Source organism: Notamacropus eugenii, chromosome 2, assembly GCF_028372415.1.
Source record: "Notamacropus eugenii isolate mMacEug1 chromosome 2, mMacEug1.pri_v2, whole genome shotgun sequence".
NCBI lineage: Eukaryota > Metazoa > Chordata > Mammalia > Diprotodontia > Macropodidae > Notamacropus > Notamacropus eugenii.
The window spans coordinates 114,923,639-115,067,817 of record NC_092873.1 but is presented as its reverse complement, the minus strand read 5'-3'; the positions used below and the strand labels follow the sequence as shown (position 1 = coordinate 115,067,817).

Genomic DNA, 144,179 nt, shown 5'->3' with positions numbered 1-144,179 from the left:
TTTTGGGAAAAGTTCCAAATTGCTCTCCAGAATGGTTGGATCAGCTCACAGCTCCACCAACAATGAATTAGTGTTCCAACTCTCCTACATCTTTTCCAACATTTATCATCTTCCTGTTTTGTCATGTTAGCCAATCTGGTAAGTATGATATGGTATCTCAGAGATGTTTTGATTTGCATCTCTCCAATCAGCAATGATTTAGAGAATTTTTCATATGACTATAGATATCTTTAATTTCTTCCTCTGAAAACTGCCTGTTCATATCCTTTGACCATTTATCAATTGGGGAATGTGAGTGCTTCATTATACCCTAGATGTGGAGGTCATATGCTATATAGGATGATAGTTTAATGAGATAGTATCATCTAGTAAATTATTTCCTCCCTCCATGACCATTGGCAGGAAAAAAATGGGAACATAAAAAAGTAAGAGACAAGGAAGCAGTAGATAAGGAGAGATTGAAGATTATAGGATGTAATCTGCTAGAAATATAACATACATTAAAAAGTCATCTCAAGAGGGAGTGAATGTTTACTTTTCAAGGGACAAGGAAATACCTTGTATAAAAATTGATGCATAAATTACATCTGAATCAGACAGAGGAAGAGATCTGTCCAAAGTCAAACTGCTAATAAGCATATTCGATCCAGGCATCTGGGTCCAAGTCCAGCACTATTTCTACTACAAGCAATCTTAAGGCAAATTTGTAGGATAATATGATTCTAGATTTACTACTGGAAGGGGCACAGAAGATAATATAACAGATTTCAAGATGAGCAGTACCTTTGATTCAGTCCCTCTACTCTAGAAGCATGGCTGGAACATCATTCTTCCCATTCTTTTTATTTTAAAGATGAGGGGATTGAGAACCAAAAAAAGGTAAAATTAACTCATCCAAGGTCACATAGCTAATAATATGAACAGCCAAGACACAAAATGAGATGATCTGACTTAAAATCTGGAAGTCTTTCCTCTTCAGAATTTGAAATAATTCACAGTAAAATCTCCATAATCAAAACTCAAAGATCAGAGTAGCTCCCACATGACCCATGGTATCCATGATTGAGTAGGTCATAATCAGAGCTTAAAGGTTCATATACAATCTATACAGACATAGGCACATCGGTGTGTGAAGGGAAATAGCATAGTTCTCAGACAATCCCACATAAGAAGACTTCATTTTCCAGATCTTGAAGGTCCTTTTTAATTCAATATTTCTATGACTGCTTCATGATTCAATGGTTATTAATTCCAAATTATATTGCATTTTTCAGGGATATAGAGGTAATAGTAGTAAAGCCTGCAATTATGAATTAGGTCTACTTTCTTTTAAGGAATTAATCTTTTTGAGGCAATTAACTGGTGGATTGAGTGTGAAATCAGGAAGACTTGAATTCAAATTAAGGCTCTGATACTTCTTTCCTGACTTTCTGACTGTCTGAGATTGTCCATCTGTAAAATAGGGATAGTAATGACATTGGTCTACCAAGATTATTGTGAGAACAAAAAGAGATATTTGTGAACTGTTTTGAGAAACTTGAAGTTCTAAAATAATCCTATTATTGCTATTACTACTATTTTTATTATTATTACTATTATTATTTTGAGGATACAATATCCAGAACAAGAGAGATAACAGTCCTGTTCTAGCCTCTGTTTTAATCTAATCATATCTGGTATATGATGATCAATTTTTGAATTCATATTTTAAGAAAGATCTGGAAAATATTAATTACAAAGTAAAAATTAACTTTATAAAAAAGACCTAGAGAAACAGGTGTATGTCTAGAAGAGATGATAAAGAAACTGCTATAATGCCATTTGAAGAAGAAAAGACTTATGAAAGACTGGAGAGGTGTCTTAAAGCATTGGAAGACTAATTTACAGAAAAGAGGTTACAGTTGTTTCCTAGACTGTAATTGTGAGCAACAGGTGAAAGTTACAGAGATACCAAATTGAATGCAACCAAGATTAGAAGGGAAGCAGAAAGCTGGGAAAGAATTTTTGCAACTAGTGTCTGTGATGAAGGCTTCATTTCTAAAATATATAGAAAACTGAGTCAAATATACAAGAATACAGGTCATTACCCAATTGCTAAACGGTCAAAGGATATGAACAGGATATTTCTTCAGAGGAAGAAATTAAAGACATCTATAGTCATATGAAAAAATACTCTAAATCACTATTGATTAGAGAGATGCAAATCAAAACAACTCTGAGATACCACATCACACCTGTTAGATTGGCTAACATGACAAAACAGGAAGATGATAAATGCTGGAGAAGATGTGGGAGAGTTGGAACACTAGTTCATTGTTGGTGGAGCTGTGATCCAACCATTCTGGAGAGCAATTTGGAACTTTTCCCAAAGGGCTACAAAAATGTGCATACCCTTTGACCCAACAATATCGCTTCTAGGACTGTATCCCCAAAATATCATAAAAATGGGAAAGGGTCCCACACATACAATAGTGTTTATAGCAGGTCTCTTTGTTGTGGCCAAAAGCTGGAAATCAAGGGGATGCCCATCAATTGAGGAATGGCTGAATACATTGTGGTGTATGAATGTAATGGAATACTATTCTGCTATAAGAAATGTTGAACAGGAAGACTTCAGAGAGTCCTGGAAAGACTTATATGATCTGATGCTGAGTAAAAGGAGCATAACCAGGAGGCCTTTGTACACAGCAACAATCACAGTGTGTGAGGATTTTTTCTGGTAGACTTAGAACTTCATTGAAATGCAAGGACTTAAACAATTCCCAATGGTCTTTTAAGGCAAAATGCCTTTCACATTCAGAGAAAGAATTCAGTCACAAAATGTAGCAGATCATTTTCTTTTGTATTATGTTTTGGTTTGTTTTATGCTTTCTCCCACTCATTTTAATTCTTCTATGTAACATGAGTAAGGTGAAAATATATTTAATAGGAATGTATGTGTAAAACCTACATAAAATTGTATGCTGTCTCAGGGAGGGAGTGGGAGATAGTTGAGAAGGAGGAGGAGGGAGGGGAAAAATCTAATTTATATAGAAATGATTGTAGAACACTGAGAACGAAAAAAATAATAATAATAAAAAAGAAAGTCACAGAGAGGTAAATTTCTGTTTGATATAGGGAGAAAAACATTCTAATAAGTAAATCTGTCCAAAAGTAGAAATGGGCTTCCTCAGGTTGTAATAAGTTTCCCATTATTGAAGGTTATGAATTAGAGGTCAAATCACTTTTGCTGTGTATTTAATGGAGGAGGTTCCTGCTCAGTTAGAATTTGGAAATAATGATCTCTCCAGTTTCTCCTAATTCTATTACTCTGTGAAAATGGTCCACAAAATAGGAACTATACCTGTGATTACACAAGGATATAACAAGACTATAAAGTCCAAAAAATTCTTAGTACACTTTTATAAGCATTCTGTCCTTGTCCCCATGAAGAATGGGTTCAAATGTCATGTGTCTTCTGGACGACATTCACCCTTTAGGTTTATTTTCAACAGCCACATAACTCTGTGTGACTTATTGTCTCAGGTACTGCCAAGATACATTCTTCAGGTTATTCTGGCATCAATACTGGGATGTCTAATAGTTCATTACTCAGGACCTATTGACAGGCAATGAAAATTAACATTCACTGTAATCCCAGACATCTGTTAACTGACCATTCTTACACTTCCAAATTAACAAAATCATAGATGTCTTCAATATTCGTTCAGCTAATGAGAGAAGATTGTGGATGTTGTTGTTCAATCATACTCAGCTTCTTGTGACTTCATCTGGTGTTTTCTTGGCCAAGATACTGGAATGGTTTGCCATTTCCTTCTCCAGCTTATTTGCTCAGGATCACATAGTTAGAAGCATCTAAGGTCAGATTTGCACTCATATTTTCCCGACTCCAGGAGAGTGCTCAATCTACTCCCACCTAACCGCACCCCCTCAAAAAAAAGAGATGGAGGTTCCTATTACTAGGCCATATATAAGCTTCAGTTGGAGATGCCCTAAGGTCCTTCTATTTAATAACATTTTCTCTCATTAGAAGACAGCCATGGCAGTAAAGTACCAGACGAAAAGCAAGGTCTTACCTTTTGTGGTTAATACATTTTGAATGAACCATAGTTCTGTCTGTGTAGTCAATCAACAGTACCACTTGTTTTCACCTGTTTTAACAGATTGGAACCATTTATAGGATGTTTGTAAATGTTTCAGATCAGAAGCAGGCAATTCCATTACAAATGATCCTGTCTTTCCAGAAGCAGGCTCCCCAAACCTTTCTACATACACAATTGCATCAGAAAAGAATGCTCCCTTTTGCACTTCCACATATATATATATATAAAACCCAATTAGTTCCGTCTTCCAACACATTTCACTCGTATGGCTCTCCCTTTGTCTTTATATTAAAATTATATTTAATTGTGTCTTTAGAATAAAATGATTGAGAACTTTACATTTTCCTGGGTTGCCTTCCATTGGAAATTTTATTCTGAGTGACCTACCTATGTTGTCCAAAAAGTTCCCATAATTTCTAGTTCAGTAGTCCCTCCTTGTTGGTCTGATTCAGGTAGAGGATAATATTTTTTCCCCATCTTCTAAAGAAGTAATAATCATTAAGGCAAACTAAGAAAATATTAACTCTACTTTTCGCAAGGAGAGCTAAAAAAGATATAGGGATAAATTAGGTCTCCAATCAGTATCATATAATTCCCCCATACCACATTGCATCCTGGGCCATCTCCAGCCATCCTGATGAATATCAGACCACTGGACCCAGATGACTCAAGAGAAGAAAGAGGTTGGTGACCTTGCACATCCCTCCCTCACTCAAATTAAAGTCAACTGGAAGTCATGTCATCATCTTGATGTCATGGTCCTCTTTGAGAATGAAGGCCAAAAACAACAATCAAAATTGCCATTTGTTTCCTGAACTGCTCAACAATTTCCTCTTTGTGTCTAGGTAGTCTATAGTGTATTCTGATAAAGATTACACTTCTCATACTGCCTTCATTGGTCTTCACTAAAATGGTCTTCACTGTGTTTTCTTCCAAAAGTTCTCCAATTTTTTAACATGAATATATCTTACTATATAATGCTATGTCAGATATCCCACCTTTTTGTGACCTATCATTTTCTTGGAATTAGTGTATAATGTTCTACCAGTTGGTCTCATCCATTAAGACTCGATAATACTTCTGAGGTCAAATTTTCCTCCCTGTGATGGGATCACTAGTTTTCCTTTTTTTCTTATGAAAACTTTCTACATTTTTTAATATACAAAGTAAGCCATGAGTTTTACTTCAGGCTCCTATCTTAGAGTTTTGTCTTCTGTAAGTTCTCCAATAAATCCAATGTAATTTTTCTTCCTACATTTTAGCTACTCTGTATGGCATGTAACTTACATGCATTAAATGGCCAATATCCTCTCATATTCCACCTAACATCTAGGCAGTAAGATACCAATGAATTCTACTTGCTTATTTTTAATTTTTTTAAATTTATGGAATAAAACAAGCATTTCGATAACAGCATAATAAAAACATGATTGCATATGAAACTACAAAATTTTAAAAATATTACTTGCTTTCCTTTTAAATGCATGATAGTTACCATATAAATTTCTTTTTTCTCTCCCACCCCAGAGTGGTTACCATTAGACACAAATATGTATGTGCAAATACAAACATATATATATATGTATATGTATATATACATATATACATATATATATATACATACACATGTGTGTATATATTATATACACACATATATCATTCTATACAGCTATTTATTAGCTCTTTTTCTGGATATGGATAGTATCTTTCTTCATACATTCTTTGTAGTCAATTTGGGTATTTATAATAGCCAAAACTACTTTGTTATTCAAAATTATTCTTCAAGCAATACTGCTGCTACTGTATGCAACAATCTCTTGTTTCTGTTCATTTCACTCTTCTTTATTTCATGCAAGTCTATCCATGTTTTTCTAAGCTCATTGAACTCACCATTTCTATAGCACAGTAGTATTTTATAAAATCATATACCACAACTTATTCAGCCATTCCTCGATTAATGAGAATTCTGACAATTTCCATTTCTTTGCCATGTTGATTCATCTAAATGTTTATTTGAAACTACATCCCCATACCTTGGAAGATAAACGTATGAACCTTCTTTTTCAGGAAAAGCGTCATATTTTTTTCTCAGCTATAAATAATTAATATTAATTGTCTTTGCCCTTTTTTCTTTTATATCACCTTCTTCCATCTTCCAACTTCAAATTATGATTCTTCTCTGACTCATCAGTTTATTTTTCTATTTTTTCCTCATAAAAGTATTTCTTTTTCATAAAAGAAAACTTAATTCTCTTGGGTAATGAGAAGTGAAGAGGCATTCTTCATACTGCTTTTTATTTACCCCAATAGGGAAGGTAATTTACATTTTGAGCATAGATGATAACTACTTGTCTATTGTAAAAAGGCAAAAATTCACATAATCTTCTGTGGTCATTACAAAATTCATGTTGTTCTTTGAAATTTTGGAAACAAACTTCTCTGTCATTTGTCTAACTGGCTAGTGTCTCTTGTGGATGATTTTCTTGAAAAAATATGTGGAGGTCATTCCCTTTTTCTTTTTAACACTCTTGACCTTTAATATCACCTTACTAGACATAGCCAGGTTCCTTCTCCTCATTTCCCTTTGTCTCAAGACCTTTATTCTTCCTTCAATTTAAGTTTTCTCCTTCATTTAAAGTTTTTCTTTTTGGTCCAGCTTAGTTCTTCATTTGAATTTATCTCTTTCTTCTTTTTTTTTTCCTTCTTTTCCCATCCTTCTTTTTTCCTATCTTTTTCTCCTGCTTTTTCTCCTCTTCTTCCTCCTCCTCCTTTCACTTTTCTTTTTTCTTCCTTCCATTTCTCCTTTCTCCCTCAATTTTTCTTTCTCCTTCTCAAGTCCTTTTCCTTGTATCCTTATTCTCGTTCCTCCCATCTTCCTCTGTATTTCCCATCTCACAACTTTAATCACTGGCCTTTAATTTCAAAGCCCTACAAATCTATAAAGAACAAAGCAAAACAAATTTTGTTGTTGTTTAGTTTAACAAGTTTCTACCCAACCTTCTCCTACCCAACTTGGAAGTGGAAGGAATTCATTCAGTCTTTCTATACATTCTTCTTCATGCTTCTCAATTAATTTTCTTTTCCATATAAATGTGGCTATGTGACAATTCTGCTCAAAATCTATAGTGATTCTATGCTGCACGGAGTATCGTTAAAATTCCCAAGTCTGGCGTTCAATGCATTCCATAACTCAGTACCACCCTATCTTATACATTTTCAACATACTTAATATTATATCCTATATGCTCTATCAGTGCATCTTTGCTTAAGCTGTTCTCAGTTGCTGAATTGTCCTCTCTCCACTGCCTTATCTGCTGAATTGCTCTGATGACCCAAACATGTATTATCTCTATCGTAAACCTTCCCAAATCCTAACCATTGGCAATATTATTGTTGTTAGTTTCTATTATCATTAGTAACATCAATATCCATCTGAATAATATTGCATTTTTATATCATGTTTTTAAGGTTTAAAAAGTGTTTCTACCTTGATAGTACTATAAGATAGGTAATGTCAGTTTTTTATCACTATTTTTCAATTGAAAAAGTGGGAGGTTCAGACAGTGAAGTGCTTTAATTACAGTCAAACAGGTAATAACAAAGTATGCTGCTCTGTACCTCTCTAGAATATTTTTCAGGTAATGAGGCATATTCTAGTTATCTCTAGATAGAACTTATTTTTCCCACTAAAACTAATAATCAGAAATCCAGAAACAATACTTTATCTAAAATACATGGCTTTATAAGCACTTACCAGAGTTCCCTGCACATGAATGGTGCATAATAAATGTTTTCTGAATTAAATTGAATTTGGTTGTAGAACACAAAGGAAAGATTTGGGGCCATCCTACTTTTTTTTCATATGTCATGCTATTTGTTGGCTCTTTTCACTACCACTCCTTGAGAAAAATTATAATTAAACTTTAAAAATTGCAGCTTCAGTTTTTCTCATAATTGAGGAAAAAGAGGTAGATCAAAAGATGTCAAATAAATTATGGAAAGTTATTATGGAGTAATAGGAAAGAATGTGGTGAACTAAAGCAGAGAGACTGTAAGCTTGGCTGAAACTTAACCTTTCCTCATATAAGAAAACAATTTGGCCTTTCACAATTGTCTTAAACAGGAAAATCAACCATATTAGCTTATGTCATCTACTTTGAAACTCTAAAATCAATACAGTGTACCCATTCATATCCCACCACACCCTAGTACTGAAGGTTTTGTCATGAAATCGGGTAAGCTTGTTAGCTGTTATAATTTAGAAATAATTCAGCCTGGAATGGGACCCAATAAAAGCCTGATATCTCCATCCACCCCAAAACAAAATGCAAAATTCACAAGTAGCCTCAGGACCTGGAAGGGAAGAGAAGAGGTAAAGCTACATATGTGATACCTTCTGCTTTCCCCTAATGTGTTGAAAGAATTATTGACCTGCTAATAAACCTAGGTCTTAGCTCTGATTTTTTGCCAGTTGCAGATGGAAAAATATTATGTGTAATAATATGCACTTCATAGTAGAACATCACCTTAACAATCCAATTTGGATATCTCCAAGGTTATATTATTCTTAAGACTTTATCTGTAAACATATTTGTAATTGGCTTCTTTGCCAAGTCCACAGGAAATAGTGCCTCAGACAACTTGGGAAAGAAATCTGACCTGTTGGCCAAGGATTTATCCAGAATTTCCTGTTTTTTTGGATGAAAGGAGGCTTGTTAGAAGACAGAGATTCCAGGAAAACTTTAGGGACAAACTGAACATACTGAGGTAGTATTTAAGGGGAGGCTACCAGAGTTGACAGGGTTCATTGGGATGTGGATCAGATTGATGACCAGACATGAAACAAGAGGATGACCCAACAACATGTATCTAGGTGAAGTGAGGAATCTCAGATAAACTAAAAATGTCTTCTTGTTTATTTTCTATGCATTCAGGTACAAGCATAGTCTCCCCTTGTGAATAAAGTATCCTTTTATTTCCTATTTTATCTCTTGCTCTCTTTGGAGGTTAGATAAGCCATATAAGTTATTGAAAAGAGATTTCTGTTTCTTTACTTATTTGGCTTTCTACTAATTCCTAATTGGTTAATTGTCTTTTATCGCTTTACAAACTCTAAAGAAAATATCAAATTTGCACTAATTAAAACTGAATACACAAAATAAGGCAGAAACATCACACAAGTTAAAAGACGTATGGAATAATATGGGTAAATTAAGTACTGATAGCCATTATTTATCCTTCACTACTCTACCCTACCCTTTAAGCCAGAAATAGCCATTATATATACTCATAGGCAATAATGATTCAGAACATAGCTAAAATAGTCAAGATATGGTTCACCAAAGGCACTGACTCCAACAACCACTATATCCTAATACTGCCTAAGAGGTGGAAAATACTGATTCTGCCAATCTATAACAGAAAAAGAATTGCAACTGTTAGGGAATCGGGGCAGAAAATATGACATCATAGAAAAACCTAGAGGTTAATAGTCTCCTATAGTCATATAAGGAGCACTAGAAATCAGTTCTCTCCTGAGATTTTCCTCTGAATAGACAACCAATCAGTCTCACTCCAGACCCCAACCCCAACACACACAATTTTAGGAGGCCAAGGACATTTAATCTGAGGGCTTTGTATAAAATAAAAGGTACTCAGCATAACAATGGAAGAGAGAAGAATCAGAATATGAATGAAGGAAGCCAAAGAAAAGCAACTAAAAAGACCCCAAATCCAGAATAGTCAAATTATAAATCTAACTTCCAAGCAGTTAAACAAGGATCCTCATGAAGACATGTATATGGACTTTAAAATTGGGGTCTTAAAATGTGTTGAAAGTATTACACTCTGATTGTCCATGAAGTGAAAAATTAAAACAAAAGTTGTTGAAAGGTGGTACAAAGAAGAAAAATTGAGCAGAAATCAAATATTTCCAAGTAAAACTAATTAAAACAAATATTAAACCAGACAAATTAGAACCTTATGGATATTCTCTCAAAATAGTAGGAGAGAGAAAAAGAAAAGGAGAGAAACTAACCTGTGAGAAAGGATACATAAATATAACTTAATGATAAACATTCCATTAAAAATATAAAAAAGCAGATTATCATCCTGTAGTAAATAATAAAATTCCTGAGAACTTTTGAGTACATACATTTTAAAAAATTGCCCAACCAAATCTATATTTTATTACAGAGAAAATCCACATACTTGTACCTCTGAGACAAATCGGGAAAATACATACATATTTTTAATACCCAAAACAAGCATAAACAAAAAAAAAAACACATTTATTTTGCATACAACTGGGAAAAACGTCCTTAATCTATGAAGGAAACACAATTCAAATACCCTAGAATTACTTTGAGGTAATCCAAAGTACTCTGAAGGCACAATAAAACAATGAAATAACGGAATATTTTTATTCCCAAAAGCAATGTAGTACAATCTATAACCAAAGTAAGAAATTCTGGAAAACTTGAATGTATTCAGTGAAAAAAATATATAGATCTTTAACAATAAAAAATGAAGTATTCATGCAAAATAAAAGAAAGCTAAACAATGTGTTCAATTTGCAAAAATTCTGAAAAAAATACAAGTTAAATAAAAACAATTATCAAGCACAGACTAAACAATGACGAAACTTATCTTTGTTTCTATAGTTTCATTGTTACAATAATAAATTTTACTCAGATTTCATTGAAAGAACTTAAAGACATCATCAAGGGAGAAACAGGACATAAAAATCTGTAGATATAATCTTAAAGAGTCAAGAAAAGGGAAGGAGGAAGTTACTTAATATGTAGGCTGTATTTCATATTTCACTAAACATAAATCAATATATTTTGGCATAGGAAAAACACAATGAAGTCATGTAAAGTGATTAAAAAGCCAGAAGGGACAAGAGAATTGAAGTTATATCCCATCCAGCCTCTAGATGAGTAGAGAAGGAGAAGTAATGCCTTTTGCTTCTCAAAAAGTGTTGGGTACCGTAAGCAATTAGAATAAGAAATGGGGAAAAAAATGGAGAAGAAAACCAAGACAGTAAAGAATTAAAGTTCACTCTAGAAGAGGAAAGGAAAATAACCCATTAAAGAATGTTTAACATTGAGAGAGAGGGAAGAAATCCCTATATTCAGTAGCACAATTAGTTTCATTTGAGGGAAATGGGCACAACAGAATACCATTTTGTAAGAGCTGTGATTCCTAGGAGGGAAGGAAGGAAGGAAGGAAGGAAGGAAGGAAGGAAGGAAGGAAGGAAGGAAGGAAGGAAGGAAGGAAGGAAGGAAGGAAGGAAGGAAGGAAGGAAGGAAGGAAAGTGGAAAGAGAGAGAAGAGACAGAAAAAGGACGAGAACAAATATATTTGTTCAAGCAAAATATATTCCTCCACTGAACATATTCAAAGTGTATATTTCTCATTCTGAACCCTGAGTTCATAAATTCACTGTCAGGGGGTCAGGAGCATGATTCACCCAGTTGTCAGAACTTAAGAACAATGAATACTTTGTTTGGAGTTCGCAGGGTTTTCAAAATTGTTTTGGCTTTACAGTTTTATTGTTCTCCTGACACTACTCATTTCTCTGCAAGTTATTTTAAATAGTTTTCATCAATTTTTGTAACATAATACCATTCTATTACATTCATTTTCCATATTTTGTTCATTCTTGAATAAATGTACATGTCCTTAGTTTTCAGTTTGATGCTACAAAAAGTAGCTGTTTTTGATTTTGCTTTCTTCTTTTTCCTCTTGCTCTTCCTCCTTCTCCTCATCTTTCTTCTCCTCCTCATCTTCTTTTTTGTACATATGGTATCTTTTCCTGTCTTTGACTTCTTTGGGTATAGACACAGTAGTCACAACCATGGGTCAAAAGGTACGTACAGTTTAGTAACTTTTATATTGAAATTTTTGGTTGTTGTTGTTCAGTCATTTCTGACTTTTTGAGACTCCATTTGGGGATTTCTTGGCAAAGATACTGGAGTGGTTTGTCATTTCTTCCTCCAACTCATTTTACAGATGAGGAAACTGAGGCAAACAGAATTTAATGACTTGTCCAGGTTGACAGAGCTAGTAAGTATCAGAGGCCAGATTTGAACTCAGGAAGATTTCTTCCCTTTGTAAGGCCCTGCACTCTATCTACTGAGCCACCTAACTGCCTCTTTTACTAATATTACATAATATTGTGTCATAAGATGATAAAATAGACACTTTTAAGAGAAACTGGGGATATCTCTAGTAACTAATACTGAGTGAAGTGAGAAAAATAGAGGAATAATTTATATAGAGACAACATCATAAAAAGAAAAGAACTGAATGACTTCAGACATCTAATCAATGTAATAATAAACCGCAAGTCCAGAAGAAACCACAAGTAATGTAATGGTTTATTATTACAAGTCCATGATCTTGAAATATGTCACCTACCTCCAGCTACAAGGGTGATGGCTTCATCCATATTTGTCAGTTTGGACATGTGGGAAAGCCTCATTATTTATGTAATAGCATTACCTTGAAAACCAATTGCATTTAGATATACATCATTAGTGGAAAAAAATCAATAAATTGTAGTATAACAGTGCAAAAAAGTATACTTTTCTTCTTTAATCTCTTCAGGGTTATATACCTAATTGTAGTATCACTGGGTCAAAGACTATGCACAGTTTAGTATTGAGGTGAGCATAATTCCAAATCACTTTCCATAATGGCCAGGCCAATTTACAATTCTAAAAGCCTGTTATTGTACCTGTTTTCCTTCTGTTTTTTTAGCCAAACACAGAAAATTACCAAAAATGTATACTTTTATTATACTGGAGCTGGAATAAGAAAAGGAGTTATTGATTAAAAATCAGTTGATTCCAGTGACTTGCCCAGGGTCACATAGCTACTAATTTTCTGAGATTTGAAATCAGGGAGATGAATCTTCCTGACTTCAGGTCCAGCAATCTATCCACATGCCCCCTTGCTACCCCCGGTTATTAGCATTACCACACATTTAATATTTATTTTGTGTGTATTTTGTACCTATGATAAGCAACAGGGCTGAGGTATGTAGAAAGCTGATCACACTCTTACCTTCAGGACAAAGATGACAAGAAACTAGGGAATGAAAAAAGAACTTTTACCACTTGGACTCTTCAAAGAAATGATAAACCAATGGATATTGTCAGAGTTTGGAAGGCCCAACCTGCCATTTTTCCTGGTTTCTTTGGACTTTGTGGTTTTAGAAAATCAGGAGATTGACTTTCTTTTCATATATACCAATAGAAGAAAAATTTTAAAATGCAGACCTTTAGGAGTTCCAATTTCCTTAGTTTTGCTCCCAAATATCATTTTTTTTCCCTAAAGTGCATCCTGGATGCCAGTAACAGACCACACTCTCACTTGAATAAAACCTAATTTTACCAACATGCCTAGATCCAGGGAAGCCAGTCTGGGACTTATTTAAAGAATATCTGTGAACCAAAAAGCAAGCTCATGGGAAAAGAAAGGGGGAGTAGATTTTCTTTCTTAGAGAGAGAGAGACAGAGAGACAGAGAGAGAGCAAGAGAGAGAGAGAGAGACAGAGAGAGAGAGAGAGAAAATCAATCAATCAATTAACAATATTAAGGACTTACTATATGTAGGTTTTGTTCAAGTTAGTGTGTGTGTGTGTGTGTGTGTGTGTGTGTTCTTCTTTCCTTGCTAAAGAAGACTATCCCATCAGAGAAATGATGACATGAGTTGTACTTGACTTTGTTTTGAGTGAGGGAGAGCTGTGTAGGTCACCAGCCTCACTTCTTCTTCAGAGTCATCTGAATCCAGTGACCAGATATTCATCAGGATGACTGGAGGTGACCCAAGATGAGGTAAATTGGGGTTAAGTGACTTGCCCAAGGTCACACAGCTAGTGAGTGTCAAGTGTCTGAGGTGAGATTTGAACTCAAATCCTCCTAACTCCTGCACTGGTGCTCTATTCTATCCGCTGCACCACCTAGCTGCCCCTTTTATTCAAGTTACTGGCTTTAAAAGAGCAAAGAATTGCTGTCCTCAGGGAACTTACCTTCAAGAGGGGTAATCAAGATATAAGAAAGCTAGGTGCCTCAGAGGATAGAGTGCTGGTGTCAGGGAGATCTGAGTTCAAATCTAACCTTAGATATGCTGTGTGACTCTGGTCAAGTCATTTAACCTCTGTTTGCCTTAATCCACTAGAGAAGGAAATGGTAAACCACTTCAGTATCTTTGCAAAAAAACCCCATGCACTGTATTGATGTGCTATGGTCCACAATGTCACAAAGCGTCAGACAGTATTGAACAACAATTAACATGTAGACATAGAGATTACCTTGACCAGGGGTGGGGAACTTCTCTTCAAGAAAAGTGGCCAGCACAGAGCTAAGAATTTTTTTTACATATTTTTTACATATTTAAATGGTTAAATACACACATACACACACACACACACACACACACACACAAAGAAGAATATTTTGAGATATGTGAAAATTATATGAAATTCAAATCTCGGTGTCCATAAATAAAGTTTATTTGGAATACTGTCATGCTATTCATTTACACATTGTCTATTATTGCTTTCATGCTACAAAAGCAGAATGGAGAAGCTGCAATAGAGACCACATGTGGTACTCTCATCATTTCGCACTGCTGCTCAGCAAACTACAAAGCACTGTGATGAAGTTTTTAACTCAGCAGCATTTCAAATGCATGCATATTAACTTTCTGAGACATTTTCTTTCATTTATTTATTTTTATTATCAGTGCACACCATGTCAAAACAAGAAAAGGAGAGGGAAAAAAGTTTTAATGTAAGTTTTGGAGCTACAGGCTGAGATTGAAATTTTCTCAATGAAATCCACCTTCAGCCAAAATTATGGAACATTGAGTAGCTTTGCAATTAGCTTTTGCTGTAGATTTGATAATGTTTCTTAAAGAATTAAAACTAAAATTACAAGTCAAAACAGTTCTTAATTGCCAACTTATGTTGTGGTAAAAGCAATTCCATGTTGACTAATGTTTGAATCACAAGTAATTTATGCACTTCCTGTGATGTCAAAGTTAAAATGAAAAAAAGCAAGATTTCCATTCCTGCATAAATGTGCAATGAATATATTTTCAGAGTTCATACTACAGTTACAGAAACTTTTTTCAGACCTTGATCCAAATGCAAAAGAAATTTCCATATTTCAGAATCCATTTAATGTGTAATTAAGGAATTCCCACTTAAACTTCAGTTGAAAATGATTCATCTTCAATGAAATGACACACAAAAAGCCAAATATCAAGTAGAGAAACAGTTTCTATAAATGTCTTTCAGGTAATACATAAACTAAATTAATATCAGCTCACAGATTGACACTACTATTTGGCAGTATCTGTGTGAAAAAATTTTCAAAGATGAAATACATAAATTCTCATTGCAGATCAGCATTGTTGTTTTTCAATTGTTTTTCAGTCATTTCTGACTCTTCATGTGCCTTTGGTAGATATACTAGATTGGTTTGCATTTTCCTTCTCCAACTCATGTTATAGATGGGGAAACTGAGACAGAGTTTAGTGACTCGTCCAGGGTCCTGCAGCTAGTGAGTGCCTGAGGTCAAATTTGAACTCAGGAAAATGAAACTTCCTCACTCCAAGCTCTGCACTGTATCAATTGCACCATCTAGCAGAGTTAACAGATGAATGTTTGCACTTAATTTTGATGGTAGAGAAGACAAACTTCGAATCCCCAAAATCAAAATTTTAGCCCACAAAAAGTATTAGATTTTCATCAGTAGTTTATATTACAAAAATATTCTACTCTATTATTATTATTATATCCTGACTTTCACCATTAAAATTTTGTGGAAATTTGTTTTCTCTTTTGTTATATATGTATCTAGGTGATATTCTTGAATTTTTACCTCTCAATTTATATATCCTATATATTTATTATCTGTGCATTTATAGAAAAAATAGTTTGTTCTTCCCTGGCCCAGATTACTGGGATGGTAAATGACCTGATCACCATAGACAGAATGTGTTAGAAGTGGGACTTTAAAGTAGACCTTCCTAGTTCTATGTCAGCTTTCTATCTGCCTCAGCCCAGTTGCCTCTCATAAATACAAAATGCACACAAAACAAATGTTAAATATGTGGTAATATTAGCAATTGGGGGCAGCAAAGTGGCATGGTCAATAGAATATAGAACTTGAAGTCAAGCAAGTCTCATCCCCTTGATTTCAAATCTGTCCTCAGACACTCACTAGCTATGTGACATAGGAGAAGTCACTTAATCCTGTTTGCCAGAGTTCCTCATCTGTAAAATAAACTGGAGAAGGTAATGGCAAACTACTTCAGTATCTTTACCAAGAAAACCCCAAATGAGATCCCAAAGAGTTAGACCCAACTGAAACAACTGAAACACAGCACCAATATAAACAACTGGTGTAGAAAGATCAGGAAAGGTCTCTTATTTATAGGTAATATAAAATAGCTCTACTGAATCATTAAAAAAAAAATCATAGACTGAGAGCCAGAAGGGATCAGAAAGGTCATCTTATTAAGCTTCCCTTGAATTTGGGATCTAAAGAAGAAATTTGAACTAAAATTGACAAAGCTTTCAATCTAGCAAAAAAAAGAAAAAGTGAAGTTAATGTAGAGAAATTCTGTTCAACAGTACACTCATTCTTTCCTTAAGTAACAGAAAACCGAAAGGACATATATTTTACTCAGTTTGTAACTCTAATATGAAAGAAAACAGCCAAGATACTGAGATAGAGGGTACCTTTTCCCAAAATCCAAATGCAGTTTGATCTGAACTATTTTTGCTAGGTGTGATTAATTCATTTTGTCTCTCTCTACCTCTCTCTACCCAACTTCTCTTCCTCCTTTTCTCCTCCTCCCTTTTTTCTGCTCCCTACCACATTTCCTGATTCTGTGGTACTTGTCAGTAACAGAAGCAAAGAGATCCAAAGTGCATCCCCATAAATTATCCAGACCAAGTTGCATCAGGAAGTTTGTTCTTCCAGGGACCTCAATCTGGTTTTAAAACCAGTTCAATTTGTATTAAGTCTTATAAGCTTTGAATAAACATCCAGACTTTTTAGATGATACTTACCATCTATTTTTCTGCCAAGTTTCATGACTTGTGAGTAGCCCAAGAGGCCTAGATAACAAAATCTTTGTTCTGGAGTGACCACCTGCTTACTACCCATAGAAAGTTGCTTGGCTTAAAGCCAGGTTGGGGACCATTGTAGTACCAGAGGGGGAAAAATATTAACAAGAAAGAGAAAGCCCTTTCTCTCCATATTGTACTATCCTATACTCTCACAACTCTTATCAAATCACTAAGCTCTTGTCAAATCACTAAGTATGAATGATATGATTTTTTTTCCTCACATTTTGATAGTACTTTATACATTTAAATTTTTAGGGGCAGCTAGGCAACACAGTGGATAGAGTACCAGGGATGAAGTCAGGAAGATTCATCTTCATGAATTCAAATCCAGTCTCAGATACTGGTTATATGACCCTAGGCAAGTAACTTAACCCTGTTTGCCTTAGTTTCATTGTTTGTAAAATGAGCTGTACAAGGAAATGACAAACCTCTCCAGAATCCTTGCCCAAGAAACTTCAACTGGGTTCACAAAGCATTGGAAATGACTAAACAACAACAATTTTTCAATTTAAATATTTAAGCTATAGGTAGCTGGTGGTATAGCAGAGAATTCCAGACCTGAAGTCAGAAAGGAATAAATATACAAACTGATATTGTTAAGCAAAATTAGAAAGGCAACATGGGATATTATATCATGAGTTGATCAAGAGCGAGGAAGTCATGGATTGAAGTCCTGCCTCTTACTTATGTCATGTGATCCGGGAAAAATCACTGACCTTCTGAAGGCCATAATCAATGCTTTAAAACAGTAAGTTGTAGGACAGTTGGCAATCTGAATTAATATAGGAAGGTCCCATAATAAAGGAGAAATTCAGTAAATCAATAAAATCACTGGTTGGAGAAGTAATAAGAATCAGCATTTGCCATGTGTGACAATATATGCCTATTTATGAATTACTACCTCTCTCCCTACTAAGAAGATGGAGACATATTTCACTCCCAGTCCTTTGAAGCTACCATTCTAAAAATTGTTCCCACTCTTCTGATTCCTTCTATTTCTATCAGTTCATACAAATCTCCCTAAGCTTCTCTAAATTCTTCATAGTTATACTTCTCAAAATATTCATATATCACAATTTACTCAGCCATTCCCAAATCAATAAATACCTATGTTATTCCTACAAAAAAATGTCACTATGCTTACTTTTTTAAATATGTGAGCCTTTTTCCTCTATCTTTCCCAAGGCTGTTTGCTGTGTTATTTAATGTGCTGATAGAGATAAGAAGAAATGAGGAATTATTGCTTTCAGTGAGGAGAGACATCTATCTCAGAAAGACTGGCCTTGAAGTGAAGATAAGCAACAACATAGAGAGGAGAGAGAACACTGGTATTGTAGAACAGCAATTAATAGAAAATACATTTAGACAAATCATGACATTAGAAAAAGGTGTGCTGTGAATAAAATCCTCTGTCAGTAAAGAGAGGTAGACGGTGAAAGGGACAGGGCACTAGGCCTGGTTTCAGGAAGGCATGAGTTCAAAACTCACTGTAGTCATTCACAGCCCATGAGACCTTAAGCTTATCACCTAACATGTGTCTGCCTCAATTTCCTCCACCTTAAAGGGGGAATAATAATAGCATTTAGCTGCATGGTTTCTGTGAAGATTAAATGAGATTTGTAAAGTGTTTACAAAGCATTAGGACAATGCCCCCCTCCACAAACACACAAAAGCCAAACCCCAATAAAAATGTTCAGCAGATGGTTTAAATCAGATTGAGAGTAACCAGCAAACCTCAAACCCATTGGTGAGTTAGGAGGATGTCTACCCCAAGAATGTGAAGACTTCCACCAGCAGAATGGGTAGAACAATTTGTTCTAATTGCCGTGAAGGGAGCTAAAGCAGGTGCTTCAGGTATTAAAGTCACCAAGGTCATGCACTGCATCTCAGGTTATTTCCAGTTGTCTTGACTTTTGTCTAGCCATTGGACTTAGATGACTCTAGAAGAGAGAGTGAGGCTAACAACTTTGTGTAATTCTACCTCACTTAAAACCAATTCAAGTACAAGTCAAGACCTCACTCCATGTTGTCATTGGTCCTCTTTGAAAATGAACAATCAACAAAGTACATACAAAGCAGTTAATCCATGCTTGATTTTTCTTCTTTCCTTCCTCTCTTCCTTTCTTTCTTCTTCCTCCTTCCTTCTCCTTCCTCTCCCTCATGTGTGTTTTCTTTTTTCCTCCTTTCTTTCCTGCCTTCCCTCCTTCTTGCCTGCCTCTGAAGCTTGGGAAGCAAGCTTCTCTTGCACACTTCAAAGCATAACCATAGAGGGGAAGGGGACAGAAGAACTTACAGATATATTCAATAACTACAGAAATGCTACCCAAGCAACAGAGAATATTGCTGTCAATACCCCAAAGATCACTCATGAGCTCTCCTCGGTGGTTAAACTAGTCACAAATGTTTGTGTGATGTTAGGAAACTACACTCTTGTAATTTTATTGCATACTTTTGTAATTGATTATAATACCTGTCCTGGTGAAGTTTGGGCTTTTAATAAATGACCCTTGATGTCATTAACGTATCTAAAAAAGAAAAGAAAACATATAACTTTCACTTTTCATTGACTAAAATATATGTTGATTAGACCAAGATAGGGCTGGAGTACAGTAGTTCTCCACATGAGACTTCCTTCTAGGATAGTATCTGTATTATCTCTTTAGAGAATAGCTCTTTAGATATTGTTCCACCACTTGGAAAGGAATCTAAATGTGCAAGTCTTTAGAGTTCTCCACTGCAGTTTTTACAGCCCTGGTCCCAATAAGAATAAGTTCATAAGTCTTTACTAATGAGATTTGGAATGAAAAAGTATAAGTTTCAATCTTAGTTTTGCCATTTAATAACTATACAACCTTTCTCTCTCTGGGCTTATCTTAAACAATTTCTAAGGTTCCTTTCTGCTTTACCATTTTATCATTTCAACCCCATAAACAAGTCATATGATTCTCAAACAGGTAAAAAGGGAGCATCCCAGTGCAGTAAAATAGCAATATTGCAGGTAAGAAGAGGATAATCAAGGGAAAAATCTACAAAATGGTCTTGGTTGAATAAAGTTGACATGCTTGTACCAAAAGTTGCTTGATGGACCTTATTCTCCCATCTGCTTGGCTGATTCTACAGAAGATTCAGCTTTCAAAGTTTATGGGAATAAACAGTATTCTTTCCTATTTCATTCCATCTCATTCTACTTTAACAAAGATTAAATAAGGTGTGCTTCCTAGTCTTATAGAGTTTACAATGTGGTGTTTTGAGGGGGAGGTTGGGGGAGATATATAGAAGACCATGTGATGGAAAGTAAAATAATAATTGCTAGCATTTATATTGCACTTTAAGGTTGCAAAGTACATATTATGTCATTTGCTTCTCATGACAACCTTATGAGAGAGGTACTATTAGTATACTCATTTTATAGATGAAGAAACTGAGGAAATTGAAAATTGAAGTGAATTTTCCAGTGTCACATAAACTCATAAGTGTCTGAGGCAGAACATGAGCTCCTGCTTACTTGACTTCAGATCCAGCACTCTAACCACTATGCCACCTAGCAGTGTAAAATATGCCAAAAGCATGAAGGGCAAAAGAAGTTCTTGGGGAGGTCCAGAAAGAAAGATTATGTTTTACTCCCCTGGGGAACTTAGAGAAAACCACATCTGCATCTTTTAAATGAATACAGTTAAAATAATTGGAAATGAATAGGGTGGGTAATTCCACAGGGAGGACATTTAAGCTACAAGCAGCTGTTTAAAAAAAAGAGAGGTGAGGGTGGGGGTTAAAAGAAGATGTGAAGAGTAAAACTCAGAGTGGCAAACCAGTGCTTAGATCATCAACAAGTAATTATGGAAAGGGTCATCAGTTGCCTAAGTACTCAATAAGAAGATAATGTGGGTACACAGAGGTTCATGTATGGGACAGCACCCTTCTCTGTTATACACATTCCCATACCCATCAGTTTCCAAGTGTTTTTCCTCCATGTTTTCTCTCCAGCCTCTGTCTTCCATTCTATTCAAATAGTCAAAAACTTAGTACAACAATATTTTTCATTACTAGACATTGTTGATAGCATTAATGAGTTGAAATTTTTGTTGCTTTAACGTTTTTTTTGTTCATTTCTCATCTTTCCCCTCTCCAGATCTCATTTTTCACAATACAGCCCCAAAGATGGAAGAGTAGATTCTTGTACTGGTTTAGATGGAGATGTCTAGAAGGAATCTGGAGATGTTAGACTTAATTTTCATGTAATTTTCATACATAAATCTGAGAGGTAATTGCATGGACATATTTATTTTCCACATTTTACATATAAAGAAATAGAGAACTAGAGAGTTTAAAAGATATGTCTTAGGCAGGGTCATCTTTTCTGTCAAGGACTAAAGTCCAAAGGCCTAAGTACTAAAATCAAAACTGAACTAAAAGGTAAATGACATAAAATATTATTAGATTTGTATGAGTAAAACTAGAAGACAACTCTTCATGTACATATTTGTACACCAATGTAATTTTACACAATATAATTAAAGTATTAATGCCTAAGACCTAAAGAAATCTAAAAGGAAAAAGAAATTTTTATTATATTTGTACAACTAAAACCATAATACATCTTTTCTCTCTTCATGTCTATATGTATACAACATGATTTGTTCCTCTATTGCCTACAACACATCTTTTCTCTGTAGCACCAATGAGATATTCACAGCCCCTACAGCAGCCATGAATATCCTGATGCAATTCTGAATCACGAAATACAACGTACTCTCCACATGGAAGACAGAACCATTTTTATTCAGACACCAGAAAGCCAAATCCATCATAGTAACAAAAATCTATAGACAATAACAAGGCGGAGGACAAAACCATACCCAAGTCTTCTTGCAGTGGGCTTCCCGCAAACCAGCTCCATTAAACACAATCACAAACAAGCTCTTTCACTCCCTCTAGCCAGCTGCCTGCATCCTTCCTAGCTCTCACTGTTCTCTGACTTACTTCCTCTCAGCTCTGCTCTAGCTCCGCCTCTTCCTGTTCCACCCTTCAGCATACTCCTCCCACCACAGGCTCCATGTGACTCAGACTCATGTGATTCACACTTCTATGTGACCCAGATAAATGACATGGGCCTATTAATGCATGGGAAAGATCTCCCCATTTAAATTACCATTACACCCTCTTACCATTGACCTTAAGTTGACACTAAAATCTCCCCTTCTACAGGAAGCCTTCCCCAATAATATCTTTTAATTCTAGTGCCTTCCTGCTGTTAATTTTTAACTATTTATACTCTATAGAGCTTGCTTTGAATATATTTGTTTTCATGTCTTCTCCTCCATTAGATTGCAAACTCCTTGAGGACTGGGACTGTCTTAAGCCTCTTTTTTGTATCTCTGGCTCTTAGCAAGGTGCCTGGCATATAGTAGGCACTTAGTAAATATTGACTGATTGGTTGAGAAATACTACAATGGCAAAATCATCAGGCCTCAGCAACATCTTGGATATGGGAAATGAAAGATAGTGAGGAATCCAGAGACCTAGGTTGTGAGCTTAAGGGACAGAAAGGATGGTGTTGCCCTCTGTGTGTCCATCCTTCATTGTCAAAGAAGACCATGCTATAAGAGAAATGATGACATGACCTGCACTTGACTTTATTTGAGTGAGGGAGGGCTGTGCAAGGTCACCAGTCTCACTTCTCCTCCAGAGACATCTGAATCCAGTGACCAGATATTCATTAAGATGACTGGAGATGACCCAGGATGAGGCATTTGGGGTTAAGTGACCTGCCCAAGGTCACACAGCTAGTGAGTGTCAAGTGTCTGAGGTGAGATTTGAACTCAGGTCCTCCTGACTCCTTCATTGGTGCTCTATCGACTGCACCACCTAGCTGCCCTGTTTTAAAATGTATAAAGCATACATATACATATACATATATATATGTATATGTATAAAGTGTATAAAGTATATAGGATTACAGGGGAAATTGTATTGGAATACAATATCAACTTTTTTGTAGTCCTCAACTTAAACACACCTCTTCCATATCATCTCAGTTGGTTATCTAATTAGTTCCCACGTTTTCAGTGATCATCCCTAAGCATCTCAAATTCTATATGTCTAGCCCTAGACTATTGTCAACTCGAATATTACATCACAAACTACCTTTTGAATATCTCATACTGACTGTTCCCATGGTTATCTCAAACACGTCATCAAAAACATCCAAAGTAGAATTCATTATCATTTCTCAATTTCCTTCTGTCTTTTGAACTTTGCTATTCCTGTCAAGGGAACCACAATCTTCCCAGTGACCCAGGGTCACAACCTTGGTGTCATTTTTAGGTCCTTACTTGTCCTCACTCCACACATCAAATTGGTAAATAAAGTATGCCTCTTTATCTTCACAGAATCTTTCCTATATGTCCCCTTCTCTTGATTCATGCATCCACGATCCCAGTGCAGACTCTCATCATGTTTTCCCTGAATTGCTCTAATAGTGTTCTAGTTGATCTTCCTGGTTCAGATCTGTCCTTTGTTCAGCTGACACCAAAATCTTCCTGAAGTACAAATCTGATTGTACTACTGTCTCCCACTCCCAACTCAATAAACTACAGTTGATTTCTATTCATGATCAAATATCAAGTCCTGTCCATATTTGACATTTAACCTGGATCCCTCCTAGTTTTCTGGTCTCCATACACATTACTATCTCCTAACACTGGACAAATTGAATTTCTTTGAGCCTGATTTCATGATGCCCTTATATTCCTTCATTTTCAAGGAATTTCTTCAAAATTTAGTATCACTGACTATCATGGAAGTCAAATCACATCATAGGATCATGGGTTCTAGAGTTAATAGACACCTTAGAGATAATTGAGCTAAAATACCATATTTTACGGACAAGGCATTGAGATATCAGAAAAAAAGGACTCACTCAATATCTGAAATCAAATATTTCTTACCTCTATGCTTTTCAACTGACTAGCTTATATGCCTGGCTTCCTTTTCCCCCATACTTCTGCTTCTTAATTTCCTGGATTTCCTTCAAAACTGAGCTAAAATCCCATGTTCTAAAGAAGACCTTTCTGAGTCCCCCAGCTTCTCATGCCATACATTCCAAAATTACCTCCCGTCTGTTCTGTATTTAATTTATATGTACATAGTTGTTCCTACATTGTCCACGCATTAGAATGTAAGCTCCACAAGAGACTATGTTTTGACTTTCTTTGTATCCACATGATTCAGCATGAAGCCTGACACATACTAAATTCTTAATGACTGATGAAATAGTTCAACAAATATCTCAAGGTCACATGGACAGCAAATAATAGATGTAGAACTAAAAGGGACCTTAGAGGAAATCTAATCTAATGCTTTCATTTTGAAAATGAAAATAAGAACAAACAACTAACAGCTAGAGCTGATTTGCCTAGTGGTAGAGGTTCAGTAGCAGAGCTATAATTCAAACACAATTGCTCTGACACCAAAATCAATCTTCTTACCATACAGCCTCTGGCAAATGATTTCCTCCCTTTGGGGCTCTATTACTACTTCTACAAACAAGGATATTGGTCTAGAAAATGCCTAACTTTCCTTGATACTTAAAAATTTATTGATTGCATTACGTCAATATATGAAATAAATTGTGCTTCTCACTTTTCTCGTTTCATGTGTGTGTTTCAGTTGTGTCCAAATCTTCATGACTCCATTTTGGGGTTTTCTTGGCAAAGATACTGGAGTGGTTTGTTATTTCCTTCTCTAGCTCATTCTACAGATGAGGAAATGAGGGAAACAGTTAAATAACTTGTCCAGATCACATAGCTAATAAATGTCTGAAGCAGGATTTGAATTTATGAAAATGAGTATTCCTGATTCCAACCGCAGTGCTTTAACCACTGCCCCACCTAGCTGTCCCTTGTTAATTTTTTGTGTTTTGTTTTGTTTTATTGATTTGTTTGCTTTTCAGTGAAAGATCACTATCTAAACTGGGAATCTAAAAACTGAAGCAGAAATGCATTATCAATTAAAACAATTATTAAATGCCTGATTTCCTGTGTGATGTGGTGCTAAGCAATGTATAAAGAGAACGAAATTACTACTACCACTGTTTTTTACGAATTTATTGTCTAAATCAAGAAACAGATGCAATATCTGTCCTGTTAATGTTGACAGACTTCCTGAAATCTAGCCACAGATTACCGAAAACTCTTGTAGTCATAGACTCCTAAAATGTCTATGGGGCCCAGGTTAAGAATCCCTGATCTATCCAGCCTTAATCCTAGGTCTCCACCTCACTTCCTGGATGTTTCCACATATTCTGTCATCAACTTGTCCCCCACCCTCTTGTTTTAGTTCCTCTTTATATGCTGTCTTTACACATTAGACTGTAGGTTCCTTAAAGTCAGGGACTGATGCTGTTTTTTATGTTTTGTGTTTTTGTTTCTTGGTAGAGCTTCAAGAATGAATGAAGAAGTAAAACAACCAAATAACCAATCCTGAATGTTGTAGTTTAATAATGACCAGATTTGACTCTAAAGAAGAAAAATGTTAACCTACTTCCCCCCTTTCTTTGAAGAGATAGGGGTCTGTAGGTGTGGAACACTACATAAAGTATGGGATGCCCTTGATAATTTGGTAGTATTTACTGGCCTAGTTTTAGAGCTGAAACGGACAATTGAATTCAACCCTCTCATATTACAGATGAGGAAACTGAGGTACTGAGAGCTGAATTGACTGGCCAAGGTTAATATATTCAGAAAGTGACAGAGATAAGAATTGAATCCTGTTCTTCTTGTCCTCCAGATCAGCCCTCTATTGACTACACTATGCTGCCTCTTTAGCTTACATTGTATTTCATCAGTAATATTATATAGAAAATAGATATGGGGGATGTGTTGGATTCCCAAGGATCACACATCATATTTCTATGGAAAAATATGATATGGGAAAATGAGTTCCACAAAAACTAACTTAAAGTAAACTTTAAAACATAATCTATTATTAGATTTATATGATCAAAATCAGAAAACATTTCTTTATGTGCCTATATATGCACGTTTATAATTAAGTATTTATGCCAAGGATCCAAGATTTGTTCTAGTGGATAGATTGCTAGATTTGGAGTTGGAAAGATATGGTTTTCAGTTCCCCCTCTGCCCTGACATTTGCTAGTTGTGTCAACCTATCCAAGTCACTTTGTCATTCTGAGTCTCAGTTCCCACATTTGTAAAATTAAGGAGTTGGACTCAGAGACCTCTAAATTCCCTTCAAACTCTAAGTCTACTATTGCTTATTTTATTATGTCTATTGTCAGAACTATAAAATTCCAACAATTTCTTATGACTTACCATATCTAGAAAGGTAATAGTGAATACAAAAAAGAGTCAAAGTACTTTATTGGTCCCTAGAGCACAATAAACTGTATGTGATTATAACTATCTGGAGATTCATTGTTAATGAGATAGTCTGCTGTGATTTTTATGAGGCCATCATATTCCTTCATTTTTAAGGAATTTCTTCAAAATTTAGATTCATTGATTGTCATTGAAGTTGAATCAGATCACAAGACCTTGGGTTCCAGAGCTAGTAGAAAGAGACCTCAAAGATTGCTTAATTAAAACACCTTAGACTCACTAAAGAAATCAAAGGATCATTAAATTAACTCAATTCCATTTATTCAATTCAAATCTTATACATATATATATAATATATTCATGTTATATATAAATGTGATATGTACATTTGTATGTTACTAGTGTTTACAACAGTGCCTGGAATGTAGTAAGTGCTTAAATGCTTGTTGACTGAGTGATTTTACAGTACGTATAGTTAGCATCAGCAAAATATGAGAGGTAATACTGTATAGAAGAGAGCAAGACTTGCACTCAGCAAAACTTGGATTTGATTACTACCTCAGACAAATGCCAGCTGTTCAACCCTGGGAAATTGCTTGTCTTCTCTGTGACTCAGTTTCCTCATCTGTAAAATGAGAGAGGTAGACTAAATGGTCCTTTCTAGCTTTGAATCAACGGGGCAATGAGTGACTTGGCTAAGCAACTTTAGTCACATATATGTGAACTATGTACAAAAATGATAAGGCTAGTTTGATATTCTCAACAAAGGAATATTGGAATATTTTCCCCCCAAAAGTAGAAAATATAGGGATTTTAAAAAAAATCATGTACTATTTCTACATAGGGGACAGTGTGATTTGGTCAATAGAGTGCTAGGATTAGGATCAAAATAGGTTCAAATACTGTCTCTAACACCAGTTGGCTGTATATTAGAAAAGTCACATAACACTATCTGCCTACAAATAATTCCTAAGGATTTTGATACTAAATTATCTACAGTGTTAGAGGGAGTTGTTCAGAGTTCTCCATGCTGATGAAATCACAGATCCTGTTCATATGTAAAAAGACTTGGTTTTGAAATAATGCAAAAATCAAATATTTCATTTTATAAGTGTGGAAATGGTCTTACAAATTCTGTTCTGATGCAATGGTGAGAAAAACATAGAAGAGTTAAGACATCTATGAAAAAAATTTATCAAAAATGTAAAATAGTTACAATGTACAATTTGAAGCACTCAAACAATGGTTGGAATTGTGTCAGACAACTTGCAGGGTAATTTGATACTGTTTCCAGAAATGGCATGACAAATTCTGCTCTAAGGCTATGTTGACTTAAAATTAATTACACAACCTTGTATAACCAGAATATGCCACAACAGGAAAAGTGTGTGTGTGTGTGTGTATATATATACTGATCCGTTCAGATCCTTAAATATACAGACCTTAGATCTTCCTAAAGATAGAACAGGTGCTTCATCTTGCTCTAAAAATCACTGGTAAGTGACAACCTCTTTATTTCTATATGAAAATTCTACTTTCTCGTATTTTTTTTATTATGCAAGTTACTAAAATGACAGATCTAATAAAATGTCATGATCACCAGTGAAGTGACATGTTATTGCTCATTCTAAAGAGAAGGATTTGATTTCTTACTTTGAAGATAAGGATAGAAGATGTAATGTTTTCATTTTCAATGTAATTTTAGCCCAATGGAAATACTGGTAAAAATTTAAGTTTTATTGAGAAGACCAATGTGATCAGATTTGTTTGTAGTACCTGAGAATAAATTTTCTTGATCTCTATATGATAGAAAATTCAAAGGGATCTGTTGCATAGGGGATTTAAAAAGGAATTTGACTGAGTATATATGTATAATCAGACTTTCTGTTCATAATTTTCTTTTCTTGTAATTTCGTTAATTACTCTGTATTGATAGTTTTAAAAATGAGAAATTGCGTATAAGTTTTTGTTTTTAGGTTAAAATTTGCCAATCCTAAATAATAGCATTAAAGTTGAAGTTTAAAGTGCAAGTCTGCTTTTTCTACAAATAATAAAAATGCCCAGAATTGTTGTACATAAAGTGTCTACATATACTTGAAAGAAAATTAAAATGAGCTGCATTGTATTCTCAAACATCTGACATTTGTAGATGCTTGGAAAACTTACAAGGGATTCTATCCAAAAACTGACTCTGTTCGAGACAGAGAGAGAGAAAGAGAGAGAGAGAGACAGAGAGAGAGAGAGAGAGAGAGAGACAGAGAGAGAGAGAGAGAGAGACAGAGAGAGAGAGAGAGACAGAGACAGAGACAGAGACAGAGACACAGAGACAGAGACAGACAGAGACAGAGACAGAGACACAGAGAGACAGAGACAGACAGAGAGACAGAGAGAGAGAGACAGAGACAGAGAGAGACAGAGACAGAGAGAGACAGAGAGAGAAAGAGAGAGAGAGAGAAAGAGAGGGGGGGGCAAGGGGGCAAGGAGGAAACAGGAAGGAAAGAAGAGGAAAGAGGATGGGGAGAGGGAGGAGGAGGAGGAGAGGCGTAAAAAACAAAAGATATTTGCTGCGTATACCTAATGGTAATTTCTGTATATTAAGCATAGTAAGTGTTTCTCGGAAACCAATTATCATGTTTCTGTCTTAGGGATATATATTTTTTGCTTCCATGATTTTAAATAATTCATCTTGCCTCAATGTAGTACTCTCCACAATTGTGGTTTACCCTCTCCCCCCCAAAAAGAGGACCTAGCCCCAGAGTGGTTACGAAGAATTACACCTAGAAAATCTGGTTGTGGCATTGAACTCCTAAAGGATAACTGGAAAATAATGAAATTATAGGCATATTTCTAGACTATTCAAACTCTCTCCAGTGAAGTCATCATGACAGAAATACAAACATGAAAGAAACAGAAGCCAGTTTCTGAGGATTGAGACTAAGTTAGAAGCAAAGAGAAGTCATAAAAGTGAAAAAGGTAGAAGGAATTTTAGCAGGGCTATTGACTTTTTAGTTTAATTTTTAAATTTCAATTAGATGGTTGGAGTCATGCTACTTAAACTTTACTAGATCCCCCCATCTTCTCCCCTTCAAATAAAAAATAAGCTCTTTAAAAAACGAAAATCAAAACAGATAAGCAATTATCCTTGAAAAAGAATTTTGCTGAGACACTCTGTAAGGCTTGTCAAAATAACTCAAGTCAATTCACCCGACACTTAATAAGCACCTACAAGGTGATAGCCCAATATTTTGTCTCAGTGGGTTATCCCTATCCCGTACAACCCACACTTTTTAAATTTGTTTGATTTTGATGATGCTTGTGTACTTGGGGCTGAAACTTCAAAGTCTCATTACGATAGATAATTGTGGGGTAGGAAGTGGTCCTTTGTGTTGTTGCAACTTCTTTACTTTCCATATATATCATATGAAATGTTTGACCCTTAATATTGAGATGGCTAAATCAAAAAGCCTGAAGAGCTTAGTCAATGGCACATGACACCCTGAGGGAATGCAGATTCAGAAGACTTGGGCTCTAATCCTATCCTTAACTGTGTGAATATGGATTTGTCATTTTCCTCTTTGAGGACTTATTTCTTCTTTTGTACAATAAATAGGTTGGACAAGATAATCCCGACTATTGTTACTGATTCTGACGTTGTGTAATTTTGTGTAATGTCTTAGGTATGATTCTCAATCAAGTAAAACAGCCACACATAGACAAAAAAAAATTCACTAGTGACATCATATACTGTTGTTGAGTTGTTTCAGTCATATTCAACTCTTCATGTCCCCATTTGGGGTTTTCTTGGCAAAGATACTGGAGTGATTTACTGTTTCCTTCTCCAGCTCATTTTACAGATGAGGAAACTGAGGCAAACGGGGCTAAGTGACTTGCCTGGTGTTACCCAGTTAGTAAGAGAGCAGCCCTGATTGAAATTCAGATCTTCCTGACTCCAGGTCCAGCACTGCACCTTCTACTGCACCACCTAGCTGCTCTAGTATCATATACACCAAAGAGACAGCTAGTGTGGAAAAATCAGGGCTTCATTTTAGGGAGCCAAATTTAGAGGATGCTAACAGCATTTGCATTTCTTCAGCACCTAGGGGGAAAAAGAATTTAGAATCTTCATAGCAAGAATAATTAGTTAAAATAGGAAACTACCAAATGTCATTTAGATTGACTTCCTCCCCCATAACTTGCCCATTCCTTTCCACTTCAGCCTTATTTCAGTAATCCAGCATCATTGTATACCCCTGATTTTGTTCTAACACCCTCAACTCTGGACACATTTTGTACACTTGCCTCGTGAAAATTACTGATTTTTATTTTGTTATACACTCCCATATATGTGAGGAAGAAGCTCACCTTTGTAAAAAAAAATGCTGTACCGAGCATTCCCAAGGCAAGGCTCATCATTTGGGCTGTCTTTGAAAGCTGTTCTAGATTGAAGCAGTGTATAAATCACTTGGTAAAAGGTATCACTTTTACAAATTTATTTATAAACTATTATTATTATTTTACCAACACCTAAGATGTTACCTGCTTTCTGTCAATCTCAGACAATTTGTGAGATGATAGGACAGGGTTAGGAACTAGGTCTGTGACCTCACTGGTTTATCAATCCAGCTTAACAACATCTCTGCAATTTACATTCTTAGGATTGTTGAGAGCACTGAGAAATTGACTTGTCCCTAGATCACATAACCAGCGTATGTCAGAAGTAGGACCTAAATCCAGGTCCTTCTGACTTTGGGGTATAATCACTGCCTCTTGAGAAATGGTACCATTTGCTTGTATAGTGTTTAAAGGTTTATCAAGCACTTGATGCTGTCAACCTTTTAAAAGAGTTCATGCTAAGAAAGATAAACAAAATTAAGCTGCATTATTTCCCTCAAAGCTGGCAGATCCTGCATATAGAGATATTGGTGGGGTTCATTGTGAAAATGAGCCCACTTTGGGTTTGAACCACACTGATTATATGTCCATAGAGCAAGGAAGTGTTTGCTTTTCCTTCCCCCTGAATCAGGATGCCTGTTTCAGCCAAAGTTATAGTTTCTACATGTGTTAAACACAATATGAGAAGGGAATTTTCTTCACAGAATAGATTGAAATACAACAAGATAAGAGAGGTATCAAAGTGTCAATTGAAATTATAGTTCCAGGATATCCATTTCTTCTACATTGCCATGACATGCCATGCCATGACATGACATGTGTCCATAAAGTATCAAGATAAGAAAAGTCCCATTATTCAACATAGTTTCCAGTTCAAGCAGCCTTGTCCTTGGCAATCATAAACATAGGAATGCTCCTGGTCAACTTCACCCTGCCTTGTAGTTGCTACACAGGAAGGGGCATTTTAAGTTCACTCAGAGAACAGAGCAAAAGATATGTGTTATGCCAGAGCACACAAAGCATTATGGTAGGTTAAGCTCAGAGTGAGTCAAAAATATCTTTCTCCTGATTGATCAATCCCAGTTTTAGACCTTTCTCAGCTGAGGGGGGTTCACACTGGTTTGGGGAGTCCCTGGCTGATTCACAATATCAGTCAGGAAAGATAGGTAGTACTAGTATCAATATACCCAATTTAAAGATGAGGAAACTGAGCCTCAACAGGACAGAGTCACTTCCTCAGAATCCCATGACTTCATCTTGGATAACAGAGTTCACATCTATGTCTTCTGATTTGACCTCAGGCGTTTATTAGCTGTATGACCGTAGGTAAGTCATTTAACAACAGTTAAATGTTTACCTCAGTTCCTCACCTAAAAAAATGAGCTGAAAAATGAAATGGAAACCACTCTATATCTTTGCCAAAAATAACCCATACAACCCCTCCACACACACACTCACACGCACACAACTGACACAACTAAAATGACTGAACAACAATTATCATATTAAAAAGAAATCTTGCTTCAAGGCTTCACCCCGGTCAATGAGGCAAACTCAGGAAAAGAAAGGCAAAAATATTTTATTATCACACCAAGGCAAGAAGCAATTGGAGTGAGGCTGGGAGTAAACCACTTCAGCACAAGGGCAAAGAAACGCTGATTGGTACTAACACTACAAGGAAATGGGTTTACACCAGCTTAAATTTTCCCCTTGTCTAATTATATGGGTATTTCCATACTGCTATTTCCTGCAGGCTGATTGTGAAATTACCCTAAAGGTCAAGAAAGATTTAAGCATGGGACACCTTGGGTTAACCGTGCACACACAAAAAAGGATAGATTAAGGTAGATCAAGATCAAGTTTTCCTTCCCAGAAGCTCTCCAGCATAGACAATGAAAAATTTTAGCATAGACAAAAACACAATGACTGACTCACATCTTGAAAACCTCAGAGATAGGTTGATGCTCTATACTGTCAATGTTGTTTGGATTTTGGAGGGATCAGCTTGGTAGCTGTCCCAACTTTTCTAATCATCATGGTGTGGTGATTCAGGAGTTGAAAGCAAGGGAAATTTTAAAAAAGCAAAGCTAAAGAACTTTATATCTTAATTGGAAGGCATCCTTATAATTTAGTACAGTGAATACCCAGGCTAGGATTAGGATTTGTCCAAACCCTGTGCCTTTGGACGTTATTTTCTGCAGGCAAATAAACAAGAAACTATCAGTCTGTCATTTTTTAATTACTATTACTGTCTTGTCTGCTCCCCTTATTTAAAATCTTGGGTAGTCTTGATCTGTTCCAATCTGACGTAAATCTAGAGTGGCCAGAAAAGAATCCCTACCACTAATATAAGTCCAAAATAAATCTCAATTCCTCCTGTAGTAGTCATTGGTCATTATGAAATCCTTTAGTGTCTGGTAATTCTAGTCTGCTCCTGGTAATTCTGGTTTGTGACAAATTCAGAAGCTAAATTTCTGGTCAAATCTATTCCCATCCTATAGACCAGACATGTACAACTTGGCATTAGGTAGGGATCATAATTGCAAGAAGTTAAAATTCTTTGGGCCACAGATAAGTTTTTAGTGACTTACTTTCCAAATAAAGGTATAATTAATTAATAAACTGTTTTTTCAAATAAACTATTTTTTAAAAAAAGGGAAATTTCAATTAATATCACTTAATCACACCTATTACTTGAGATTTTATTTATCATAAAAACCACACTAATAATAAAAAATTACTTTCCTAAGTGGTACAAGTTTTAATACATTCTTCAGGTTTTCTTAATGCTTACATTTAGTTAATGGAATATATTACACTTGTCAGTAATCAATTTATCATATTCTGGAATCATGTTTGAAATCTATTTCTTTAGAAATCTGAAAACTAACCATAGTAGCTGCCTCATTTTCATAGTTTACTTTGCTGAAAAAACATTGTTGCCCACTGAGATTTTTTCAACTATTTGGACACTTTGATTTGTGTTTCATTGGTGTCCAGTTTGCTTAAGTTAGGATGTTTTGATTCAAGATGGCAACAGTTGAGTTGGTGCATAGCTGCTCTCACTTTCTTCCTGTTCAATGCCAGTAACAACTGAAAACACAGTGAAAAGATATGACTCTTGCTTTTCTCAGACTAGAGACTGGTGATGATTGGTTGCTGTGGGTCACATGACAAAGAGGAGATAGTGTTCAGTGGCAACCCACCTACCAAGTTGCATGATAGGCACAATAGAGACTAGCGGAAGGCAGTTAAGTGGGGAATGAACAAAGCACTCCTTACATCTTTACTTTCTTTTACATCCTCTACATTTTTTGCAGGCTGCCCAAAATCCTTTGGCAGTCCTCGAGTAGCCAATGGGCCATATGTTGTGGAGGCCTGTTATAGACAAACCTTTGGATTGTTTCCTGGATAATTAGAAGAAAATTTCATAGAAGAAACAAACAACTTAGTCTGTATAAAGTGTGGTTTTTACTTTGTGAAAATGTCTATGTGTCTATCTTCTGAAACTAGATATCGTTGACTCCAGGGAGGATCTTTTGAAATTTAAGCATTGTGTAGGCCTATGTTAATCATTGAAACCATGTCCAAATCAGGTCATTTTGTTGTTCAGGCTCTCCAGACACTTCCTGAACCCATTTGTGGTTTTCTTAGCAAAGATACTGGAATAGTTTGTCATTTCCTTCTCCAGGTCATTTTGCAGATGTTCTTCAGTTCCTTCTGAGGAAAATTGGGTTAAATAACTTGCCTAGAGTTACATAGCTAGTAAGTGTCTGAAGCCACATTCGAACTCTGGAAGATGAGTATTCCTGACTCCAGGCCAAACACTCTATCTACTGTGCCACCCCGCAGCCCCTACAACAGTTCTATTAGATGTCGAAAACTCAAATGTTAAATTCACCTTCTTGAAAACCTGGGACTTCCAAAGACCTTTTAATTAAAATTTCAATGGGAGATAAATATTTTTTAATAATTAACATGCTTCCACTTTTCAACAATCACTTCCAAAAGTTTTAAATTTTCTCCCCCTTCCTCTGCTCTCCCTCCCCAATATGGAATACAATCTTATATGAGTTCTACACATACATTCATGCTAAACACATTTTTGCATTAGTCATGTTACATAGAAGAATTAAAATGAATAGGAAAAATCATGAGAAAATAAATAAAATCAGACATAACAGAGAAAATAGTATTCTTCAATCCATGTTCTGACTCTAGTTCTTTCACTGGATGTGGATGGCATTTTGCATCAAGAGTCTTTGAAAATGTTTTAGGTCTTTACATTGCTGTGAAGGGCTAAGTTTATCAGAAACAGTCCTCACACACTGTGTTCCTTATTGTGCAAAATTCTTCTGGTTCTACTCACTTCGCTCAGCAACAGTTCATGTAAGTCTTACCAGGTTTTTCTGAAGTCTTCCTATTTGTCGTTTCTTATAGCACAATAGTATTCTATTACATTCATATACCACAACTTATTCAGCCATTCCCCAATTGATGGTCATCCTTGCGATTTCCAACTTTTGGCCACTTCAAAAAGAACTGCTACAAATATTTTTGTATATGTGGGTCCTTTTCCCATTTTTATGATCTCTTTGGGATACAGTCCTAGAAGCAGTATTCCTGTGTCAAAGAATATGCATGTTTTTATAGTCCTTTAGGTATAGTTCTAAAAGCTCTCCAGAGTGGTTGGATCAGTTCACAGCTCCACCAACAATGAATTTGTGTTCCAACTCTCCCACATCTTCTCCAACATGTATCATTTTCCTATTTTGTCATGTTAGTCAATCTGATAGGTATAATGTGGCACCTCAGAGTTTTTTTAATTTCCATCTCTCTAATCAATAGTGATTTAGAATATTTTTTCATATGACTATATATAGTTTTAATTTCTTCCTCTGAAAACTACCTATTCATATCCTTTGATCAATTTTCAATTAGAGAACAACTTGTAACCTTGCAAATTTGACTCGGTTCTCTATATATTTTAGAAATGAGACCTTTATCATAGATATTAGTTGTAAAGATCTTTTCCCAGTTTTATACTTCCCTTATAATCTTAGTTGCATTGGTTTTGTGCAAAACCTTTCCAATTTAATGTGATCAAAATTATTAATTTTGCATGAGAGATAAATATTAAGAAATGGATAGAAAAAGATTAAGGATTTTTTTTTTTTACTGAAAGTATCAAAGCTCTTAAAAACATATAATCTCATCTTTGTATTCCTAATTTTGGCCTGGGAAACAATGAGCTAAAAGGGAAAGATCTTCTCCTCTGCATAAATTTAGAGAATTATCAACTAATTAAAAGGAATTCTGTTTATCATATGTCAAATTTTGGTTTGAATGTTTCTATAAATTCTCAAATACTCTACTAGGGTTTTAGGGTAAATGGACCTTTTTTTCTACACAAAGAACACACTTCTTATCACACTTTTTTCCATGAAGAAGTACAGAAAATGCTTAGCTTGTCAACAGATTGGCTAAAATGATAGAAGGGGAAAATGACAACTATTGGAGGGGATGTTGGAAAATTATAGTACTAATTCATTGTTGGTGGAATTGCAAACTGATCCAGCTATTTTTGAGAGCAATCTGGAATTATGCCAAAAGAGATATTAAACTCTCTGTACCCTTTGTCCCAGCAATAACACTGTTTGATCTATTTCCAAAGGCAATTCAGAAAAAAGGAAAATAATCTTTATATTCTAAAATGTTTAAAGTCGCTCCCTTTGTGATGACAAAGAACTGGAAACTCCAGGGAAGTCTATCAATTGGAGAATGACTGAAGAAATTGTGATATGATAGTGATATTGTATACAGAAACAGCAATGTTTTAAGAATGATTTTGAACGAAGGAGTTATTTTAACTATTAAAATACCCAAATTAAGTATAAAGGACATATGAAGAAAGACACTATCTGTATTCAGAGAGAGGATCAATAAAAAGAAGTATGTATAGAATAATTTTACATATATTTGTATGTATATTATATATATGAGTGTGCATATGTATATACATATACATACATACACACATACACATATACATGCATATGTGTGTGTATACACACACACACACACACACATATATATATATACATATATACATATATACTTACTTTTATCTAATTGTAGCCATCTCTAGGGCAGAGGGAATGGGGTGGCAGGGAATGAAGGAAAAAAAGAAAATTGCAAAATAATTTTGCTGATTATTTGAAAGACATAGCAAGTTGTCCATAGTAGATTTTCAGTTTCAAGTGCAATCATATTTTTAATAGTACTGTTATGAAAATGCATGTTCTATTCCATAAATTAAAAATGAAATTTTAGAAACTTTAAAAAAAATACTTATGCCAGTCTCTAATAAAAGTATTTAGGAGAAATTCACCTAAAATATTATCCAGAGAAAATAATTGCCATTACAATTAAAATGTTTAATCACTCCATACTGGTCTCTGAATGCAATTAGTGCAGAATGCCTAAATTGATAGACAAATAAAATGTTGGTTTTTTTGTAAGGTAGTTCAAAAATCCATTCGATTGGATTAATGTTACTTGACTGTTAATACGTTTTGTTGAGGTTAATACTTTGAATCTATGATATTATTTTGTTTTAGTACTATGCTTAATTTCTTTCACTTTGATTTTGAAAAATTATTATATAAGAAATGCCAATTCTGATTTTTATTAAGCTATTTTCTTTAGTATATGTGTACCTCTTTGGTAAGATATTAATTCTCTTGCCATAATTTTCTTGCATAGCTCTCATTTCTTCCCCCAATTTATCTTCAATAACTTATATTGTTTTCAATTTATTTTGTGGTTTTTGTCTAACTTTTCTAGAAATTCTTGTTGGGCTTATATCTATCTATACATCTATCTATCTACCTATCTATCTATCATCTACCTATTTTCTTTATAGATATTTTTAAGTCATTGTCTTATTCTGTGTTTGTTTCTTCAGTTTCTTTGTTTCCATAATAGCTTTTAATGGTTTTTATTGTAAGGTTCTTTTTTGATATTATTATATTCTCACTTTTCCAGCCTTCTTATTGACTTTAAACTTCAGATGATAGTGGGTCTGATCTCCTTGGGTAGAGACTGGAGTGGAGATGTTTGGCCTGAGCTTTTTCTTCTCATATCCGTCTGTTACTTTCACAGCTCATCCTGGAGGCCTGTAAGTTTTCAATGTTTCTAAGATGGTGTTATCTGGGGAGATATATGTTCATTGCTCTCCTGGTCTACACTGCAAATTTCTGACCTGGTTTAGGTCTGTTGGCTTGTATGAAGTTGAGTTGTCTGTAGATTACTGCTAGACAGTTAGCCCTCTAACAGATATTGAAGGTTCAGAGCAAATAAATTTCTGGCTTCCCCCTTGGTTTTGATCTCCAGTTTCAGTTTCTTCCACTGTAAGCTTATATTCAGGACCAAAGGTTAGAAATGAGTCCAAACTCTACTCTTGGGCTCAGAGTCAAACTGTTAAGTTTTTGGTTCATTACTGCTTTACAGGGGTAGGATTTCTGCTCCATGACAGCTCTGCTCTGCTCTAGAATTATGATTAGGAATTGGATAATGGGTGGTAGAGATAACAGCTCATATATGCTTCTGTTCCCAGTGTTGGTATAAATGCCCCTGAGATCACTTTTTTTGCTCAGGTGTTCAGTCTTTTTATCATCCCTAAGTGCTAGGCAGCTTCCTACTACTGTTGATGTAGTCTGGTGCTACTTCTGTTGCTGCATTGTGTGCCTGGTCTACCCCCACCCCAGTATCTGTAGACCTCTCTTTCTGTCCTCCCAAGCTATCCTAGGCTGAAAAAAATGGCCCATTGTGACTTTTTAAAAAGTTTTCTTAATCAGAATATGGTTTGGTAACTTTTTAAGGTTTTTATAGAAAGGGTGCAGAGCAAAAATGCTAGATTTCATTCCTCTGTCTCGATTCTGCCTCAGAAATGCTGCCAATTGAAGATATGATAGAATATAATGGATTTGTTGAAGATTAGCTCCTCTTTTAATGTGAAGGTTTGGATTTTATAATGTTCAATTTTACTTATTAAAACAATTGTAGTTAAAGATTATTCTTAAAATTTAGTGGAGTATGCATCAGTTCATCAGAGTTAGCTTGTTTAATTGGGGAAGGCCCATTAGGTATGAGAGGACTTGTGAGGCCTATTAAATTTTCAAAGTTCACAAATACTTTTAAAATTTATGAGGCAGGTGCCTTATGAAAGGATGAGGTAAATAAGGGTTTTGTTCATTCTACTCTGAGACCAAAAACAATTTTGGACATTATCTTATAGTGGTGATAAGTCCTTTTCCCACCTCAAAGCAAGCAAATAGCAGGTTCTATTTCCTGAAGTTTGTTTCAGGACATCATTTTTTTTGTTACAACAGTAAATAACAATTTATATAAGACTTATCTATAATATTTAGTAAGTACCACAAGTTCTTTCCAAAAGTATTGCTTTGATAATTAAATAATTTCTTTTTGTACTTAAAAATTATAACAAAAGTAGGGGATGATTGTTTTATTATTGTGCAGAAGCAATTTATGTGATGAATTATATGACTGTTGATGACAAAAACTTATGAAGTTGCATGGGGAATAGTTGATATTAATATTATATCTTTGAGTCAATTCAACTTAATAGAACTTTTCTTTCAATGTTAAGGGTTATCCAATGGAAGTCCTTTACTACATTATAGCAACTGTGGACAGATGTTGGCTTTTTTGTTGTTGTAGTTATTCTTCCAGAGTATGAGTGAACGCTCATGTATTCACTTTAAAAATGAATGTGAATTTTTTTTAATTTCTCCTTAAATGAACTTTTACATTAGGATGTATTTATACCAGATAAGTAAAATGATGAAGGAATATTTATGGAAAGAACTTGTATGTACTTAATAGATACTGTAGATAAATGTCTTATTAATGCTAATTACTGTTAAGCAACTATTTGGGCAACAAAGAAAATTACATTCTGCAATAAACCTAATGAAATAGGACTTGCAATGTGAGATGGAACTGTAATTTGATTTGCTCTAAGTTTTTGATTCAGGCATACTTAATTATTGTCAAACCAGTACTCCACCTTCCAAGGGAAATGCTAAGAGCTTCCCAGAAAGGGCACCTTCTGGAAAACACTTCTGGTGAATGGAAATGACTGGAAATGTTGAGAAAATGGCATCACAAAGGTAATGCAGCATCATTTTTGACTCAGTTTCCCCAAAGTGCTAATTCCTTTATAAAGAGAAATATTTTCCACCTTGTCAGTTCTGAGCCTGGTTATTTCACCTAATGAATAATGTGAAATTCTGCTACATAGTTGGCTATTCCAAAAAGGTTTCTATTAATTTTACCCAAAATCAAGCAGTAATGAAGAAGTTTCCCTTAGTATACCTTTGTCAGGTCAGTCTATCATATTAGACTTAGGCATCAGAGAATAGTACTGATTATGTTATCTGGCATATAAAGTTATGACTGTGTTCCAGGCATGAAAAACCAGCTTGTTAATGAGACCAGCAAATAATCAGTAAGTTGAGGTCAATGATATATTTAGTCAATGAAACATAAAAAGGTAGCATCTCAGGTCATCCTAAATCTCTGTCTCCCTTCTCACAGTGACTTCCACTGACAAGTAAAAAGGCAACCCTGATTGATGGACATTTAATTATGCAGTGGGGTAAGATTTGTCAACTCCTTCAGTTGGGTGTGGGGAGGGAAGTGAAAACCGAGAATGTGACCTGATCCCGAGATTCAGTAGCCTCTATCAGTCTGGGCAAGGTAAGCCATCCTGATCAGGATTTCTGGTCAAATTTTTCCTTTGCAGACCAGGTCATTCCCAATTTTAATGAAGGCAACAAGGACAAATAGTTTTTAAAGTGTAGAATGAGTTAAGGACAGCTTCTAGCTTATGTATGGGTAAACACATAGTATGATTCCAAGCCTTAGAAGGGCTAGAAAGAATGGGATCACATTCTTTTGCTAGGATGGGAAATGTCTTCCTAAAAACAATAGTGAAAGATGGAAGTTCAGAAAAGAAAATGTTACATTTTAATATTGATAATAAAATGATATAACATTAAAATTATTTTCCTTCTTTCTAACACTACCCTTAATCTTGTCATAACAAATCTCGCTAATCATGGCAAAAGGAGAGAAAATGTTTTACAATATTTTATTTACAAATTTATTTTTATTTCATTAGATATTTGCCAATTACATGCAAAAATTTTAATGTTAATTTTTATTTTTTTCTAAATTTACTTGTTTTTAATTTTCAACAATCACTTCCATAAGTTTTAAATTATCTCCCCTTCTCCACTATCTCCCCAGAATGACATGCAGTCTTATATAGGCTCTACATATACATTCTTAATATATACATTTTCACATCAGTCATGCTGCAAAGAAGAATTAAATGAATGGGAGAAAGCTTGAGAAAGACTAAACAAAACCACACATAAAAGAGAAAATAGTCTGCTTCATTCTATGTTCTGATTCTATAGTTCTTTCTCGGGATGTGGGTGGCATTTTGCATCATGAGTCCTTTGGGAATGTTTTAGATCCTTGCATTGCTGTGAAGGGCTAAGTGTATCAAAGACAGTCCTTGCACACTGTGGCTGTTACTGTGTATAATGTTCTCCTGGTTCTGCTCACTTCACTCAGCATCAGTTGATATGTCTTTCATGTTTTTCTGAAGTCTGCCTGTTCATCATTTCTTATAGCACAATAGTATTCCATTACATTCACATACCACAACTTGTTCAGTCATTCCCCAGTTGATGGCTATCCCCTCAGTTTTCAGTTCTTGGTCACCAAAAGAAGACCTGCCATATTTTTTTTGGTATATGTAGGTCCTTTTCCCATTTCTATGGTCTCTTTGGGATACAACCTTAGAAGAAGCATCGTATCTTTTCTGTGTCAAAAGATATGCATATTTTTATTACCCTTTGGGTGTAGTTCTAAATTGCTCTCTAGAATGGTTGGATCAGATCACAGCTCCACCAACAATTGGAGAATGACTTTTATTCTTGTAAATTTGACACAGTTCTCTATATATTTTAGAAATGAGGCCTTTGTCACAGACGCTAGTTGTAAAGATCCTTTCTCAGTTTCCCTCTTGGTGGCATTGGCTTTGTGAAAAAACTTTTCAGTTTAATGTAACCATTTTCCATTTCATAATGTTCTCTATCTCTTGTTTGGTCATAAATTCTGCCATTCTGCATATATCTGAAAAATAAACTATGCCTTGCTCCCCTAATTTGTTTATAGTATCAGCATTTATACCCAAATCTTGTACCTATTTGGATTTTATTCTGGTATATGGTGTCAGGCATTGGTCTATGCCCAGTTTCCACCATACTATTTTCTAGTTTTCCCAGCATTTTTTGTCAAACAATGAGTTCTCATCCCAGCATCTGGAGTCCTTGAGTTTATCAAATAGTAGACTGCTATAATCATTGACTACTATGTGATGTTTACTCAACCTATTTCACTTACCTACCCATCTATTTCTTAGCCAGTACCAAGTGGATTTGATGATTACTGCTTTATAATACAGTTTAAGATCTGGTATGGCTAAGCCACCTTCCCTAGCATTTTTTTCATTAATTCCCTTGATATTCTGGACTTTTTTTTCTTCCAGATGAATTTTTATATTACTTTTTCTAGCTCTATAAAATAGTTTTTTGGTAATTTGATTGGTATGGCACTGAATAAGTAAATTAATTTAGGTTGAAAAGTCATTTTCATTATTTTAGCTCAGTCTACCCACAAGTAACCAATGTTTTTCCAATTATTTAGATCTGACTTTGTTTGTGCAAAAAGTATTTTGCAATTGTGTTCATATAGTCCCTGGGTTTCTTTTGACAGGTAAACTCCCAAATATTTTATAGTGTCTACCATAACTTTAAATGGGATTTTTCTATCTCTTGTTGTTCGGTTTTTAGTAATATATAGAAATGCAGATGATTTGTGTTGGTTTATTTTGTATCCTGCAACTTTGCCAAAGTTGTTTATTATTTAAAGTACTTTTTTTTAACTTAATTATCTAGGATTTTCTAAGCATATCATCATATCATAACTTAATTTCTTCTTTGCCTATTCTATTTCCTTCCATTTCTTTTTCTTCTCTTATTGATACAGCTAATATTTCTAGTACCATCTTGAATAATAATGGTGATAATGGATATCCTTATTTCACCCCCCAATCTTATTGGAAATCCATCTAGTTTATCCCCATTATATATAATGCTTACTAATGGTTTTAGATAGATACTTCTTATAATTTAAGAAAGACTCCATTTATTCCTATACTTTCCAGTGTTTTCAATAGGAATGAGTGTTGTATTTTGTCAAAAGCTTTTTCCTTATCTACTGAGATAATCATATGGTTTCTGTTAGTTTTGTTGTGGATATGAGCAATTATGCTTATAGTTTTCCTAGTATTAAACCAGCCCTGCATTTCTGGATAAATCCTACCTGATCCAAGTATATTATTCTCAAGATAAGTTGCTGTAATCTTTTCGCTAATATCTTATTTAAAATTTTTCATCTACATTCATTAGGGAACTTGGTCTATAATTTTCTTTCTCTGTTTTTGCTCTTCCTGGTTTATGTGTCAAAACCATATTTGGATCAGAAAAAGAATTTCGTAGAACTGCTTTGCCAATTTTCCAAAACAGTCTATATACTATTGGAATTAACTGTTCTTTGAATGTTTGAGAGATTTTGCTTGTTCGATAGAATTCACTTGTAAGTCCATATGGCCCTTGATATTTCTTCCTAGGGAATTCATTCAATTTCTTTTTTGTGATGGGATTATTAAAGTATTTTACTTCTTCTTGTGTCAATCTGAGCAATTTATATTTTTGCAAATATTCATCCATTTCACTAACATCGTCAAATTTATGGGCATAGAATTGAGCAAAATAATTTCTAATTATTGCTTAAATTTCCTCTTCATTGGAGGTGAATTCACCGTTTCATTTTGATACAGGCAATTTGGTTTTCTTCTTTCTTTTTTTAAATCAGATTGACCAAAGGTTTATCAATTTTATGAGTTTTTTCAAAAAACCAGCTCTTTGTTTTATTTATTAGTTCAATAGTTTTCTTAATTTCAATCTTATTAATCTCTCCTTTGGTTTTCAGTATTTCTAATTTGATATTTAATTGGGGGTTTTCAATTTGTTCTTTTTCTAACTTTTTCAGTTACATGCCCAATTCATTGATCTCTTCCTTCTCTATTTTATGCAGTAAACATTTGGAGGTATACAACTTACCCTAATAACTGCTTTTATGGTATCCTATAAGTTTTGACAGGTTGTCTCATTATTGTCATTCTCTTGAAGTTATTGATTGCTTTTATGATTTGTTGTTTGACCCACTCATTCTTTAGGATTAGATTATTTAATTTCAAATTAATTTTTGTTCTAACTTTCTATGGCCCTTTATTACATGTAATTTTTATTGCATAATGATCTAAAAATGATATATTGAATCTTTCTTCCTTTCTTCAATGGATTGTGAGGTTTTTATGCCCTAATGCATGGTAAATTTTTGTGTACGTGCCATGAACTACTGAGAAAAAGGTATATTCCTTTCTATCCCCATCCAGTTTTCTGTAAAGATCTACCATATCTACCTTTTCCAGAATTTTATTCACCTCCTTAACTTCTTTCTTGTCTTTTTTGAGGATAGATTTGTCAAGTTCAGAGAGGGAGAGGTTGAGGTCCCCCACTAGTATAGGTTTGTTGTCTATGTCTTCGGGTAATATAGTTTCCTTCCTTATCTCCTTTGATTAGATCTATTTTTGTTTTTGCTTTGTCTGAGATTAGGATTGCTACCCTTGCTGTTTTTACTTCAGTTGAAGCATAATATATTCTTCTCCAACCTTTTACCATTAACATGTGTGTATTCCCCTATTTCATATGTATTTCTTGTAAACAATATATTGTAGGATTATGGTTTTTAATACATTCTGCTATCTGCCTTGTTTTTATGGGATATTTTATCCCATTCACATTCATAGTTATGATTACTATCTATGTCTTTCTCTCCATTCTATTTCCCCTTGTATATGCTTTTATTTCTCTCTTTTCCCTTCTCCTCCTCAAAAAAGCTTTACTTTTGACCACCACCTCCCTCAGTCTTCCCTTCCTTTCTTTCAGCTCCCCTCTCTTTTCCTTCCCTTTTCCCTTACTACTTCTTCCTTCCCTTCTAAGCACCCCCTCCCTTTTCTTTCCCTTTTCCCCTCCTACTGTCTATCAGGGAAGTTAGATTTCCATACTTAACTAAGAATGTTATTCCCTCCTTGAACCAAATCCAGTGAGAGTAAAGCTCAAACAATGTTCATCCCCTCCCTTCTTTACCTCTACTGTGATATGTTTTTGTGCTTCTTCATGTGATATAATTAACCTTTTTCTATCTCCTCCTTTCCTCCTCTCCCTTCACGTCCCTTAATTTGATTTTTATCATTACATCAGTTAATTTATACTCACACTTTCTATGTATATCCCTTTAAAATGTTGTAATAAATATACAATTCTCAAGATTAGCAAGTATTATCCTCCCACATTAGGATGTAAACAGTTTGCCCACATTGAATAACACACTTTTTCTTTTTTTTCATTTATCTCTTTATGCCTCTCTTGAACCTTATATTTGAAGATAAAATTTTCTATTGAACTCTGACCTTTTCTTCAGGAAGGTCTAGAAATTCCTTATTTCATTGAATGCCCATCTCCTTGCCTCAAAGATTGTGCTCAGTTTTGCTGGGCAATTGATTCTTTATTGTAGTCCAAGCTCACTGGACACATTGCCTTACAGAATATCACATTAAAAATCTCTCAAATATTTTAAAGTAGAAGCTTCAAGGTCCTGTGTGATCTTGACTATAGTTCCTCAATATTTGAATTGGTTCTTTCTAGCTGCTTGCAACATTTTCTTCTTGAGCTAATAATTCTGGAATTTGGCAACAATATTCCTTGGCATTTCCAATTTGGAATCTCTTTCAGGAAGTGATCACTGGATTCTTTTGATGCTTATTTTGCCCTCTGGATCTAGGACCTCAGGGCAGTTTTCCCTGATGATTTCTTGGAAGATACTGTCTAGGTTCTTTTTTTTTCATCCTGGCTTTCTGGTATACCAATAACTCTTAGACTTTCTCTCCTGGGTCTATTTTCCAAGTCAGTTGTTTTTCCAATATGATATTTTACATTTGTTTCTATTTTTTCATTCTTTAGATTTTGTTTGACTGATTCTTGAAGCCTCTAGAGTCATTAGTTTCTACTTGCCCAGTTCTAATTTTCAATGAATCGTTTTATCCAGTTAGTGTCTTTTAAAAGAGTTATGTTATATAGAGACCCGAGTCACATTTACAAGGATACAATTCATTACCCAATAGATAAATGACCAAAAAAATATGAAAATGAACTTATCAGATCAAAAAATCAAAACTATGCACAGACATGAAAATGACATTAATTAGAGAAATGCAAATTAAAACAATTTTTGTCAGGTAAGTGAATCAAAGCTATCTGTAGTCATATTTTTAAAAGGCTCTAAATCACAATTGAGTATAAAACACAAATTAAGACAAATCTGAAATACCACTTCACTTCTCTCAATTTGGTTAATATTATAGAAAAGAGAAATGACAAATATTGAAGGGCATGTGGAAAAACTGACGCGCTAATGCACTGTTCAGTTGTGAACTGATGCAACAATACTGGGGTTTGCAAATATGCCCAAAGGATTATAAAATCATGCATATACTTTGAAACAAAAGTCCCATTGCTAGATCTGTATTCCAAAGAGATTTTTTTAAAAAGGGAATTGACCTATATTTGCAAAAAAAAATATTTGTGGAAACTCTTTTACTGGTTGCAAAGAGTTGGAAATTGAGGGGATGCACATCAGTTGAAAAAGTGCTAAATAAGTTTTGGTATATGATTGTGATGGAATATTGTTGTCCTTTAAGAAATGATGAGCAGTATGATTTCAGAAATGTCTGGAAAGGCATGAACTAATGCAAAGTGAACTGAGCAGGACTAGAAGAATAGTGTACACAGTAGTTACATTATTGCACAATGATCAGTAAGAATGACATCTATTTTTAGCAATACCATGACCTGAGACAGTTCTGGGTTGAGAAATATTACCCACTTTCAGAGAAAGAACTTATAGAGTCTGAATGAAAATAAAAACATACTTTTTTGACTTATTTTTTATTTTAATTTTTGGAGGGTCTGTGTTTTCTTTCATAACATGACTACGATGATATTTTCATCAAGGAAGCTTGAAAGTCCCCCATATGAATGAATATCCATTTTTTTCCTTCTGAAGGATTATACTTAGCTTTTCTGGGTAGGTGATTCTTGATTTTAATCCTAGCTTCTTTGCCCTCTGGAATATCATATTTCAACCCTTCTGATCCCTTAAGGTAGAAATTTTGTGTTATCCTTATTGTGACTCCATAATACTTGATTTGTTTCTTTTTGGCTGTTTGCAATATTTTCTCCTTGATCTGGGAACTCATGAATTTGGCTATTATATTCCTGGGAGTTTTCATTTTGTGATCTCTTTTAAGAAGTGATTGGTAGAATCTTTCAGTTTCTGCTTTTACCCTTTTTTTCTAGAATATCAGGGCAGTTTTCCTTGATAATTTCTTGATAATTCCTTGATAATGTCTAGGCTATTTTTTTTATCATGGCTTTCAGGTAGTCCAATACTTTTTAAATGAACTCTCTTGGATCAGTTTTCCAGGTCTGTTGCTTTTCTAATAAGATATTTCACATTGTCTTCAATCTTTTCTTTTCATTTTGTTAGTTTTCTTTTGTTTCTTTTTTCCTCATAAAGTCATTAACTTCCATTTACTCAAGTCTAATTTTAAGGGAATTATTTTCTTCAGTGAGTTTTTGGAACTCCTTGTTCATTTAGCCAATTCTGCTTTTTAGGGTATTCTTCTCCTTATTGCCTTTTTGTACCTCTTTTGACACTTAGGTTAGTCTGTATTTTGAGGTGTTATTTTTTTCAGTATTTTGGGGGGGGGTCTCCTTTAGCAAGTTATTGACTCATTTTTCATGATTTTCTTCCATTATTCTCATTTCTCTTCTCAATTTTTCCTCTACTCCTCTTACTTGATTTTCAAAATCATTTTTGAGCTCTTCTGTGGCCTGTGACCAATCCATACATTTTCTTGGAGATTCTGGATATAGGAGTTTTGACTTTGTTGTCTTCCTCTGGTTGTATGTTTTGATCTTCTTTCTCACCAAAGTAAGATTTTATAGTGTCAGTTTGTTTTTCTGCTATTTTTTCATTTTCCCAGCAAATTATTTGACTTTTAAATTTTTTTGTTAAGGTAGGACTATGTCCAATGTAGACGGTGTACCATCCCAAACGTCAGGGGTTTTCTGTAGCTGTTTTCAGAGATACTTCTAGGGCCCTATAAATTTCCAGTTCTTCCAAAGTGTTATGATCAAAGGAGATGTTTTTACTCCTTTCATGGCCTATTCTTTGGTTTCTTAGTGACCAGCAGCCCTCTTTTCTGCTTTGGAACTGTGAGGAAGATACCATGCCAGTGCTCCTCCTCACACCAGGACCACCACCCAGGACTAAGGCCCAGATTCAAGACTGGGCAACGCAAGAGAACCCTGCCTTAGTACCAGCAAAGAGACCCCTGAAATCCCCCTCTGATCAGTCACTTGATCCCCCCACAGTCTGTGGGCTAAGAGCTCTGGAAGCAGCCTCTGCTGCTGCTGCTACCTCCAGAGCTGGGGCCAGACCATGCTCTTCTCTCACTCAGGTCCAACTGACCTTTTCTATTGACCTTCTAAGTTGTTTTTGACTTTGTGGGCTGACTAGTCTGGAAACTACCATAGCTTCCAGCCATTCATTTCCCTGAGACTTGATCCAGGTTTGCTGGGGGGGGTTAGGGGGTGTAAGTGGGACATCTGTACCACTGTGACCCATGATGGACTATACTCTTCTCTCAGACTCATGCAATAGACCTTTCCTGTTGACCTTCCAAGTTGTCTTGGGCTGGAAAGTTGGTTCACTCTGTCATTTTGTGGGTTCTACTTCTCTAGAATTTGTTTAGAATCATTTTTACAGGTATTTGGAGAAGTTTAGAGAAGAACTCAATCAAGTCCCTACTTTTACTCTGCCATCTTGGCTCTGCCCCAAAGACTTGGTTTGTTTAGTGTACTTTTTTCCCCCCTATTTGTCCAACTATATTTTTAAAGACTCATTTTCTACAGTTAATTTTTGTCCTTTCTTTTCCAAGATATTTACTATTTCTTTTGTTTTCCCAGTTTTTCTACTGCCTCTCATTTTTTACTTTTAAAATCCTTCATGAGCTCTTTCAAGAAGGCTTTTTGGGCTTGAGACCATTTCATGCTCTCGTTTGACGTTTTGGATGTGGGTATATTGACAATGTTGCCCTCTTATGAATTTGTGACTTGATCTTTGCTTTCCCTATAATAAGGAATCTAGTCATTGTCTGTTTCTGATTTTTGGTCATGGTGTTTGCCTATTTTCAGGGTTTTAAAGTTGAGCTCTCCTGCTGGAGCATAGGTGGTACTGACCCAAGAGTCTTGTGCTGGGAGCCTGGGACCTGGTCACTGGCTTTGTGTGCTAGGGCAAATGGTGCTGGCAGCTGAAGACCGTAGGGGGTCTGGCAGGTTACCTGGTGCTGAGATGGGGTCAGTAACACTGGAGATCTCAGGTAGGGGGAATCTGACCCCTGGAGGACACCTTCTCACCTGGGCTTTGCATTTGAATATTTGGCTGCTACAGGGTGTCTGCCAGCCTGAAAGTACCTCCTGGAGCTGTGCTTCCTGGAGTTGTGCTAAGGCACCAGATTTGGCTACTGAAGAAGATTTTTTGAATCTGATGTCTACAGTTTAACTGCCTGGTGTTCTCCTGGGGTCCTGGTGTTGGCAATTGCCTATTCCACCTCCCTGGGGCTCAGGATATCCCCCTGGTTTGCTGAGGTGGGCTTGCCCTTGGAATGCTGGGATGCCTTTTGTCCTATACTGCTCCCCTTTACCCAGAGCTAGAAAGGCCTTTCTCATTAATCCACCAAGTTTCCTGAGCTACAAGCCTGCTACACACTATCTCTCTGCTGGTTCAGCTGTTCCAGGGTTTTTTTCTGGGATAACATTTTTTGGGCTTTCAGAGGTCAATAATGGAGGGTGAGAGAGACTTACATCTGACTCTGTCATCTTGGTTTCTGGATGCAGAAATCTCATCTGAGGTTTTTCTGACACTATTGTGTTCATTTCTTATAGCACAATAGTATTCTACCACATTCATATAATACAACTTGTTCAGCCATTTACCAATTGGTGGACATACCATCAATTTCTGATTCTTTGCAACTACAAAATAAGAGCTGTTAAAATATATATTTGTGATGTGTAAGTGTTTTTCTCTTTTCTTTGATTTCTTCAGGATACAGATCTAGTAGTGGCATTGCTGGGTCAAAAGGTATGCTCAGTTTTATAACTCTGTACATAGTTCCAAATTGCTCTCCAGAATGTTTGGATCAGTTCACAACTCCACCAATAGTGCTTCTAGTGTCCCAATTTTCACATATCCCCTCTGACATTTGTTATTTCCCTTTTCTGTCTTATTAGTCAACCACACAGATGTTAGGTGTTAGAAGTGTTTTAATTTGCATGTCTTTAATCAATAGTGATCTGGAGCATTTTCTTGTGAATACTGATATCTTTGATTTCTTCTTTTGAAGTTGCCTGTTTATATTCTTTGACCATTTATCAATTGGGGAATGGCTCATATTTTTTATGAATTTGTTTCAGTTCCCCACGTATTTGAGAATTGAGGCCTTTATCAGAAAAACAATGTAAATTTTCTACCCCAATTTCCTCTTTCCCTTCTAATTTTGCCTACAAAATTTTATTTCAGGCATTCAAATCTATTTATTTTACTTCCTGTGATACCCTCTTTCTCTTTTTTGGTTACAAACTCTTCAGTTATCCACAAATCTGACATACATTTTTGCATGCTCCTTTAGTATACATATGATAACACCCTTAATATCTAAATCATTAATCCATTTTTATTTATCTTGGTATACGGTGTGAGATGTGAGTCTATGCCTAGTTTCTTCCCAACTGCTTTCCAGTTTTCCTAGCAATCTTTGTCAAATGATGAGTACTTACCCCCACAACTTGGCACTTTGGATTTATCAAATAGCAAATTATTCTGGTCATTTACTATAGTGCATGGTGTACTTAATCTATTCTACTAAACCACCATTTTATTTCTTTTGCTAGTATCAGATTGCTTTGATGATTACCATTTTTATAAAACGAAATGTGTTGCTATCAGGTTGCCTTTCTTTACACTTTTTTTATTGATTGCCTTAATATTTTTTAATTTTTTTCTTCCAGATGAATGCTAATATTTTTCCTAGCTCTATTAAAAATTGCTTGGTAGTTTCATTGGTATAGCACTGAATAAGTAAATAACCTTTAGTAAAGCTGTAATTTCATATTATATATAATATATATATAAATATTATATATTTTATATTATATTGACTCAGTTTGCACATGAGCATAATGTTTTTCCAATTTTTATGTATGTATTTCTGTTAAAAATGTTTTGTAATCGTCTTCATTTAATTCCTGAGTTTTTCCTGGTAGGTAGACTCCCAAGTATCTTAAATTGTCTCTGGCTATTTTACATGCAATTTCTCTTTCTATCTCTTCTTGCTGGATTTTGTTGGTAGAATATAGAAATGCTTATGATGTATGTGGGTTTGTTTATACCCTGCAGTTTTGCTAAAAAAAAAAAAACCTAGAGATTATATTTGAATCATCACCAGATAAAAATTAGGTAAATTAGAATTGGAAAAGTGTAAGCTAATGATGCTGAGACATCAAGAAACAATAAAAAAGAGGAAAAAGAATGAAAAAATAGAAGAAAATATGAAATATCTTAACAGTAAAACAACTAACCCAGAAGGAGTAAAGGACTGATAATATGATATTCCAGAAGGCAAAAGTGCTAGGGTCACAACCAAGAATAACTTAGCAAAATTAAGCATAATTCTTTAAGGTGGAAAAATGAACATTCACTGAATAGAGGACTTTCAGTCATTTCTGATGAAAAGACCAGGGCCAAATAGAAAATTTAATTTTTACAGACAAGATTCAAGAGAAACTTAAAAAGGTAAATGTGAAAGAGAAATCATAAGAGATTTAATAAGGTTAAATTTCCCTATATGGGAAGATGACACATACTTAGAAAATAGCTTCTAGGAATTTTATCATTATTAGAGCAATTATAAGGATTCTACATAGATACAGTGTGAGGGAGTGAGTCTGTTCTATTAGAATGATTTAAAGTGGAAAATCATATGGCTAAGAAAGAGGGATACTTAGAGAGAAGAGGGAAGGAAAAGGAAGAATGAGGAAAATTTTCTCATATAAAAGAGATATGCAAAGAAGAGTATTTGGAATGGTGATGAGAAATGATGGGGTGTTGAAGTTGGGAGTCAATGATTGAACTTCACCTTCATCTAAATATTTTATTTTGTTCTTGTTCTGGTTTTTGTTGTTGCATGCCCAATTTACTGATTTCTTCTTTTTTCTCTTTTATTGCTGTACACATTTAGAGACAAAAAATTTCCCAGAAGTATTGCTTTGGTGGCATCCTAGAAATTTTTGCATGTTGTCTTATTGTTGTCATTATCTTTAAGGAAATTATTGATTAGTTCTGTGATTTGTTCTTTGACATACTCATTGGTTAGGATTAAATAAGTTTCCAGTTAATTTTTAATCTATGCTTCCTGGGCACATTATTGAATGCAATTTTTATTTCAATTTAGTCTGAAAATGATGTATTTAATTTTTATGCTTTTCTTCATTTGGTTGGAAGGTTTTTATGTCCTATATATAATCAGTTTTTGTGAAGGTGCCAAGTATAGCTGAGAAAAATATTCAGTTTTCTCTAGAAGTCTCTAATATTTAACTTTTCTAAGATTTTATTCATCTCCTTAAGTTATTTCTTGTATATTCTGTGGTTAGTTTTATCTAATTCTGAGAGGGGAAAATTGAGGTTCCTCAGTAGTACAGGTTTATTTTCTCTTTGCTCCTATAAATTTAACTTTTCCTTTAAAATTTGGGTGCTATGCTGTTTGGTGCTTGTGTGTGTATATATACACAAAAAACCCATACATGTATATATATATACATCTATATTTAGTATTGGTGTGCATATTATATATATAAATATATATCTATAAAAAGAGAGAGTATTGATATTACTTTATCATCTGTTGTGAGATGTTACGAATATAGAAGCAGTAAGATTTGTCAGTAGTGAAATGATGAGAATAGACTGGCTCAAATAGAGGGTATTAGATGTTGGGCTGTTTGAAGAAGGATATAAAATTATGTAGGTTAATTAGTATTATGTAGGAACATGAATAATAAGCTATATTTTTTTATTTAATCAATTGAGTAATAATGTTAATAAATAAAATTATTTTACATTAAACATAATCAATACACACGTGTATAAACTACTAAACATTGCTATTTTTATCAAATGTAATTACTTAATAGCTCATGTTCATTAATGTAATGATTATAATGGCTCACATTTACATAAGACCTCAAAAAGTACAAGGTGTTGCTCCTATAATAATCCTATGAAATAATAGATCAAGTATTACATTATCATCACTATTTTATAGATAAGGAAACTAAAAGTCAAAGATATTAAGTGACATAAAATGCCCTGAAACTGGAAAAAGTCAAGGACAGGAACAGAATTTCTTTTCATTGCCTTATCTTTTTAGGATTAAGGGTTTGGTTATGACATGGGAGGAAGTGGGAAGCCAAGAGGGTTGGTCAGTATCAATGTCAGTATTTGAGGATTTCATTTATATCCCAATATTTTTCAATATATTTTCATTATTTCCCTCCTTTTTCCTACATACTTCCTCCTGCCCTTTTTCTTATTTCATAGTTTTTTCTGCTTCTCTTTTCTTTCACATAGACATTACAGAATAACAATTCACAAGAGGCCTCAGAGGTCATACAATTATGATTCTTTCACAGAAGAAAAAATGAGGCCTGGAGAGAATAGGTAAATTGTCCAAAATTATAGTCAGGTCTACAGCCCAGATCTCCTCAATCCCATTTCAGAGATTATATATTCTGCTTTGATATAGTGCGTCTTTCATATGGATATATACACACATATATACATATGCATACACACACATACATATGTACACATAAATACATACATACACACATGCATATATATATGTATATATATGTATATATACATATATATGTTCGGAGAGAGAGTTTTTTAAACCTTAAGGAATTACATAAATACTAGTTATTGCTGTTAATAAAATAGCAAAAACTCAAATTCCAAAAATAATTATAAAGTGGTAAAATGTTAGTTCTTAGTTAGCATTCCCTAAATTTTGTAGAAAAATAATCAGTTATGGATCTACATTCCCAATCCACCCCTGGCTAAGTATTTTCTGATGTAAAATAAACAAAAAGACAGGGTTGAAATGCCCTTTGGTGAACAAAGCTCCCATTCACTTTTGTTGGTGATTCTGACATGTAAGGGACAACATGATTCAGTCTATTGAATTAAGGTAAAGATACTAGCCTGGAAGATTCTGTGCAGCCTGCTCAGTCTTATTGAATTAAGGATTTTCTTCCTCATAGCTTTTATTTCCATAAGAAAAGGAATTTTTTTCTCATTCAGCGTAGCACACTATGGGTGGCAGATACTTCCTAGTTAACATCACAAGCTTTAGCTGCTTGTCTACCTCCATCTAATACTGACCTTCGAATGCACAGTTCAGTTTAATGCTATGCAGGACTTCATTTGAATTACATTAAAGCAGAAAATTAAATAATTACATAAGTCAAAGGAAAGTAATGTGTGTGAGTGTTCCCTCTTCCTCTTCTGAGGCTAGGGAGTGAAAAAGAACTTTCAAGCAGAATTTTGTTCCCAAAGAATGGGAAATGGAATGGTAGTTTGAACTACCATTGGAAGTGGGAGATAAAAAGCAAAAATACACTGGGATAATCATTTAGACACTTAATTTTGATCTTCTCCAATGAGGAGAGAGACTCATACTCCTGGGTTTGGGGCTCAAGTTACACAAGCACTATTATCTGAATTTTAGATGAAGAAACTGAAGGGTAAAACATTTAATTTTTCCCTGGCTCAAACTCAAGGATACCTAGTATAGGATCAGAGCTCTTTCCAGCTTATTTCATTGTCTCAACAAGCATAAGATGAATGTATTGAACAGGAAATAGCAAAAACACTTTTTAAAAAGCAGCAAGAATCTCATAAGAGCAATGGGGATCGTTGGGGAGGAATTCCAAATTCTTGGACAATAAATCTTCAAGGATCCTATTTTAAGGCATCTCTCTTCTCATCTTCTTTGAATAAATATGACAAAATATTTCACTTCAGTAGCGAATGGGGAGGAGGAAAATTTATTGATATGTTTGTGTATGTATGTGTGTATATGTATATATATTATATATATGAAGCATAATCCACTATGATAGACATAAAAAAAAGAGTTCCTAACACTTTTGTGTCATGAAACCTTTTGGAAATTTGGGGAACCCTATAGACCACTGTTTAGAATTGTATTTCAATATATAAATGAAATAAATAGGATCAAAAAGGAAATCAACCATGTTAAAATAGCTATTGCTTTTTTTTAATATGGAGCCCAGGTAAAGAGCTCCTGAATTATAAAAGTAAAAAATAAATGCAGGGCTCTTCCTTGTCACGTGAGCAATAAGCTGGAGGACTAGACTTTTTTTTATCCCCATAACCTCTTAAATCTTTCCAAAATAGAAATTATATACTAAAAATAAAGCAACTTCAGCATTCTACTTCGCCTAGGATATTAAGAATCCAAAAGAAAGTTTAAAAAGTGAGCTAACACTTACAGACCCTAAGCTCACCAAGCACATTCTCTCCCCATTTCTCATGTTATCAGCAGCAAGGCTGCACTTGGCAGATCCAAGGGAAAACCCCACATTTACGACATAACTCATCCCAAAATACAATGCTCCCTCCCTCTTTACAGGGCTGTGGAAATCAAAGTTCTACAACTGCAGAAATTTACCCTGGCTCCAACAGGCAGCCATGCAGTCAGAACCCCTTAGAAGCAGAAATCTGTGAGGAGCCAAAAGCCTGTAGCTCCAGCATGCAAATGTCTAACTTACTGATACCAGGTTAGACAACTCTGTTGTACCAGCAGAGGTTAGATACGGACAAAAATCCTTGTTACACCATCAGAGACTGGAGACAGGGTGGGCAACCTTGTAGCATCAAAGCTGCAAAGCTCTGAACCACTGGTGCTAGGTCAGAGAACTACGGAATAGAGGTTGTGAGACAGGATACCAGGAGAGGGCACTGTGTCTGATGGAAGCAGCGCTATACAACACTCTATCTAACTTGAGGGAAGGAACACAACCCTAATACCTTCATTCCCTTTGTTGGTAGTGAGAAAGGAGGGACAGAGGTGGTGGGAGAAAATATCAGTATAGTTGGCTTCCAAAGATGACATTTGTAAATGGAGTAAAGAGTCTCTATTGGAATAGTGGCTCCAAGAAGATACATCTTGTGTCTCCTTTGCATCTTTTAGGGAGTAGTAAAATCCTCTTCACACAATATTTAGTAAGTATTTATTAAATTGTATTTCTTGAATTAAAAAAAAGTAATTTACAGGTTCAAACACATAAGGGAGACATGGTAGAGGCATCAAACTACTTGCTTAGTCACTATGAATGTCACAAACAGCTTGCAAAACTCCCTAGTGTGGTCAGAATAAAATGCAATTGGGAAATGTTTAATAAAAATAAACAAAAATGCAACACAGATATGTTCATTTGTATTTTTTAAAGCAATATGTGGCCTTTAGGAATCTGTTTCTATTTCGGTCATATAATCAAACCTTTATATTGACAGTGAATCACCCTTATGAAGTCCTTAGCTAAAAGCCATTTTGTGTCTACTTCAGTATAACTCTTTTATTCAAAATATCCAGTAGCCCCCTCTTTCCTACTATATCAAATCCCCTCTCTGGTTATCAAGGCCTTCCTGGTCACAGAATTATAAAATCTCAGATGTGGAAGAGACAATATGGTCATCTATTCCCCTCATTCCTCCTTAAGAATTCAAACACTAACTAAATTCATTCCTTTAAAAGGACCCTCAGTTCCAGTCAAGCCAGCAAATATGTCTTCCCAGTTCCCTCCCCAAAACCTTTCCTTCATGCTTTTCCCTGTATAGAATCCCCTTTTTTTCCTCTCTTCTAGTTCTCCAAATCTGTAATTCCACTTTCCATTGAACTAACTCTCTTTTAAACGCCACTATTAACCACCTAACTTGCTACCTAATCCCCAGATGCTACAGCAATTCTAGGCATCAGCAAATGTTAGACACCATGTACTACAAAATTAGAAACTATATTCTTAAAATTACCATACCCTTGTATAAGACCACGGTGTGTTTGTATTTGGAAAGCTGTGTATCATGCAGGTTGGTCACCATAGCTCAAATAAGATAGAAAAAATCTGGAGAATGCTTTCTGTGAGTGTGTGTAGGTTTGTGTGAACTATAATTATTGTTATGTGTTTATCTGTCTTTTTCTCTGTGCGTTCATGTGTCTATGGCAAGGAGAATAGGATGGAATGATGCCATTTAAAGATACATTGAAAATATTAAAATTATTCAGTACTGGTAACAAAAGTGGAAAGAGAAAACGATCAAAGAAGGGGATGTATAATTTCACTAAATATTGGAACATTAGAATGCAAGGGAACTATAATGAGCTTGTTCCAGGTGAGTCTAGGATCAATAAAAGGAATCACTGGCCCACTTGACATGCCAAGTAATCAATACAATGAACGCTTTATGTCATGAGTTGGTACATGTTGTAATCATGTTTTCAAAAAAAAAACAGATAGCATTCTTGAAATAATAGCTCACAGTTCTCTAATATTTCACTCTTTAACAAGCCCTTTTTCACAATTTTAGTGCAAGTTATGTGAGGTGGGAGGTGAAAATATTTTCATTTCCATTTTCCTTTTTATAGCTGAAGACACTGAGGTAACCATGTTAGAATCAGTTGCCACTACTAAATTTTGTGCTGGTGGTGGTGATGATGATGATGATACTGACGATGACAACTATGAGTATAATGGTGATGATGATGATGATGTGGGGACTTGTGGCAAGGACAGAATTTTACATGTTTTTATTTTTTATTTTTCAGCAATGATTTTACTACCTGTGTTGCTCTCCTTAACTGCCATACTGCTCCCATCTTGTGGTGATGCACAGGTATGACTATGGTTCAATAACTTCTCTCAGTCATGCTAGGAATTTTCCCATACCCTGGCTAAGTGAGCCTTCCAAGAAATAGCACTTCTAAATAATATATACCCTAAGCTTTCATTCCGAAGACCACTTTATGTGCAAGACATTAATCCATAGAACAGGGATTCTTATGATTTTATGGATAGACAAAGTTAGATGTAAATGATTCCTTTCATTATCCTTCCATACCTCTTCTCAATTATTTCATACTTATATTCTACTTTTATCCTCTCTAATTCCCTAAGTCTCTTTTTCACCAAGCTATTGTTTGAATGACTGCAGGTGAAGATCATTGATTGGAGTCAGTGTCAATGGTATTGGTCTTGTCTTCCAGACAAATACCTACAAATGTAAAGATGATTTATATCTGTATCACCACCACCTGATCTGTGCTTTTCATACACACTAATAATTTCATACACACTAATACACACTAAATAAATGACTCGTTCATTCACTTGTCACGATGCTTTTCTCACCTTCCATTCTCAGTTCTGGGTCGTAGGGACTAGGTTAGTCCAGGGCCAGAAGAAATTGCTTATAATTAACATTTATAGAGCACAGTAAGGTTTTCAAAGCACTTTACAAATAACTGGCAGTTAGGTGTCACAGTGGATAGAGCACTGGATTTGTGATCAGGAAGATAGGTCTTTATGAGTTCAAATCCAGCTTCAAATGCTAACTATGTGGCCCTAGGCAAATCACTTAACTCAGTATTCTCATATGTAAAATGAGCTAGAGAAGGAAAGGACAAACTACTCCTGCATCTTTGCCAATGAAAATCCTGAATGGGGTCACATATAGTGAAATGATTCAACAGCAAATCATATGTATTATATACATATATACAAATATACATATTCATGTACACACACACACACACACACACACACACACACACATATATGTATCTATATAATTTTAACTTCACAACAACCCCGGGATCCAGATGCAGTCATTATTCCTATTACACAGATGAGAAAACCAAGGCTGCCAGAGGCTATTTTCCTAGGCTCACACAGCTAGCAAGTATATTAGGATACTAACATCTTATAATTACCTCAGATATTTTGTATTCAATATATTGTATCATTTTCAATATCCTATATATTCAATGATTCCAAATGAGATCAGTTTGAGATATAGCTAGGCTTGATTAGTGTGAGCAGCAAATATCTTGAAATAGTTTTTTATATATATATATATATATATATATATAGTATTACTTGAAGTTTTAATTATAAAAAATATCATTAGTTACAGACCAATGTAAATATAATGAATATATTGAGTAATGAGATCACTGCACAGGATTATTATTTCTACTAATAGGGACTTAGTTGCATATAGTAAATTATCATTGCCTTGGGAATAATGATAAGACTAAGGGAGATGAGCAAATAAGATCACTAAAATGAAGTATATGATTCTGAATATTGATACTTTTCTACCATTTCTAATAACATTAAATGGATGAGAATAAAGACAATCCCAGTGCCAGAATAATTTCTGTTACTCTAGAAAAAAAGAATTCTGCTATAAAACCCAATCTCCCTACATATTCTTTATTACCCCTATACCTTCCCTAATGTCCAGGAGCTCTCCTTGCACAATTTTTTCTACCTCTCCTGACTTATGGATGGTCTTTTTATGAAATAGAGCTTTACATATCTTACTTGGGAGACAGAATGGTGACTGGTGCCAAATAAGCATCTATTTCATCAGTGGAGTTTATATTCTTAGGTTAGGACAGACAGGTACATAGAATCAACCATGTTCTAGCCTGGGATAATGTCCCATGAATGACAGAAAGAAATGTCACTTATATTTATCCTTTAGAATTTAATGGTTTTAAACCATTATGCCAACATAACATCATAGGCAAAGAGACCAGACCTGTAATTCCATTTGTATTGAAAACACCTTGGAGGAAATCCTTCTATCAATTCAGGTGAGCTCCTGCTTTGCACATCAGTCTTCAAAAGTATAAATTGATTAGTCAAGGTCACACAGCATTAAATGTCAGAAGCAAGGCTTCAACCCCCATAATCCTGTTTCATAAGGGCTGATCTCCTTCCATTATTCCATGCTGCTTTTTTCCATGAATTTGTAATATATATTTTTTACTTGCTAATTAATATTAGCCCTTGAACTTGATAAAACCCTAGATTGAAAGTAAGTTGCAGTACAGGTCAAGCATGCATACTGTAAGCAGAAATGGTGGAAACTTATCTTAAATATTCCAGTGAACAACCCAAATAGTGAAAGATGCTAATAATATGGTAGATATTTATTTTTATGAATTTATTTCAACTAAGCCTATCTATGACTTAGGAGATTTTTTACATGAAATAAAGATATTTCTTCTAGGTGAAGGATGTTATGATTCTATTTTGTATCTGCTTAGCCTATCTTTGGGCTAATAACATTAGATAATGATATCTTGGAGTTTTAAATAGTATTTTCCTATTTTATAAGTTTTCTCTGACAGAGAATAAAATAAACCTGTGCTGTTAATGACATTTTATAACTTAATAAAATAACTTCTTAAAATATTTTAATGAATCAGATTGGAAAGGCTATTCGGTTTTGAGGATTAACATTGGTGAGATGTCTTTTCTTATTTTTTTTTCCATAGAGTGTACCCTTTCAATCTTTATCAACTAATCTTGAAAAAGTCCAGCGTGAAATCGTGGACAAGCATAATGCCCTGCGAGCACAAGCCTCCCCGCCTGCCACCAACATGCTAAAGATGGTAAATTTCAATCATGGGAGGAGAGGGGAATTGAACGTGGATCAGAAGAGGTAGCTTGCAATAGTGATATCTTGGTTAAGAATTAATTATATTGTCAGCAATAGCTATATTTTTATTTTACTATATAATACATGTAATGATATACCTTCTATATCATTCCAACAGAAATATTAAGTATCTGTGCTAGGAGATCTACGAGCAATGGAAAGCTGAGAGAATATACAACCCTTTCTCTAACGGAATTTAGGCTGTAGGAGGGGGACAACACAAACACAGATAATTGTAATAGAACACATCAAAAATATATGATAAAAGTTCAAATTCTTTGTGGAGTCCAAGGAGGAAGGTTTCTAGGGGAAAATGAGATCATGAAAGAGGTGTCATTTATATGGCATGTTCTAGTTTTCCAAGTGACTTTGAAGTGGTTCTTAGAATAACACTGTGAAGTAGGACAGGAATTATTAACCTTTCCCCCACCTCTCCACTATATAGAAGAGGAGAAAAGTTTTGGAGAGGCTAGGTAATCTGCCACAGATCACAAAGCTATGAAGTTGCAAAACCCAAAGTCTTCTAACAATTCAATTCAAGTCAATACAATTTAAACATAAAATTTAAAATGTGTTGAAATAAAGTTGCGACACAGGGTATTGTGCCAACCACACTCAGGCTTCTCCCTGCTGTTCCATGGTTACCTCATGTCACCACACATCAAGCATCTGATTGACTACAAAAGGGCTAAGTGTGGTGGAGGATAGTTAATCATTAAACCCTGTTACATTTGTCTTCAGTTAATTTCTTTATTTCCATCAATACCAGCAGAACAAGTCTAGAAAATAATATTAGATCAAGATGGAATTAAAAGCTAGTCCTTCTCAGCTCTGGTGCAGTGCTCTTGCCTTATTGAACTTCACATCATGTGTAGGGCATTTTTTCATGCCAAGAAAGAATAGGTGATGGAAACCACTGAGGCCAGTAGAAATGAGATTCTCACTTGATGGGAAAGGTTAGATTCAACTAGATGGCACAATGGTTGGAGATCTGGACCCAGAGTCCATTAGATCTCAGTTCAAATTTGGCCTCAAACACTTATGTGATTATATGTCAATCACGTATAAGTAACAACCTCTGTCTTTTTCAATTTCCTCAAGTGTAAAGTGGTGATAATACTAACATCTACTTCTCTGTTTTGTTGTCTCAAATAAGATGATATGACTTAAGCCCCTAGGCCAGTGTTGGTGCTTAGTAAACACGTATTTTATTCTTTCCCTCTTAGAAAATTATCTGGAACTAAGAGACCTTAAATGATACACCATGGTCATACAGCTAAATGTCAGAGACAAGAGTAAAGGTCTTCCTGATTCCAAAGCTAGCTTTCTTATGCTGCATTGCCTTTTCATTCTATAATTATAACCTACTTGTGTTTTTTTTTTTAAGAGAAGTGAACTTGAATCTTGGTTCTAACATTTTCTAGCTGTATAAACTTAAAAATTCTACTAACCTCTCAGAAATATTTAAAAAAATAAAATTAATACCTTTTGACTCACAAGATTATTATGAGGAAAGTTCCTTGTAAATAGTCACACAAATTATATATGATATATAAAATATATCATATAAAATGTCATACAAACATCATCATTGTTGAATATTTGAATGTTGAACACATAATATGCCCTTTTTGCATCTTTTCCCTCCAGTACATTATAATAATCTCCATGAAGGTGGATATAGTACCTAATTTAATTTTTGTGTCCTTACATGATACCTGAACTAAAACAATTCTCTCATCATAACAGATAATTATAAATGTTTGAAGTGGATTGAATCAAAATCTGGACTTTATTTTTAATTGAGATGTGTATACACTTTTCTTTCTCTTTAAGCAATGGAGCAAAGAAGCACAAAAAACAGCCCAGGCATGGGCAGAGCATTGTGTTTTAGAACACAGTAAATCACAAAACAGAACACATGGTAAGTAAAAAAAAAACAATTTTAATGAAGGGGAAATTTATGACTTGGTGACCGAATTTATGATGTGATACCTTGAAACATTTGTGACCTCACTGATGTGGCAGCCTCTTCCCTGCAGATTATAATATCTACTTAGATATTATACTACTGGATTTGCCATCAGAGTACCTGGCTTTGAACTGAGTTTAACCAGTTATCTTCTGTGTATTCTTGGTCAAGTTACTTAACTTCTTTGGTCTCAATTTCCTCATTTCTAAAAATAGATGGATTTGAACTTCTCCAGGGTCTCTTATAGCTACACACACACACACACATACACACACACACACACACACACACACCAAATGTATACACACATAAATATATGCATATATTTAATGTGAATATATGCATACATATATGTATATATATATGGATAGATAAGATATGCACACACAAATTACACATACACACACAATCAGTAAAAATCTATTGTCTCTTACCCCCGAGAAGGAAAACAACAAATTTACCATGTATGTATATATGTATATACTTATACACATACATGCATACATACATATATACATATATATGCACACACATATTCTTATTCTGTACTCTGAGTCACTGAACTTTCTATAAGAAAGTTGGCAGCATATCTCATCATTATTCTTCTGAAATTATTGATTGTCATCACATTACTCAAAATTTTTATTTCATTCAAATTTGTTTATTTATATATTATTGTGTTTATGCAAGTTGTTCTCCTGCTCCTGTTCACCTCACTTTGCATTACATAAGTCTTCCTAGACTTCTTTGAAAATACCCCCTTCACCCACAATAATACACCATTACATTTATATACCATAATTTGGTCAGTCATTCTCCAGCTGAAGGGCATCTCCTCACATTCCCAAGATTTATTACCTCAGAAAAAGCATATTTTCAAGCATCTTTAGGATTTGTTTTCCTTAGGACTATTCCATGCCTTAAGTCATCCTTCCCCCCATTTCAATATTCAGAAGATTTCACTAAAAAATAACTTACTCTAGAAGAACTGCAGTCCTGCTGCATAAGGGCAAGTTCAAGTTGAGTCAACTGCAGCTGGGAAAGATAAAAGGCAGAGGAGAGGAGGGAGAGAGTTCTAAGCATTAGAGATAGTCAACGTAAAGGCATGGAGTGAAGAAATGACATTAAATGAAGAAATGAGAAGTGTGAGAGGAACAAAAGTAGGCTAGTGGAACTGGAGTATAGATTATATCCAGAGGAGTCAAGTACATGAAGGTTATACATTAGACAACTTTTTTGTTTTGTTTCCAGCTTTAATCAGGGTGACTGCAGGGTGGATTTTTTCCCTTTTTTGACCACAGCAACTCTCAAGGATGGCCCATAAATCATTGGGCTGGGAGATTATTATGAGCCAAGATAGTGGAAATAGAACTCTTCTCAACAAAGTCACAGATTTTTGAAGTTGAAGTTATTTCTCAGGACCCTAACCTCCTTGAGTCCAAGAAATTCTATCCACTTCAGTTCAGCCAAATATGAATGTAACCGTACGAGACTTCAACATGTCTTTTTCCACTGCCAACATCTGGAGTTTTCATGATCCATTCTCAGATTCAAACCTGCATTTTTTCCATCTCTTTGACATTGTCATTCAAAGTAAATATTCTGATGACTTCATTATTTCTAAGACTCTGTGATTCATCTTTATCCCTTACCTTCATAACTTTAGGATTATGTCACTTCTCCTTATTCACATCTTAGATTCAAATATTTATGATGTCCCACTGCTTTGAATTTATACAACATCAAATTTATTTGTCCTTCCCTCTTAATTCTGAAAGGTACTATCTCAGTAACGGGATTTCATTTCTGCTAAGTGAAATATATCAATAGTCTACTAACAGGAATGCCTTCTATATCTCCTTCAAATCTTTTCAATATGTCTTTCATTTGCTGCCAAAGATATATATAATATATATTATATATATACACACACACACACACACACACACACACACACACATATATGGTCAAGCCACTCTTCTACTCCTCAATCTTCAGTGACATAAACAACAATCTAATATAGTTTGCACCACAGGCAAAGTGCGCTGTGAGCTAGCAGGCATTCTGGTATTTCTCTAAGAAACCTTAGAATCAAATCAAAAACACAGTATAAAAAAACAACACATGAACATTAAAACATTACAATGCAATGTAGTGGAGAAAGCATTGAATTTGGAATCAGAGAACCTACAGAATTTACATCAGTGCTGTATGTATCTTTTAGCTGTTGCCTTAAGTTAATCACCAAATCTCTCAGATTTTTACTTCCTTGTCACATTTTTTACACATCAACATCTTTAGTAAGCATTAATATATCATACTTTGTTCAATATTTGACAATTTTGATTTACCATTCTTTGCTACAAAAATGTGGACACAAATATGGGAATACATAGGTTCTTTTCTTGTCTTTTTGACCTCTTTGAGATACAGTGCTAATATGGGAACCAAAGTTATAGAAAGTTTCAGAGGCTTCTTAGGTATAATTACAAATTTCTTTCCAGAACAACTGGACCTGATCACAACATGAAGAGTACAATGGTATATGTTTCTCCTCCCATTTCCTCTGTTATAATTTTCCTTCTTGATATGTTTTTGTTATCTTCAAAAGATGATGTGGGAATTTATATCTTTTTTAAATGCATTGCTATTATTATGGATCACTTGGTGTTTTCCTTATGCTTTTTGATAGTTTATATTTACTTTGACAACTGTCCATTTATATGTTTTGGGTAGTTACTTAGGGGAGAAAAGCTTCTGTTGCTGTATGTGTGTATCATCTTCTTACATATCTTGTATATATAAGAATTTTACTTTAAAAAATTGTGGCAAATTTCTTTTTGGGGGGCTATGGATTTGCTGGGTTTTTTTTTTACAGTGAACTATAACCTTTCTAATTATAATAGTATTTATTTTGTTTGTGATGAAAATGTTCAATTTTATGCAAAAAAATTATTCCTTTAATTTTTCTGAGATAGTTTTCATCCAATGTTTGTCCAACCATTCTTCCTTTGGCAATAATTGTGAAAATTATCTTCTTTACTTCTCCTCTATGTTCTTATATGAAATTATCTTTTATATTGTCATATGTTCAGTTTTGGGTTATTTCTGTTTATCACTTGATATAATGGTCTAAACTGAATTTCTTCAAGAATGCTTTCATATTATCCCAGCAGTTTTTGTCTAATAGGGAGACTTTGACCAGACATTTGGTGACTTAGATTGTTTGAATAATTTGCTACTATATTATTTTACCTCTGGGTTTGATCCCTTTGAATTTGAAGATATCTGGGTTGCCAACATTAATTATATGTAGACAAGGTTAGATGATCATCCCACACTGATTTCTTTTTACTGAATATCTATTTTTTAAATTCATTTTCACCTCAGGTTCTAAGGTATTCAAAAGAGTTTGACCAAATTTTCACATTAATTACTAAAACTATATCATCTCTCTTATTAAATACTGGCTCTGAAAACCAACCTCAAATTATATTATTAATAGAAATATTAATAATTTAATAAATCAGAAAAACTTTTCTCTCAAAATTTTTGCTCACTTTTCACTGCCTATCCCTCCTGATCTCTAACACTCTCTTCTTAGATATAGAGGGAGATAGTTTTATCTATACATATAAACATGCATACATATATATACATATATATACACATACATACACACACATATATAGGTCTATCTATATTTAGCTATAGATCTAGATTTTTAAAAAATCTACATAAACATTTAGATCTTAAGATAGATCTAAATATATTTTATATAGATATCAATCAATCAATAAACATCAATTAAATGCCTACTATATGCCAGGCATTGTGCTAAGTGCTGGGGGTACAAAAAGAGGGAAAAGAGAGTCTTGCCATCAATGAACTTATAGTCTGATAGGAGAGAAAATGCACAAACAGATGTATAGAAAGCAAGCTATATGCACGATAAATAGAAAACAATTAACAGAGGGAAGGCACTGGAAATAAGAAGGGTTGGAGAAGGCTTCCCGTTGAAGATTACATTTCATTTGGAAAGTGAGGGAAGTTGTCTTCTAAAAGTTAATATATAATAAAAATGCAGTACATGCAATGTATGTATATATCACATATACAGTATACATACATGTGTATATATATATAAATATATATGCGTGTGGTGTGTGTGTGTGTGTGTGTATATATACATATATATATAGAGAGAGAGAGAGAGAGAGAAAGAGAGACAAACAGACAGACAGAAAGACAGACAGAGAGACAGACAGATAGAAAGAGACATGATAGCAAAGCCATTCCAATATCCAATCTCTTAGGCTTGAATACTCAATGATATTGCTTGTACTTTTAGCAGTATATTAACAGCATATTTACAAAATATTCATTGTGAGAAAAATCATAGCTCTGGTCTTTTCTACTCATCATTATAATTGCTGTTTTCAAGACAATACAATCCCACTTTTCAGTTTTCTGGAGATATCAATCACAATCTCTTTTTCCCAGATTTTTTCATGTTTCTCATCACTATGAAAGTGAAACATTTCTCAAAATATCAATTCTCCTCATCTTATTTCTTTCTATTCTTCTCTTTCACCCTACAACTTAAAAAGAAATCATTTCTCCAAAAAAAAATTAAAATTTCGATACCTTAAGACTTTGTTGCCTCAAAGATATGGGGAAATAATCTATATTTATTGAAGAGGCTATTCAAACTGTGTTACAAATATTATTTTGCCATCATAAATGGTTCACTTTCTTCTCAGGGAGACTATGTGGTGAAAATCTCTTCATGTCATCTGCCCCACTCCCATGGACAAAAGCTATTGAAGCTTGGCATGATGAATATAAACATTTTGAATTTGGAAAAGGATCAACTTCAGATCAAGCAGTTGGACATTATACCCAGGTAAAGAACAGAAATCATTTGGAAAATTGATTATTTTCAGTTGTCTACAATAGTATAGTACAACAAATTCTAAAGACTTAAGTTTGAACCTTGCCTCTACCATTTACTTTCTATATGACCCTAGATGAGTCAATTAACATCTCTGGGCCTTAGTTTCCTCACTTATAAAAATGAAAGGATTGAATTAGATAAGTTTTAAGTTTATACTTCCAGATATAAATCTCTCAACTTAATCAAGTTTATTGAATTTTTCTTTCTTTTTTACATCATTTTTGAAACTATCACAGTCATTTTTCATAATGAGAATAATGTAAGCCTTATACACTTTTGTCAGACCTATTAATGTAAAGTTTGTTAACCTCATCTTAAAATGTAATATGTGATGATCTCCTCCCCCCAAAAATATTTTTACTGAGATCATAAAATTTAGTTCCTTATTTTTAACAACTGAAATTGTTTCATTCATAAAAACATAGGGTCTCCCTTCTTTGGAGAGGTAATAAACTTTGGTTATGAAAAAAACTCCATGTAATACCAGTTTCAGTTTATCTGTTAGTTATCTGTCAACTAATTTATATGTATATATCTGACATATCACACACACAGGTGTGTGTGTATGACAATTGCTGAGTAGGGGAAGAGGGAGGGATCTGTTTAGTAATAAAGGTCATGGAAACAAAATATACAAATAAAGCATTTTTTAAAAGATTCACTATTAACTGTGGAGAGAGTAATTCTGATTGAGTGTTTCTATTGGAGATTTGATTTTGAGATATCAGATTGAGTGGAAGATGAGTAATTGACAGAACTAAAATGTAGGTTGTTTTTTAACTTAAGTTTTTAAGAACAGAGTTGGAGTAATAGCTTGAGGGGATTGGAATTATCAAAGGAAGATTCCTAAGGATGAAATAAATATTCAATATTTATACATGAATTAGATGAAGAACTAGTTGAAAGAGATACAAAGTAAGAAAATGATTGTAATTCCCAGGCAATATTCACAGCACCAAGGCCAACTATGAATATACCAGCATGGTTCTGAATCACAAAGTATAACAGACTTTTCATGTAGAAGGCAAAAGATAAACATTTATTTAGACACCAGAAAGTCAAATCACAATACCAGAAAGCCAAATCTATCACAGTAATCAATAAGTTAATACTCATTAGCTCTGCTCAGGACAAAGGCATTTCCAAGCCTTTTCTCCCCATCCCTGCCTCTAGGGCCTTCCCACAAACAAACACTCTTAAGCCTAGCTATGCCTGTTTGCCTGCATCCTTCCCAATTCTGACCAGCGTAACCAACTTTCTCTCAGCTCTGCTCCATTACTGTTTCACCCATTCAGCAAGTTCTTCCCACCCTATGTGACTTAAGCTTCCATGTGATTTAAGCAGGTCACATGGGCCTATTAATGAATGGGAAAGATCTTACCATTTAAATTACTATTACATTCAGCCCCAAGATCTTTTGTATCCATTACATAGGTTGGTGGGGCAACTGTTATCAAGAGAATTACAATAAGGATAACAGAAAATAAGCATATACAACAATATCGTAGACAACTGTGTCAACAGACCTTTACAACACTATAACAGGGATCACAAAAAATTAGCACATAAAACAATATCTTAGGATAGGGCTTGAGCACAAGAACACCATCATTCCCCCCTCAAATGAATGATGCCCAAAATCTTGGAGTAAGGGGTGAAAGTCCCTTATTCCATAGTTACTTCTTGCTGATTTTGGATATAGAACTGTCCCTGCCCCAAGAGTTCCTATTCAAGGTGTCAGCTCTTTAGCTGGCATATGGAGCTTGGTCCAGGGGTGACTTATCACTGTCATGGACAAGAGGTAACATCCAGCTTAATCAATCAGGCATCTACAGGTGGAGAGTACTAAGCCTGCAGAAAACAAATCTAGCAAAGAAGTTTAACATACAAAAAACCAAAAAGAAATGAGGAGACAGTAACCAGAAGCAGGGTAGATATAGGGTCAGTCATACTTCTGAAGTCCATGAACCCACTATTAAGGCCTCATTCAGAGTAGAGTATATGAGTTAAGGGTACAATTTGTTAAACATCTTCTCCTGAATAAACAACAGTTACTGTATTATCCTTCCCATGTGCTATAATTTCCGCAGCCTTTGGAACATTGTCTGGCTTCCATTTTACCCATACATTAGCTCCCAATTTTATTCTATCAGTAGAACCCAATCCTTCAGTTCTTCTGCTAGTTATTTCACAAGGAAGGCCAGTTTCCACTAGGGGTATTGTTTCACAAGGAATAATAATCCCTTGAACTATTTTATCATTTTTACAAAACTGTATGAATACTTGCCCTAAATTTTTGGATGTCACAATTTCTCCTTGATAATTAGAATCTATCGTTCCCGTCAATACATTTGCTAATTAGCAATTTGTTGCTAATCCTGATTTAGGTAATGTCTATCGAAAATGATATTTAGGGATTTTCATACATATTCCAATAGAGATTTTTCTTATTTCTTTTCTATCCAACCTAAAGTTCACTAAACAATGTAAATCATATCCTGCCAAAACAGATGTCCCTGGATACAGTGCTGGGACATTTGACCTTACAATCCAATACTCAACATTTGGGATCTTATGTGCTTGTTGTATTCTAATTTGCAGATTTGAGATCATCATTCTGGCTAGAGGAATATTTCTCCCAATGGTCTATTAACTGTCCAGAATGTCCATCTGTAAATTTTTTCAGGGATCCACTGTAGAGAAATGAGAGCTTTCTTTTCTTCTTTTTTTTTCAGAATATCTTTAGTTTTCTAGAATGTTTTCTTTACAAGTCATATAAATCAGTTTGAGATAAGTTTTACATGATTAAGTGCTTATGTACTGATAACTGTGGTATTATTGTGTCCACTGTAAATAAAAAAGATGATGTGAGCAGGATGAATATTTTCTCCCTAGAATTTTTATGCCTCTTAGTAACTTTTTAAAGATCAGTGATACATTTTTCAGCTATTCTAGTAGTCCTAGTGAAAGGTCACTTTGGATCTCTTTGTGAATGCGGACACCTACAATAATGTTTGAACATACCTCTAGTCGAAGGTTTTCAGAGGAATTTTCAGATTTCTTCACCAAAGGTGATGGATTGATTTTTAGTAAATCCTGAATTTCCTCTCTCCTTGAGGATTTCTTTTTGAGGTAGAATTTCCCTCTCATCATGGAAACTCACTTTTCTTTTTCTCTTTTCTTTATTAATTTTGCACTATAGAAAAACTTTGCAATCACTTTACAACACAGTACCAAGAAGAATTTTCTAAAATGGTATTTGTTAAAAAATAAAATGATCTGAAATAAGTTTATTTAAAACCAGTCTAGTAATTAAGTCTAGGGATTGAAGCTCAATGAAATTTTTTTAGTTAGCAAAATTCAATAACAAATACATTTAATAACTACAAGTATTAAATGGAAGGTAAAATAGTCTAATGGGGAAGCTTCATATAGCAAACTTTTCTGATAGGGATTTGTTATCCAAGATCCATAAAAATGGATATAAATGTGGATATATTTCAATTATGAACTGATTTCTCTCCTCTTTTTTTGCTGCCTTTAATAATTATGGATTCTTGCAATCTGGAAACATTATTTGGCATGGGAGAGTTCATACTTATAAAATATTTTTATGTAATTTGTTTTTTACGTTCTAGGTGATGTGGTATTCAACTTATGAGGTTGGATGTGGATGTGCTCAATGTCCTAAGGCTTCTTACAAATACTTTTATGTTTGCCATTACTGCCCTACGTAAGTAAAAACAATAACATTTGAAGAAAAAAGTAACATTAACTTGAGTTGTAACAAATGAGAGGAAAGTACCCATAAGTATAGAAATGAACTTTAGAAAAATTTCAAAAGGTTCCAATTTAACTCTTTTGAATGGTAACTCTTTTTCATATGAATGAAACAATATAGTATATTAGAAAGACACCTGAGTTCTAAGTAAGAAGAAAAGTTCTGATTCCCATCCTAACTCTTTACATGGCCATTGGAACACTACATCACCTCTCAAACTCTCAGTTTCTATATCTATTAAATGGGTCAAGTAACAATGTCATCGTTCACCTCCCTGGGTTGTGATGAAAGTGCCTTGTTAACCGCAAAATAGTATCCAAATATGAGTTATAATCTAGAAGCAATTAGTAAACTAGTATTTATTAAGTGCCTCTGCATGCCGTGTACTGCACTAAGCACTAGGGATACTTCATACTGAGTTTATCAGGGCACTAACTGGAAGTGGATAGCATCTTTCATATGTGCCCTTTGGAATTGTTTTGGGTTATCATTGTGTTGACCAGAGTTACCAAGTCAATCTGATGAGGGCTGGAAGGGGGTGGTGGTGAGACCTCCACAAAAACCAGGGTACCAGGGGCAGGCCACCTGGAAGGAATTCACAGACTCAAGCATTGTTGAAATCAAGGTAAAGATTAATTACGCTTTTCAGCTAGCAAGAGTTCTTAGGGAACCTGTAACCTAAAAGGGGTAGAGGTAAGGTTTATATAGGATAGTCTATAGGAAACATGTCAAATATGCTAACATGGTGATGCAAGGTGGGATTAGGGAGTGGTTAAGGACTGGTCATTCTTAAAGGAACATGCACTTTTAGTATCTACTGTGCAGATTTTTTTACCCAGAGTTCATCTGGAAAAAGTCCAAGGCAGGGCTACGTGGAGGTGTGGTTTTAGGCCTGAAATGTCACTAATTCAACCAGCAGTCAGAGCTGGCTCAGGAATACCAGGCTGCTCTCATCAATGTCTTGTTTGACAAGATAAATGTAAAGGAGTATACGTATGTCTAAGTCTAGGATACATATGATTGGTCAGTGAGTAGCAAATGTCATTATGATCAAGTGCACAGCCTGTTCAGTTAGTACACAGCTGGTTCAGACTAATAAATTCTACAGGTGCAGCTGGTTGCTGTAGCAGGAAGAGAGAAAGCTGTTGTTGCTGGGACAGGCTGTCCTTGGGCTGGGGAGAAACGGCCTAGGAGAGTGTTTTGAGGCTAAGGAGAAATGTGACTTTTAAAGAGAAATGTGATTTTAGAATTGGGGTCCAAACACATGCACCCAATCACTCCATCAAAGCAAATAATCAATCAATAAACATCGATTAAAAGACTAATATGTGCCAAGCACTATGTTGAGTAGTGCTATGGATACAAAGAAAGAGACAAAACAGTCATCAAAATTAAGAAGGATTGAGGAAGTTTTCCTGTAGCAGGAATGATTTTATGTGGGACTTAAAGCAATCAAAGAAAAGGAGGAAGAGTATTCCAGGCGCAGGAGATGGTCAGAAAAAAATGTCCAGAGTCAAAAGATAGTCTTGTTTATGGAATAACGAGGAGCCCAGCATCACTGTATCAAAAAGTATACACTGGGGAGAAGAGGTGTAAGGCAATTAGAAAGGCCAGAGGGTACTGGATTATGAAGGGCTTTGAATATCAAACAAAGCACTCTGTATTTGCTCCTGGAGGCAACAGAAAGCTACTGGCATTCATTGAGTTGGAGAAGGGGATAATATGTGCTTTAAGAAAATCGCTTTAGTAGTTTAACAGAGAATTTAGACCTCCCCTTTCCTAATTTCCCTACTATTTTAGAGAGCAACATCATCATCCCATAGTCCCTCAGGTTTTCAAACTAGGAGCCATAATGGATTCTTCACTATCAAACATCCTTATACCCAAATTGTTGCCAAGGACAGTAGATTTCATCTTTGCAACATGTCTCAAATACCACCCCATACCCACTCTTCTCTTCTCTGACACAACCACCATTCTTGTGCAGACCCTCATCACTTTATGTGTAGATTATTGCTATATCCTGCTGGTGGGTCTGCTTGCCTCAAGTCTCTCCCCATTTTAATACATTTTTCCTTCAGTCACTAGAGTGATTCTTCTAAAATGCATGCCCAATAATGTCACTCCTCATTCAGTAATCTCCAATGGCTTCTGATTGCTTCCAGGAGCAAATACAAAATGATCTGCTTGGTATCCAAAGTCCTTTATAACATAGCCTCTTCTTACCTTTCTAGTCTTCTAACATTTTACTTTCCAATATATACTCTTTTACTCAGTCACTGGTCTTCTGGTTGTTCCTCAAAGAAGACACAACATCTCTCATCTCTGGGCATTTTCTCGGGCTGCCCCCTCATGGCTAGAATGCTCTCCCTCCTCCACTCCAACTACTGATCTCATTGGCCTCCTTTAAATCCCAATTAAAATCCCACCTTTTACAGGAAGGTTCCCCAAATCCCTCTTAATTCTGATGTTTTCCCTCTTTTAATCATTTCTTATTTATCATGTCCACTATTTGCTTTATATCTGCATGTTGATTTCCCCTCTAGATTGTAACATCCTTGAGGGCAGGGGTTGTCTTTTGCCTCTTTTTGTATCCCCTACATTTAGCACAACACCTGGCACAAAGTGGGTATTTAATAAATATTTATTGAATGAATAAATGAATGATAGGGAAGAGACAAGCATATTTGTAGGCAATAGGAAATGAGCCAATAGAGAGGGAGAGATGGAAAATAAAAGAAAGAGAAGAGATGATTACAATACCCATCATATATTGGAAGAGATAGGATAGAATGGAGTCACTTGATAAAATAGAAGCTAGCCTTGGCAAGGAATAAGGCATCCTCATCATGTGAGATGGGAGTAAAGGAGGAGACAGTGGTAGAAGGCACCTGAGTGATAAAAGATAAGGAAGAGGAATGAGGAAGTTCATTATGAATGAACTCAGTTTTTTACTGTAAAATATGAGGCCACATCTTCAGCTTAAGAGGGTAGAGGGGAGAGGGAGACTTGGAAGTTTTGAGGAGAAGTGAAAATGTTTGGAAGAGCCACTGTGGAGAGTGGGATCATGAATTGATAAGAGAGCTACAGTATGATTGTCTAGCAGCTACTCTGACTACTGACCTACGTGGCTTTCTTTAAATCCCACCTAAAATCATACCTTCCTCCAAAAACAAAAAACCTTCCTCCATCCCTCTTAATTCCAGTCATTTTCCTCTGTTAATTCTTTCCTATTTGTCCTGTATATATTACTTTCTTTGTATCTGTTTGCAAGTTATCTCTCCCATTAGATTATAATCTCCTTGAGGGCAGAGACTGCCTTAGCACAGTGAGTCTTACATTTTAGGTGTTTAATAAAGGTTTATTGAATGATTGCTTGTTTGACTTTGTAACCCTAATCAACACAATGATGACCCACTACAATTCCAAAAGACACATAATAAAAAATGCTATCTACCTTCAGTTAGTAAACCGATAAAGTCAATATGCAAACTGAATATATATTTTTCTCTTTATTTTTCTTGCTTTTTTTTCAGAAGTTGAATTAATGCTGAAATTTGTTTTGCATAACTTTATATGTGTAATTAGTTTTGTATTTCTTGCATTCTTGGGTGGCTGAGAGAGGGAGAGAATTTGGAGCTGAAGATAAATTTAAATTAAATTAATTAAAAAGAGCAATAGGGAAGCTAAGAAGAGGGAAAAGTTTGAAGGGAAAGATATCCAGTTCATTTTGGGACATGCTGATTTTAATGTTTTGGGGACATCCATTTTGAGATCTCTAATAGGCCCTTAGGGGCAGTTAAGTGGTACAGTGGATCGCATGCCAGGCGTAGAGTCAAGAAGACATCTTCCTGAGTTCAAATCTGGCCTCAGACACTTACTAGCTATGTAACCCTGGGCAAATCACTCAACATTATTTGCCTCAGTTTCTCATCTGTAAAATGAGCTGAAGAAGGAAATGACAAACTACTTTGACTCTCTGCCAAGAAAACCCCAAATAGAGTCACAGAGTCAACAGACATGCCTGAAATCATGAACAGCAATAGATGCTTAGAGATGTGAGAATGGAGACTGGGAGAAACATTAGGGCTGGACAAGCAGATCATAGAGTTGTCAAAATAGCTATAACCATTGGAATCATGGAAGTTGGTAAGATCACCAAGAAAAATAATAGAGAGGAATAAGAAAAGAGGGCCCAGGATGGAGCCTTGGGAGACATTATCAGATGTGACTTAGATGAAGGAAGGATTAACAAAGGAGACAGAAAAAGAGCAATCAGAACTGAAAGACAGCAATGTCATGAAAACCTAGAAAAAACCCATTATGAAGGAAAAGAGGGAGATCGATAGTGTCAGAGGCCACTAGGAGGTCAAGAAAGATGAGGACTGAAAAAAGGCAATAAGATTTGGAAAGTAAGAAATCATTAGATATCTTGGAACAGAATATTTTTGTTGAATGCTAAGACTGAAAGCCTTAAAATAGTTTAAGAAGAGAGTGAAGGAAATGGAAGTGGAAACACCAATTGTAGACAATATTTTCAAGGAGGTTAGACCAAACAAAAGAGAAAACATATAGGATGATAAGTAGTGAAGATGAATGAGTCAAGTGAGAGTGGAAGAGACATGGGCATATTTGTGGAAAATGGGGAAGCAATCTGTAGATGGGGAGAGATTGAAGATTAATAGGAGAGTAGGAATAAAAGACAGTCAGTTTGCAATAGGATATAAGATGGAATGCGATCAGTTATGTCTATAGAGGATCGTCTTGACAAGGAGAAAAGAATTCTCTCCATTTGAAAAAAATACATGAAGGAGATAATGGTAGAAGACATTTGACTGAAGTGACATGAACAATGGAAGGGAAAGGATGAATGACCACAAAATGTTTTCAATGAAATACAAGGCAAGGTTTTCAACTGAGAAGGTAGGAAGGAGAATAATTGTGGAAGTTTTAAGGAACGAGGTAAAGGTTTGAAAAATGAAAACTTCCAGAAATATTATAGTCAAATTCCATAGCTCCCAGGTCAAAAAGAAAATACTGCCAGCAGTCAGGAAGAAACAAGGTCATCAGCCTCACTTTCTTGTCCTTGCCCAAAGGAATGTAAATTTGATTGCTTAAACTTCACAAGATAATATGGGATTTATGGGCTAGATATACTTCTTAGGAACTGTGCCTTAAATCCAAATCACTCTGGCTCTCATTGACTGGCTAACTTGTAACTCAGGAGAACTTCCTCATTATTAGGTGAGTTAAAAGGAATATAGGTATATATACATACATATATATATATATATATATATATATATATATATATATATATATATATATATATATATACATACACACACAGAGAAATATAGGTGTGAGTTGAATATAAAGGGATGATATCTAAAAAAATGAAATTAAAATGTAAGAAAGAGGAGTGCACTGGGAGAAAGGGAAAGGGATAGGTAGAATAGGGTAAATTATCTTACATAAAAGAGGCCAGAAAAAACTTCTACAGTGGAAGAGAAGCTAGGAGAAATGTCAGGGAAAACTTGAATCAGAATTGACTCAAAGATGGAACAACATGCACACACACACACACACACACACATTCACACACACACACACTCAATTGGGTATAGAAATCTATCATAACTTAAAGGCAAGTAAGAGGGGATGGAGATAAGAGAAGGGGAAACAGGTGATAGGAGGGAATGCAGATTAAGGGAGGTGGTAGTCAGAAGAAAACACTTTTTTTTTCTTTTTTTTAATATATATTTTATTTTCCCCCAATTACACATAAAAACAATTTCAACATTTTTGAAAATTTTGAGTTCCAAATTGGATCCCTTCTCTCTCTTTCTCTCCCATCCCCCTTCCCTGAGATAGTAGATAGTCATATATAGGCTAAACATGGTAAATCATGTAGAATGTTTCCATTTTAGTCATTTTGTGCAAGGAGACTTGAATAAAAGAAAAAGAAAGAAAGTGAAAAATAGCATGCTTGAGTCTGTATGCAAATAATATCATTTCTTTTTCTAGAGACAGATAATATGCTCCATCATTAGTCCTTTGGGAATACCTTAAATCATTGTACTGCTGAGAATAGTTAAGTCATTCACAATTCTTCATTGTACATTATTGCTGTTACCATATACAACATTTTTCTAGTATGGTTCACTTTACAATATGCCAGTTCATGCAAGTCTTTCCAGGTTTTTTTCTGAAGTATTCCTGCTTGTCATTTTAATAGCATATTAATATTCCATTATAATCATGTACCACAGCTAGTTTAGTTATTCCTCAATTGGTGGGTATCCTTTTGATTTCCAATTCTTAACCAACACAAAAAGAGGGGCTATAAATGTTTTTGTAGAAACAGTTCTATTTGTCTTTTTTTTTGGGGGGGGGGGGGAGTGAGAATGTCTTTGGCATATAGACCTAGCAGTGATATTGCTAGATCAAAGGGTATGTACAGTTGCAGAGACCTTTGGCCATAGTTCCAAATTATCCTCCATAATTGTTGGATCAGTTTACAACTACACCAACAGTGCATTAGTGTCTTAGTTTTCTGACATTCCCTCCAGTATCCAACATTTCACCTTTTCATCATGTTAGCCAATCTGATATATCTGAGATGGTACCTCAGAGCTGTTTTAAGATATATCAGATTATGACTATGATTAATGTCTAATCAATACTGTTTTAAATCATTTTTCATGGGACTACAGATAGCTTTGATTTCTTTGTCTGAAAATTACCTCTTCTTATCATAGCAAAACACTTTTGAGGTAGTATGAGGTGAAAAGAGAGAGAATAGAAAATAAGGGGAAATAGGATGGGAAGAAATGCAATTAGCAATCATAACTCAGAAAAAAAATTTGAAGAAGGTTTATCTGATAAAGATCTCATTTCTCAAATGTATAGAGAACTGAGTCAAATGTATAAACATAAGAGCCATCCCCCAATTGATAAGTGATCAAAAGATATGACTAATCAGTTTTCAGATGAAGTAATTAAAACAATCTATGGGAACATGAAGAATAAGCTACAAATCACTATTGATTATAGATATGCAAGTTAAACAGCTCAGAGATACCATCTCATACTTATTAGATTAACTAATAGGACAGAAAAGGAAAATGACAAATTTTGGAGGGGGTGTAGGAAAATTAAAACATTAGTGTACTGTTGGTAAAGTTCTGAACAGATTCAACCATCATGTAAAGCAACTTAGAACAATGGCCAAAAGGCTATAAAACCAAGCACATCCTTTGACCAAGCAATACCACTGTGTTGTATGTATGCAAAAAGAGATTTTGAACAAGAAAAAAGGACCTATATTTACAAATATATACGTGTGTGTGTGTGTGGGTGTGTGTGTGTGTGTATGTAACAGCTCTTTTCTGGTGGCAAAGAATTGGAAAATGAGGAGATGTCCATTAATTGGCTGAATAAGTTGTAGTATATGGCTGTAATGGGATACCATTGTGCAATAACATTTGATGAGCAGAATGCTCTAAGAAAAATCTTCTAAGACTTACATGAATTGATGCAAAGTGAAATGAGTGGAATAAAGAGAATACTCTACACAATAACAGTACTATTGTAAGATGATTAACTCTGAATGACTTAGCTATTCTTACAATACAATGATCCAAGAACTCTGAAGGACTTATGATGAAAATGCTGTCCATCCTGAAAGAAAAAGAATGTACAGTGTGTGAGTACAGTTAGATACCTACTTTTTTTTACTTTGCTTTTCTGGGAGGGAGGTATGAACCTGACTTCAGGTTCAACGTGAACTTTATAACATGACTAATATCAACATGTGTTTTGCATGACTATACATGTTTAATCTATTTCAAATTGCTTGCCTACTCAATGAGAGGTGTGGTGAGGGAAGAGAGAGAGAATTTAAAACTCAAAATTAAAAAAAAATAAATGCTAAAAATCACTTTTCCAAGTAACTGGAAAAAATAAAATACTAAATAAAAGATTAAAAATTAGGTGGTAAATTCAAGCCATATTTTGAAAATACAAATGTTCACGAAACTCCCTGTATTCTATAGCCTGCCGTAGGAATTAAGGTTTGTTAGAACTCATTTTCTTGTTCATGCAGTCACATCCCCCACCTTGTGGGAGATTTTAGATAGAGTGACATGAAATGTTCTATAATGCCACTACGAATTTTTGTAGAGATTGGCATATGTCTTACTAAACTAACCTCTAGAAAATGTGTGGACTCAAGGAATAGTCATTAATGGTTTGATATTGACATCCACAGATATCTGCCATGAATACCCTATGAATGTCTACTGAATTATGTTCATATTTTAGCATTTTTTGTATATAATACATGCTCATCAAATTTTCAGGTAGCACGAAGGTGAGAGAGGTAGTTCATCCTTGGAATGACAGACTAAGGACACAAAAATGTTTTAACAGAATATAGAACATAAGCTAAATTTATTAACTGAATAATAAATAAGGATAAATGTAAAGTTATACACTTGTGTGAAAAAAAATCAGCTTCATGGTACAAGTTGAGTTCGACATGTTTTCACAGCAATTTGTCTAAAAAAGATCATGAGTAGGGGATGGTTAGCTGACTTCAGGTTCAACATGAATCAGCAGTATGTGTGTCAGCCAAGAGTGAATGCCATCTTGGATTGCATTAAAAGTATAACTTTCAAGAATAACGAAGTACTTCAGTATTATCTACTAGTCTCCTCTAAGAATTGTCACCATACTGGTGTATGATCTCATTCATGAAATACTGCAATAGCCTGCTGTTTGTTTCCCTGGCCTCAATCACTTTGCATGCCAGCTTATCCTCCACTCAGTTGTCAGTCATCTTCCTATTGTGCAAATCTGACCATATCATTCACCTGTCCAATAGACTTCAGTGGCTCTGTATCATCCTCAAGGCCAAATATAAAATTGCCTGTTTAGTATTCAAAGTCTTTCATAACCTGCTCCCACCACCACTATTCTAGTCTTCTTACACCTTACAATTCTACATTCACATAGCAGTAGACTATTCCTCAAATAAAACACTCCAGGCATTTTCAGTGACTATTCCATGTTCACTTGAAAGTTCTGCCCCACCATCTCTGTATCTTGGCTTCCTTGGGTTACTATAAGTCTCAACTAAAATCCCATCTTCTACAGTAAGCCTGTATTAATCACGTTTAGTGCTATTTCCTTTCCTCTGCTGATCATTTCCAATTTATGCTGCATATATCCTGTTCACACACAGTGTATGCCACACTGGACCCCTTGAGGGCTCATTGAGATAAGGGGCTATCATTTACCTTTCTTTGTGTCTACGGAATTTGTCATAGCACTTAGTACATGGTAGTTCCTTAATAAGTATTTATTGACTGACTAGACAGATAATATCTGGGCACGTTTGTCAAGTTATAGGCACCACATTTTAGGAAGGATATTGGTAACCTGGCAAATATCCCAAGGAAGGGGACTAGGATGGTGAAGGATTTTTAGCCCATACTAAATGAGGATTGGTTGAAACAACCAGGGTTGTCACTTTGAAGAGATATTTGGGGTACATGATAGCTTATTCAAGTATTTTATAAACTATCATATGGGAAAGGGATCAGACTTATTCTAGTATTCCCTGGATAGTAGTAGGATCAGGCACAATGATTGACAAAAGTAATATATCTACAGTCAACACAAGAAAAAAAATTATCTTAAGTAGCAGTGTTATCCCAAACTAAAATGAGCTGCTTTGGAACATAGTAATCGCCTTCTCAACGGAAAACTTCAAAGGAAGATTTAATTGCACCTCACCAAACATGGTGAAACAGTGGGGATTTTTTTCAGGTATGATTTGTACTGGATACTCAATAAGAACCCTCCAAATTCTGAGGTTTAATAAAAGATATATAGATTCTGCCCTCTTGACTCTTCAGAAGATTTCATTTTATTCTCCAGAACTAAAGAAACTCCTCTGTTGAAAACTGCTATTGAAGTGGAGCCAACTGAGTCTGTAACCATGAATTTCTGGTTATTTTCAAAGAAATTTTGTCACTGCAATGAAAGATGTCACCTTATGAAATACATGCTGCAATGGAATGCGTTATTGCCTTACCTTCATCCCCATTAAGGAAGCATAGTCAAGGAAGTTAATGAGTACATACCGTTTTTATTTTTGATTAGGTCAGGGGTGGGTAATCAGCAGCCTAAAGGCCACATGTGGCCCTCTAGGTCCTCCAGTGTGGCTCTTTGAGCAAATCCAAACTTCACAGGAGAAATCCCCTTCATAAAAGGATTTGTCCTGTAAAACTTGGATTTAGTCAAAAAGCCACACCCAAGAATCTAGAAGGTCACATGTGGCCTCCAGGCTGCAGGTTCCCCACCCCTGACTTAAGTGTTTCCTTGAAATGACTGTTTTCCAAATGTTAAATATTCTCATCATTACAACAGATATTTACTATAAACCAAGTTTGTGTAATACTCACAGTTCAGTGGTCAGGAGAGATACCAAGTTACCGATATATACCAAGATACCCATAGATAAGGTCCCTGTCCTCACTGATCTTAGGGGAAGTACAATACGGACACATAACTATATCTATCTATCTATCTATCTATCAATCTATCTATCTATCTATCTATCTATCTATCAATCTATCTATCTATCTATCTATCTATCTATCTATCATGTGTATGTATATATGTATGTATATACATATACATACATATATACATATCAATTTGAATGATATCTCCAACAATCTAGATGTTAACTCAAACCACCTGATACAAACACATATATACATATAACTGTAGTAGTCAGGAAAAGATTTATTCCATTCTTGATTTCAGAACTAGGGGCTTTGATCTAAATCCCTTTAGCTGCTAGAGAGAAGAAGAAAAACTCTCAGATGGTCCCTAGAAGTCTGAACTCATCAATATGCCACTTCGCCTCTGTGTATCACAGCTTAGTTTACTTTCTCCAATACCCACACCAACAAACTGCCAGCTCAACCACCAGGGTTGAAGGAGGTACTGTGAGAGTGACTTCCGTATGTAGAGAAATCTACCTCTCCAAAACTCCTTTCCTCTCACCCATCCAAGGTTGTCATAGAATATGAATTGGAAAGGTAGAGTCTCTGGTGTCTTGTCCTTTTGGCAGCTTTCATTTTACTCTTTCCCAAAGGGATCAAAGTCAATCCCTTTTCCCAATTCTCTCTGTTCCCTTACTCTTTGCCAAAATTTGGTTACTTTAGAAGTAACTTTTTGGAAAAGTTAATTAAATAGCTGTATAACTGATAACCAATTGTGGCAACATATTGTAAAAGAAAATATTTGAGAACAAGGTCAAAAAATAACTTAAATGTCTTATCTCTTCTTTTATATTCCAGTGGCAATATTCAGCCTAGAGAAAATTCCCCTTATGAAATAGGAACGTCATGTGCCAAGTGCCCAAACTCCTGTAGCAACAAATTATGCAGTAAGTTGGAGGGAATTAATTTACTTAGCATGGGAATTCAAAAATAATTTCAATTTTTTTTTTATTTTTGAGAGGTTATATATCATTTGAAACCACTTAATTATGACCAATCACAGATGGTTCATTTGAACAGTTGACTCAAACTGCTCTAAATGATTTCAGTATTTCAGTTCAGTGTATCTACACCTTGACGATCAAGTTACAATGAAAAATAATGTTATACCATGTGAATTAAGAGACATAGTCAGTTAATTTTCTGGGCATTTTCAAAACTAAAATTCAATAAAGGCAGACTATCAGCTAACATTTATGCATATGATCATGGCCTACAAGAAGATGTCAAATTATCCATGCCTAGTCCACATATTACATGGAAGAAAATCAAATCCCATGTTGTAATAACAACGTTGCCTTGAATTTTGCAAAAGTTAATGTGTTGCTTTAGTCACAATATCAATGCCTTTTATAAGGCATGTACTCTATGCTTGATTCAGCTGAAGGATGGAAATGAAGGGATGTGTGTGGCCCTCTAGTCATGGTTTAGATATTCTGTACCTTACAGCACCAAATGTTCTGCCAAAATTATTTCTCGCTGAATTAGTTATCTGTTACATTATAGTATGGAGTTGGTATAGCTTTTACTGGGAAGGAGAATGAAACTGAAAATTTTTCAATATTTGCTTTATTTCAGCTAATCCATGTCCATATGTTGACGCTTATTCAAACTGCCCTGATTTAAAAAAGCAAGTTACCTGCAATCATCCAACTGTCAAGCAAAGTTGTAAGGCTTCCTGTGAATGCACCAATAAAATCTATTAAACTTCTGATTGGAAATTTGCTTCCATCAGTAGAGATAATTGGAACACAGCAATACCAGCAATGATTATTTGAAAAATTATAACATGCTTACTGTGAATACGTAAGATACTATTTCTAATTAGTTTCAGAAATTAATGTGTCACTTGATCCCGGGCATCAAATCATTTAGGATTTACACATATCCTATTAATGATGTCTTAAACTGACTTGCTGAAATTAAAAAAAAAAAATCAAAACAATTGAAAAACCATCTTTCTTTCCTAGCTTTAAATTCTTATGTTAGTAATGTTAAAAAGAGCATAAACAAGGATAACTTGTTTTTTATGTTTTTTATAATGGTGTTCTTTGCAAAAATCAATGGATTGAAATTGTGTTTACAATTCATCAATATGCATCATTCTAAGTTCCTGAGATCACAACCATCATGGTCCTGAGCTAACTACGAAAACTCTGTTTTCAAAGAACAAAATACAAAAAGAGTTTATTACTCTCTATGCAAGTTGCTTCTCTCCCAGATGAAAAATTAATTCTAATATGCACTTCCACTTTGTCATTATGACCTTTTCTGTAACTTTCCAAATATCAATCAGCTTTTAGAATAAAAGAATTGCAATTACTACATCTGTGTCTGACTTTGTTACAAATGACTCTTGGGTAGTATCTACAATGCCGACAAACCCTAACCATACCTATCAGCACCCATTTCTCAATTTGCTTTATGACTTGACTTGTCAGGAAGGTGCCAATTTCTGAGCAAGCTTTCCTAGTGATGAGAATTGAATTCATACAAGAAGGATCCCTTACGTTGATCTAAGGCCAGTATATAGAAAATAGTCATTGATCAGATCTACTCATTGCTGTACTCTTTTCTGTATCATGCTTCCAAAACAGTTTAGGAGTTAGCAGTCACAAAAGATTCCCAGAAAAACAGATATTCATGACATAACAGTTTGACATACTGCCCTGTTTGAAGCTACAACTTGAGCCACACATAATAACATCAAAGAAGGATTGCCTAGCCATAGCATGGAAAGGATATCCAATAAGGATACTCCAGTATTTAACTTGGATTGACCTGAACCTTCTCTCTATGTAGATGCTTTTCTGGTCAACAGGGCAAACCATGAATGCTCTGGTGTTGTATCTCATGGACCAATTTTATGAGAATTTCTAAAATTTGGCTTATATTTGTTTTCTTATCAACCCTATGTTTCAGAAGTCACATCTTAAACTCCTTCTAAGAGATGGTGGCATCATCTTATGAATACTTAGGCAGCTGCTAGACCCTGTGTCTTGTCATCTCCCCATTCCCAGAACTCTGTGCACACTCTCTACCCACCCACCCCCATCCCCAGAGCATGTATTTTGACTGTTAGAAGTATTTGCCCAAACTACAGCTTTTATTGTCTTCTACTCAAATGTTACCAGTTTTCACCCTCCTACATAGCTTTATTCTAGAGGAGAGTCATTGTGTGTGTTTATCCTTCATTGCTGAAGAAGACCATGCCATCGAAGAAATAATGACATGACTTACACTTGACTTTGTTTTGAGTGAGGGAGAGTCATAGCTAAACCATGAAGCCAGTGAGTTGGAAGTATGCTCAGAAGACAGGATCTAATTGCCCCTAAGGCATGATTGTCACAGTGTGTGGCAAGCCATACAGTGGGGGTGGTGTATAGAATAACTGTCTTCGTAAAGCCTGTTTAGCTGTTTAGATTTTCCCCTCAGGTCATTTTTATTCAGTCCTACAAAGTTGACATTGGGTGTACCATTGGTATATCTGTTAGGCACATAAGTGGGAAGATTCATTAGGATATCTGAAAAGATAACCTCATAAGGATGGAGTATGTCTCTTTTCTTAGCAATTCTCATCATAAATTGGTACACAGTTGTGTACTCTAGTACACAGTATCACTAAGAAGTCTACCTTTTATAAACAGGAAAGAGAAATCATAAAGGACTAACTAAAGTTCAACTGCTTACATTACTGTATGGAAAAATAATATTTGTGACTCATTAGACTTTTCTCAGTGTTAGGATAGTTGAAGGGAATGTCATCTAAGAAACAAAATTAATGAGAGAGAGAGAAAGGAAGGTACTGGAAGGAGAAAGGGAAAGGTAGAAGGAATGAATTGTCTCACATAAAAGAGACAAGAAAATTTTCTTACAGTGGAGGGGAAGAGGAGAGAGGTGAGAGGGAATGAGTTAACCTTACTTTCATGGAATTTGGCTTGTGGAGGGAATAACATGCACACTCAATTGGGTACAGAAATCTATCTCACCCTACAGGAAAGCAAGGGGAAAGAGGATAAGAGAATGAGGAATGATAGAAGGTAGGGAAGAGTAGGGGAAGGGCAATTCAGAAGCAAACACTTTTGAGGAAGCAGAGAGTCAAAGGAGAAAATAGAAGAATAAAAGGGGAGTGGGATAGGATGGAGGAAAATATAATTAATCTTTCACAACATGACTATTATGGAAATGCTTTGCATAACTACACACATATAACTTATATTGAATTGCTTGCCTTCTAAATGAGGGTGGGTGGGAAGGAAAGAAGGGAGAAAATTTGGAACTCAAAGTTTTAAAAATGAATGGTTATTTTTGTGTGAAACTATCTTGCAGTGCAGGAAAACAGAAGAGAAAAGCATGAAAGAAAGGGGGTGATAGAAGGGAGGTTAGACTTGGGGAAAGAGTAATAAGAGTGCATGCTGTCTTGGGGTGGAGGGAGGGGAGAGATGGGGAGAAAATTTAGAAGTGAAAATCTTGTGGAAGTGAATATTGAGAACTAAAAATAAATCAATTAACCAGAAAAAACAAGAAGAAAAAGCCTACCTTTTGATATGACCTGCAGTGGCCTGACCTCCATTTCACACTAAGAGTACATTTCATGAGCCATGGGATACAAAATAGGTATATGCCCATGTCTATGTACTTATACAACAATCTATGGTTTACAAATTATTTTCAAATTCCTTTTTAAATTTGCTTTTTACAACAGCCTGACAAGGGAGGTTACACAAGTATGAATATCAGTCACTACTATGTCAATTATGCTCAAAAAGATGATCTCCTTGAAATATCTCCCCTCTTCCAGAATCTAGGTTCCACTGTTGATTCTATCAGCTTCTGAGAGGCGAGAATATTTGTTGCCTTATCTATTTGGAAATCAGGCTACAATCCCAAACTCTTTAGTCTCTTCACTATGCTCTAAAAGGTACAATTTTACCTCTACCTCTTCCCATTTCTTCCCCAATTATAACGTAAGCTCCACCAGATCACTAAGCTGAATAAAGCTATATTACTCCAAACAAGTCAAATGTTTAACAAATGTATAACACTGGGTCCTTTGGCTTTGTGGTCAATCCCTCCCTAAACATTATCAGTGAAACTATCTCTTTCCTGCCCCTGCCCAAGCAGATGCGTCCTTTCAATTCAGTTCAAAATAGTATTTTTAAATCTTTCTTTTTCTAAAACAAACTCAACAAACATTAGTAGACAACAACAAATCCCTATACAAAAAATAAATAGAACTGCATATGAAACCATGAATATCCACTATATGTACACTGAATTTTTATGTTTATTGCAAATTTAATGTTGTAAGGGGGCAGAGCCATGATGATGAAAAGAAGGCAGGGACTTGTCTGAATTCTCCTCAAATCCCCACCAAACACATTTAAATAATGCCTTAAAACAATTTCTGGAGAGGGAGAATACATAAAGGCATGGACTGAAAGAATTTTTCCAGCCCAACACAACTTGGAAGTTTGGCAGGAAAGGTCAGTTGTATCACGGGTGAGATTGGAGTGCAGTCCAGCGCAGGTTTCACCAGAATAGATTGGGTCCTAGCAAGTGAAATGCAGGTTTTAGGAGTGACTCAATCAGCAGCAGCAGATGCTGTCTCCAGAGCTCTCAGCCCACAGATGGTAAGGAAATTGAACACCTGATCAGAAGGAGATTACAAGGGTCTCATTGCTGGCACTAGGGGCAGGAGTCTGTTCCTTTTCCCATACTCAGATCTGTGCCACAGATCTGTGTGGCTATCCCAGAGTGAGGAGGATCAGTAATAACACACCAGAGTTTGTGACTGCAGGAGAGCAAGGACCTTCATCACAGTTCCAGGACAGAAAAGAGTCGTTGTGGTCACTCACAGATCAGAGAACTTGCCAGGAAAGTAGTAATCACACCTCTCCTTAGATCATACCACCCTGGAAGAACTGAAAATTTGCAAGTTCTTAGAAACAGCTAATTCATTGCAGGTGGAACTGTGAGTTTATCCAACCATTTTGATGAGTAGTTTGGAACTAAGCCCAAAGATCTATAAAAATGTGCATATCTTTGACTGAACAATACCACTTTTGGGCTGTATCCCAAAGAGATCATAAAAGTGGGAAAAGGACCCATATATACAAAACATTTATAGCAGTTTCAGTTCAAACTGAAAATTGAGGGAATGTTCATAAATGAGGGGAATGGCTGAACAAGTTGTGGTATACGAATGTAATGGAATACTACTGTGCTATAAAAAATGATGAACAAACAGATTTCAGTAAAATCTGGAAAGACTTATATGAATTGATGGTGCGTGAAGTGAGCAGAGTCAGGAGAACATTATATATGGTAATAGCCACAGTGTTTGAAGATGGTTTTTGATAGACTTAGCCTTTCACAGAAATTCAAGGATTCAAAACATTTCCAAAGGACTCATGATACAAAATGCCCTCCACATTCAGAGAAAGAACTATGGAGTCAAAATGTAAAATAAAGCAGATAATTCTCTCCTTTGTTATATTTTCCTTTGTTTTTTTTCTCATGGTTTCTCCCATTTGTTCTAATTATTTTATTCAACATGACTATTGTGAAAATGTTTTTAATAGGAATATATGTGTAAAGCCCATATCAGATTGCATGCTGTTTTGAGGAAGAAGGAGGGAGGGAAAGAACCAAAATTTGGAACTTATGAAAGTGATTTTTGAAAACTGAAAACAAATAATTTAATAAATTTGAGGGGGAAAAGAAATGAGAGTGATGCAAGAAAATAATGAAAAAGGAGTCGACAGCTTGGTAAAAGAGGAACAAAAAGAACTGAGGAAAATAACACCTTAAGAAACAGACTAGGCCAAATGATAAAAGAGGTACAAAAATCTAATGAGGAGAAGAATGCCTTGAAAGGCAAAAATGGTGAAATACAAAAGAGGCACAAAAATTCACTGAAGGAATAGCTTAAAAATAGAATTGACCAAACTAAAAAGGAGGTACAAAAGCTAAATGAAGAAAATAATTCCTTAAAATTAGAATTGAGAAGATGGTGGAGTAAAAGCAAGGACTTGCTAGGACTCTCCCCTCAAACTCACTCAAATATCTGTAGAAAAGGATTCTAAACAAATCCTGGAGCTGCAGAACCCATAGAATGATGGAGTGAAGCAAATCTCCAGCCCAAGACAGCTTGGAAGGTAAATGGGAAGCATCTATCACACTGGGCAGGGAACAGAGCACAGTCCAGTGTGGACTGCACCAGTATAAATGAGACATGAGCAGGACTCTGATGACTGAATCTCTGTCACCTATGGTGATTTCCAACTTTCATAACTCCAAAACACCACAGACAAATTAGGTCAGTGGAAAAAATCTGTCAGCCCTGTGTGAGAGGGTATAGTGGTCTGACCTTAGCCTGAGGGAAAGGAGGAGACCATGACAGTCAAAGTAGCATCAGGGGCAGCTGTTTCTGGAGCTCTAGGCCCACAGATTGTGGGGGGATCAAGCATCTGACAGTACACCCTCCACAGCCCCACTGGAAGCAGAGAACTACCTTGACAAAGAGATGAAAAGTTGAGTAAATGTCTGGGGAAATGAGAAAAAAATGGAAAAAGACTCAGACTATAGATTCTTACTTTGGTGATAAGAAAGATTGAAACATACAAAGAAAAGACAACAAAGTCAAAGCTCCTCCATCTAAAGCCCCCAAGAAAAATATGAATTGGTCTCAGGCTGTAGTAGAGCTCAAAAAGGATTTTGAAAAACAAGTAGGAGAAGTACAGCAAAAATTGGGAAGAGAAGTGAGTGTGATTCAAGAAAATAATGAAAAAAACTAATCAATTGCTTGCTAAAGGGGTCTCAAAAAAGTGCTGAAAAATAACACCTTAAAAAATAGACTAAACCAAATGGCAAAAAAGTCAATGCGGAGAAGAATGCCTTAAAAAGGAGAATAGGCCCAATGGAAAATGAGGTCCAAAAGCTCACTGAAGAAAATAATTCCCTAAAGATTAGAATGAAGACTTGTTGGGGGCAGAGTCAATATGGCGAAGTAGAAGGATGCACCTCTAGAAACTCTCCTCCCACAGCCCATAAAATATCTGTAAAAAATGACTCTAAATAAATTTTAGAGCAGCAGAAGCCATAAAACAACAGACTGAAAAAGATTTCCAGCCTAAGGCAGCCTGGAAGGCTGACAGGAAAGGTCTGTTGCACCAGGCAGGGAGCAGAGTGTAGTCTGGCCTTGGCCATGCCATGGCATCAATGGCAGCAGCTGTAGGTCCAAGATTCCTCAACCCACAAATACCAAAGACAGCTTCAAAGATCAGTGAGAAAGCTCTTTCCCCTGGGTTAGAAGGGAAAGCAGTGATCTAGCCTGAGCCCCAGGTGATGGTAGCCTCCATTGTTGGAGACCTGACCTAAAGATCCTGGGGGAATTGAGCTGCTGATCTAGATCTCAGCCCTGAATGACAGCCCTGGAGTGAGGGGGAGCACTGGCTGATGGGGCTGGCTGAGGCTTTTGAGGGCAAATTCTACTCATACAAAAGAGTGCTTGTAATTGCTCCCAGACCAGAGCACTGGCCAGGAGAGGAGCAAACTCCTCTCCCAGGATTGACGCCTTGGAGGAACTGAGAACTTACAGGTCCCCAAAGTATACCTTCCCCTTGACAAAGAACTCAAAAGTCAAGTAACTGACTGGGGAAATGCCCAAAAAAGGGAAAAAGAATTAGAAAATAGAAAGTTACTTTCTTGGTGAGGAGGTATTTACTTCCATCCTTTCAGATGAGGAAAAACAATGCATATCATCAGAGGAAGACCAAAATTCAAGGCTACTGCATCCAAAATCTCCAAAATAAATATGCAATGATCCAAGGCCATGGAAGAGCTCAAAAAGAATTTTGAAAATCAAGTGACAGAGGTAGAGGAAAAATTGGGAAGGGAAATGAGAGAGATGCAAGAAAATCATGAAAAATGAGTCAACAACTTGCTAAAGAAGACCCAAAAAAATACTAAAGAAATTAACACCTTTAAAAATAGACTAACTCAAATGGCAAAAGAGGCCCAAAAAGCAAATGAGGAGAAAAATGCTTTAAAAAGCAGAATCAGCCAAACAGAAAAGGAGGTTCAAAAGCTCACTGAGGAAAATAGTTTTTTAAAAGTTAGAATGGAGCAGATGGAAGCTAATGACTTTATGATAAACCAAGAAATTATAAAACAAAACCAAAAGAATGAAAAATAGAAGACAATGTGAAATATCTCACAGGAAAAACAAGTAACTTGGAAAATAGATTCAAGAGAGATAGTTTAAAAATTATTGGACTTCCTGAAAGCCATGATAAAAATAAAAGCCTAGACATAATCTTTCAAGAAATTATCAAGGAAAACTGCACCAATATTCTAGAAGATGAGAGTAAAATAAATTTTGAAAGAATCCATAGATCACCACCCAAAAAAGACCCCAAAAAGAAAACTTTTGGTAATGTGGTAGGCAAATTGCAGAATTCCCAGATCAAATATTGCAAGCAGCCAGAAAGAAACAATTTGAGCATTGTGGAAATCAAGATAACACGAGATCTAGCAGCTTCTACATTAAGGGATCAAAGGGCTTGTAATGTGATATTCCAGAGGTCAAAGGAGCTAGGACTAAAATGAAGAATCACCTATTCAGCAAAACTGAGTATAATACTTCATGGGGAAAAATTATTATTCAATGAAATAGAGGACTTTCAAGCATTCTTGATGAAGGGACCAGAGCTGAATTGAAAATTTGACTTCCAACCACTAGAATCAAGAGAAGTACGAAAAGGTAAACAGGAAAGAGAAAACATAAAGGATTTTCTGATGTTGAACTGTTTACATTCCTACACGGAAAGATAATATTTGTAACTCTTGAGACTTTTTTCAGTACTGGGGTAGTTGGAAAGATTATACACACACACACACACACACACACACACACACACACACACACACACACATGCAGAGAGAACACAGGGTAAGTTGAATAAGAAGAGATGATATCTAAAAAAAGAAAATAAAATTGAGTGGTGAGAGAGGAATACAATGGGAGGAGAAAGGGAGAAGTGGAATGGGGTAAATTATCATGCATCTTCTTCAGTGGAGGAGAAAAGGGAGGATGTGAGAGGGAAAAAAGTGATCTTACTCTCTTCATATTTGGCTTGAGGGAATGACATGCTCACTCAGTTGGGTATGAAAGTATATCTTGCACTACAGAAGGATAGGGGAGAAGGGGACAAGTGGGGTGAGGTGGATGACAGAAGGGAGGGCAAATAGGAGAAGGCAGTAATCAGAAGTAAACACTTTTGGGGAGGGAAAAGGTCAAAAGAGAGAATAGAATAAATGAGGGGCAGGATAGGATGGAGGGAAATATAGTTAGTCTTCCACAACACTTCTATCTATTGTTAGCTATCTTTCACAAAACTACACTTAAACAGTCTATATTGAATTGCCTGCCTTCTCAGTGCAGATGGGTGGGGAGGGAGGAAGGGATAGAAGTTGGAATTCAAAGTATTAGGAAGGAATGTTGAGAATTGATTTTGTATACAGCTATGAAATAAGAAATACAGATAATGGGATATAGAAACCTTTCTTGCCTTACAAGAAAAGAGAGAAGGTGGGGACAAGGGAAAGGAGGGGTGTGATAGAAGGGAGGGCATATTGATGGAAGTGGTAATCAAAATGCAAGGTGTTATGGGGTGGGGGAGGGGAGATATGGGGATAAAATTTGGAACTCAAAATTTTGTGGAAATGAATATTGAAAACTAAAAATAAATAAATAAACATTAAAAAGGGGGGAAAAAGAAAATTTGACTTTCAAACATAACAATGAAGGGAAGCATAAAAAGGTAAACAGTAAAGAGAAACCATAAGAGACTTACTAAAGTTGAGCTGTTTTCATTCATACATGGAAAGATAATATTTATAACTCTTGGAACTTTACTCAGTATTAGGATAGTTGGAGGGATTGTATACGTATAGACAGAGGGCATAGGGTGAGTTGAATATAAGGGATTATATCTAAAAAAATAGAATTAAGGGATGAGAGAGGAATATATTGGGAGAAGGAGAAAAGGAGAAATAGAATGGGGTAAATTATCTCTCACATAAAAGAAGCAAGAAAAAGCTTTTTCAATGGAGGGGAAGAGGGGGAAGGCGAGAGGGTGAGATGGAAAGAATGAACCTTATTGGACATAAAAATCTATCTTATCCTATGGGAAAGTAGGAGGAAAGAGGATAACTGCGTGCAGGGACTATAGACATGAGAGCAAGTAGGAGGAGGGTGTAATTTGAAGTGAGCACTTTTGAGGAGTGACAGGGCCAAAAGAGAGAATAGAATAAATGGGAGGCAAGATAGGATGGAAGGAAATATAGTTAATCTTTTGCAACATAACTGTTATGGAAGTGTTTTGCATGACTACACATGCATAACCTACATTAAGTTGCTTGCCTGAGGATGAGTTTTGAGGGAGGAAAGGAGACAAGTTAGAACTCAAAGTTTTAAAAATGGAATGTTAAAAATTGTTTTTACATACAACTTAGAAATAAGATATATGGGCAATGAGGTATAGAAATCTATTTTGCCCTACAAGAAAATAGAGGAGATGGAGATAAGAGAAGGGAGGGGTTTGATAGAAGGGAGGGCAAATTGGGGAGGGGGGTAATCAGAATGGATGCTGCCTTGTGGTAGATGAAGGGGAGAGATGGGGAGAAAATTTGTAACTAAAAATCTTTACAAGTGAATGTTGAAAACTAACAACAAATTAATTTAAAAAATTAGAATTGAGCAAGTGGAAGCTAATGCTTTATGAGAAATCAAGAAACACTAAAACAGGAGCAAAAGAATGAAAAACAGAAGATACTGTGAAATTTCTCATTGAAAAAACAACTGACTGAAAAATAAATCCAGGAGAAACGATTTAAAAATTATTGGATTTTCTGCAAGCCATGATGAAGAAAAGAGCCTAGATATCATCTTTCAAGAAATTATGAAGGAAAGCTGCCCTGATATTCTAGAACCAGGGGGTAAAATAGAAATTGAAAGAATCTATTGATCACCTCTTGAAAGAGATTCCAAAATGAAAACTCACAGGAATATTATTGCCAAATTCCAGAGCTCCCAGGTTAAGGAGAAAGTATTGCAAACAGTCAGAAAGAAATAATTCAAGTAATGTGGAGCCATGGTCAGGATAACAAAAGTTTTAGCAGCTTCTACATTAAAGGATCAGAGGGTTTGGCATGTAATATTCTGGAGGGCAAAGGAGCTAGTATTGCAAATAAGAATCACAAACCCTGCAAATCTGAGAAAAATGAAAACTGAAAGAATGGAGATTCAATGAAATTGAGAACTTTCAAGCACTCCTGTTGAAAGGAGCAGAGCTAAATAGACAATTTCACTTTCTAATACGATATTCAAGAGAAGCATGAAAAGTTAAACAGGAAAAGGAAATCAAAAGGCAATTAATAAGGCTAAACTGTTTACATTCCTATATGAGAACATATTTGCAACTCAAAAGAACTTTCTCATCATTAGAACAGTCAAAAGGAGTATATACAGACAGAGGATATGGGTGTGAGTTGAATATTATGGGATAATATCTTAAAAAATAAAACTAAGGGGGGAGAAAGAGAAACACACTGTGAGAAAAGAAAAGGGACAAGTAGAATGAAATAGATTATCTGACATAAAAGAGGCAAGAAAGAGCTTTTGTAGTGGAGGGGAAGACAGGCACAGTGGCAGGAAACACTGGCACCTTACTCTCATTGGAATTGGCTTGAACAGGGAATAACATATACACTCAATTGGGTATAGGAATCTATTTTACCTACAGGAAAAGTAGGAGAGGAAGGGGATAAGAGAAGGTGGGGTACTCATAGAAGGGAAGGGAGATTGAGGGGTTATCAGAATAAAAACAGTTTGAGAAGGGACAGGGTGAAAGGAGACAGAAAAGAACAAAAGGGGAAATCGGATAGAGGGAAATACAGTTAGCAATTAACTATGAAAAAACTTGAAGCAAGTTTCTCTGATCAAGACTTCACCTCTCATATATATAGAGAAATGGGTCAAATTTATGGAAATAAGAGCCATTTTCTCATTAATAAAATATTAACCTTCAGTTTTCAGATGTACTTATAAAAGCTGTCTATAACCATATGAGAAAATGCTCTAAATCACTACTGATTGGAGAAATGCAATTTAAAATAATTTGTGGTACTATATCACACCTATTTGAATGGGTAATAGGATAGAAAAGGAAAATAACACATGTTGGAGGAGATGGGGGGAAATGGAGACACTAACACACTGATAGAGGAGTTGTAAACTGATTCAACCCAACGGTCTATAAAACCAAGCATGCTCTTTGACCTAGAAATGCCACTGCTAGGTTTGTATCCTAGAAAAGATTTTAAAAAAGAACCTATAATTACAAAAATATGTATAATAATTCTATTCTAGTGGCAAAAAATTGAAAATTGAGGGGATGACCACCAACTGTGGAATGGCTGAACAAGTTGTGGTATATGATTATGATGGAATATCATTGGCTATAACAAACAATGATGTAGATACTCTCAGAAAAACCTGGAAAGACTTCCATGAACTGATGCAGAATGAAATAAATGAGTAGAAACAGGAGAAAATTGTACACAGTAACATCAATATTGTAAGACATCAACTATGAATGATTTAGCATTTCTGAGCTATACAATAATTCAAGACAACTCTGAAGGACATACTATGAAAAATATTGCTGATTCCCAGAGAAAGAACTGATGGAGTCTGAATACAGATTGGAAAATACTTTTTTATGTTATGTTTGGTGGATTTTTTAAAATTTTTGTCTGTGAATTCTTTTGCAATATGATTAATTTGGAAACAAGTTTTGCATGTCTACACATGTATAACCTATATCAAATTCTTTGCATTCTCAGTGAGGGAGGGATGGAGAGGGAAAGAGAATTTGGAATTCAATTTTTAAAATGAATGTTGAAAATTGTTTTTATATTTAATTGGTGAAAAAAAAAATATTAAAAAAGAAACCTTAAAATTAATATTGTAGTTCTAACTTTGTACTGCTTTAACAGGCATCCATTAGTCACCTATAATTACATTTAAGGCAATATTTTAGTCACTGGGGTTACAAACACATTTTTTAAATCATCCCTTGGTCAAAACAAGTACATTATTTTTGAGAGAAATATTTACATAGATCATCACTTTATATATTGAAAAAGACCACAGAAATTTTCTTATCCAAACCCATGATTTTATAGGTAAGTAAACTGGGGATCAGAGAGGTTAAATGATTTGCCCAAGACCACAAAAAAGGCAACGTCATGGTGAAAGGATTTGACTAATGCCTGGGATCCTTGTCATGATCTTATATTGCAGTCCATGCATCAATCAATAAGGATATCTAAACAGTAGTTAAAATTATTTATTATACAGGATCTTCAGGAATGACCCATCTCAAAGAATGCATCTTTCAGACAAGTTTTGTTTTTTCAAGTTCAGTGAGATTATGAGTGTGACTAGAATATTCACTCAAAGCCACAATTTATGAACCTCCATTAATGTCTTTACTTTGCTATTTAGCTAGAAGACACAATTCAAATAAAAGGCATTTGATCAATCAATCAGTTAACAAGTATTTCTTAAATATCTAGTAGGTGACAGTCACTGTGCTTAGCACTAGAAATATATGTACAAAGATTGAAGCTCTCTTTACTCAAAATGTGTTCTTTTGAATAAAGGAGACAATAAGAACATAATAATTTTCTTTCCTAAGACCTTTATACAACCACTGAAGGAAATTTCTTTTAAGTGTATTTCTGATCATGTCACCCTCATCTTCCTGATCAATGAATTCCTGTTTGTCTTTGTCTCCACAATGCATTATAATTTCTTATGTTTGACGCATAGGTCTCATGACCTGGTACCTTCCTAACTTTCCAATCTTCTGGCACTTTTCTCTCTTCTCATTCTGTATGACTCAGCCATACTGGTCTACTCATTGCTCTGCATGGAAAACACTCTATCCTACATCACTATGTCTTTGACTTGTTATAGCCCTCACTCAGACTGCACTGCCTCCTCACTTCCACCTCCTAGAATGTTTGATTTCCTAAAGCACAGTTCAAGTGCCACCTTCTACATGAAGCCTGTGATGGAGATTAAAGATGCTACTCCACTTCTTCCCCAAACTACCCTTTGTATCTTTTGTGTATATTATATATATATATATATATATATATATATATATATACACACATACATGGATTTGTCACTCTAACTAGGCTATAAAAATTGGGGGGGGTGGGGAACGGAGCCAAGATGGCGGAGTAGAAAGATGCAAATACACATAGCTCCGAACCCACAACCCATACAACATCGGTATAAAGTAACTCACGGTAATTTCTGGAGCAGTGAGGCCACAGAACAGTGAAGAGAAGGAGATTTCTGTTCCAGAGGGACCTGCAAACCTCTTGCAAAAGGTCCGTCGCACTGCAGACACGGAGCCCAGCCCAGCCCAGACCTGCTGTGGCCGCAACACCAAGAGGAACAGGCCCGAGCAGGCTTCAGGGATGAGATCTCCAGCAGCTGCACAAGTCCCTCCACCCACAGGTGACGGGGGTCGGTGAGAGAGTCTCTTTGGTGGGTTGAGAGGGGAGTGGGGTGCCCCCATGGCTCAGGCCCCCTCAGGATGCAGAGGCTGAGGGGCAGCTGCAGACCGGGGTTCCCCGGGTGGGCAGGAGCCTGGATCCATTGTTGAAGGTCTGTGCATAAACCCCCTGAGGGAACTGAGCCTGAGAGGCGACCCTGCCCTGACCTGACCACCTGAACATAATCTCACACTGAATAGCAGCCCTGCCCCCGCCAAAAGCCCTGAGGCTGGAAGCAGCATTTGAATCTCAGACCCCAAACGCTGGGTGGGAGGATCAGGAGGCGAGGTGGGTGTGAGGAGAATATTCAGAGGTCAAGTCACTGGCTGGGAAAATGCACAGAAAAGGGAAAAGAAATAAGACTATAGAAGGTTACTTTCTGGGTGAACATGCAATTCCTCCCTGCCTTTCTGATGAGGAAGAACAATGCTTACCATCAGGCAAAGACACAGAAGGCAAGGCTTCTGTGTCCCAGCCCACCCAATGGGCTCAGGCCATGGAAGAGCTCAAAAAGAATTTTGAAAATCAAGTTAGAGAGGTGGAGGAAAAGCTGGGAAGAGAAATGAGAGACATGAAGTCAAAGTATGAGCAAAAAATCAGCACCCTGCTAAAGGAGACCCAAAAAAATGTTGAAGAAAATAACACCTTGAAAAACAGGCTAACTCAATTGGCAAAAGAGGTTCAAGAAGCCAATGAGGAGAACAATGCTTTCAAAAGCAGAATTAGCCAAATGGAAAAGGAGATTCAAAAGCTCACTGAAGAAAATAGTTCTTTCAAAATTAGAATGGCACAGATGGAGGCTAAAGACTTTGTGAGAAAGCCAGATATCACAATACAAAACCAAAAGAATGGAAAAATGGAAGATAATGTGAAATATCTCATGGGAAAAACAACTGACCTGGAAAATAGATCCAGGAGAGACAATTTAAAAATTATGGGCCTACCTGAAAGCCATGATCAAAAGAAGAGCCTAGACATCATCTTTCATGAAATTATCAAGGAAAACTGCCCTGAGATTCTAGAACCAGAGGGCAAAATAAATATTCAAGGAATCCACAGAACACCGCATGAAAGAGATCCAAAAAGAGAAACTCCTAGGAACATTGTGGAAAGAAACAATTCAAGTATTGTGGAAATACAATCAGGATAACACAAGATCTAGCAGCCTCTACATTAAGGGATCAAAGGGCATGGAATAGGATATTCCAGAAGTCAAAGGAACTAGGACTAAAACCAAGAATCACCTACCCAGCAAAACTGAGTATAATACTTCAGGGGAAAAAATGGTCTTTCAATGAAATGGAGGACTTTCAAGCATTCTTGATGAAAAGACCAGAGCTGAAAAGAAAATTTGACTTTCAAACACAAGAATGAAGAGAACCAGGAAAAGGTGAACAGCAAAGAGAAGTCATAAGGGACTTACTAAAGTTGAACTATTTACATTCCTACATGGAAAGACAATATTTGTAACTCTTGTAACTTTTCAGTATCTGGGTACTGGGTGGGATTACACACACACACATGCACACACGCACACACACAAAGGACAGAGTGCACAGAGTGAATTGAAGAGGATGGGATCATATCTTAAAAAAAATGAAATCAAGCAGTGAGAGAGAAATATATTGGGAGGAGAAAGGGAGAAATTGAATGGGGCAAATTATCTCTCATAAAAGAGGCAAGCAAAAGACTCATTAGTGGAGGGATAAAGAGGGGAGGTGAGAGAAAAACATGAAGTCTACTCTCATCACATTCCACTAAAGGAAAGAATAAAATGCACACTCATTTTGGTATGAAAACCTATCTTACAATACAGGAAAGTGGGGGATAAGGGGATAAGCAGGGTGGGGGGGATGATAGAAGGGAGGGCATGGGGAGGAGGGTGCAATTTGAGGTCGACATTCATGGGGAGGGATAGGATCAAAAGAGAATAGAAGTAATGGGGGACAGGATAGGATGGAGGGAAATATAGTTAGTCTTATACAACACAACTATTATGGAAGTCATTTGCAAAACTACACAGATTTGGCCTATATTGAATTGCTTGCCTTCCAAAGGGAAGGGGTGGAGAGGGAGGGAGGTAAAGAAGTTGAACTCAAAGTGTTAGGATCAACTGTCGAGTAATGCTCTTGCCACTAGGAAACAAGAAATATAGGTAAAGGGGTATAGAAAGCTATCTGGCCCTACAGGACAAAAGAGAAGACAGAGACAAGGGCAGAGAGGGATGATAGAAGAGAGAGCAGATTGGTCATAGGGGCAATTAGAATGCTTGGCGTTTGGGGTGGGAGGGGATAAAAGGGGAGAAAATTTGTAACCCAAAATTTTGTGAAAATGAATGTTAAAAGTTAAATAAATAAATTTAATATAAAAAAAAAATGGGAGAACCAGTTTCTTCCCAGGGATGACTATGTGATGATAAAATGTCTTGAAGCCAAAAGGACTCATGAGTCCACAGAAACTAATCAATAAATGAGCCTTCATACAAAAGGCCCAAGCAGATGAATAAGACCAGACAAGTAGAGCTTTCAAATTTATCCAAGGTCTCAACAATAACCAGTCTTCTAGGACTCAAGGAGCAAGCATAACTACTAGATTACCTTTTGACCATAGCCTATCAATGAATTGATTCAGCAGTCCAGACTGTACTATCTTTACAGCCATTTCCCCCACTGTTACAGAAGACATCCAGGAGATCTACCACAGAATCAAGGGATGCCTTGTAGATGGAGGGGTAGATATTTGAATGTTAGTATTTCCACTTTAAAGTCGAATAAATTGTAGCTCAGAGAGGCTAAGTGGATCCTAGTAAGCATCAGAAGCAGGATTTGAACTTATCTCTTATTGTTTCCAAATTCAGCACTGTTCACTGTGCCCTAGGATAGAGTTGTCTTGGAACCACATATAATTATTCTGTCCTTTCTGGCAACTAACCCTATAACCTCATTCCTTGTTCATATCAGAGACCATATCCTGAAGAAAATTCCAACTTGGGGACTTGTTGGGGACTTATGACACCTTCTGTACATGAAATAGGACTGTGCATCAGTAGTTAGACTGGAATTAGAACTGAATCCAGTTATTCATCCCCTGACTTATATTTAGATGAAGCATATTGTAGTCAATTAAGCTTTTTTTACCATGCCTTCCTGCTACAAGTAGACTTTAATCCCATGCCTTTTCAGCATTAGTCAAATCTACACAGAAATGTAACTTTATGGAGAAATATCAATTACACGTTGTGACCTAGACATTGTATGAATGAACTCCCCAGGAATTTCTTTGGAAGTCATTGTTCTTACACAAATAGTATTCCATCATCTTATAGTGTTTCTCAATTACCTGTAAATTGAGGGGTTTAAAGCTTTTATAGCTTATTTCAGGAAGGAAAAAGGAATGTTTATTTTTGCAGCCACAAAAAATTTCAAGTGAAGTATGTGCAGAAAAAGAAAGAAGTGATAATGAGTACAAAGAAATGTGATTTTGGCACAGAGATTGGTAGATTTATGGCCCTGGAATGATAAGGCTTTGAAAGGTGAGGATTCCTTTAAAGACAGCATTTAAGATAGCCACTTGGGAAATGAGCATTATCCCCATTTGCATTAGATCTTTTCTTGGTGGAATTGAATGGAAAATTACCCTGGAAATCCTTACAAGAACAGTGGGACACTTTTTCTCCATTGTTTTGTCAGTGAATTGTGAGAAATTCAAAATAATAATTCAAAAAATTTACAGGATTTCAACAGAAGGCTGTGAATTTGAATCTATAATTCACTTCACTCACCTCCCTATACCTTAGTTTTCTCTTTTGTAAAATAAGGTGCTTGGATTGGATGACCTATAAAAGTCCTTTCCAATACTAACTCATATGACTGTTTAAAAACAACTACCCTGTGTATCTGTAAGATATGGTAAGATAAGTAGTAGATCATTCAAAAAATCAACAAAACAATTACTATAATTAATTTCCTTACAGTCTGCTTTCTCAGTCCTCTTTGAGAGTTGTCTTGGAACCACATATGATTATTCTGTCCTTTCTGGCAACCAACCCTATAACCTCATTCCTTGTTCATATCAGAATCCATATCCTGAAGAAAATTCCATCTTGGGGACTTGTTGGGGACTTATGACACCTTCTCCTTGAATATAATTTCAGGAAAGCCCTGGGCATGTTTCACTTCATTCCTTCCTCTCTGAGCACCTCTTCTACAACATTCTCATCAATCCCAAAACATTCATATTATCCACCTCTCCTCACTGAACACTGTTCTCCAATTTTCAAACCAGTATTTGTGATCAATTAATTGTTACTGTTACTGAAGGTAGAGTTTTGATCTCATCCCCTATGGAGCTACTTATCATCCCTGTGATTTTCAAAGTGCAACTTGGCTCTTAGTGTCCTACATTTGCTGTTTCTCCTACAAGACTATAAACTCCTTGTTCCACTTCCATTTTCATGTTTAGTGAAATGTATGTGTGTATTCTTCCTTCCTGCTATGGCTACAGTCACTTCCACTCTATGGGTATTTTACAACCACAACAACACCGTACATTTAGAAACATTGTCTCATTTAAATATGCTTGATCCAGAATGGAAAATAGTTCTAATTTTACTACTTTTTGCTAATTTTATGTTAAAATTATATTTTATATTAAATTTTACATTAAAATTATGTTTACTATTTTTACTAATGTTTTTATGTGTCTTGCAACTATTTCTAAGATTCTTCAAACAATAACAACAACAAAGTATCACATTTTCCTCTGCATAGAAGTATTTTTTCCTCATTACATTAAGGAACATTAGCCTCTTATACAAATGAATTATGCAGCTTTCAGCTTTGTGTTCTCAAGACTGTGTTAGACTCTTATGAGGTATTGATGTGATTAAAGTAGCAAGTCATAGGGGATTTTGTTTATGAGGTTTTTTTTATCCTTTTCTGAATTGAGGATTATGCTACTCAGAAATTATCTAGTTATATTCTTCATGGCAGTCATGAAAATAAATGCAGATCTTCATACTCAGAAACTAAGTCAAACCAAGGGATGTCTAAAGGATTATTGAAGAGCATAGAGGTGGAGAAACACAGCTGGGGTTGTGCCCTGAAGAACACATTTGGGGTTCTACCTGTATATAATGGTCAGAGTAAGTATTTGTCAGGTTTTATGCAGTCTTCATTATTGTTTTACCCTTGTCAGACTAGCCTAATACTTCTGTGAATAATATTGTGGTGCAGGAAGGAGTGTGAAAGTGGATGACATGTAAGGCTCTGAGGATTTACAGCACCTCTGGTTTGGTAATCGAAATTCCCCCTTCCTGTCTTCCAGGGTACTGTTGTATGTGGCTCTTTATTTATGTCCATGAAGAAAAATTAGCCAAGGTTTTATGTGATACATCTGCACTTCCTGCAGGGTCTTTCATGTTCCATGGATAGGTCCTGCACTATTTGGGATCCAGAGCCCAGAGTACAGAGTACATTGAAGAGCAGAACTCAGCAGTGATGCCATTTTCTATAGATTTTATCCTAGAGATATGGCAGGGATTTTTCATGACTCAGTTTAATTCCAATCAGAGGGAAATCTTTTCCAGAAAAGGGCAGCAATCATCAAAACCACTTGGTACTGGCTAAGAAATAGACGGGTAGATCAATGGAATAGGTTAGGTACATAAGACAGTTGTCAATGAGTATATTGGATCCCATTTTCTGATATAAGAACTCACTGTTTGACAAAAACTGCTGGGAAAACCGGATAATAGTGTGGTAGAAATTGGGCATTGACTAATGCCTGGTACCTTACACAAGAATAAAGTCCAATTGGGTACATGATCTAGGTATAAAGGTTAATACTATAAACAAATTAGGAGAGCAAGGGATAGTTTATTTATCAGATTTATGGAGAATTGAGAAATTTGTGACCAACATGAGGTAGAAAACATTATGAAATACAAAATGGATAATTTTGATTACATTAAATTGAAAAGTTTTTGCATGAAGTCAATGCAACCAGGATTAGGAGGGAAGCACATTTAAGGTTAGCCTGTTTTTTAAGCTGTCATTTTCTTCAGTATTTTTGTATCTCCTTTACCAAGGTGTTGACTCATTTTTCATGATATTCTTGCATCCCTCTCATTTCTCTTCCTAATTTTTCCTCTGTCTCTCTCACTTGATTTTCAAAATCCTTTTTGAGTTCTTCCATGGGCTGAGTTCAACTCATATCTTTCTTGAAGGTTTTGGATGTAGATCTGACTTACCTTCTTCTTTATCTTAATATCTTATTTTAATTTTCCTTTGCACCATAGTAACTTCTTATAGTCAGAGGTTTTTATTTCTCGTTGTTTGTTCATTTTCCCAGTCTATTACTTGACTTTTAGCTCTTTATTAAGGTGGAGCTCCACTTCCAGGGTGGAGGGCATACTGTCTCATACTTCAGGGCTTTGTGCAGTTCTTTTCAGAGATACTTCTAGGGACCTGCAAGTTTTCATTTCTTGTAAGGTAGTATGATCTAAGTAGAAGTGTGCTTACTACTCCCTTGGCCTGTGCTCTGGTCTATGAGTGACTACAAGCATTCTTTTATGCCTTGGAACTTAGGAGTATTCTTGTTCCACTGTAAGCTCTGGTGTTCTAGTGTTTCTCTTCACCTTGGGACTAACATCCAGGACTATGACATGCATCTGTGTAGGGGCAAAGCAACAGAGTCCTGCCTTACTACCAGGAAAGAAATTTCATTAATCTCCTTCTGATCAGCTCCTCGATCACCTTATTCTCTGGGCTGAGATCTCAAGAAAGAGCCGCTGCTGCTCCTGATTTGCTGTGGCCAGGGCTGTGATAGCCTATGGCTCTACTCTCACCCAGATGCAACAGACCTTTCCTGCTGACCTTCTAGTTTGTCTTTGACGTCTATGGACTGAGAGGTCTGGAAACTGCCACTGCTGTGACTGACTGATTCAGTCACCTTGAGTATTGCTCCAGGTTTGCTAGGGCCTGGTCTGCACTGGCAAAGCCTGCACCATACTGTGTTCCTCTCTCACACTGGTACAATAGACCTTTCCTACCAACCTTCTAAGTAGTTTTGGGTTGGGAAATTGTTTCACTCCATTTTTTTGTGGTTCTGCTGCTCTAGAATTTTTTTTGACTTGTTATTTAAAGGCATTTAGTAGGTTTTGGGGGAGAGCCTAGGTGAGATGCAGTCTTCTACAATCTCAGTTCTGCCTCCTCTAATGTTTTTAATAAGAATGGATTTTTTCTGCATCTATTGAGATAATCATGTGATTTCGTATAACTGATATTGTCAATTTTGCTGACAGTTTCCTAATATTGAACCAGGCCTGCATTCCTGGTGTAAATTCTACCTGGTTGTAATGTATGATCCCTTTGATATATTTCTCTAATCTCCTTGCTAGAATTTTATTTACATTTTTGCATCAATATTCATTAGGGAAACTGATTTATAGTTTTCCTTCTCTGTGTTCACTCTTCCTGTTTTAGGCATCAGCATCATATTTGAGGAGGAATTTGGTAGGACATTTTTGCCTATTTTTCCAAATGGTTTATATAGTATTGGGATTAATTGTTGTTTAAATGTTTAGTAGAATTCACTTGTGAATCCATTTGGCCCTGGAGATTTCTTCTTTGAGAGTTCATTTGATGATTTGTTCAGGTTCTTTTTCTAAAATGGTGCTATTTAAGTATTCTATTTCCTCTTTCTTTAATCTGGGAAATTTATACTTTTGTCCATTTTCATTCATTTCTCATAGGTTGTCAGTTTAATGGGCATATAATTGGGCAAAATAGCTCCTGATAATGACTTTAATTTCATCTTCATTGGTGGTGATTTCATTTTGATTTGGTTTTTTCTTTACTTTTAATCAAATTAACCAATAATTTATCGATTAAATTGTTTTTTCATAAAACTAGCTCCTAGTTTTATTTATTAGTTCAATCATTTTCTTACCTTTGATTTTATTAATCTCCTCTGATTTTCAGGATTTCTAATTTAGTTTTTAATTGGGAATTTTTAATTTTTTTTTCTATTTTTTAGTTGCATGCCTAGTTCATCAATCTATTCTTTCTCTATTTTATTGATATATATGTTTAGAGATATAGATTTTCTCAAAAGTCCTGCTTTGTCTGCATCCCATAATTTTTGTATATTGCATTGTTGTCATTCTCTTTAATGAAGTTAATGATTGTTTCTATGATTCACTTTTTGGTTCGCTTATGCTTTAGAATTAGATTATTTAGTTTCTAATTAATTTTCAATCTATCTTTCCCTGATCCTTTATTGAATGCAATTTTAATTGCATTATGATATGTAAAGGATTCATTTCATTCTTTTTTGCAATTTGGTTATGAAGTTTTTATGCCCTGATACATGGTCAATTGTTGTATATGTTCCATGTATCAATGAGAAAAAGATATATTCCTTTCTATCACTATTCAATTTTCTTCAGAGGTCTGCTATCTAGTTTTCTAAAATTCTATTCATCTATTTCACTTCTTTCTTCTTTGGTTAGGTTTGTTTAATTCTGAGGCAGGAAAATTGAAGTTTACCTCTAGCATAGTTTTACTGTTTCCTCCTGTAACTCATTAAACTTCTCTTTTAAAAACTTAGATGCTATACCCTTTGATCCAGTAATATCATTTCTAGGTCTGTATACCAAAGAGATCACAAAAATGGAAAAAGGATCCACGTGTACAAAACTATTTATTGCAACTCTTTTGTAGTGGCAAAGAAACGAAAGCTGAGGGGATTCCCATCAAAAAGGGGAATGGTTGAACAAGTTGTGGTATATGAATGTAATGAGAATACTATTGCTCCATAAGAAATGATGAGCAGGCAGATTTCAGAAAAACCTGGAAAGATTTACATGAACTGATACTAAGTGAAGTGAGCAAAACCAGGAGAACATTGTCCACAGTAACAGCAACATTGTGTGATGACTAACTTTGATAGAGTTAGCTCTTCTAAGCTATGCAATGATCTATGACAACTCATGATGGAAAAACTATAAAGTAAAAGTAAAAACTATAAGGTCTGAATGCGATCAAAGTATACTATTTTCTGTTCTTTTTTTTTTCTTTCTTGTGGTTTTTTCCCTTTGGTTCTGATTCTTCTTTACGATATGATTAATGTGGAAATATATGTAATATGATTATACATGTATATATCACATTGCATGCTCTCTTGGGGAGAGAGGAAGGGAGGGAGGAGGAAAGTTTTAGAATTCAACATCTTATAAAAGTGAACACTGAAAACTAAAAATAAATATTTTTCTTAAAAAATTAGATACTTTGACATTTGGTGTATATATGTTTAATATTGATGTTACTTCATTGTCTATGGTATCTTTTGGCAAGACATAGTTTCCATCTTTATCTCCTTTGTCTGTTTTTGCTGTTTCTTTGTCTGAGATCGCGGTTGCTACTCCTACTTTTTTTTTTCTACTTTAGCTGAAGCATAATAAACTTTTCTCTAGGCTTTTTCTTTATTCTATGTGTCCCTGTTTTTTAAAAGCATTTCTTAGCATATTGTAGGATTGTGATTTTTATTCCATTCTGCTATCCACTTCTGTTTTACGAGTGAGTTCATCCCATTCACATTTACAGTTATAACTAAATGTGTTTTCCTCCATCCCCATTTCCCCCCTATTTATTTTCCTTCCTTCTCCCATTTCTCTGTCTGTCTCTCTGTCTCTCTCTCTGTCTCTTTTCACCTTTCATCTTGTTGCTCCTCATAATTGCTTTACGTCTGATCACCAACTCCCCAAACCACCCTCCTTCCTATCAGTCCACTGCCTTTCTCTTAGCTCCATCCCTTTCTACTTCTCTATAGGATGAGATATATCTCTATACCCAAATGACTGTCTATGCTATTCCCTCTTAGAACCAGTTCTGATTAGAGTAAGGATCAGACATTGCCCATTATTCCCCTATCTTCCCCTCCACCACAATAGCTCTTTCACACCTTTTTGTTTTGTTTTGCTTTGTTTGGTGAGGTAGTTGGAATTAAGTGACTTGCTTGGGTCACACAGCTATTGTCAAATATCTGAGACTAGATTTGAACTCAAGTCCTCATGACTCCAGGGCCAGTGCTCATTCCACACTTCTACCTAGCTGTCCCCCTTTCATGCCTTTTTTAATGTGAGATAATTTGTCCATTCCAATCTTTCTGCATTAAGTCTGTCTTTCTATTATCTATTATCTATTATCTATTTCTATTATCTATTATCTATTATCTATTAAAAATGACATTTCTAAAGCTATGCCACTTCCCTACTCAAGAATTTTCATTTCCTTTTCCTCAACAATAAAATACAAACTCTTTACATTGAAACTTAACACCTTTCATAGTCTTTCCTTTCCTGACCTGTCCTGACTTATTTCACTTCCCTTCCCGTTATGCAGCTGACATTTTAAAAAGAGTGACTACCTTGTTATTTCCCAAACTTCACATTCCTTCTCTTGTTTAAATGCCTTTGAAAAAGTTTTTCTCAATGACACAAAATGCATTCCTGTTTTCACTTCAACCTCTTAGAATCCTGAGTTACCTTCATTGTTCAACTCAAGTGACAATTTTTGCAGGAATCATTTCTCAATTCCTCCACTATCCCTAGCAGTTAACTCTCTTTCTCTTCTCAAATTGTACTGGATTTATTAGGTGTTTAAATTGTGTATTGATCCCTGCTTGCTACTGTCATTCATACTTAAAGGAAACCAAAATAACATCATGATGTTGGAGTAAGGTATGGTGTGTCCAGCAGTGGTTGATCAGACCAATACAAGCTTGTAAGGTTCTATCACAGCTTAGGCACAAATAGTCCATTTGAGGATTTGGGGTGGAGATGTATAAATGTGTGCAACCCAAATTTCTTTTGAGCTACTGCAATTAAGCTTTCCTCGTAGAGCATAGCCCCTTCTTTGATGCAGGTATATCATGCATGGCAATCCCGTGCCAGTGTCTGCCTTGTCTCACAATCAATACCAAAGTCCCTCAGGGAAGCCTAAAAGGGCATCACTTCTTCTGACCTCCCTGTAAGCTCTAGCCTATGTGAGTTCTCCGTAAAATAGTCTTTTAGGTAAACATATGTTTGGTATTCATACAATATGATCAGCCTATAGGAATTGTACTCTCTACAGTAGAGTTTGATTGCCTGGCAGTTCAGCTCAAGAAAGGACCTCAGTGTCTGGTACCTTATGTTTTCAGGTAATCTTCAGAATCTTTCTAAGACAATTCAATGGAAGCAGTTCAGCTTTCTTAAATAGTAGCGGTACAATATCCAGGTTTCAAAGGCATACAACAACGAGGTCATCACAAGAGTTCCATAGACCTGGAGTTTAATAGATAGCTTAATACTCCTTTCTCTCACACTTTCTTTCAGAGCCCCCCAAATGGGGAGCTAGCTCTGGCAATGTGCACCAATCTCATCATGTATGTATAAATCCCTGAAAAGTATACTGCCAAGATAAGTGAAGTTATTTTCAGCATTCAAACTTTTCCATTTGCTGTAACTGATGCTTCTATATATGAATGGTATGGTGCTGACTAGTGGAGAACCTCTATTTTCTTGGGGTTAATTGTCAGGCTCAAATTAGTACAAGTGGTAGAGAACTGATTTATACTTTGTTGCATCTCATCCTCAAAGGTTTTGTGGAATGCACAATAATTTGCAAACAAAAAGTTGTGCACCAACTCTCCCTTCACTCTAATCTTGACTTGTAGTCTTTTCAAGTTAACTAATTTACCTTCAGTGTGGTAGCTGACTTTGATATTGTTTTAGTCTTTGTTGAAGGTATCTGACAATATTGAAGAAAAGTCAAAAAACATGGGAGCAAGCATACAGTCCTGTTTTACTTTAGTAATGACTCAGAAAGCATGAGGGCATCATCCATTATCTAGAATCTGTGCAAACATACCATTATGAATCTGGTGTGTGATACTGATGAATTTCTCCAGGCAACCAAATTTCACCATGCTCTCTCACAAGCCTTCATGATTAATGGTATCAAAGGCCTTGGTAAGGTTGATAAATGTTGTGTACAGAATTCTATTCTACTGCTCACATTACTCCTGGAGTTGCCAGGCCGTAAACATTATGTAAACTATTCCTTGGTCCTTTCTGAAGCCACACTGGCTCTCAGACAGATGATCATCTTCCAGGTGAAGGATCAGTTGATTATATATGTATATATATACACATACATATATATATACACACACATACACATACATACATACAATGTGTGTATATGTGTACATATGTATGCATATTATATATGCATGTACATTATGTATATATGTGTATGTGTATGCATATGTATGTTGGTAGTCTTTGTCAACAAAGAACGAACACAATACATATGTATGTACATACATACATATACATATATATGTATAATGAAGGTATCCTTGATCTCCTGAGGACTAACCTCCTTTTGTCACATGACCTGGAAGATTTCCATTCACTTTTGTATGAGTTGTGAACCCCTTGCTTGCTAGATCTCTGTCAGCATGGAAGCAGAATCAGGCATTTTGCCAGATGAGAGGAGCCTGATGGCATCCAGAACCTCTTCTTCAGTTGGAAGTTTGACTAGAGAAGAACTGACTTCAGTCGGAGGAATATAGTCAATGGCTTTAGCATTGGTTGATGATGGTCTCTTGAGAACACCATGAAAGATTTAGTCCATTTCTCCATTCTTATAACTAATAAATATGGCTTCATCAGCACTGAGTACTTGAGATGTACCAAAGGTATTTGGCCATAGCCTTCAAAACATTATAGAAGCACTTTGGATTGTTACCATCAAGATAAAACTCAATCTCATCTGCCTTCTTACTGAACCAAGAATCCTATATCTCTCTAAATTTTGCTTGCACTTTACTTCTGATAGAGTTAAACACTACCTTCTTAGAAACAGACAGACTCTCCTGATAGTAAACCCTGTAGAGTGTTCATTTTTCATTTAATAACTTCTGAATTTTCCCATCATTTTCATCAGCCCAATCCTGATGTTTGTGAGTGTTCTAACGTGGATGTGGTGCTGTACATCAGATCTCTGAAAGTTGCTCACTCCTTTTGTCCTCCACTAATAGCAAGTGTGTTGACTTAGCTTTCCCTCCAACTCAGTAACAAACCATTGACGCATAGAAAATCACTCTAATCTGTTGACATTGAATCTTCTGATAGTTTTAATGTCTTGGGGCCACTACTTTTGTTGAAAGAGAATGTTTAGCTTGGAAAGGATAAGCCTATGATTGGTCCAACACTTAGTACCACACATTGCCTTCACCACTCTCACATCCTATCTGTCTCTTCTTCTTACATTGATGTAGTCTATTAAATGCCAGTGTGTGCTGTGATGGTTCATCCATGAAATTTTATTATGTTTAGGTAAATGGAAGACGGATTGATCATGAGAAGGTCATGAGAGACGCAAATCTTCAGCAGCAAGTGACCATTGCTGTTACTGTCTCTGCCTCCATTCCTAACAAGGATTCTTTACCATGTCTGATAATCTGTGTCTACTATGAAGTCAAAATATCTCACAGTTACAAACCTATGTACCCTTTTGGCACATTGATGATGATGACCACTAAGTATTCATAATTTTTGCAAATATTAACAGAGTTCATCATAGTGAAAGCATATGGACTAATGATGGTAGTGTGGCACTTTCCTTCAAGTGACAAAAGCATTATTATCAGGCTATCATTCACTTCTTTGGGGAAGCATTCAAACTTGTTCAGTATATTAGATTTGATTCTGAAATCTATTTCATCTTCATGGTATTCCTCATCATGGCAGCCACTCTAGAAAATATGTATACATCTCCAACTTCAGTGAGGTGGCCCACATTTGCTAGCCTTGTTTCACTCAGGGAAGCTAGTTGGATGTGATATCTCTTGAGTTACTATTGCAACAGAGGATATGAAGGGGAAAAATACTGTTACATTCTTGGTGGAAATGTGAATTGGTATAATTATTCTCAAAAGCAACTTAGAAATACAACTAGGAAGTCACTAAAATGAATATAATTTTTGACCATGTACTACCATTATTAAGCGTATACCACAAAGAAGTGAAAGAGAGAAGAAAAGGACTCATGCACAAAAATTACTTATCACCACACTTCATGCATCAAAAAAATAGAAATCAGTTGAGGTTCTTCAATTAAGAATTGTCTGAATAGATTATAGTATATTAATTTAAAGCTATTGATGCATTTAAAAATGACAAAGAAGGAAAAGATCTTCAAGATATTTAGTGACTTCTTTAAGATAATAAATTAAGCAGGCTACAGAGCTGGGATTTTAACTAGGCAGGTCCTCTGATTGCAAATTCATTATTCTTTCCATTATACCAAATACCTCCCTTTAAAGTTCACATATTATATAACTTTATCATCTCTTTCTGATTTGACTTTAAGCAATACCACAAATTGCCGTAGCTCATATATTACCTTGTTCATAGTAGATACAAAATTAATTCTTTCAGATGGCTGTTGTGAATGAAAGTTTTGGAGCAAAGAATTGGTTTGAATTTATCTACGCAGAAGAGGATTATTCTGCCTGTCATATGCAAAACATAACAAATTGGGTGCGGTGGGGAGGATTAGAGAGGATGGAAAACCTGTAAGGAGGATTTTGAAGTAATCTACTACTTAGCGATGAAAAACCATTACTAATGTAGTCACTTTCAAAATAGAGAAGAAATGACAGATGCAAGAGATGTGGGGACTTAAGTCAGTAAGATTTAATAACTGTTTTGATATAACATGAATGAGAGGAATTATGAGAAGGGTTAAAATTATAAATAAATATTCATAAATAATATGATTGTAGGAAATGAGTGAATGATGAAATCTTAGTAAAAGTAAAGCCATCAGGTTTGCTGTGAGTGACAGTGTCAAAGAGGTGACGCCAGAACAGAAAGAAGTAAGCACTTTTTAAGTGCCGATTCCATGCCAGGCACTGTGAAGCACTTTACAAATATTATCTCATTTGATCTTCACAACCTTTGTGAGATGTTATAATTATTCCTGTTTTATTGAGGAAGAAACTGAGGTGAAGAAAGGTTAAGTGATTTTCCCTGGGTCACAAAACTAGAAGATGTTTGAGGCTGAACTTGAATTCATGTCTTTCTGACTCCAAGCTCAATGGTCCATCCATTGTACCACCTAACTGCCTTTCTAGGAGAAATAGGAGGAAGGTCTCTGAAAACAGAATTGAACTTTCCAAACGCTGCATCAGAACAAGGCATGTTGAATTCTTATGTGTGGTCATGCTCGTAGGTGACTAAAATGAAATTTAGATGGTTTGTTGGAGTTGAGTTGATTCTGAGATTAATAAAGATCTAAACTTCAAAACTCTGTAAATTTGCAAAGGTGAGTATTACCTCTACTAGCTCAAATCAGAATTCCCCTTCCCCACCCCAGTAATTTGTGAGATCATCCTTAAGAATTACTCTAACCAAACTACTAATTGTCCTTCAGTTAACCTGGTAAACAGTCTGAAATTTTAGCTGGATTGGACCTCACACAATACATGAATTGACTATCAGTTAAACTTCTTATACTTTAAGTATACATGGGTATACTTTAAACCCATGGATATATTCGATGTTCTAATTACAATAGCCTATTTGCCTTCTCACACATTGAACTCCATTTCCTGATCTCATACTTTTGCACTTGCCGTCATTACTGCCTAGAATTCTCTCTTTCCCCTACCTATGTCTCCTCATCTCTACCACTCAAATTCCTCAGCTTTCTCAGCTCAGATCCTATCACCAAGACTAGAACTTTCAGGATTCCACTGGAAAAGTTTCTTCTTAATGCTAAAATCCTTTAGGATGATGATATTGTTTCAGGAAAAATAGGGGACTATGAGTCAGCTCCTAGAGTCAACAAGAAACTTTGGTACTAATGAAATATTATCATGGATGAGTTATTTGGTCTTTTTTCCCTCTTGTTATTTATTCATTATGCTGTTTATTACCACACAATGTCAAATGAGGAATGTTATGGATAACTGATGGAATTAATACATTGGGACAAACCACTAATAAAGCCCTCAAGGGGTAAATAGGAAAAAAAGAAAAGACATAATTTATATTAGTCAGTTTAACAAATAATTAAGAGAAGTGGCAAAAGTTATCATGTGTTAAGAGGTTAAAATGGGTTTTGCTGTTAATATCAATGTAATTCAATATTAACGTAATTAAGTTACTCGTGATTTTTTGCCATTTTCAGGAGACATTAATGAATAGGCTAAATACATGTAATTCAGTGTTTAATTAACATAATTTGATCACTTATTATTTGTTGTTGTTCAGTCATTTTTCTGTCATGTGACCTCATTTGGGGGTTTCCTATGTTAACAGGATTTTATTCTATGTTAATAGGATTTTACTGAGCTATTCTCTAACCTGAAAATGATGAAACACTAGGCCATAGACAAAGTGACAGTAATCAAGCAACCATTTAATTAATTAGTTTCACTATGAGTAACAGATTTACAATTTGGGAATTCTCCTGATCAGAATTCCACCTTACTAAAGTAAAGACAGAGATAATATACATAAATCACAAATGGGAAGGGAGGGAGGAGGTGGATTACAAATGATCATTCCCAGGGCCAGAGTGGTTTCCCATGAGGAACCCACAAATGGAAAACAATGAAATAATTCTGGAATCCAGTGGGAGCAATATTGATCAAGTCCTTGGGGGGGTCATTACTTGGTGGGTCACAGGATCAGAGTTCTGTGACAGGAACAGATTCTACAGTTTTTGATTCATTTCACTTCACCTATGTAGGCAGAAAGTTGCCAGTGATTGTGAGCCTTGTCAAGGTTTGACTGATCAGTTCAAGGTGCATTGTGAGCTCTTATAAAGAGAGGTAATTCTGAAAAATTTAATCTATTAGTATATTAATTACATATATCATATAGATTATTATAAAAATCAGAATTTCCTCCACACCTGGCAAAGATACTGTAGTGACTTGCCAATTTCTTCTCTAGTTCATTTTACAGATGAGGAAACTGAGGTAAAGAGGGTTAAGTGACTTGTCCGGGGTCACATAGTTAATAAGTAAGTGTCTGAAGACAGAATATGACACTCTATCCACTGTGTCACCTAGGAATCATTAAATTAAGTAACTGAAACTTTAATAATGAATAATAGTGATCCTCTTAGACATTACACACTTCTTTTTGATATATTTGTTTAATATTTTATTTTCCCCAATTACATGTAAAACAATTTTAACATTCTTTTTTTAAACATAACTTCCTAATTCACTTCCATCCCACCCCCACCTTCTTCTCTTTCCCTCTAAATGAGAAGGCAAGCAATTGTATATGGACTATACATGTGTAATCATGCAAAACATATTTCCATAGTAGTCATGTTGTGAAAGAAAACACAGACAAAAAATAGAAAATAAAGTTTTAAAAAATTATGTTTTGAGCATTTTTTTTCATCATAAGGCCTTTGGAATTGTCTTGGATCATTGTATTGCTGAGAATAGCTAACGATGGGTACAACGTTTTCCTGGTTCGTTCATTTCACTTTACATCAGTTCAGGTAAGTCTTTCCAGGTTTTTCTGAGAGCATCCTGCTTATCATTTTCTTTAGTACAATAGAATTCCATTATAATATACTACAAGTTGATAGGCATCCCATCAATTTCCAATTCTTTTCCATCACTAAAAAAGTTGCTTTAAATGTTTGTGTAGGTATAAATTCTTTTCTTTTTTTGTTTCTTACTTCTTTGGTATACAGACCTGGTATCAGTATTGCTAGATCAAAGGATTTTATAGCTCTTTGGGCATAGTTCCAAATTGCTCTCCAGAACAGTGGAAGCAGTTTACAACTCCACCAACAATGCGTTAGTATGTCAGTTTTCCTACATGTCCTACAGCATTTGTCATTTTCCTTTCCTATAACATTAGTCAATCTGATAGGTGTGGGGTGGTACCTCAGAGTTGTTTTAATTTGCATTTTTCCAGTCAGTAGAGATTTAGAATATTTTTGTATGACTTTAGACAACTTTGATTACTAAAAACTGCCTGTTCACATCTTTTGGCCATTTTTCAATTGGGGAATGGCTCTTTTTTTTAATAAATTTGACTCAATTCTCTACATATTTGAGAAATGAGGCCTTTGTCAGACAAACTTGCTGTAATTTTTTCATTGCTATGATTACTGTGTATTTCCCTCCATCCTGCTTTTCCCAGTGTTTATCTTCTCTCTCTCCTTTCACTTTATCTGCCCTCAAAAGTGTTTTGCTTCTGACTACCACCTCCCTTAATCCACTCTTCCTTCCATCAGTGCCTTCCCTTTTCTCTTATCCACTTCCTCTCCTACTTCCCTGTAGGCGACCTTTTATACTGACCTTCTAAATTTTCTTAGACAGGAAAACTGTTTCATCCTATCCTTTTGTGGATTCTGGCACTCCAGAATTCATTTTGAGATGTTATTTAAAGTTGTTTGCAGGGGAACTTGGAAGAGCTCAAATGAGTCCTTGCCTTTTCTCTGCCATCTTGGCTCTGCTCCTCCAAATATTTCTTTAAAATTAAGACAGCTATTCATTTATTTCCGAACTACTTTTTTTCTCATCTGCCTACTTTCTGAGCAGACATTTCATGTATGTTAATTCTTTTTTTCAAAAGTAGACTGTCAGTTTCTTGTAGATAACAGACAAGATTGGTACTCAATTAACATCCATAGGTTTATTAATTAGTGTTTTAAAAGGATAGAGCTCAGGATAGGATCTGTATTTTCGTTGATATGAAGACAACAATATAGATTAGAAACTTCATTGCAAACTACAGTCTTTTCACTATTTGCTTGCAGCACTGCAGGGTTATAGGGCTTGAAAAGGTTCATGAATCACAGTCAGTATGTATCAAAAGCAAAGCATGAAACCAGATTTTCATGACTATAGTTTTCTATTATACAACATAGCCTCTATGCCAGAAAGGAACAAGAATAAATAAAAGAAAAAATAATAGTAATACATTGTAAAGGGTAAGCCTCCAAAAAGAAGTACTCTCTTCCAGAGCCTAGCATTGTAAATGGATTCAATAAATATGTGCTAGTTTTCCAAAATATTGGAGGGGCATACTCATTACAAAAGTGTGTGTGTGTGTGTGTGTGTGTGTGTGTGTGTGTGTGTGTATAATGTTTTCCAAATAGATATCTATCAAATCATTAGTGGGAATTGAGATTTTACTATAGGGTTTATTACATGGAATGAATATGACCTTTCTTACTGAATGGGAGAAAAGCATATCGACAACTATGTTATAGCAATAAAATTGATGAATATGCCCAAAGGAAATATGTGTCAAATAAAAGCAGATGTTCTCAATGACAACTTGGGCTGAAGAAATGGATGTCATACTTACTAATAATGACATGTATAGCTGGAAACAGAGGTGAGCTGGCCACATAATATGAATGAGAGACAATAGACAGATTGTCTAAATGCAGCACTGATAGAACTGTGCTTTAAAAAGAACCAGATTGAAGCCTCCAGTACATTGAATTGGTCATCTATGGAGTATTTACAGAAGTACCTAGAATCATAGGATTATAAATTTAGAACTAGAAGGGACCTTGGAGGAGACCAATCCATTTATTTATAAAGATGGGAAAACCGAGACCCAAAGAGGTCAAGTAAGTTGCCCAGTTTCACAGAGATAATAAGTGTTTGGATGAGGGTTAAAAGCTAGGGCCTCTGATGTTACATCCAGAATTGGACATCAGAAATTAAGTAGAGGTCATAATCTGCAGAAGATAAGGACTCTCAGCAGTGAGGTCAGAGAGCTTTCAAATTGTCCTATCATAATAAATTCAGTCACCACGTCAGAAATTGATCTTTCATCAAAATGTGGTTGTTTATTTCCCAACTCACCTATACCCCTGATTACTATGAATTACCAGTGAGGGGCTTTTTGAGCAGCTTCTAGATTCCATTCCTCAAAGAAAGAGAACAAAAGAACGACACACACGTGTGTATATGTATTTAGGTATATATATATTTGTTGGGAGTGTAAGCACAGCTTTCACGTGGACAGTCTTGGGCAGGTAAAAGTGAGAACTTCTAAACCTCAGAGTTCTCACGAGGCCCCCCAGGGAACAGCTGGGGATTGAGGCGTGAAACACGGGCTATCTCGTGCATTTCCACCTCTTCTCAGTGGGAAACTTGCTGGGGAGAGCATCCCACCCTTGAGATTGGTCCGTGGTCTGAGCACACCTGTTGTTGACTAGCTAGGGGCTGAGAGCACGCACGGTATTCATGTGCAAACTATGCGTGGGAGAGCTTAAGTAGGGACAGGAAAGCCTGAAGGCTCTCTTCTGGATGCGGAGTCCGCTCCGGGGGCTCTTCTTGCTGCGGGGCCCTTGGAGGGAAGAGGGTCCCTCCCCTCTTCCGCTCCCATGCGCTTGCTGTATCATCCTTGCCCCTTGGGAGGAGGAGGATTCCTCGCTCCTGAGGAAGAATTTCACCCTGCATATGGATACGTAACTAAGACCCTGAGTAAAGCCTAACCCTTGTTTGACTCTGGAAAGTCTCTTCTCTCAACACGTTTATCCGGTTGGCCTCCAAAGACCTGCGAAAGGTGAGTAGACTCGGGTAGCTCAACGGCCTCTAGGCCGAACATATATTTATGTGTATAAATACACATATTTATGTATGCATATGTATTTATGTATACAGACACATACTTATACACTGGTATAGATAACTACTCATACATATGTATTCGTGTATACATAACACATATATATGTGTATTTGCTGTTCATGTGTATATAGATTTTTATAGAGATATGTCTACATATGTATGCATATATATTATATAAAATTATATACATATATAATCTGAACTAAAAACTGAAGCACAAGTTTTAGTTTATTTAACATTTTTCAAAGTTCATAACAAATGAAATTTATTCATTTTACTTTCTTTTGGGGGAGGAGGGGGGGGAGGGCGAGACAATTGGCATTAAGTGGTTTACTCAGCAAGTAAGTGTCAAGTGTCTGAGAACAGATTTGAACTCAGGTCCTCCTAACTCCAGAACCTGTGCTCTATTTATTGTGTGTCTGTGTATATGTGTGTGTTTGTGTGTGTGTGTCTGGTAATTTTCTATTATTTGCAAATGATTATTTTGGTTACTGAATGTCTCTAAGCCTTAACTTTCTCCACTCCAGTGAAACTCCCACATCAACGACATCACAGGCCTTTGACCTATTTCCGGCAAAGAAGAATGCCCGTTAAAAACCATGTTGCTGACCTATCAAAGCTTACATTTTGAATTTATTTTTCTTTAGTGAAGATGGATAGTATCAAGGCATACACCTAGTCTTCTTCATCACCAGTGACATGTCTTTGGAAGACAGCTGACTTTTATAGCTTTTATTCCTTCTCTAATGTTCCTTTGAGTCTTTCCCAGACCTCTTTTTCTGGTACTGAGGGAACCAAAGCAGCTAATTAAAGCTGGAAGTAGCAAAGCTGTTAATTAATTTCTCCATCCCATACTCCCCCAAATGAGTCAAACATCTTACTCTGCAGTGATACAAAGTAGCCATGTGGATAGAAGCGCAGTACTCTCCACTTCTTTGTTGAATAATGTGTATACATTTGTATGTATGTATATATACATCTATGTGTCTGTATACATAAACTTATGTGTATATACATACTTGTATACATACATGTGTGTATGTATACATCTACATACATATATATTATTTTTTCCACAATTAACATATCAAGAAAATTTTTAACATTCATTTTTACAGGATTTTGAGTTCCAAATTTTTCTCCCTCCTTCCCTCCCCTCCTTTCCCTTTTTCTGAAAATGGTAGGCAGTTTGATATGGTTTATACATATGCCATCATGTAAAACAAATTTCCATATTCATCTATTAAGTTATTATTAGATGCCATGCAAACTCAAGAATTATCTGTTATTCTTTGCCAAAAGTATTTGTCAAACAGGAAGATTTTATTCAAATATTCCAGATTGGGCTAAAGCAATTCATAATAGAATCATAGCATTCTAGAAGTTGAAAAAATACACTGAGCTCATTTAAACAACTCCTAGTTTGCAGGTAGGACTTAACCTAAATCAGTTCAGAAAGACAAATATGTATTACTCATTAATATCTTCACCACATGAGTGTTCTTATTCAGTCATGTTCTGCTCTCCATGACCCCATTCGGGGTTTTCTTTGCAAAGGTACTGGAGTGGTTTGTCATTTCCTTCTCAATCTCATTTTACAAATGAAGAAACTGAGGCAAACAAGCTTAAGCAACTTACCCAAGGTCACCCAGCTAGTAGGTATCTGAGGCCAGATTTAAACTCAGAGTTTCCTGACTCCAGGCCCAGTGCTCTGTCTACTGCACTACTTGGCTACTGCTCAACACAAGAATGCATACCTAGAATATTTTAGATGGGAGATTCCACTGTTTCTGCTAACAGGAGGCATGCTTAGCCTGTGCTGGAGTTTATTATGAGTTGGAGTTTTTATCAATGTTGAAGGATGGTATAAAGTAGCAAGTAGAGAATAATTGCTATGAGGTTATTTTAAAATGAGGCATCATGGATAATAGATGCAAAGGTGACTTGATAAGCAAAGATGACAAAAGTAAACGCAAGTCTTATTTCTGACATTCACATGCTGAAATCTTTGAAAAGTCATGTAATCTCTTAACTCTGTGGGCACTTCTCTAAGACCCCAAGTTTCAGACAAGCTGCTGACTTTCATTGGTTTCCTCACTCAGAAGTTTCCAACCTATAGTGGAAATATGAATTGTTATTTGATGTTGTGATACCTCATCAATGCCATTTCGTATTGTAGGATCCATCTTGTAATTCTTACTGGTGAAACAATTTTAATTTGCTGTGAAAACTTGGGAACTGGCTCTCTGAGCCCTTCTGCACTTTGGCCTTCCCTGACTGTGTATGCTGCTAAGCAACCATCTCCTACCCTATTTCTTGGTATAAGGCCATCAATAAGGTCAAAATTACAAAACTGGGTCATCCTTCACTTATCTTTCACCTGGAGATGTTGGAAGAATGTCCTTGAAGTACCCTATACAAACTCCACTCAAATTCCTAGTCAATAGAACAATGACTGCCAGTCACTTCATCACATAATTGTTTCCTTCTCTTGGCTTATGACTGGAAATGAATTCTTAGATTCATTCCTTCATTGAGAGAGTCATACTCCTCTTCTTATGTTCCTCCACCATCTTCTGTCTTCCTTCCTGCAAAGTTTGACACCTTAAGTTGTCACTGATCTCTGGAGCTTCTCCACATCCTCTGGTATATCCTGGTAGAAGTATCAATGAGCCACTAATAAAACTCCTGGAAAGATTCCTGGAGTTGTTCTTTCCCATAAGAATCCAACTTGACAACTTATGTGGGTAATAGAGCAATCCCAGACCATTTGTATCTCCAGTTAGCTCACCAGTTACTGATCAGGGCTGTAACAAGGCATCTCATGAGTCTCATATTCCCAGACAGGACTATCTACCTTCCCCAAAAAGAGAAAGGGTCAAAAGTTTGAACCCCATGCCCTAGCTATTGGAAACTTCTCTTTTTCCTCCTGTCCATAATTCACTTGACAGAACTGGGATTAGTATTCTCAAAAGAATTCTGAGCAAGATTTCATTGAAAAGAGCAAGAGCCAAAGGTCTGGCATCCATGCCTCTGTGACAAGGAATTCCCCTCCTTTCCCGTCCATTAGATTTGTAAGCCACTAACCAGTTCTTATTGTTGTTGTTCAGTGGTTTCAATCATGTTTGACTAATTGTGAACCCATTTGGGGCTTCCTTGGCAAAGACACTGGAATAGTTTACCTTTTCCTTCCCCAAATCATTTTACAGATAAGGAATCTGAGGCTAATAGGGTTGTCACTTGCCCAGGGTCACACAATTGTATTGTACCTTAGGCCAGATTTGAACTTACAAAGATGAGTCTTCCTGACTCCAGGACCAGAACAGAAGAATCTCATCTAATGCCTGTGCCTCAATGGAACAAACTGCCTCCCCTATCTTGGTCAAGGTGAGACTTGTGTCTCTACCAATAGAAAGTACCTATGAAATCACGGGTCCAGTTTAAATTCCTACATTATTATGTTGGTTTAATACTTCAAATCACTTGAAATACATTCCAAAGAGTGTAAGTAGAATTTCTTTGTGCCTGTCATCAGTGATTGTCCTATAACAGAATATGCTAGTTTCTCCTTGCCTGTTTGCTCTAGCCCTAAGAATATAAACTCTACTGATGAAATAGAAGTTCATTTGGTACTAGTGATTAAGCCTATGCTACATCCAGGTACATGGAACCACTTTTGATAAATTAAGATTATCAATAGGCTATCAGAGGTGAAAAGGGTGTGTCAGAGAATTCAGGAAGTTATGAGAGGATGGAAGATATGCAGACAAATTGGGATTTGTTAGGGAATTCTTTATTAACAAGGAACAGAAATGGTTCTGGGACTTAGAAAATTTTCATTCTCATCTTCTTCCCCACATTAGAATTAGAAATTATGGAGAAATTTTTCATGTCCAGAAGCAAACACATCATGGTCACTGAACTTTTTTCATTCATCTGTCTCAGTCTTAACATTATTCTCTAGGAAACAATAATCTACTATTTGCATCTAGATCATAATTAGTGTAAACAGTAAATCCTGTAAAGTGGCCACATTATTTATTTTGCTTCACATATTTCTATTGTGCTGGAACCAATGACCATATTTTATGTAATTTTAACTTCAAATAATACCATGGGCATTAAGGTCAGCCAATGATATTCACCTATATTGGGACACATATGCGACATATTCTTGGAACATATTGGAGCATATTTTTCCTTTAACCTAACTCAGCTCCAGGCATATTGCCTGACTCAGAGGTAAAATCATTGGGAGCAATCATCTCCCTAGTTCCAGAGACCCAGCAGGCCCATGGAGCTAAGAGGGAAAATTGGCACATTTCTTTTCTTGGTCAGGCTTAGTTTATCCTTTTGGTAGCAATGTCTATTCAAGTACAACCATGCTACTGCTCATGTACACCAGGATCACAGGAGCCAGATCCTCAGGGAGAAAGGAATTTGATCCAGTTGCATTTATGAAATCTATTTTAAAAGACATCCCAACCTACTATGTTTTTGAGGGCATGTAGTGCATATGAATCAGCACTAGGTCCAAAAGACAGAAGGGTGGTGTACACTCGACACACTTATCTTTCTGGATTTCTAATATGTAGCATACCCATAGAAATACAATCTTGCCAAATGGACAAAGAGGATGTTTCACAGAAAGAACCAGTGGTTTCATTGACAGAATTCTAAGATGTTGAAACTATTTTAGAACCCTTTCTGAACCTTATACCCTTAGATAGTTGTCTAAATTAATCAATCAATAAACATTTAGTAAGTGGCTACTATGTACCAGACACTGGTTCTATTCTGGGAATACAAAAAGAAGCCAAAGACAGTTCCTACCTTCAAAGAGCTTATAATTTAATGGAGGAGACAACATATGAACAAATAGGAAAAAGCAAGCTGTATACAGAATAAATAGGAAATAATTAAAAGAGGGAAAGCATTGGAATTAAGAGTGGTTAGGGAAGGCTTCCTGTAGAAGGTGAAATTTGGGGGTCTTGGGAGGGATGTAAAGGAAGTCAGGGAGGTCAGGAGTCAGAATGAGGAGTGAGAACATTTCAAGCATAAGGGACAGCCAGAGGAATGCCGGAAGATGAGAGGAGAAGTGGCTTGTTCATAGAACAGCCAGGAGGCCGGTGTCACTGAATCAAAGAAAATGTGTGAAATACCTAAGTGTAAGAAGACTGGAAAGATAGGAGAGGGATATGTTTTAAAGGCTCTGACTGCTAAACAGAGCAGTTTATATTTGCTTCTGGGTGCAGCAGGAAGCCATTGGAGTTTATTGAGTAGGGAGGTAATGATAGGATGGAACCTGCATTTAAAACTTAACCAGGTACTGAATTCCAAAATAGCAACAATAAAATAAGAATGATCATAATACATTATTTGAAAGATTATGGCAACTTTATCTCAGATTGCTAAAAGTTTTCATATATTTCAGAGAGAAAGTATGGTTTAGTGGAAAGATCAGTAAACTTGAAATCAGAAAACATAGGTTTGAGCCCCACATCCCATATGAACAAGTGTCTTAATGTTGAGTCCCATCTTTCTGAAACAGGTTTCCTCATTTTTAAAGTGGGTATATTAATATTACCCCTATATATCTTACAGGACGGAAATGAAGAAAATCCTTGATAAAATCTGAAAATAATTTATAACGTGAGGTGACTTTTCTAAAGAGGCAGTGTACCTCAAGTCAGAAGGACTTTGGTGCAAGTGTTACCTCTGATGTTCGATGGCTATGTGACCCTGGGCAAGCAACTTAACTTCTCAGTATCCTGGCATTAGAGGCAATTTCTTCAGCTGGAGGTTTTCTATACCAATGGAATCATAGGTCTATTCCCTAGTCCTGTCCTATCCTCTCACAACTTGTCTGAGATTGATAGAAGGGAGATGGCAACCTTTTACCAAATGATTTGCACAGAACTTCAACCTAGAACATCCTCCTAAGACAGTCCAAATGATTAGTATCAACTTGAGCATTTCTTATCCAGAATGCTTTCACAAATGTGAGCTGTTACATCATAGGTATGGGAGTACATACCAGAGCAATCATTTGCAATATTTATATGACTCAAGTGGTGCAAAAAGTACTCAGAGTTTGGGGAGCTGTGACAAAATGTGGGGGACACAATGATGTTGGAATACTAGCTTGAGGTTGAAGTAGAAGAGGAGTGAACAAACTATGGGGGAGGAACTCAATCTTTGTGACATTTGGTAGTTTCCTATTTTAACTAATTATTCTTGCAAAGTAGATGCTAAAGTCTGTTATTTCTAGCTGCTGAAGAAATGCAAGTGTTGTTAGTACTATCTAAATTTGGCTTCCTGGGATAAAAGCCCTAATTTTTCTACCCTAGTTAACACTGTAGTGAATATAATGTCACTGGTCAATTTTGTAGGGATATGTGTGTAAGTGTTTATGTTTGGGATGGGGGAAAAGAAAGAGACAATAGGGAGGGACAGAGACAGAGAAAGACCTAACTGGGGATCATGCCTAAGATGTTACATGGAATAACACGATGTCAAAACTCACAGAAATATTATGGATCATTTAGTCCAACACCTTCATTTTACAGATGCCCAAAGAAGAGAAGAGATACTTCTTTAATCACACAATTAAGGAGTGATGGAGCCAAGATTAGAGCCCAGGTTTCCTGATTCCACCATGTTTCTTCAGAGTCTGAAGCTCCAATGACCAAGCTGACTAAGTCAGGGATGGGGAACCTGTAGATTTGAGGCCACATGTGATCTTCTAGGTTCTTGGGTGAAGCCTTTTGACTGAGTCCAAGTTTTACAGAAAAAATCGTTTGATTTTATTCTCTTTAACAAATCTTTATATTAAGGGGTTTTGTTTTGTGAAGTTTGGATTCAGTCAAAGGGCCACACTTGAGGATCTGGAGGGCCATATGTGGCCTTGAAGTCAAAGGTTCCCCACACCCTTGGTCTAGGCCTTTTGATTGACCTACCTGGGCTTAGAACTAAGGAACAAAAATTTTGTCCACTTTATTTAAATCATTTCCAGCACATTGGAAAATAAAGAAATGACAACAACAAAAATTCCCTAGGCAACAAATATGTGCCACAATTAGACTTTGTAGTTTCAATCCCAAATTTATATGCATAAGAATGAAACTAAAATTTAAAAAGTGTAAAGGAAAACCAAAGAAAATCAAAATTTTACTGTGCTTCCCTATTGACATCACCCAATATATGCTACTAAGTATGTGGTGAATTTAACTAGACTGTTTCGCAGCCATATCAGATTATATCACCTATCAACTGCTCTTTGTCAAGGTTAGTTCTTTAAATGTGTTTATTTTCATTTTTACATAGCTTATTTATTTTTATTTGAAGGACTGAGGGTGGGAGAGTCTAGGGAAAGTTTAAGTAGGATGCCTCTAACTACATAATAATAACTTTAAAACGAAAAAGCGATAGCTCTACTTCTACTACCTCTCCTTGTTTCTAGTTCAGTCTTAACCCTACCAAATATGTCTGTTTCTCTCATGTCCCAATTTCACTCGTTGGAGAGGACTTGAATAGTTTAAAAGTGTGACTATAACTTCTTTTCTTTCTAATTATCCTTCAGAACTTTCTGTCTCACTGAGTAGCTGCCCTGGAGCTAGGTCCTGTTTTCTGTAAGAGTGGGGAAAATACAGCTGTCCACAAAACTACAGTGATGCTAGATGATTTTTTTTTAACTGAAGTAAAATGCTTCTCTTCAAGAGCGATGTGTTATATGGTCTCCTAGACACAGTTAACATGTTCTTGATAGAAAAAAATAACTATTCCATTAGATATACTCAATGAATCTTTCTCTCTCTCTGTCTCTCTCTCTGTTTCTCTCTCTGTCTTTCTGTCTCTCTCTCTCTCTCTCTCTCTCTCTCTCTCTCTCTCTCTCTCTCTCTCTCTCTCTCCATCTCTCTGTCTCTGTCTCTCTGTCTGTCTGTCTGTCTGTCTCTCCCTCTCTCCCTCCCTCTCACCTTTTCCATATTTTCCATAAGATTGCATTGACTTGGCTTAAGATAACTTTTAGGTGGAGTCCCATTTAAACCTTCTAAATGCCTAATAAATATCAGAAGAAAGTACAGCTCATGTTAATTTTCTTCACGTTTGATTGAGATTTTGTATACAATAATTCTGTGCAATTTTAATATTTATGAAAAGACTAAATTTATACTTTAAATTTCAACTTTAATGCTGCTAATTAGAGTTAGTACACTTAAAAGAAAAAGTGACATTTCTTATTTTGAAAATTCTATATCAAAACAGAATGATTAATTAAATTACAATAAAAGAAAATCATGAAAATGAAAAGATGGTTATATATACACAAATTCCTTACAAAATCACTAACTAATATAGCTTCCTTTGAATTTTCTGCTACATATATTCCAAGACAAATTATTCCTAAGTACCTTAGACAAAGAGAATCTAATAACATTGATGTTCCAAATTAAACTTCTAAAAATATTATCAAAATTTCTACTGGAATAAATTGTATTGGGAATAATATGATTAACTTTTCCCATTTCTAGCTTCAGACAAATAAATAGAATAATTCAACTCAGTACCAATCAGCAATGAAATGTCCTTTCACTAATGACCATGGAAGTCTTGGAGGTCTATCATGGCACTTACTTGTACAGTCATAAAAACACATGAGAATAGTGAAGTTTTGACACAGAAATAAAAAGTTCATCACTTACCACTGATTTTCAAGAAAGATAGATCACCTGATCTATTTTTAGGAATGTGTAATTTTGGGATATTCAGGCATCTGGATGGAATAGTTTTTGTTAAAGTCCACCTACTTACCATTTGGGCCATATTCTGGTTCTACAAGTTTGTGCATTTGATTTTAAGTCAACATGGCCCTGAACAGGATTTATCATACCATTTCTAGAACCTACCAAACTTGTCTGAGATGGCAGCAGAAGTAGAATGTGGTATAGTGGATAATGGATCATGGATGGTGAATAGAGCTTGCCCTGAGGCTATGAAAACCTGAATTGAAGTTCTGCCTTTCAAACATACTGATTTTGTGATCTTGGGTAAATTTTTTAACCTCTCTGTTATTCAATTTTCTCATCTGTAAAATGAGGAATTTGAATATGCTGGTCTCTTCTAGTTCAAAACTTAGATTTCATCACAATTAATCAGCATGTCAGCAAGGCTGACATTATCCATAATTCCTCTCATCTTCAAAGAAAGGAAGACAACATATTCTCATATCTTGTCTTTAGAACCACAACAAGTAACTATTATTTCAGACATTCAGTATAAATTATTTTGTTTTCATTGGTCTTTCCACTCCATTGTTAAAGCCATTGAATATATTATTTTCCTGAATGGGCAAACCTCAGTTTGGATCAATTTATATGTCTTTCCTTGTTTCTCTGCATTCATCACATTCATAATTTCTTCTGTTGTTGTTCAATCACTTCACTTGTGTCCAACTCTTCACGACCCTAGTTGAGGTTTTCTTGGCAAAGGTACTGGAGTGGTTTGCCATTTTCTTCTCCAAGTCATTTTACAGATGAGAAAACTGAAGCAGTGACTTACCCAGAGTCACATGGCTAGTAAGTGTTTGAGGCCAGATTTTAACTCAGGAAGATGAGTCTTCCTGATTCCAGGCCTGACACTCTATTCATTGCACCATATAGCTGCCCTACAATTTCTTTCAGAAACAATATTATTCTACCAAACTCATGTACCATTATGTATTTAGATATTGCCTACTCTATGTGCATCTCCTTTTTAACACTAATTATTTGTTATCATCAAAAGAGCTGGTACACTCTGGTGTATATGAATCTTTGTTTTTTATCTTTGGTCCTCTTGGGGCATATTACTAGAAGCAGAATTTCTGGAATCCGGAAGACCTGAGTTTAAATGTAGCCTCTGACATTTACTATTACATGACCTGTGGAAGTCATTTAACCACTGTCTGCCTCAGTTTCCTCATCTGCAGAACAAGGATGATAATAATACCTAACTCATATGGTTCTTAGGCAGGCAAATAGAAATAATAGCTAAAAGGTGCATTGCAAGCCTTAAGTGCTTTATAAATACTACCTGTTTATTTTTTTATTCACTGAAACATTAGTTTACCTGAAAAGTGGAGAAAATGACAGTTTGTCAAAGGTTAAATGATGATGCAAAGAGGCCTAGTTAAACTAAATGATCAATGAATCATATGTGTGGGGTTTTTTGGGGGGGGCGGTATTAATTAATGGATTGAATCATATTACATGTGTATTGAATGATTTGTAGAGAAAATATTAAAAGTTCCAACAGGACAGGGATTATGTCATATATTATTTTTGCATCTCTGGTAGAAACTAGCTCAAGGCTAGGCACATGGAAAGCATTATTTTTTTAAATGAAATTAAACTGAAGATAAAAACAGCATTAACTGAAGCAAATAAGGGAAAGTAAAGACTCTGAAAGGCAAACTCCCAACTACGTCCAAAGTATAATGCCTATTTTGAACCCTATGTTCCTTGAAGTGGTTCAGCCAAATCACAGAAAAATTGGAAAAAGATTTTAGAGGACCTATATCTAGATAGCAATCCTCTTCAAAGCTTATGTTGTCATGTTTGAACATTATCCTTGGAACATCTAGAATTTCTAATTTAAAAAGTAAAAGAAAAGGTCAGGAAACCTCATGAAAAAACAAAGGAAAAGAAGGTTGACTGTTGGAAACACTCCTATTTGCCATCAAAGTCTGCTTAAGTTAGCAATATTAACATTCTTTTATGATATACATAAAAATAAATATTCCTCATCAGTTTGCCAGTCTATTAAATTTGAGCATAATTTCCAATATAATTTTTAAGCATCATTAGAAAATTTTCTATAACGAGCATTTATTGAAGTCACTGCTTATGTTTAGAAGATAATCCCTTTGAGATTATGAGTAGAAAAATCATATTCTTCGATATGCACAGGGACTATATCAATGTAAATGAAAAGATTTCAAAAAGGAAGCTAAACTCTCAGCAAATGAAATCATGCTACCCAAAGACAACGAATAAAACATTTCTCCCTCTTCTCATTAGAGAGGCAGGGAACTAAAACGTATTTGTCTGCATATTTTGTCAGATAAGGTCACTGTATCAATGTTTTATGCTTAATTTTATTTTGTCATTATTACTGTGGCTGAAAGGGAAGGGTTGGTTATGGGTAGAAAGAATGGGGGTGGAGGGGGGTCTTTTCAGAAATGGCTATAGTGTAAAAACAGAAGGTTCTTACAAAAAGAACTATCATGTTCTTGATTAGGACATTTCCCATTGTCCTGAGAAGGTGCCCATAGACTTCAACACACTGCCAAAGGGGTCTGTTATACAAAAATTAAGGTTAAGATCCAAAAAGCTAAGAGGAAGTAGACGGGTTAAAACTTTGGGAAAATCCATGGTGAGTGGGAATAACAAGGATAAAGTCAAGTTAAGCAGCATTTCTTAAGTATCTACTATATGTCTAGTCAATAAGCACCGGATGACAAACCAGCAATGGAAGACAGGGAGAGATCCAAGAAAGAGCAGGATTAAGGAAATCTGGAACAAAAATAATATCCAGGGGTGAATGACAGTTTCAGTTCATGTGAAGAGGTCAAGAAGGAGATAGAAAGATAAATAGAGAGACAGAGACAAAGACAGAGAGACAGAGAGAGACAGTGACAATGAGACAGAGAGAGACACAGAGAGAGAGCAGATGATCATGGGGGCAATTTACTAGGGAAGAAGTAGGGAGTGGCTGTAATTGAGGATTCCCATAGAGAGAACAGTCATGGAAAAGAGAAGCCCTCCCCTTATTAGAATCTAGAATGAAAAATTAAATAGCAGGGAAAGATATCAAATTAATATGAGATGAAGAGTAGGCAGAAGAGTGAATAGTCTATACTTGTGTGACTTATGAGGCAAAGTCTTTAAAAGGGTTTGGGGTTGGTGTGCATTAATAAAAGTTGAGAAAAGATAAAGTAGCTCAGAACAGGTACTTCGAATGACAGAGGAGCAAGTCAATAGTGAGGGAAAGAAGATTCTTTTGCTTCATTGAGGGCCCAGTTAAGATTAGATAACACATTTGTAGCAGACACAGTCAGTACACGTTTTTGATTTCCTTCAGCAACATATGAAACAGATCAAAGTTGAGGGTGGTCAAAGTAATCCAGTATTAGAATTTGGGAAGGAAGGAACAGCAGTAGGACAAAAGAGGAGGGTTTCAGAACAGATAGTGTAGTATTGAGGTGATTCATCAAGGGATCAATGTAAGGAAGATAGGAGAGTGTAAGCAGTGCAGGTGTTATGGCTTATGAAAGAACTTAGCAGGTGGAGGAAATGGAGGTCACTGAAGAAAAGAAGAGGATGATGGGGAAATATGACATTTGGAAAAATTACAATCAGATAAAAGTATTGTGAGAACTAGTTATAAACTTTCCTTCTGAATTTCTCCAAATACTTTTTCTGTACTACTCTTACGCTCTTACCATATCTTAGCCAACTTGGTGGAGCAGTTGATAGAGAACTGTATCTAGAATCCAGGAGACTTGAATTCAAATACCATCTCAGATGTCAGTATATTCTGTATAACTGAGCAAGATACTTCCCTCTTCTGTGCCTCAATTTCCTAATCTGTAAAGTAGGGATATTTCTCAAGGTTATTGCAAAGATTCAAATAGGATAAAAAATATAAAGTACTTTGTAAATCTAAAAGAGGTATTTAAGTGCTAGTTCTTATTTACTTTCCATCATGTTTCTTCTGTATGTGCATATCCCCATTCCACCCCCATACCCACAACCACATTGTAAACTATGTAGGGTTGTGAAATGGATAGAGTGTCAGGCCTGGAGTCAGGAAGACTTGTCTTGCTGAATTCAAATTTAGCCTCAGACATTTACTAGATAGGTGACCGTGGGCAAGTCACTTAACCCTATTTGCCTCAGTTTCCTAATCTGTAAAAGGAGCTAGAAAAGGAACTGGAAAACCACCTCAGTATCTTTACCAACAAAACTCAAATGGGGTCAAAGTCAGAAATGACTGAACAAATCTTGCTCTCTTTCCCAACCAAACAATGTGCTTCATACAAATTAGGCACTGGGTGTTTGTTGAATTAAATGGAATGGAATAGAAAAGAATACCTTATGTGCCCATAAGCTTTGCAGGCAGAGTATCCTGCAGAATCAGCCAAGTAAATGGGGGAATAAAGCACTACCAAGTAACCCATGGCTCAAGAATGGGAACTCTATGTATTCAACCTGGATGACTTTGTAGATGTGCCCATTTATTATCTTTTTCTTTGATATTGCCGGCTTTCTGCCATGGAATGATCTCTATATATGTTTGAAAATGATCAGGCTTGTTTATGCACTTGGAATGATACAATTCTAAAGTTGGAAGGAATCTCAGAAACTAATTATGACAACCTCATTTTATAAAAGCACAGTGAGTAAAGTGATTAACCAAGATCACATCATTGCTCCATCAAGGGACATTTATTAAATGTTTAAACTTTATGATTTTAGGTATAATAGGGAAGTATTTTAACCACGAAAAAGAGGCTATAAGGGATTTGGAGTACTCAATAACAGTATTTTCTGTTGCTGTGAAAGCATTATTGTAGTTACTGAACACATAAAAGTATTTCTGTCTCTTCCCATTGTGGCTATGCTTTGTAGTGTAGTGGGAAGCTTGCTTCCCAAGTTTCACAGGTTTAAAAGGAAGGAAAGAAAGAAGGAAGTGAGGGAGGAAAGAAGGAAAGAAAGAGAGAGAGAAGGAAGGGGGAAGGAGGAAATGAAGCAGCTATTAAGTGGCTACTATGTGCCTGACACTATGCTAAATGATTTTGACGTATTATCTCTCTGATCTTCACCATAACCTTGGGATGTTGGTGCTATTACTGTCCACATTTTACAACTGAGGAACAGAGAGAGGTTGAGCAACCTGTTCAGAATTACTTGTAGTGAAAAGATGAATTGTTGATTGACTGTGTAGTCAGACCTGGCAGGTGTTCATTCAGAAGACATTAACCAGGAAAAAAAATAGAACTTCCTCTTGATCTGGCTCTTTCTTACCTAGACATGTTCTAGGTAAGGCTATAAGGGGAAAGCCTTCAGGTTCTTGAATACAGGGATCTGTTTATCTCTTTACCTTTATTTTTTCCTGTATTAGGTAAAGGAGTATCAAAATATAAATGACCTTGTGAACTTCAAAAGATCAGAAAGGTAAACTTCCATGTATTACATTTAATATCCTAGGTTTTGCAGCAAGTTACCCAGAAAAATATCAAGACCTTGAAGAATAGCCTTAAAGAGACAGGCCAGCAATGAGGCCCTTCAGAATAGCCAGAGGAACCAAGCCCAACAATGCCTGATATAACAACTTATCCAGAGGCTATATGTGAGTTGGAAGTAAACCAGGTAGGTTCATGGCATAGATGAACTATGTTAAGTTTGAGCCCACTCTTACCCATGACAATGATGGTGATATGGAGAGCTCTAACAAATGTGCAGCAGGGAATTTTTTGTGACTTCTATTCTCGATATATATCTAAATATCTATTTGTAAAACTAGTTAAATAAATGGAACTGTAAACTAATCATATGGGTAATGGTATAGAGGTATAGAGGAAATGCACTAGAATGGGTCCTTGAGTCAATAGCACAGAGAAGAGCAACCCTTTCCTCTGATGGAATAAAGGTAACTGACCCCATTCTAAGACTGCAAGTCCAGAGCATTTGCTACAAAAATAAGAACAGATAATGGACAAAGGTATGGCATAGTTCTTCAAGAAAAGTATCAGGGGCATTAAAGTTCAAAATTAACTCAGACTGGCAAGTAAAACTAAGGATAATTACGTTTTTAAGCCATCTTGGGGAAAAGAATGGATAAAACTGTCTAATCAATGGGTCAACTGTAACAAAAAATGGAAAGGTGGCCAAACTATTTAACTCTTTATTTTGTTTTTTCTGTCTATGAAAAGGAGAGATTTTTGTATTGGAAATGATGACATCAAAATGCTTAATGGGGAGATGAAACTATAAAAAGTAAGATAGTAAGAGACCAAGTATTTTCATAATAATTTCAGGTAATTTGGCACAGACATGTATTCCAGGTTTTAAAAAAATGGAACTGGAAATTATGATTCCTAAACCACTGTAAATGATTTTTGGGAAACAATAGAGAAATTCCATTGGACTGAAGGGCAAATGCTATAATTTTTATATTTTTAAAGAAGAAAGTCTGTACATGAGAGGCCAGTGACCGAATTAAATTCATGGGAAGATTATATAATGTTTTATTCAGGGCATGGTTAATGAATATCTAAACAAAGAAGTGATCACAAAGTACAAGTGCAGTTTCAAAGGAACAGGTTATGCTAGACTAACCTCATGTCCTTTTTTATGATAGGATTATGAGACTGCTAAATCAGAGAGATTCTATACCTAGTATTTACCAATATTCCAATGAAGCATTGTTTTCAAAAATCTTTCATGCAACTCTTATGAACAAGATGAAGAGATGTGAGCTAGATAATAGCATTTGATTTATAACTGTTGGAATGGTTACACTCAAAAGGGTGTGTGGGGGATAGTTGAGTATCTATTAAGAACCTACTTCTTGTCAGGTTTCCTACTAACTGCTTTATGAATATTTCATTTGTTTTTTCACAAGTCTGGTGAGGTACATAATACTATTAACCACATTTTACAGATAAGTAAACTGAAGTTGACCAGAGTTAAATTACTTGTCCAAGGTTACAGAGCTAAGTAAAATTCTGAAATGGAATTTGAACTCAAATTTCCTGACTGTAAGTTCAGAACTCTCTCCTCTGTGATGTCTAGTATATCATGTACTTCTTATATGAAATCATTCAACTTCCCTAAACCTTCAGCTTCCTCATCTGTTGGACTCAATGGACTTAAGTGCTATTCTAGTTCTAAATGTTTGATCCTATGAACTCCAGTACCAGACTTAAAGGAATAAGGCTAGAAGGCTATTTTGGCTTGCCTCTGTTCCCCAAATATATAAATTAAATGTGGTGTTTTTGGTTAATCCTCCCAGAGCAATTAATACTGCTAGGACAAGTTGCACGATATCATTGAAGTGATGGTAGGATCAGGAATAGATAGACAATGGTTCTGCTGACCTCTGGTGGTATTCTTTACATTCATCTTGTAATTAATTTTTGTATACCAGTTTAAGCCTCTGTAACTCTTCCTTGTAATTCTCCTAATGGTAATAGGTTTAGCCTTATAGTTGTGGAAGGAATCATCATGGATGTTGACAAGGAGAAAGTGAGGAGGAGGATTGTAATGATAAAGGTGATATGGTAGTTATTGTCATGTACCTAAATTCCAGGTATCAGATGCCACCTTAATTTTGGTTATTAATGCCAAGTTCACTTTAATGTAAAAAATACCTCTACTTTGTCTTTTTCATATTGTTTTCTCTGAATACAATAATAGATTATATTCATATAGAAATTTAAATTTTATACAGTGTTTTACATTTCCATATCACCCTTTAACCCAAAATTAAACCTTCCTTTGTCATGGAAATATCAGTTAAGTAAAAATAAGTGATACAGTAACTAGGTCCCTCAATATATGTGGGTTTCTGCCCTCATTTTTTCCCATCTTTGTAAAGAAGAGAAGGAAATTTGGCTCACCATCTATATCTAGAGTCATTGCTACTTTTTTATATATTTAGATTTCAGTTGCCTTTTAGTGATACTTTTTTTTACATAAAATTGCATTGAACTGTCCAGTGGGTGCCAATCCTTGAAAGTTATACAAATATGCTCTCCCTAATTCTGGTCCATATGGTTCAAGGATATGCAAAAGCAAGCTCTTGGGGCCTTCACTTGTCTTATCCTTCCCATATTTGAAACATGAGAACTGTTAAGAACTTTATTGTGAGAGTCAGGGAGGGGGAAGGTTAAAAATTAACCCTTCTGGTGGGGTTTTAATAAATGAAAATATGAATCCTAATTGTCCTAATAGAGGAAGGCTCCCTTAATACTACACATGGTCAAGTATCAATGACGTGGGTAAAGACACAGAGGAGTGAGTAATCCAGCCCTTGCATTCCCAACAAAACTTTCTCAATTGTAGAATATAAATATAATCATGTAAATTGTTCTTGTTCTGCTTTCATATGCTTTTAGACTCCATAGTTCTTTCTCTGAATGTGGATAGCATTTGTCATGAGTCTTTTGGGATTGTCTTTAGTCATTACATTGTTGAAAAGAGCTAAATCTATCCTAGCTGGTCATCATACAGTGTTGCTGTTACTGTGTACAGTGTTTTTCTGGTTCTGTTCACTCAGTAGCAGTTCATGCAAGTTTTTCCAGTTTTTTCCTGAAGTCCGCCTCCTCCTCACTTCTTATGGAACAACACTGTTCCATTATATTCATATACCACAACTTATTTAGGCATTCCTCAATTGATGGGCATCCCCTCAATTTCCCATTCTTAGCCACCACAAAAACTGCTATAAATACTTTTACATGTGGATCCTTTTCCCATCTGTATGATCTCTTTGGGATACAGACCTAGATGTGGTATTGCTAAATCAAAAAGTATGCAGAATTTTATAACTCTTTGGGCAGAGTTTCAAATTGCTCTCCAAAATGATTGGCTCAATTCACAACTCCACCAACAGTCCATTCCAATTTTTCCACAGCTTCTCCAACATTTATCATTCTCCTGTTTTGTCATGTTAGCCAGTCTGATAGGTGTGATGTGGTACCTCAGAGTTGTTTTAATTTGCACTTCTCAAATTAATAGTGATTTAGAGCATTTTTCATATGACTATAGACAGCTTTAATTTCTTCCTCTGAAAATGGCCTGTCCATATCCTTTGAACATTTATCAACTGGGTAATGACTTGTATTCTTATAAAATTGACTCAGTTCTCTATATATTTTAGAAAGGAAAGCCTTTATCAAAGACACTGGTTATAAAAATTCCTTCCTAGTTTTCTTCTTCCCTCATAACCTTGGTTACATTGGCTTTGGTTGTGCAAAATCTTTTCAATTTAATATAATCAAAATCATCCATTTTGCATTTCATAAAGTTCTCTATCTCTTGTTTGGTCATAAATTCCTCCCTTAACCATAAATTTGACAGATAAACTATTTCTTGTTCCCATAATTTGCTTATAGTAGCAGAATTTACATCTAAATTGTGTACCCATTTGGACATTATTTTGGTACACCGTGTCAGATGTTGGTCGATGCCCAGTTTCTGTCATATTATGTTCCAGTTTTCCCAGAAGTTTTTCTCAAATAGTGAGTTCTTATCCTAAATTCTGGGGTCTTTGGGTTTGTCAAACAGTAGAATTGTCACTGACTGCTTTGTCTTCTGTTCCTAACCTATTCCACTGCTCTACCCTTCTATTTCTTAACCAGTATCAAATAGTTTTGATGATTGCTGCTTTATAATACAATTTAAAATCTGATATGACTAGGCCACCTTCCATAGCATTTATTTTCATTAATTCCCTTGATATTCTGCACTTTTTGTTCTTCCAGATGAGTTTTGTTATCATTATTTTTTTCTAAATTTATAAAATAATTTTTAAATAGTTTGATTGGTATGACTGAATAAGTAAAATTAGTTAGGTAGAATTGTCATTTTTATGATATTAGTTCAGCCTACCCATGAGCAACTGATATTTTTCCAATTATTTAGATTTGACTTTATTTGTGTGAAAAGTATTTTGTAATTGTGTTCATATTGTTCCTGGGTCTGGAGATTTTTTCTTAGGGAGTTCACTGATGGCTTGTTTAAATTCTTTTCCTGGAATGGAGTTATTTAACTATTTTATTTCCTCTTCTGTTAATCTAGGCAGTTTATATTGTTGTATATATTTGTGATTTTCACTAAGATTGTCAGATTTATTAGCATACAGTTGGGCAAAATAACTCCTAATTATTGTTTTAATTTCCTCTTCATTGGTGATGAATTTATTATTTTAATTTTTATACTGGTAATTTGGTTTTCATCTTTTTTTAATCAAATTAACCAAAGGTTTATCCATTTCATTTTTTTTCATAAAATCAATAGCTAGCATTTCTAATAGAAAATTGAATAATAGTGGTGATATTGGACATCTGGGTTTCACCTCAATCTCATTGGAAGGCTTCTAGCTCATCCCCAATATAGATAATATTTGGTCTTGATTTTAGATAGATACTACTAATCATTTTAAGGGGAAAAACATTATCATGCTTTCCAGTTTTTTTTTAATTGGAATGGATGTATTTTGTCAAAAAAAAAAAACTTTTCCTCATTTGTTGATATAATCATATAAATTTAAAAAAACTGATGTGGTCATTTGTGTTTATAGTTTTCCTAATTTTGAACCAGTCCAGAATTCATGGTACAAACCTTGCCTGGGCATAGTATGTGATCTTTCTCATACATTTCTGTACTCTTTATTAGTATTTTATTTAAATTTTTTGCATGAAAATTCATTAGGGGGAGAGGATTATGGGAAGGTGGTGTAATAGATCAGAAAATTCCAAACTCTCCAGTCTTCCCTCACAAACAAGACAAAATAGTGCCTCAGAGCAAATGTAGTATGATAAAAATAAACAAGTGTTGGGGAGCAGAACAGTAGTCCTCCAGGGACAAACTGGAGATCAATGGAAGAAAAATCAGAGGACTAAGGTTTGGTCTCTATGAATTGTAAACACCTCCAGGCTAGTTCCAGTGAAACAGCAAGTGGGGAGCCCTGGGGCTAGGTAGGTTCAAAGGTATCTTGGGCTTCAGCCACAGAAATTTTCACCTTCTGGACAGTGTGGGAAGTTAGGCATCTGAGCAGGGGAAGTTTGAGGGCACCTCTGCTGATAAGGAATGCTAGGCCCAGAAGGAACCAGAACATGTTTGGTGAGAGCAGAGGAGTTGGGTGGAGACCCTGCTGGTTGTGGATATTTATAGAAGGATGGAGTTCTTGGTGTTGGTTATAGGCCAGAGGGGAGAACTGAAGAAGGACCCGAGGACAGAGGCACCATACCTCATACTCCAGGACTGGAGGTGATTACAAGTTGTTGTAAACAAATTAAAAAATGAGCAGGCAAAGAAGAATGAAATTTCCATAAAAGATTCTCTTAGGAAGCGAGGAGACCAGGGTTCATCTTCAGAGCAAGATACTGAAGTAAAAAGAAAAAGCCTCTCCTAAACCAAAGAGCAATATCAAATGGTCAACCTGACCAAAAATAATTCATAGAAGAACTTTAAAAAGACTTTAGAAATCAAATGAGAGAGATTTAGGATTTTCAAAAATAAGAACAATTCAAGAAAAAACAAGATTGTGAAAAGAAAGTTAACCAACTGGGAAAGGAGATCCAGAATCTTATGGAAGAAAGTATCGCAATAAATGGAAGACAGGATAGGATGGAGAGAAATACAGTTAGTCTTTCACAACATGGCTATTATGGAAGTCTTTTGCATAACTACACATGTATAGCTTGTCTTCACAGTGGGGATATATGGAGAGGGAGGTAGGAAGAGAAGCTGGAACAACTTCCTAAATCAAAAGATTTAGGAAAAAATGTTGAGAATGGCTTTTGTATGCAACTGGAAGATAAGAAATAGAGGTAATGGGGTATAGAAATTTATCTTGCCCTACAAGAAAAGAGAGAAGATGGGGATAAGGGAATGGGGGTGTGATAGAAGAGAGGGAAGATTGGGGGAAGGATAATCAGAATGCACAGTGTCTTGGGGTGGAGGGAGGGGAGAGATGGGGAGAAAATTTGGAACTCAAAATCTTGTGGAAGCGAATGCTGAAAATTAAAAATAAATAAATAAATTTTTAAAAAAGAAAGCACTGACTTGAAAATTAGAATTGGACAAGGGGAGATATATATATATATATATATATATATACATATATGTATATATGAGATCAAGAAATAATAAAACAAAATATAAAGAATGAAAAAATAGAAGAGATGTGAAACATCTCATAAGAAAAACAACTGATCTGTAAAACAGTTCAAGAAGAGAAAACAAGAATAATGGGACTATGTGAAGGTTAAATTTTAAAAAAGAATCTTGATATAATACAAAAAAATAGTTTTAAAATATTTTCTTGAAGTGTCAGAACAAGAGGGAAAAATAGAAAGAGAAAAAAAATCCACCAATCACCAACTGAAAGAGATCCTATGAGGAAAACCTTCAGGAGTATCATAGCTTAATTATGCAACCCCAAGCTCAAGGAGAAAATATTATGAGAAACAAGAAAAAAATTCATATATGGTGAAGCCACAACTAGAATCACACAAGACTTAGCAGCAGAAACACTAAAAGACTACAGGTCTTAGAACACTATATATTGAGGAACAAGAGAACTGAGGTTGCAGCTTAAAATATCATACTCTGCAAAGTTAAGCATAATCCTGAATGAAAAACAAATGGATATTCATTGACTTGACAGACTTTCAGGATTATATTATGAAAAGAACTGAACTTAATAGAAAATCTGACATACAGTATGTAAGAGAAATATAAGGTAAACATTAACAACTAATTACAAGGGATTCAATAAAGAATCCCTTTAGTTGTAATTTAGTTTTTATATGAGAAATGTAAACTATATGTCTAAGATTGTAATTAGTGATTGATTAGTTTGAAAGAAAGATTGGGGTAGAGTTGAGTATGATATGATTGCAAACAGTAATATCATCTACGAAAAGGTAAAAATGGTAATTACCTTATACAAATAAGTTGTGAGAGGAATTACCAATACAGAGAAATTAGATGGGAGAAGAGGGCTGGTAGTTCTGGAACCCTACTCTCATCAGAAATGTGTTAAAAAAGGAATAATACTTACATATATATCTAAAGGGGTATAAAAGTCTTCCAAATTCAGAAATAAAAAGCTAAGGAGATAGGAAGGGAAAGGGAATTTTAGAAGGAACACTATTCACACCAGATCTGGGTTAAAGAGAGAACAATATATACATCTAGAAGAAAATAAAAGTCTTTTAAATTTATAAAGAAATGAGGTAAGGAAATATGATGGGGGTTGGGGTGTCATAGAAGAGTGTCCAGATTCACGGGAATGAGATAAAGAGTGAACAACATATATATTTGGAAGGCTATAAAAGTCTTCTAAATTCCCATAGAAACAAAGGAAAAGTTGAAGGGTTGGGGAGATAGGATAAGGGAGGGAACTTTGCGGAGGTAGGTTAAGTAATAGGAGGGCAAGGTAGTGGGGAGAAGGAAAGTAGAGTCAGTAGGAATAGGAAATAAGACATACACATGAAAAAAATAAAGATGGGGAGTACAATTTATAAGGGGGGAAAGTAGGGGTAGTAGGGGTATAATCTCAGACAAAGTAAAAACTAAAATAGATTTAATGAAAAGAAAAAATAAGGAAACTACTCTGTAAGTTAGTCATATTCATAAATATTGGTTTAGTCTATTTAAAATAATGATATAATAGTATAAGGTTGGAATATTGCTATGGTGTAGGAAATGATGAATCAGTGGATTTAGAAAAATATGGAAAGACTTGGTCCTATGAAGGAAGATGTTATCCACCTTCAGAAAAACAGAATACAAATGAAAAATGTGGTCTTACATAGATGCATATGAACCTATGTGTGAATATATGTGTATGATTATAGAACATCTACATATATTTATGTATAATTTTATGTATGTCTATATGTATGCATATATATGTACATATACGTGTGTGTGTGTGTATATATATGTTTGTGTGTATATGAGTATGTGTCCATGTTTAATTGTAACCTTCTTCAGGGAGAGAGGGGTAAAAATAGAAAGAACAAAATAAGAAGTGCACAGCAGAGAACAAAGGAAAACCTACACAGAAGCAAAGAAAAGATGGTCAGATCTCAACACAATGTTTAGTACTTATCACATAGGCATTCTTGAAATGGAAATTTATTACTCTATATTTTGAATCCTCTCTTACATTCTGCTGTGAACATGGCAATGCTTTTTTCTTTTGTATTCAAGTTTTAGCATTTAAGCTTATGCTTCTTTTTCTTCATTTTTGTGTATTTTGGTATTCAAATTTTAAATAAATTAATTTTAAAAAGAATTCATTACAGAAATGTGTTCATAGTTTTCTTTAGCTATCAAAATCATTTTTGCATCATTGAAGAATTCTGGTAGGATTCCTTTCTTATGTATTTTTTTTTCAAATAGTTAATATAGTATTGGAATTAACTATTCTCATTTTCTTCAGTGAGCTTTTGGACTTCCTTTTCTATCTGGCCAATTCTGCTTTTGAGGGTAGTCTTCTCTTCACTGGTGTTTGTAATTTCTTTTGTCATTTGGTTAATCTGTTTTTTACAGTGTTATTTTCTTCAGCATGTTTTTTTGGTCTCCTTTAGCAAGTAGTTGACTTGTTTTTCATAATTTTCTTGCATCACTCTCATTTCTCCTCCCAATTTTTTCTCTACTTCTCTTAATTGATTTTCAAAATCCTTTTTGAGCTCTTCCATGGCCTGGGACCAATTCATATTTTTCTTGGAGGCTTTGGATGGAGGAGCTTTAACTTTATTGTCTTCTGTGTGCATGGTTTGGTCTTCCTTGTCACCAAAGTAAGATTCTACAGTCTGATACTTTTTTGGTTTTTGCTCATTTCCTCAGCCATTTACTTTACTTTTGAGCTCTTTGTCAAGGCAGACCTCTGCTTCCAGTGAAGGTGGTGGGGCTTTCTGTCAGCTGCTCAATTCCCCCACAATCTGTGGGCTTAGAACTCCAGAAACAGTTGCTATCTCTGCCTCTGCTGCTGCTATGGGTTCCTACCTCCACCCCTTCCCCCCTCTTCCACCCTGGGGCTGGGGTCAGATCATTCCACTCTCCCATACTGGTCCCACAGGCTTTTTCCATTGACCTTCCAATTTGTCCTTAGCATTTTGGGGTCCTGAAATCTGGAAGCTGCCATAGGTGCAAGAGATTCAGTCTCCCCAAAACCTGCTCAGGTCCTGTTTGTGCTGGCTCAGCCCACAACTAGACTGTGCTCTGCTCCCAGTGTAGCAGGAGAGACGCTTCCCGGTGACCTTCCAGGCTGTCTTGGGCTGGAGATTTGATTCATTCCATCATTCTGTGGGGTCTGCAGCTCCAGAATTTGAAGCCGTTTCTTATAGGCATTTGGCTGGGCTTGGGGGCAGCTCTCTAAAAAGTGTGTGCTGTTACTCTGCCATTTTGGCTCCACTCTCTGGAATTAATTATTCTTTAAATGCGTAGTAGATTTTTTCTTATGGATCTCACTTATGATTTGTCCAATGTCTTTTTCTAAGAGAGGGTTTTTTAAGTATTCTACTTCTGTTATTATGAGTAATTTACATTTTTATAAATATTCATCTATTTCACTCAGATTATAAATTTTATTGGCTTATAATTGGGCAAAGTAGCTCCAAATAATTGCTTTACTTTCATCTTAATTAGTTATGTATTCATGCTTTTCATTTTTGACACTAGTAATTTGGATTTTTTTAACAAAAATTAACTAATAATAATATTTTTTTCCATAAAAGATGCTCCTAGTTTTATTAGTTCAACTTTTTAAATTTCAATTTTGTTAGTCTCTTTTTTTTAGTTTTCAGGAATTCTGTTTTGTTTTTTCATTTGAAATTTTTAATTTGTTCTTTTATTTTTTAGTTACATATCCAATTAATTGATCTGATTTTTCTTTTTTATTGCTGTAAACATTTATGTGTGTGTGCATGTATGTGAGTAATAATTTCTCCAGAGTATCACTTTGACTCCATTCCATGAATCTTGATGCATGTCCTCATTCTTGTCATAATTTTAATAAAATATATTGTTTCTATTATTTGTTCTTTGACTATCTTTAGAATTTGATTACTTTCTAAAGAATGCTTAAGTTACGCTTCCAAGGCCTTTCATTGAATGTAATATTTATTGCATTTTAATCTGAAAGGGATTTAGTTGGTATTTCTGGTTTTCTGCCTTTGACTGTGAAGTTTTTATGCTCTAATACGTGGTCAATTTTATGTCCCAATACATGGAATGAATTAAATGGGAATAGAACGATGTGCACCTTTTTCTCTTCAGAGATCTATCATATCTCCTTTTCAAAAATTCTATTTATTATCTTAACATCTGGAAATATTATTTTATTAATTTATTTAAGTTAATTCATATATGTTATATATAATTTTATGTTAAGTTATTTAAAATACTTATTTTATGGTTAGATTTATCTATTTCTGAGAGAGGTAAAGGGTCCCCCACTAATCTAATTTACCATTTATTTTCTCTTATAATTGATTTAACTTTTCCTCGAATTTGGCTGCTATTTGGTACACATATGTTTGATATTGGTTTGGCATGATATTACTTTGC

The 144,179-nt window shown here is 35.5% G+C and overlaps 1 protein-coding gene across 3 annotated transcripts; it reads left to right on the top strand.

The window, feature by feature from the left end:
* Positions 1–27,922: 27,922 nt before the first annotated feature.
* On the top strand, positions 27,923–84,822 carry LOC140526297 (cysteine-rich secretory protein 3-like). 3 transcript variants are annotated; one of them, XM_072642424.1, is made up of 9 exons: positions 27,942–28,089; positions 50,441–50,476; positions 58,302–58,369; positions 61,044–61,160; positions 63,044–63,131; positions 67,943–68,085; positions 71,775–71,869; positions 83,296–83,384; positions 84,076–84,279. In XM_072642424.1, the coding sequence occupies exons 3-9, from the start codon at positions 58,304–58,306 to the stop codon at positions 84,201–84,203; spliced, it is 726 nt and encodes a 241-aa protein (XP_072498525.1). In that variant the 5' UTR covers positions 27,942–28,089; positions 50,441–50,476; positions 58,302–58,303; the 3' UTR covers positions 84,204–84,279. The 3 variants fall into 3 exon arrangements, with proteins under 3 accessions (XP_072498524.1, XP_072498525.1, XP_072498523.1); XM_072642422.1 differs by lacking the exon at positions 27,942–28,089 and adding an exon at positions 40,612–40,667; XM_072642423.1 differs by lacking the exon at positions 50,441–50,476 and having other exon boundaries at positions 27,923–28,089; positions 84,076–84,822.
* The last annotated feature ends 59,357 nt before the right edge of the window (positions 84,823–144,179 follow it).

Bases quoted from the DNA above. Each gene is read 5' to 3' on its own strand.
- LOC140526297 (XM_072642422.1), top strand. The intron at 50,477-58,301 runs GTATGCTCAGTT...TTTATTTTTCAG, and splicing joins TGGCATTGCTGGGTCAAAAG to CAATGATTTTACTACCTGTG. The intron at 61,161-63,043 runs GTAAATTTCAAT...TTTCTCTTTAAG, and splicing joins CCACCAACATGCTAAAGATG to CAATGGAGCAAAGAAGCACA.